The sequence below is a fragment of the Dipteris shenzhenensis genome, chromosome 3 (assembly GCF_047967505.1).
Source record: "Dipteris shenzhenensis isolate YYH24624 ecotype China chromosome 3, Dip_SZ_1.0, whole genome shotgun sequence".
In the NCBI taxonomy this organism is placed as follows: Eukaryota; Viridiplantae; Streptophyta; class Polypodiopsida; order Gleicheniales; family Dipteridaceae; genus Dipteris; species Dipteris shenzhenensis.
In genome coordinates, this window is record NC_141598.1 from 24,159,780 (window position 1) to 24,303,958 (window position 144,179).

General features: G+C 44.5%; 3 protein-coding genes across 6 annotated transcripts; all 3 read right to left on the reverse strand.

Annotated features, from left to right (window-relative positions):
* Window positions 1-32,212: 32,212 nt before the first annotated feature.
* Window positions 32,213-85,977, reverse strand: LOC147903543 (uncharacterized). Of its 3 annotated transcripts, XM_087399755.1 has the most exons (9): window positions 85,018-85,977; window positions 84,642-84,899; window positions 84,065-84,535; window positions 83,760-83,834; window positions 48,802-48,880; window positions 33,639-33,703; window positions 33,197-33,232; window positions 32,789-32,927; window positions 32,213-32,674 (listed from the first exon to the last, which is right to left on the reverse strand). In XM_087399755.1, the coding sequence occupies exons 1-8, from the start codon at window positions 85,915-85,917 to the stop codon at window positions 32,829-32,831; spliced, it is 1,983 nt and encodes a 660-aa protein (XP_087255881.1). In that variant the 5' UTR covers window positions 85,918-85,977; the 3' UTR covers window positions 32,213-32,674; window positions 32,789-32,828. The 3 variants fall into 3 exon arrangements, 2 of the variants coding, with proteins under 2 accessions (XP_087255881.1, XP_087255873.1); XM_087399747.1 differs by having other exon boundaries at window positions 32,213-32,927; XR_015543791.1 differs by lacking the exon at window positions 32,213-32,674 and having other exon boundaries at window positions 32,815-32,927; window positions 33,197-33,354.
* Window positions 85,978-93,561: 7,584 nt separating this feature from the next.
* On the reverse strand, window positions 93,562-105,442 carry LOC147903544 (acyl carrier protein 2, mitochondrial-like). Of its 2 annotated transcripts, none has more exons than XM_087372949.1 (2): window positions 96,180-96,295; window positions 93,562-94,050 (listed from the first exon to the last, which is right to left on the reverse strand). In XM_087372949.1, the coding sequence occupies exons 1-2, from the start codon at window positions 96,261-96,263 to the stop codon at window positions 93,874-93,876; spliced, it is 261 nt and encodes an 86-aa protein (XP_087229075.1). In that variant the 5' UTR covers window positions 96,264-96,295; the 3' UTR covers window positions 93,562-93,873. The 2 variants fall into 2 exon arrangements, with proteins under 2 accessions (XP_087229075.1, XP_087229074.1); XM_087372948.1 differs by lacking the exon at window positions 96,180-96,295 and adding an exon at window positions 105,191-105,442 and having other exon boundaries at window positions 93,567-94,050.
* A 25,906-nt stretch (window positions 105,443-131,348) lies between these two features.
* Window positions 131,349-137,176, reverse strand: LOC147903545 (uncharacterized protein At2g23090-like). Its single transcript, XM_087372606.1, has 4 exons — window positions 137,052-137,176; window positions 136,741-136,855; window positions 131,842-131,882; window positions 131,349-131,679 (listed from the first exon to the last, which is right to left on the reverse strand). The coding sequence occupies exons 2-4, from the start codon at window positions 136,817-136,819 to the stop codon at window positions 131,560-131,562; spliced, it is 240 nt and encodes a 79-aa protein (XP_087228732.1). The 5' UTR covers window positions 136,820-136,855; window positions 137,052-137,176; the 3' UTR covers window positions 131,349-131,559.
* Window positions 137,177-144,179: the final 7,003 nt, after the last annotated feature.

Consider the following 144,179-nt stretch of genomic DNA (forward strand, 5'->3'; position numbering starts at 1 on the left):
TAGGCAAGAGAGTATACATCTTTGACATCATCAATGATCTCACGATGGAATTCTTAGATCCTATAATCACGCCCTGATTCTCTCAATCACACCCACACTAGCACACCTACTCTCACACACTCCTAGCATAGGACTCCTAGCCCATAGGCACACACCCATACATCAATTTGACTCTACATACCCCCCCACAAATTGATGAACTCATCCCTCATCAGTAGTACATGGGATGCTCCATGTCTTGCCCACCATCATGTGGCAACACACATGGTCCCCAACTTATGACTCACTCCTCGAACTCTTGGTTTACAACTGGCGGATTGGACAATGACTATATATGGAAATACTCATGGGTCTTCGTATTCTTCTTTCTCTGCTTCTTCCACAAGGTTTGTTAAACATTTCTTCTTTGCATAGCACTCTTTCTCAAAATGTCCAGGTTTTCCACAAAAGTTGCACTTCATCTTGCTCTTGCTGGTGTATCCCTTGAAGTTGTTTTTGGCCAAATATGCCCTATGTTCTTTGTAGTCACCATGTTCTTTGTAGTCATTCCTCTGTTTGATTTTCCTTTCCTCTTCCAAGAGGGATGCCTCAATTTCCACCAAACTAATCTATGGTATATTGGTGAAAGTAGTGACAATAGTGCCATATTCCTCAATTAGGCTTTTGAGTAAGATAGCAATTACAATGTCATCATCAAGATTAAACTTAATGCCAGATAATTGAGTCAGTATGCTCGTCATGGAGTTTAAATGTGAAGAGATGGATTCTCCTCTATCGAATTTTAGATCAAAGAATTTGATGAGCGAGCTAAACTTGGAACACCTCCCTTGTGCTCCAAAGACAAAGCTGAAGATGACTCCATGGAGCATGAGTAGTCTCATAGCCATCAATGTGGTGGATAAAATAATCACTCAATTCAAGAGCAATTATGGCTAGTGCCTTTTAATCCTTAGGAATCCATAAAGCTTCTCCTCCCCTAGTGGTTGGTTTCTTTTCTTTTCCATTAACCACATTCGAGACACCCTTTTTCATGAGAACAAATTTTAGTTTGGTCTACCAAGTATGAAAACCGTCTCCCTCAAACTTATCTATCTTGGTTTTGGAGGCCATAGGGAAGGTCTTACCACCACTAATGTGGCATTGTCTAGTTCCTTACAATTCCAAAAGGACCATCATCATATAGATGCATGTTACAAGCAATGAAATCTGAAAAGCCAAGGTGCTTTGCATATTGATAATAGTGAGGGACTTGGGATTTGCCTTGGAGTTTAGTGACCTTCCTATTGTTATATCTTGGAGTTTTCTTTTTCTTTATCTTCCTAACACATGGAGTGTTGCTAGAACCACAAGAAGAAGGCATGTTCAAAAGCTATCTTTCCATGAATACAAAGCTATGAAGGAAAGATTGTCAAGATACCAAGTAGAATGTTTGCAGGTGAATGAGACTCCCACAAGTCCAATGGCTCAACTCTAGCACTCCAGCATAGTCAGTATTAAAAGATTCTTGCAATCAAACTAAGAAGCCCCAAAACTTAGTTGACTTGGTCAACCTTTTCAAAGCTAAAGACTATACAAAATAGCAACCAAAGATAGCAGCAACTTGGAGGATGAAATTCAACCAGATGAGAGCAGTTCTTTGAGGGTGATGTGCAATGAAAGATATACTAATAGAGAAGACCCAGTACGAAGCTTGGGCAAAAAATTGCATTAGGTCACCATAGCCAGAAGCTCCAATGTTGACTGATTTTTTCATCAATACACCTCAATTACTAGAGCATTGTTGCTCATACTTCATTAAAAACTCGCTCATAAGGTTGCCCAGTCTCCCATAAGAGGGTTTTGCAAATGGTTGAGTCTACAAGCAGAATTTTGCTACATATCACTGGGTGAAGAAGCTATCGACACAGGCAGCAAGAGCAAAATCTTGCAAAATACTTCAAGGTGGAAGTGCATCCTAGGGATGTGGTTCTATGACTTAGAGGGCTCGGGGAATAGTCACATTTAGAGGGAGACCAAGCTTAAGAAAAATTTGGAGAGAAGAGGGCAAAATGTGGAAGAAGGTGGAGAGGTTGAAGAAGGTGATGAGGTGGCACTAGGATGTGGGTGGAGGCTTAAGGAAGGTGGAAAGGCTCTGATACAACATGTTGGAGCATCAATGGATCATAGACTTAACACTTTATTCATGGAGAACTCCCAATATTTAGGCAAGAGAGTATACATCTTTGACATCATCAATGATCTTAGGATGGAATCCTTAGATCCTATAATCACTCCCTGATTCTCTCAATCACACCCACCTAGCACACGTACTCTCACACACTCCTAGCATAGGAATCCTAGCCCTTAGGCACACACCTATACATCAATTTAACTCTACATATATAAGCTTTAACATTTTCTAACTGTCAAAATGCCGAGAGAGAGAGAGAGAGGGGGGGGATGGATTGAGAAAGGGAGAGAGCTATGCATGTGTCTATCAAGGGTACACTACAAATGTGTTGTACTAAACCCAAAAAAAGCATGGGCAAGGTGTGGTTTTAGGCTCAAGGGAGTCACTAAGTGTAATATGTCTATATCACTTGCATTCAAGGCTTCTTTTCTAAATCCCTGTGTAGCCCATTTTTAGCATTTCCTTACACCCCATCTATAAAATTTTACAAAATTTATAAAGCCCATAATGTTTTTTAAAAAATATCCTAAAGGAAATTTAAAAGTCCTTATCTAAGAGATTTTTTACTATTTTGGTGTAAGTTTGGAGGCCATATGAGAGGCTTTTGATGCAAGATAAGGCAAACTCAGAACAAAGATTGGAGATCATGAAGGACAAAGACAATGAGATTTCTTTTTAGGGTGATCTCATGGAGCACGATAAATTATAATGCTACATCCTTATCACTAGGGTCCCAAGGTACACTAATGTAATTAATCCCTTAATGCATGTAAGCGACATGTAAGTATCCCTATTAAAAATACACCCCTCTATGCACTACCATGCTATGTTACATGTTAGCATGTGATCCTCTAGGGGATGCCCTATGTGAGGTTTGGAGGGATTGGTAGTCCTTGAAATTCTACATGCAAGAAAAGACATGATGATTGGCTGGTACACCAAGGTGACTACTTGGCAAGACTAGTTGGATGGCATGATATCATTCATGAAGGAGGTTGCACCTGTATTTTCATGGCTCTTGACCTTTCAAGTCCTTTTGGGACTGCACATGTCTTGGTAGAAGAATGTAGAGGCTTCACTGATACTATTCACCATGATGTAGTCTATGACTTCCTTACTAGTAGCTTTGTTGGTTCTTTGACCTTCCTGACAAGTAAATGGGTCCATAGTTGTGTTAGAGTCCTTGTACCACCAAAAAACCCATTAGAGGTGATGCGTGTCTATCCAGAGTCATTTTCTATGTTCAAATAAGAAGAAATCGTGATTTTCCCAAGAAAAGAGGGTGCATTATATTATATTAGAATATAAGTTTTTGCATCATGTATCTTTGCCCCATAATCAGGGAGAATGAGCAAGTCCAGTCAACATAACAAGCCAGGTAGATCCTCTGCCTGCTACAATCAAAAAGGAGAAATTTCCACAATTTATATTGCTATCAATCTGTTTCCTCTCTAAGACAAAGTTGAGGGTGATAGATGACACTAACAACATTGGGTCAACAATAGCATCTAAGAGCCTGTATTCCCTCCTCTCTTTGTTCAACACAAATTGTATGGCGAACCACCATGACTTGGTCTCTGCAATTGAAACCTACACCTTTTGGGGTGGGAAGTGTTGGGGAAACTTGGATCAATGGGTCAACACCTTCCTTTTCCACCTAATTTATACTGCCTACCCTACCTACACAATATGCAATCTACGATGACCTAGCCTCTTGTAGAAAATTTGGGAATCTTCCCATTTGGAGTAATAGGAGAGGATACCAAAACACCAAGTTTGATGCCAAGTTTCTACAAGTAAATTAATAAATGCAACATCTTTTTCTAGGTAGCTATGAGTTTGCTATACCAACAAATCCACCTTCTTCAAATTCTTAGCATGGGTTTGAAGTCAACCACAATTTAGTAAAGCATATCCTACATCTACATATTCCCCTCTATAATAATTAGAATATATTTGAGCCCAAATGCTCCACAAGACATTGCCCCTAAGGCAGTCCAGTCAACAAGTACTCTTAAGGGAAAATTCCCCAAAAGGATGTAGGCATAATAGAAGTGGGAAAGAGAAAAATTACTCCTAACCATATCCCAGACTCTTAAAGGGAAAATCCCCCAAAAGGATGTAGGCATAATAGAAGTGGGAAGGAGGAATATTACTCCTAACCATATCCCAACTTTAACCGACTATGAATAATTCCTAAAAATATGGGGCATGTCCTCTAGTGATCTCTGATATTGTAGGCATTTGCCATCATGATGGCCAATCCTCCTTGCTCTACTAGGTTGACAACCAACATATGGTTGTCAAGAATGAACATTTCCATGTTTTTGCCTATGCATCCTCTCTTTTGGTTCAAAAAAATACCTCGGTGGCCTTCTAGTCATGCAAATTTGACCCGATGGCCATGATACTTTGCAAGGGAACTACACTCAATTAGATTGAGGCCTGTACAAAACACCATGATAATCGTATCCCATTTGCATGATCAAGCATCAACATTTTCATGTTTTTTCCCATGCCTCCTCTTTCTGGTTCAAAAAAATACCCCGGTAGTCTTTTAGTCATGCAAATGGGACCCGATGGCCATGATACTTGGAAAGGGAATAAAAATCACCTAGATTGAGGCCCATGAAAAATATGACAGCCCCATCAGATCCCATTTGCATGGTCAAGAATGAACATTTCCATGTTTTTGCCCATGCATCATATCTTGTGGTTTAAAAAAATGCATCGATGGTCTTCTAGTCATGAAAGTGGGATCCAATGGCCATGATACTTTTCAAGGGACTTAAAATTCACCTAGATTTGAGGCCCATGCAAAATAACATGGGCATCGAATCCCATTTGCATGGTTAAGAAATAAAATTTCCATGGCTTTTCCCATGCATCCTCTCTTCTCTTTCAAAAAAATGCACTAGTGGTCTTCTAGTCATGCAAATGGTATTTGATGACCATGATACTTTGCAAGGGGCTTAAAAATGCATCTAGATTGAGGCACATGCAAAATGTCATGGGCATCAAATTCCATTTTCATGGTCAAGAATGAACATTTCCATGTTTTTGCCCATGCATCCTCTCTTTAAGTTCAAAGAAATTCCACAGTGGTCTTTGAGTCATGAAAATGGGACATGATGGCCATGATTCTTTGCATGGGAAATCAAGCATTTCAAACTCTTTCTTTCCCCTTCTCTTATGGGCTGATTTAGTTTGCTTCCCATAGAGACAATGCTCACAAAATTCAAAATCAGAGAAACTCAAATGCGGTACATAACCCAAATGGCATAAGAGTTTCATTCCATTTTGGCTCATGTGCCCCAACCTGCAATGCCACAAAGAAGTGCTTGGCTGCTCGGTTATTGCAACAACATGATCAAATACCCCTGATACATGTAAGGGATACAAAGTCCCACACTTGGCACCCCTAGCAAAAAGCATAGAGCCCTTCTGAATTTTTCCAACTCTAAAAGCAAAAAGTGGTGTGAAAACCAGCATCATCTAGCTGACCCACTGAAATAAGACTCTTGGTCAAGTTAGGCACATGTCTCACATGTTTTGAAATAAATGCAAACCCATTTGCAAAAGAAAACTTTATGTCACCACTCCCACTATGTCACATGCATAGTCATTTCCAAGATGCACATAACCTGTCTTTCCACTATCATAAGTGGAGAACCATTCCCTATGGGGAGCAACATGGAATGAAGCACCAGAATCCAAAATCCAATCCTAGGAATATGCATCATCTGAAGTGGTAAGAAACTCTATAGATAAACTAGACATGAAGAGAACGTCATTGTCACTATCATGTGTGACTGCATTGATCTCCTCGATCTTCACTTTTTCTTTGTCCTCCCTTGGACTCTCTTCTTCTGATTTGCACCCAAATTTGCATTCTTTTTCTTATCCTTTTGCTCTCTTTTCAGCTTGTAGCAATCCTTTTTCAGATGGCCCTTCTTGCCACAGTGGTAACACTCAATGTTCTATGCCCTGGATTTGCTACGAGACTTCCCTCTTTCTTGGGACTTCCCCTTGAACTGTGATCTACCCCTTTGCACATTTAAGGCTGCATCCTGCTTGTTGCTGTCCATAGATTTTCATCTAATCTCCTCGGCCAACAAGCTACCCACAACATCATCAAATTTCACTACTTCAGCAGGTGCAAAGTTAGTAAGAGCTGTACGGAAGGTATCCCATGAGGATGGCAATGAACATAAGAGAAATATTGCCTTAGTCTCCGCATCAAAATTCATCTTCTGAGCCTGAAACTGGCTGAAAATAATATTGAATTCATTCAAGTGAGAAGCAATGGAGACCCCTTCCTTCATCTATAGCTCAAACAACCTCTTCATGAGGTAAACTTTATTAGAGGCAGTTTCCTTCTCATAAGTGGCACATAGTTTCTTCCTTAAATATTTCGTAGTCTACTCATTTACTACTGTGAAATAAACTGACTCTGCAAGATGAAGTCTAATAGTAGATTTTGCTAATGCATCCAACTCATTCCAATCATCCTTAGACATATTTGCAGGCTTAGCTTCAATCCCTGTCAAGGGTTTATTCTACTTCTTTTGAATAAGCACATCCCTTATCTGTTCTTTCCATAAAGAAAAGTTTGTCCCATCAAACTTTTTAATGTTAAAAAACTCCTTTTCAGACATGGAAGAGGATGCCATGATGCAAATAAAGCAAAATCCCAAATGCTAGTGCTTGTAAGAGACAATCACACCAAATACCAGGTGCACCCAAATGTGGATGCCATGATAGACTGAAATATCACCAAAACTCAAAGCTCAAAGCATCAAAAGATGCAGCTGACTCATGTGCATGTACTATGCATCCATATGAGCAAATCTGGCCGAAAAGAAAATGCCAACTGCAATGGCAGTCTGAAATGCCAATAAGTGCCAAATGGCTCAAGCATAAACACCGTCCATGGGCATATGCATCAATAATATCTCATCCAAGAGAGCATAACACTATTAGTGCATCACCTGCAATGTGTCAAAGCTATCCCTAACCATAATATAGCATCCATGTGCAAAGCATCCATAAAAATAGCATCCCACAAGGCAATCTGGGCCTATCAGTGCATCTAATAAGGATCGCAATGCATCCAAATGGCCTATAAATCATTCACTACAACCCAATGCACACCACGAATGAGCACACATGGCTCAAACTACAACCAGTGTGATTTGCATAAGGTATGCTCAAGAAATCATGGTCCTACAAAAAAGACCACTACTAAAAATAGAACCTAAGATGCCTCAAAACATGGGTGCCATTGCATAATCAGACTCAACAAGAAAATCTGCAAATATCTCTCTTCTGTCGGAACTCCAAAATCCAAACTGGTGAGTGAGAAATGGGAGTCAACACTTATCCACTGCCATGTGGCATAAATCTAAGGTTTCAAAACCTTAGAATGAAAAATGCATAATAGACAGATGAAATCAAATACACATAGATCTTTAACTCTGAAAATACTCCACCAAATCGTGCAAGAACTGACAAGTAGGGGTTTTTGGGCATCCGAAACACAATGGGACAAACAGTTTTGGAAATCGTGGTCTCAATCACTGGGTCCAACACACGGACTGAAAAACGTTTTTGGAAATAGAGCTGTTTGAAAACTCCACCGGAGTGTGAATGATGAGCAACATAGAAGTTTTAGGACGTTTCCACCCGAATTGCTTTGCCTTCCTGAGCATATGTTAATCTGACTGGAGGTCTGCTTTCCCTAGTAGACCGTCTGAGTTGTTGTGGCTCTGCTTAGGGTGTTGCTGGCAATTCTTGCTCTTCTTCATCAACCTATTATGTAGATGACTGTGAAGTCGATGCTTCTATCTCCTATGTAGGTGAGGTTTTCCATTCTGATTCCTCATCAAAGATTACATCTCTAGAGATAATGACCTTGCGGTTGATGGGATCATACAATTTTTATGCTTTGCTTTCTTTACTGGAGCCAACCATGATGCATTTGTGTGACTTCGCATCCACTTTCCTGCGATGATCATCATGTATGTGAGCATATGCTATGCAACCAAATATGCAGAGATGCCCAATGTGTGGCTTGTGTCCAGTGAATGCTTCATAAGCAGTCATACCTTGTATCGGTTCGGTAGGAAGCCAATTACGCAAGTAGTTAGTTGTAGCTATTGCTTCTACCCAATACTAATTTGGAAGATGCTTTTCACTAAGCATTTCTCTAGTACTGTGTCTGCTAAAGTCCCATTCTTCCTTTCAGCTCTTGCATTCTGCTGAGGAGTATCTGCACATGTGAATTGTCTTCGAATGCCGTGATTTCTGCAAAAGTTTATGAATGCTGAAGACATGTATTCACCTCCTCTGTCTAATCTCATGACCTTGATCTTTCTGCCTGTCTGGTTTTCTACCATGGCTTTGAATTCTTGAAATCTGGAAAACACTTCACATTTCTCTTTCAGAAAGTAGACCCAACAATATCTGCTATAGCCATCGATGAACGTCAAGTAATAAAGTGAACCATTGATGCTGCGGGTTTGGTCATAACCCCATACATCTGTATGAATCAAATCAAGAATACCTCGTGCACGAGAGGTACTTCTGACAAAGTTGGTTCGCTTTTGTTTGCCAAAGTAGCATGCTTCGCAAACTTTTCCAAGAAACTGTAGCTTCTGAATCCCAAATTGCCATATTCTGATTCCTGAGGTCTAACAAGTACTTAATGACCATATCTCTTGTGCTATTTTGTAAATAGTGGCATCTGTTGCATTTGAGCTGACATGGCATGCTTATCTGGTACTGTATCTAGCATTCTATATAAGCGTCCTTCCTTGACACCTTTTGCTACTAGTTGACATCTTTTGGATTTGTCTCTGATAGTGCATTCATCACCATCGAAGATGACTTTGTATTTGTGTTCCATCATTTGACCTACTGACAAAAGGTTCTTGTTGAGCTTCGGAACATAGAGCACATCTTTGACTAATCCTATTGTACCAGTGAAATTGTTCATAGGGATAACACCTGTCCCTTGAACTGGATTCGGTGTATTGTCTATTGTGTAGATGACATTTTTCTGTCCTTCTAATGGCTTCATTTCTGTGAACCATTCTTGATGATTTGTCATATGAGATGATGCACCGCTATCGATGTACCAAGGATCCTGTTCCACTTGGTTGACTTGATAACTGAAATCCTTTTTGGGATTGAAATCAGTGTCTAGGTGCATTTTATCAGTCTGATGCAATTCCTCACTTGCAAGAAACATATTTCCATGTTCATTTGCAAAATTACTGTGACTAGGATGTCCACCACGATGATTTCCTCTTCCTCGAGAATTCCCTCGTGCTGGATTGACCGCCTTGGTCGTATTGCTTCTTGGGGCAATCTCTTTCATAGTGTCCAAACTTGTGACAGTAGTTGCACTAGATGTTTGACACATTGGTGGATGCATTCCCTCATCCTTGGAATCTTCCTTGATTGGAATGATTTCCTCTTTGCTGATTCTGATGTTGCTGAGGATGATGCTGATGCTGATGCTGATGTTGATTTTGATTTTGTTGATGATGACCACTTTTTTGGTATGATCTACCTCTGCTTCTATCTGAAGCTATGAATGCCTGATCATTAGAATAACCTTTACGTGCTTGAATGGCCTGAGTCCTGAGTTCTTCACCAAGTAGGACTGACTGAAGTTCTTCCAGTGTCGGAATTTGCCGTTGGATGACAATACTATGGACTAGATTCTTGTATCCCTCTCCTAGTCCATTCAGGATTACTTGAACCATTTCTACGGGTTTCATAGTCTCTCCTATTGCTACAAGTTGATTGTTGTAGTCTTTGATGTGGAGTACATAAGCATGACCGGTTTCACTGCTGTTGCAGAAACTTTGGTTGATCTGGTTTCTCAGGGTGAGAATCCTAGATGTGTTCTTGGACTCACAGAGAGCTGCGAACATATCCCATGCTTCTTTTAATGTCTTGACTGTGTTGAGTTGTCCTAGCATGACATCTTGCACATTCTGCTTGATCAGGTGATAGGTATACTTATCTTTCTTATCCCATTCTGCTTGAGCTTGGGCAATGGCAAGATCTGCTACTAGTGCAGAAACTATTTGTGTAGATGTAGATCCTGATGTAGATTCCGTTGCTGGTGCTGTGACAGCAGATGGAGTAGAGCTACTGGCGGTTGGATTGTCCAATGGTCTAGGTGTAGACCCATCAACATACTTCCATTTGTCCTAAAGCACAAGAATGGTCTCCATTCGGTATTTCCATGTACCATGATTGGAGTTGTCTAACTTAGCAGATGCCTCTAGATTGAGGTTACTAGTCGACATGGTGCAAGAAATATACTCAAAAGTGTCGTGAAGATCTCTGTATGAATCAACTGCAAATACACTGACTATGCCAAGTGAAATCTCTGAACCGTCGGTGAAGATAGAACTGCAGTATATAAAATCTGATCAGTATTACAAGGCTTGTGGCAATGATGCCAGGAATAGCCAAGAGGCTTTACAAGGCTGAAAATGATGTGCACAATGCCGTGAGATAGCCGAATAGGCTTTTTAATGGTGGCATGTGTGTGTGAAATCAAATGCTATATGCCCACTGAATCAATCTGCAATGCCTCTAAACTCTGAAGTCTGCTCATTGAAGTGATGAACGTAAGGTTTTAGGTAATGTAATGATGTGAAACCATATGTGAGCATATGGACTGACTCTAAGTAGGTACTAGTTGAGAATTTCGGGCATGGCTTAGATTGGCAACTTGGGAAAATTCAAAGCGTCCCCTCTATGGCGATCTAGTCTACTCTGATCTAGATCTAAACCAACCATCGATCCATGAAAGAATAGCAAATAATTCCTTTTCTTTTGTTCTTTTTAAGTGCTGGGTCAGATGCGTCGATGTAGAGGCAAAAGTGCATGAAGGAAGTGGTTTTGTAGGTGAGGCTCAAATGTTAGTATAACTTGTGCCAAAATGTGCGCATGATGTGATGAACACATAGAGCACAAAAAAACAAGCGACTTTCCTTCTTGGAACGCCCTCAAATTCTTCCTGGATCAAGAGATATGACTTGATCTAGGTGGAGGGGCAAAAGGAGTGCAAATGGCGCTCAATGATGATGTGTCACTGTGAGTCACATGCAGTGATGATGTGGCACTGTGCCTAGCAAGAGGTGTGCCTGTGAAGCAGTGATGAGGTGGCAGAAGTGGTCACATGAAGTGCTTGTGGAGCACAATGTGTGCCTGGCAGGGGTCGATGCTGACTAGACAGCTGAGGTGGCACTGTTGAGGTGGTGCTACTAATGATGTCAGCAAGGTGACGTGGTAATGCTGATGTGGCTGTGATGACATGGCACTGATGACATGGCTTGATGATGTGGCTTGATGATGTGTCACTGATGACATGGCATTGATGACATGGCAGAGATGGCGTGTCTGCTGACATGTCACAAGTGATGTGGCTGATGATGTGGGTAAGCTGTCATGGTAGCTGAAGTGGCAATGGGATAAGCTGATGATGTGGCATCCGATGGTGATGTGGCAAATAAGGTCTGCCATGTGGTTGGTCCCTGACCAAGCCCTAGGGTGTGGTGACCCTGAGGATAAGGTGAGTAGATCTGCCACGTATTGCGTGCTAGTGTCTAGGAATCTATAGAAGATGCTGACAGAATCTAGTGATTCTGTTGTCGTTTTTGTCGGAGAGCACAGTTGGAGCTCGGCTTTGCTGCGGAGCAAATGGGGCTCGGCTACTCGTCCGTGGCACTGTCGGAGAGCATTACCTCAGCCATTGTAGTTGTTGGAGGTAGATGGCGACACTGTTCAGGCTACTGCTAGTCGGTCGTCAGAGATGGCGCAGGGAGCTACTATAGCTACTGTAGGGAGGTGATGGTCGCTTAGTTGGAGGCTTGTGGAAGCTTGTGTATGATGAGGCTCATAGGATTTGGCATCATTTGCAGTCAAAATTTGCGATAGTTGCATGGCTTGCAATGCATATTAGAGGAGATGTTACTGTGGGCGTCGCTACTGAAGGAGCTGCTTGTGGAGAGGTTGCATCATTGGTGGCACCCATGTGTGTGTGCAGATGGAGGCAGCATTTGTGTAGGTCTTGTTGGAGCCTTGTTGGGCAAAGGCTTTGGAGCCTTTGGTTGTTGATGTTGCTAGCTATGGAGAGCCAAGAATCGAGTCAGTGGGCTGATGCTTGGGCTTGGCTATTCGACCGAGAATTAAACCATTGAGCTGGCGACTCGCGCTGTGAAAAAGGAGCAGCCCGTGGATGTTGGAGTGCCAAGGTTGCGTAGGGGCTTGTTGCTCAAATCGTTGCTGCACAAGTCATTGACATTGTAGGAGGCAACCACTTGATTGTAGAAGCTGCTGGCGAGCCTAGGCTATCTGCGGTTCATTGTATAGAGGGCAAATGCTTTGTTGTAGGAGTCGTCAGCGAGTTGTAGCACTAGATAAGATGATCAGTGCCTTAGGCACTTATAGAAGGCACTGGCAAAGGTCCATTTTAGAAAGTTTGCTCATGTAGGACAGGGACCAATATCTCTCAAAGCATAGACTCTCTCTCTCTCTCAAGCCTTAGATCTCTCTCTCTTAGCAGATCCAAAGGAAGTCTCTCACAAATCTCTCTTTGAAAGACTCTCACCTATCTCTCTCAGAGCATTGGCTCTCTCTCTTAATCCAAACCTTAATGGAATGAAGAGAAATCCTCACAAAGAACTCAAGCAAAGAATGGAAATGTAGACAGAAACTTTTCAAATGAACGGAAATTCTCTACAAAAGTAAACTCTCACAAGAACACTCGAGAACTCTCAATCTCACAATCTCTCTCACACTCTCAGGAATCACAATCCCTCAGCGAAAGGCAAGGGAGCTCTGATACCATGATAAAATATGAAGAGGGGAGAGGAGAAGAGTGGAGATGAGGAGAGAGGGCACAGCTAGAGAGCACACCACAAATGACTAACTGTACACTAGATTTAGTTGAAAAAATAGAATATATACAAACCCTTTTAGGGTTAGGGTTAGGGGATCTAACCCTCTCCTTTATAGCACTCTATAAGGTTAGTGCTATGCACATATGATCACGTGATGGTGCTATGCACACATGATCACATGCTGTTGAGCGTGAACTCTCAACACATCATCATCTACAAAATGTTGTGCCCACAGGAAAGAGTAGCTAGGTAGCAGCATACCCCTTATAAGCCCATTTTCTTGGAATGTATCAATTGTTTGCAGAGTAGGGGATCAATTACAATAGCAAAGAGTAGGGGGGGCAACATACAACCATACCTAAAAAATCTCCTCAAAGGGAATTTGCCATAAAGATATCCGTTAAAGTGCCAATGATGGAGAGACATTAGTGTACAGAGTGTTAACCATCAAGAAAAATATGGGGTTCCTAAATAAATGTTGAAACTCTTTTTTTGAGTGACAAAGCAACATATTGAGGATTACACCATGGATTGCTCACTCCTCCGATAAAGAACTCTTATTTTGATCGATAAAGCAACATAGTGAGGATTACATCATGCATGTTCACTCCTCCCATGAAGAAAGCCATACTGTTTTGATTGGATCAATCAAGTAAGTAGGAAGTCCCTATGGGGAAATCCTTAGCCATTACCTTGTAGGTGGTATTGAGAAGAGTAATTAGACCCTAGTCTTTGGGAGAAGGCATGCTAGTGCTTTTTCGAGGTAACTATTAGAATTTGAGCATGAGCAAGAGCAAGCGAGAAAATGAGGACAATAGCAAGTATGATTTCATTCATGAGTAGAGTTACATATAGTGGAATGCCCCTAAGTAGGTGAATCCAAATCCATGATTATCTCCTTGATTGTCTCCATCAATAACACCCCCAAGTCCTCCATCAACCTGACCACCAAGTCCCTAACTTATCTCAATCACACCAACATAGGTGACACCTAACTGATGAGTCACCTGACACACCTACCATGGTGCTCACTAGTACTCACATCATGTCCTACACAAGCACTAGCACACTAGCACACACACACCACATGACCATGTCCATAAGTGTGTCCCCTAAACATTAATTTATCCAACATCCCCCTTAAATTGATAACCTTCTATCCTAGCAGTAGCCCTTCATGTCTCACTCCAATTGCATTGGCAGTAGGCACATGTGGACTCCCTAGCTCTACCATGGCCTCACTCTAAATATGGTTACCTCAGTTTACAACAAGAGTCTCCACTTGGAATATGTGTCTTTGGGTATCACCATAGGACATATCACTCAAATCAGGCAAACATGACTAACTAAAATGGAAATAACATATCATTTTAGGATGGACTATCCAAGGCAAAGCTCCTTATTGACTCAAACACACAACATAAAACTAGGTGGTAGGGTCAATGCCCCCCTGGATGAAATCCTCCGTGATAGAGGTCTTTGCAGCACCTTTGTATTTCTTCAATGTTGGTGAAGTCATCCTTTTCTCCATAGTTTCCGAGAGCACAAGCATATCAATATTGATGTAGCTCCTTGCATAACTCTTTTGCTCTTTGTCCTTCTCCACACTCTTTAATGCATCTTATCCATATTCAAAAGTTGCCATTCGATTGTTAGAAGAACCCATTTAAAAGTAGTAAACTGACCCCAATGATGTGTAATATCAAATATATCCTTGATAGTAGTTCCCACATATACAAGCGCAAAAGTAATTGGCATCATGCCACCGAGCATGCACTTCCCAACACCAACAGGTGTAATTGAGAGTAGATAATTCAATATGTTGAAGGGTACAATTGGTACCAAATGAGTAAAAGTACAAACTTGAATGCAAACTGCTAAATAGCGAGAGATACAACTTCAAACTATGGGTAATCCTTCAGCTTTGCAGTCACTAGTGGCCTTCCAATCCTTTTGCCCACAAGAAATGTTGTAGTTTCTTCTACTGTAGCTCTGATTGAATCTGCAAGGAACCCAATAGGTAGGCCGAACAAGTAGCCGCCCTCAATCATAAGAATTGATGCCAGAACAACCATCACAGTCAAAGGTATGTAGGCTAAGGTCAAACATGCAATCGCTATTGTCACTAGAAGAATGATGAGCAAGGCCATCTGACACGCAGTTTCACAAGAAGCTACCATCTACGTATGTCATTGCCAGACCTCTGAGACCCCACCGTCAACAAAAAATATGTCTGTCATATGTCCACGCCAATTTGATCACCTAGAAGTCGAGCATTCAGCGTCAGCAGTGCTGCAATTTTCCATCCAACTATTCAAACGTTTTTGAGCTCCAACGCGGCAAAATTCCATCCAACCTTTCAAAATAATTTTGAGCTCCAGTGCAACGAAATTAGGCAAGACAGAAAGCTACGTGTGATACATCAAGATAGCTTTGTCAACCTCCTTAACCTCCTTCTATGTGATCTCCACCTTATTAGCTTCACCGATGGAATGCACCGATTCAATTCTGGTAGTCAACATCAATTTGCAGTTGTTCCCCCTGACGGTCTCGTGAACCTTGCCGCAATGTCGAGCTCCCATACATCAACCAGAACTATGACAGAGAAGAATTACGGGCAAGTTTCACATAGGTAGATGCAGTAAATGGCAGCTAAGTAACTGAGGCATTGCAGGCAAGAATGTTGAGAAGAATCTTGAGGAATCTAGGAGAATCTAGGGTCCTAGAGGTAGAATTCTAGACTAGCCTCATGGAGGCTTATAAGCTAGCTCTGATACCATGTTAGAATTTGAGCATGAGCAAGAGAGCGAGAAAATGAGGGCAATAGCAAGTATGATTTCATTCATGAGTAGAGTTACATATAGTGGAATGCCCTTGAGTAGGTGGCTCCAGATTCATGATTATCTCCCTGATTGTCTACATCAGTAACACCCCTATGTCCTCCATAAACCTAACCACCAAGTCCCTAACTTATCTCAATCACACCAACATAGGTGACACCTAATTAATGAGTCACTTGACACACCTACCATGGTGCTCACTAGCACTCACACCATGTCCTACACAAGCACTAGCACACTGGCACACACACGCCACATGACCATGTCCATAATTGTGTCCCCTATACATCAACTTATCCAACAGTAACTCCCAGGTTAAGGCCAGCCGAGAATATGTTCCTAGATTGGATGGAGTTAAGCAAGTCTATTACATCATTGCCACATCGCTCTATTAGATAGAAAAAATTTGTGGGAATGTGATTAAGTCCTAGAACCTCTTGTTTGGCCATGGAAAACACTGTGTGCTTAATTTCTTCCATTGAGAAAGGGCATTGGAGCATTTCTTCTTCTATAGAGACACATCCTTTTGTCTAGGTTGAGAAACCTTTGAACTTTCGTGAGGTAGTGCCCATGTCTATCTAGGGGGGAGCTAATGATTCTCAACAGATGGAGATGAGGACCCTTGCCTCACCTCTTCAATACGCTCATCTCTATTATTTATTGCCCCTCTTTGGCAAGGATGACAACCGCATGTTCTCACGCTAGGATTGCATTCACGTTTTCACATTTGCATTAATGGGTTATTAACCTTCATTAATTATGCCCTAAAGTAGTGTGAAATCAATCTAATCATGTTGATAACCGAAATACCTGGTAAGACCACATCGACATTATTAACATACTCAGTGGTAGTTTTTACATTACCGGTGGTAATGTAAACATTAGCGGTAATTATCATTACGATCGGTATTATAACCAGAGGTAATATAGCATTATCACCAGTTGTCATCATAGTGCTGCCGGTAGTAGCTATGTATTAGCGGTATTGTTAGCTATGGATTCACAATTTCTCACGTAGGTCAATGCTATATATTGGTGGAAAGGACAATATTGGCTCTTCATTCAATCTGATTGTGGTTCATATTTCGATAAACCATTTGGTAAGTTGGGATAGAAAGGTGAAAAACGATCTAGATCATATTTGTAAGGCTAAGTCAGGGAGGGTGAGTCAGCATTCATTATACTTGTGGGTATGGTTCGCTACTCTAGTTCCTTATGTTTTGGAGAAATTGTAGACCACGAATGTGAGTGCTAGTGAATGTGAGTGTTTGTTGTGTGCTCCTGGGGATGGTCTATACTTTGACTCTTGCTTTTTGGGAAACTTGTGGACTAGATCATGAGTGGCAATGAATGCGATTGTTAGTGAGGAATCTTGAGTCAAGGATTTATAGTGTAGAGTTGTGAGATTTTGACTTTGTTCTAATTTATTAATAAAGCATGGAGAGAAGGGGGAGATGCGATGTGAGTGGAAATAGAGAAAGAGTTGTGACTACGAATGCACAGTCAAAAATGCATGTAAATGTTCATGCACAACCTTCAAGACGATGACTAGGCAAACTATGGATGCATCGAGTCATGCCAAAGCCAATATTCATATGCCTAATGATGTTCCTGGGGTTGGACAAGGATTTGTAGAAGAGGATCTTAATTCCCAAATGGGCACTACCCCACCACTTGATCCACCCTATGGGATTGTTAACCAAGATATAGGTCACAATCCTCTCAAAGAGGTATTCCACATGCATAGGAGGAAAATGTAGGTTGTGCACATGGTCAAGAATGGGAATTTTTCATTAATATTTATGACTATCTAGAGTGGTAATGCAAGTATTGTGGAATAAAATCAAGGGGAGCACTTTGAATAAGGGGTCACTTGAGTGGTGACTCAAGAAAGAGCATTCAGCATTGTGCAACCCCAAGAGCTGTTGCAGTAGCTGATACCTTGATTGAGAAGTTGCAATCTTCTAGAAAAATACAAAGAATATAAATTTGGGAATACCTTCTCCTAATTTCAGGCAATCTACGATAGTTGAGAGCATCTAGATTCAAGATTTGGAGAATGCACCATATGTTCTTGGTAGATCATTTCTGCAGTCAGAATATCCACTGAGTATGGTCGATAACAATGGTATGAGAGCTCCATGGAATTGCATTGCTAACTATGGATTGAGCTTCAAGCCCCCTTCATACCACACCTTGCATACAACATTGTTAGACAAGGAATATGAAGAAGAGAAAGATCACATAAATTGCAGCATCTTCGAACACATGTATAACACTGGATGCACAATTGTCTTAGATGGGTGGACAAGCATAAAACGCCATGCTTCATTCAATGTGATGGTTATATCACCACGTGGGGAGGCCTTCCACATGTCAATTGATGCCTCACATGTAAAGAAGTCGAGGACATATATAGTTGGTGTGTTATCAAAGGTTATAAGGGTGGCAACAAGGTGTTGTCTCATCGTGCACCAGGGTTTGGCTTGATGATGGTGCTAATCCTTTGGCAGTTGGAATATAAACATTGCATTTAAGAATGTATTTCTATTGTCAATGATTTATCTTTTGCCAATTGCATGTGGCAACATGTTTTGTTACTATTACTTTTTTCCTTTCTTTTTTTTACAACTACTTTGTAGATGACAATGTCTATAAAAGACTTGTAAATTGGACGTTGCAATAGGATGGCATGCGGCAATTACTTGGTTTGGGTCCATATTTAAAGAATGTCTTTTAGAAAGACTGTATGTAAGCAATTGGTGTTATAACATTATGTGTTTCATTGTTGCTTATAATAAGACATCTAATGCAACTCATTTTGATGTTTGTTATCTAGATAGTTTTGAAAACAAAATAAAAAATTAGTTTTCACATCATGCTTACTTGGAAGAAATTAAGGTAACATTACATAAATTTATATTTTCGTATTTATGAAAATAGTAAATTTAATTTTTGTACTGATAGTATTAATGAATTAAGTGCACATTTTTTTGGATCAAGACATTGTTTTCTATTTTATCATTGTTAATGCCACACCTCGTAGCAAAATACTAGTTAAAGAAAGTAGTGTAGATCAAGAGCATTGTTCTCAATTTACATATTGCAAAAGTTGCATGAATGTTTGCTATGGTCAAAACTATGAATTGTCATGCAAGTAAACTTGAAAGAACACAAATTTGAAAGAACATATATTTTAGCCACATAATACCATGTACATCCGTCATGGATCATAGTGTCATACTCAAATAATGGCCAGGGTCCTAGACACACCTCTCCTAAGCCCAAGACCATATACAATGCTTTTGATATTTGAACTTTACAAAGCAGGCATACAGATTGTCTTGGCCAGTAATCTACTAAACAATAAACATGAAACCTATGATGGCAAGGCAAAATATAGTGGCCAGTTGAGTCATCAAATAAACATTGGCATATAGTATATAGACATGCATCTGGATGCTCCATGGAAAGCACTTGCATGGCATACAGTTGGTGGCTAGATGGGTGCAAACAAATAGCCAACCACACCTTTGTACCCATGTCACCAATCAATGCTACACGTGCATCATGGTTCCCTTGTCGTCGCAATCGGGTGTTGAGCTCTTGAAGCCTCTTTAATTGAGCATGAAGGGCTACTATCTAATTTTGTAGCTCAGGCTCAGTCTTTGGTCTTTCATTTTCTAGGCATTTAACATGCTCAATCTGGGCCATGCTCTCCTCACGTAGCTACGCCACATGTTTCTCTAGTGGCCCACATGCACCCTCTAATGCCTCTAATAATTGTGATTGCATGATTGTGACTTCTGTGCAACCACATGTACACTTATCCGATAAGAGGAGAAGTCCACCCGAATGCCTTTGATGAACTCCACATAGAGAAACTTCGCAAAGTATTGGCCCACCTTGTTGTGATGGGTGGCTTTCCCTATACCTTGATATAAATATCTCTAGCATTTTTTTTGATTCACTCATCTAGGTAGTTCGCAATCTTTCAATGGCCATGCCGGTCGAGCCCTTGGGTTGGTGTGGTCGCACCTTACCCTATCATTTTTCTATGTCTCCTAGATTGGCAGCAACCAACTTCACCTTCATCGGCCTCTAAGGGCCAGATTCGCAATAGCTCTTGTTTTGAGACAAGTCTATTCACCTCCTTCCATTGCAAACCTAGAAAAGTAGTGCATATGATGTTGATTACTAGTTCATAGGTAATAAAAAACCATAAATTTAATATTAAATGTGTGCAAAAATATTAACATTCAGACCTTTAGGGTTAGCATATCTTGATGTGCGGGCAATCATCTATGGCACACATTCAAACGTTGCACTAGCTAATCTACACAATTGCTCAATGTGCACACATTGTTGCTCCTCCTCAGCCTCCTCTTGCATCAAGGGATTCTTACCTACTCTCCTAGAACCTTCTAGTTCCCTAGGTGGGGGAGGAGATCCATGTCCTTGTGACATTCTGGTAATAGAGTGATTGGATGCTTCATGACCTCGTGATTGTACGCAAGTTCTACATGCATCAAATTTAGTGTTCATAAGATCCCTAGCTATGATGTTGGATGCTCAATGCGTATGTTACATGTAGTATGGTCTATGCAAGATGAGAGATGTTACATATATTAATTAAGATGCAACTTGTTATATCATACATGTATTACGCACGATGCACATGCAATGAATTAACAAGAAAGAGGGATAGTTTTTAGTAAATTGCAATCTTTGATTATAGATAACAAAATAATAAATAAAAACTCATGTATATTGCAAATGCGCAAATGCCGAACGGCAAACACACGATTTTATTTCAAAAGGCTTTGATTACAAGAATTTTGGCACTTGGGATCTCAGTAAATACAAGACCAATCAAAAGGCCTATGATGTTAGCCTACGTGTGAGGCTCATCTCCTCCAAGGGATGCATGGCCAATTGCCCCGTCACATCCTACTCTCCTCAGTATATTGCTAGCACCTACATGCGTCCTTCACAATTCAGGGGTGGGATTCATTATATGTTCCCTTGCATGCCTTTTAACTTGCATAACGAGCTTGACTGTGGCATCACTCAATCTTTGTTGAGATATTTCCGTGCATCTTCATAACATTGGATCATTTCAATGATGATAAATCCCAGTGTGTATGTGTCTGCATGAGGAGTGTATCTACCTTTTAATACTATATATCGTAGCTTAGGTGCAAGCTCCTTTTTCCACAAATGTGCTTGCTCTTTCTTGTGAACTCTCTCGAAAACTCGGCATCTGTCTCCCTAGATTGCTTCTTTAATTTCTTGAATGCCTTTCAAGTCTCCGTGAAGTCCATGGCCATCCCCCAGTCTATAATGCCTATGTGACATCTAGAATTTCCAACAAAATCTATGAGAATGTTGCCCTGATGCAAGTTTGTGTGCATCCCACTTCTAGCATGCATCCAGGCTAATCCATCTACTAGAGCATGGATGATATGTAGAAGATTCTGGCAAAATACATTGACTCGAGATGTCCAATGTATCTTGGAGTCTCCCCATTGCTATGGCATCAAATCTACCCCTCCCCTTAGAACCTGGTGGACGTAGTGTGTGAACGTGCCCTCACACATTGGCAAGATTTGAAGAAACTAGAGCAAACTGCCACCATTGGACAAGCACTAGATGTCAGATCTGCATTTGTGCTTCCCTCCTTGACTCTCATGTGCGAGCCCCAATATTCCCCTTGTACTTCTGGTTGGCATTTTCCACATGATATGGCAATCATGGGGGTCCTACCAAACTCACTTTAAATATGCTTCCATATGTCCTTGAGCTCACCTTCTCACCAACTTCTATCTCTTTCTCAGTGAGATATGTCAAGGAAGACACATGGCTTATGTTACTTGCCAGATGCTGGTCTCTTTGGAGGTCATAGCTCCTGGCTGAGGTTACATGCTCTTCACCTATAGCTAGGTACATGGCTTGACCATAGGCAAATGTGTCCTTGTTATCTTAGCTCATAGCCACCATCACTTGTCGATCTAGTGCATGCAACCGTTTGCTTGTACTAATCCCACCTTACTATCTCCAACTCTAGGTAAGGATGGGATCCACATTACATGCTTCCTTGAAGCGCATCTCTGCATTTCCTATGAAATTGTGAACCCAAATCATTCCATCGCTCTCCCATTGCACAAAGTTGACAAGATTCTCACTGCCTTCAGATCACAAAGCATCCTTAATAATCCTTCTCTTCATACTATTGATTCCCTCTAGAGTGGATACTATTGTTCACATCTCACTCTCATGCATATTGCATGCCCTCACAAAAAAGGCATCACGGATGCTTCTATAACTATTTTTTGTTGGGCCATACTGCTCTTCCCCTAGTTTTTGCTTGGTCCCATTCATTGAGGCCATGCTCGCAAGCAGATGCTACTATGTGTGTAGAAAACATGGACCGTGAGACTTGCAGAAAGCTTCTTGCAAACAATTGCATTTTATCACACAATAGTGAGCAAGCAACCATGTGACAATACCTAAGCATACCTATTTATCCTAACTCCTTGCATACCTATCTTCAATGCATAGACATGCATCATGCATGGATGCAAAAGATTCATTCGCTCCACATGCTTTATAAATTCTTTTTAAAAAAATGACAAAATATTCCCCACTTGACGTGGAGATCCGAGAGAACATGCATCTACATCGTGCTCCCAACTAACCCCCCATCTTGTTTAGGACGTGGGACCATCTCGAACCAGGTCCCCAGGCCTAGACTTGGAGAGAGGAGTTTTTACCTCTTCTCAATACAACAATGGTGAAAATGAGTCTAGCAGTGCTGTAATAACTTGGGCCGATAGTACTACTGACAGTACAGCACAAGATACCATCGGTAGTAAGCTTATTACCACCGCGATAACAAGAAAAGTACCAGTAGTAGTATTATTTGTACCTGCAATATTATTAAAACTATTGTCGATTATTTTATTACCGACAGTATTGCTACGAGTACCGGTGGTAGTTTGAAGTAAGATTATCATCGGTAGTATGTTGGTTGAGAAGTCATAGCCATCAGATAGCGTGAAGGCATGATTGTGCTAGTGATTGCATGAAATATGTCATCACGACACGTAAGAACAAGAAAATTCACGTGATTACATGAATATTCAATCCCAGTTCTCACAAGTCCTTTTTGTCTTACCAATGGGCAAGGTCTAAGTGAACATTTGGGGTTTTTTGTTATCCACGGGGTTTGTGCCATGTGTGTGAAGGTTTAGTGGCTTGATTAAAAATAAATTATTTTCTTTTGAGGGTGGATTTAATAGGGTGCAAGCTCTCCTTGTTCCTGGGCTAGGTTGCCCACCTTTGCTAGTTGCATGGGCTCTAATCAGCTTCGCTTGTTGCAATGCACTCCCTAGTCGGTCATTGCATGTGTAGTAATAGAGGTGTTGCATATTTTGTCTGTTGGTTCTCATAGATGTCAGGGTTTGTGCCACTTGTGTGAAGGTTTAGTGGCTTGATGAAAAATGAATTATTTTCTTTTGAGGTGGATTTAATAGGGTGCAACCTTTCCTTGTTCCTAGGTTATCTTTGCCCACCTTGTAAAGAAGAAGGGAGAGAGATAGGAGACTCAAGTTCAGCTTTCTTCACAACACACAAAAGAGAGAGGACACAAGGTTGGAGGGTGAAGCCTTTCTTCACTTTTGCACACAACAACACTACAATAGAAGAGGGAAATACCCTATATGTCAAAACCTAGAATACGTGGTTCATATGTGAACCCAAACCAAAAACATACGTGGTAGTCTAACTACACCACGAGTACAACTAACATAGGCGGTGACATAAATGATAGTCATCCAGGAGATATGTCGGGGATAGAGCTTGATATCTCAACACTCCCCCTCAAGCTCAAATCCATCTCACGTACACCAAGCAAGCTCCTAAATCTGCGAAGCTTCTCGGTACCCAATGCCTTCGTAAAGATATCAGCCACCTGCTCCTCAGTGCTGACATAGACAAGATCAATCTCACCCGCTAGAACCTTCTCTCTCACAAAGTGATAATGCACCTCAATGTGCTTCGTTCTAGCATGATAAACTGGGTTATTAGTAAGCATGATGCTGCTAATGTTGTCACAATGAATGACAACTGCTGCATGAACTGACTGTCCCATATCTGCAAGTAGCTTCCGTAACCAAGCTACCTCACATGCAGCCATTGCTGCACCCCTGTACTCAGCCTCTGTGCTCGACAAGGCAACTGTTGGCTGCTTCTTGCTGCTCCAACTGATGGCACCACTCCCAAGGGAAAACATAAAACCACTAGTAGATCTCCTGTCTGAGACACTACCAGCCCAGTCAGCATCTGTGTATCCATGTACCTGTAATGCACACCCAGCTTCATAAAACAGTCCATAATGCAATGTGGACTTCACATACCGCAGTATCCGCCTAGCCGCATCCAAATGTGGCTTCCTCGGTGCCTGCATAAACTGACTCACCAGCCCCACAGCATAGCTCAAATCTGGTCTGGTTATAGTCATGTAAATCAAGCTACCTACTATGCGCCTGTACATAGTAATATCTTCAAGAAGCTCACCTGACTCTGCATTGAGCTTCACATTCTGCTCCAATGGAACAGAGATAGGCTTACAGCCTGTCATCCCATATTTGGACAGCATGTCCAAACCGTATTGCCTTTGCAACAGCCATATCCCACTCGGGGATCTAATAACCTCAATGCCCAAGAAGTAACGCAGCTCTCCCAAATCCTTCATCTCAAATTTCTGCTTCAACAGCAGCTTCACTTCATTAATGTCTGCATCACTATCACCTGTAATAATCAAGTCATCAACATAGATGACTATAAGCACAATCCCTCTGTTTGTCCTTTTCACATAAAGTGAAAAATCTGAATTGGAAATCTGAAATCCAATAGTGACAAGATATTGCCCTATCTTGTCTGACCATGCCCTCGGCGCCTGTTTTAAGCCATACAAGGCTTTGCGCAACCTGCATACAAAATCGGGGTGTGCTTTATCCTCATAACCTTCTGGCTGCATCATATAAACCTCTTCCTGCAAGTCACCATGCAAGAAGGCATTTTTCACATCCATCTGATGCAAAGACCATCCCTTTGCAGCAGCCATAGCAATTACTGCTCTCACGGTTGCCATCCTTGCAACTGGACTGAAAGTTTCCTCATAGTCAATTCCATATGTCTGTGCAAAACCTTTGGCAACCAATCTTGCCTTGTACCTGCTAACAGACCCATCAGCATTGTGCTTTACTTTGTAAACCCACTTGCAGCCAATAGCCTTCTTATCATGAGGCAAAGGCATCAAATCCCAAGTGTGGTTTGCATCCAAGGCAGCCATCTCTTCATCCATAGCTGCTTCCCAATTTTTATGCCCTGCTGCATCCTCAAAACATGTGGGCTCTGGCTCCTCTAGAACCTTGACCATATAAGCATAGTGATGTGCTGTATACCCATCATATCTCAGCCTGTCAACTGGATACTTAATACGAGTGGACCTCCGTACAACTGGATCAGTTGCAGGCGTCTTTAAATCATGCCTGCTTTTCCTTGCACCAGGTGTAACAACAGAAGGAATCCCAAGTTCCTCATCAAGGCTCATTTCAGAGCCGCTTGACTCTCCATCAACATGAGAACTACCAGCAGACACATCAAATACTGGAGCATGGCCCACTTTTTCTTTTCCCTTATGTGATACCTGCACAACACTATCAGGACTGCCATGTGACGATTCACTAGATCTCAATCTCCCTGTCCATGCATTAGATCCACTAGTAGAGGACTCTCTGGGTCCACTCAAGGCTTGAGATTGCTGCTCTGCATTTATTGCAGCATTCCCATTTCCTGCATCTGCATCTCCTACCATAACAGTTGGTGCATACCAGTTGCTCATTTCATCAAAAACAACATCTCTGCTCACTTGCATTTTGCGGGTGGAAGGGTTATAACAGCGATACCCTTTCTGGTGCTGAGCATATCCAATAAAGATGCATTTTTCTGCCTTTGGATCCAGCTTTGTTCTCTTCTCATCAGGAACATGAACATAAGCTATGCAACCAAATACCTTCAAGTGAGAAATATCTGGTTTTTGGCCTGTATACATTTCTTCAGGCGTCATGCCATGGACAGCTGCAGTGGGGGTTCTGTTCATAATATAAACAGCAGTTGCTACTGCTTCAGCCCAAAAATAATCAGGCATGTTTTTTCTCATTTAGGATCGCCCGTCCTACTTCTGCAATATGCCTGTTCTTCCTTTCTGCAACCCCATTCTGCTGAGGGGTAGACCTGCATGAGTACTTCCTTTGAATTCCCTGTTCTTTCAGATATTCACAAAATTCTTCTGAAAAGTACTCTCCCCCTCCGTCAGATCTTAGCACTTTAATATGCACACCTTTCTCTTTTTCAACCATGGCCTTAAAAGCCTTGAAATGGCTGAACACTTCACTTTTGTGCTTCATAAAATAAATCCACACCTTCCTTGTGTAGTCATCAATAAACGTCACATAATAATGGCATCCACCAATAGAAGCAGCTTTGGTTGTCCAAACATCTGAATGGATCACTTCCAAAGGTCTTCTGCTCACCTTAGCATTTTTAGGAAATGCATGTCTGGCCTGCTTACCCATTTGGCATGCTTCACATACCTTTTGCATTCCCTCAACTCTGAATTTAGGCAAACCTGCAACAATGTTTTTCGTTTGCATAGATTTCAGCCTTTGTATATTCACGTGCCCAATGCGCTTGTGCCATATCTCAATATCTGCAATGACACCTCTCCCATGCGCAAACATAGCAGCTTTCACCTCAGGCATATCAACATCCAAGGTGAACATTCTACCATTTTTGTTGCCTTTTGCAACCAAGCGGCACTTATTTTTCAGGTCCTCAACAAAGCATCCATCAGGATTAAATCTAACCTGCAGACCTTGCTCAACCATCTGGCCAACTGAAACCAGGTTCTTAGTGATTTTTGGAACATGAAGTACATCTACCAAGTACTTCGTTTTGCCATCCTGCATAGCCAATGGCACTTTACCAACCTGCGTAATTGGGTGCGCAGTATCATCACCTGTTTCAACATAACCTGGTTTATCCAAATTTCTAACATCATGAAACCACTCACCATGACTGGTCATGTGGTTAGAGGCACCTGAATCAACATACCAAACATCATTGCAAGCTGCAGCATCTCCTGACATGGAGTTAACCATATGCTGCATCACAAAAAGGTGCTCATTTCTGTCGTCACCATGCCCACTTGATGATGCATAGTTGCTTTGCTGCAACTTTCCACTTTTGATGTCATTCTGCTTTTTATAGCATGTATTCTCCTTGTGTCCAGGCTTTCCACAATAATAGCATTCTGTGCTGCTATTTACTTGCTGGTTCCTTTGCCATGAACCACGGCCTCTTTGGCTCCCCCTGCCTTTAGAACTACCACGTCCTCCTCCATAGGACTGGTTTTCCTGTTGTTGCTGTTGGTTCTGATTTCCTGCACGGCCACCAAACCGGCCTCTTCCTCTACCTCTGCCTCTACCTGTATTCGAGTAGAAAGCAGTCTCTTGAGAAGTTGAGGTGGCTGAACCACCATTCCTTTGCTCTTCACTCAGCAAGAGAGCAATAAGTTCCTGAAAATCAGGAAATGGTTCACGGACTCCAATGGATGTCCGAAATTGTGCATAATCTTTCCCAAGACCATTCAAGGTCACGGACACTAAGTCCTCATCATCAACAGGTGCTCCAATGGAGGCAAGAGAATCTGCAAGGCCTTTCACCTTCAAGGAATACTCATTTATATTCATATTTTTCCTTTGCACATTGTGCAACTCCTGCTTTAGCTGCATCTTTCGTGCTTTGGTATTTGTGCTATACAGCTTCACCAATGTATCCCATGCCTCCTTAGGCGTCTCTAGATCCTGTATATGCACAATCATAGAATCTGAAATGCTAACAGACAGCCAATACAGGCATTTTCTGGCTTTTTCATGCCATTCTTTAAAGGCCTTCAATTCAGCAGGAGTGGGAGCAGCACCCAAAACTGGTTCTGCAGTTTCACCACTGATGTAATCCCAAACTCCCTTTCCCATAAAGAAGTTTGTCATCCTGAACTTCCATGCTTGGAAGTTATTCTTGTCAAGCTTCTCACTGACAATGGTAGACAGATTCTCAGACATTTTACAAATCACGAATTGCAACAGCAACCTGTAAACACAGCAAATGCCTCACAAGGGCAAATAGCAAAACTTCTGCGAAAAGCCTCACAGGGGCAGATCTGCAACACTGACGAAAGTGGTATTTCACCACACAGTCACTTCCTAGTGACGATTTTGCATCAACAGGCAACAGGCATGAATCTGCAACTCCCAATATCTCTGCACATAGGCATACGATGCAATTTCTATGGCACCTTTCCACCGACTAGCCGCGCGGTGGTCGCATAGCAAAAACAAGGCCTTTTTCTGAGTGCCTGCGAAAAACTTCCGCCTTCAAAACGGGCCCCGCAACGGCCTCAAATCAAAAAAATAAAGTCGCCAAGGGCTTCGCCCTTACCCGCAGCATATACTACGCTCTCGCCGCACCGCGAAGGGCCTCTCAATCTGAAGCAGTGCACTCCTGCACTTCTGGCTGTGCTACCTGCAGAGATTTGCTCCCAAACTCGAAATAGGAAAGCTACACTGGTCCTCTTACCAGGACACCACAAACTTGGCTAGCTTTCTTGAGCTCCTTACCAAGAACAAGGCTCTGATACCATGTAAAGAAGAAGGGAGAGAGATAGGAGACTCAAGTTCAGCTTTCTTCACAACACACAAAAGAGAGAGGACACAAGGTTGGAGGGTGAAGCCTTTCTTCACTTTTGCACACAACAACAATACAATAGAAGAGGGAAATACCCTATATGTCAAAACCTAGAATACGTGGTTCATATGTAAACCCAAACCAAAAACATACGTGGTAGTCTAACTACACCACGAGTACAACTAACATAGGCGGTGACATAAATGATAGTCATCCAGGAGATATGTCGGGGATAGAGCTTGATATCTCAACACACCTTTGTTAGTTGCATGGGCTCTAATCAACTTCACTCATTGCATTGTACTCCCTAGTCAGTCGTTGCATGTGTAGTAATAGAGGTGTTGCATATTTTGTGTGTTGGTTCTCATAGATGTCGAAGATCTGCTATTTGAACACCTATCAATCAAATATTTTTTTGAGATAAGCTCACTCAATTGTCTTGTGAGAAGCTCTATCTTTCAAACATGTGATAGTCCAGTCTGGTTATTCCATGTTGGCTTTGTGGTGGAGATCAATTACCGCATCTATGTTGTGAGGAGCTCTATCTTTTAAATAGCTTACAATCTAATTCCAATTATCTGATTACATGTTGGCTCTGTGGTGCAAATCAACTACCACATCTATGTTTTCCTAGGCTAAATTTGATTGAATTAGGGACTCATGGATATCGAAGCTCTATTGTTCAAAGAGGAGTTTTAGTGGAAGGAGGTTTTTCTCAATTGTTTTGATTTGTTGGTCGATCATGTTCTGAGAAGCTCTATGTTTCGAAGAGGTGGCACTTGGAAGTCTGGTTTGCCCATTGCCTCTATGGTGGAGGCCGATTATTGGACTTGTGTTTTCCACAACTCGCTTCGATTGAACGACATAGTATTTTGGAGAGAAACAAGGAATCTTCTTCAAGTGTGGTGCTTTGTTTAGCTTTCCAGTGAAGAGCTATCACTCCAAATACGAGAGGGGGAGCTTCTCCTCGATTATGTTGAGCTTCTAGTCGATTCTGTTATGGGGAGACCTATGTTGCGAATACGTATCAATTGAAGGCTAGTCTACTACTTGCACGTTGGGTTTGTGGTGGAAATCAATTGGGGACCTATGTTTTCAATGGCTAGCTTTGATTGAAGTAGCTTGGATGCACTCCAAGTGTTGTGCTTCATTGGGCTTTCCATTCTTGGCTGCATATTGGCTCTATGGTCGACATCAATCGGGAGCTTTGTTGATCGATGGATGGCTTGGAGTAGCTTTCATTGAAGGAGGGATCATTTTGTGTAGGTTCTTTGTTCATTATTGTCATCCTCGTAAGTATTGGTGGAGATTTGGGGTCGAAAAGGGCCCTTTAGCTTAAGGACCGAATTCTTCCTCTAATCCAAAAATTAGAAATCCAACAATGAGGAGGCTCAAGCATTTAGAAGAATAGAGGAATTTGAGCCTCTTTTGATTGGTGGGAAGACTGACAACAGGTCCACTTACCTCTAATCACTTTGGCAAAAGTCTTGTAAAAGTTCTGAAAAAGAACCATGGCTACTAGATCGCCCTAAAACATCAAAGGCGGATAATTCACAATACACAAGGTTGATCCTAGCCCTTGAGTGTATGGATAGTGGCAGTGATCCGACGGTATTGTGGTGCCCACACGAGCAACGAATAAATGCACGTTGATGATTGCATATTCAACCCTTAAATGGAGTTTCAAGATCTAATTATGGGAGAAGCCCGAGGTGTTTGTGGCAGCGAAGGCTTGTGAACCCTTGGATACAAACACATCTAAGGGTGGATGGGAGGCACCTCACACATGCCCTGTGATGGGATTCAGATCTAACAATAAAGACTCTACCAATCATGCATGTTTAATGTGATCGCCATGTGGCCCAAGAGAGCTTGTGGGCCCTTGCTAATTTAAGGGTGAAGAGTCGACGCTTAACCGTGGCCCTTGGATGAGAATTCATGGATGAGAATTCAATCGAATAGTAAAAAACAAACGCTTCATGCACACCATTGGATTGATTAGGATGATACAATGGATCACAAGACCATTCCATATGCACCATTGGATGAAGGACTAATGCATCCAAACCATCCAAATGCATGACACTCTTAACACTAGTTCTACAGTAGGACACTTTAGTGTTCTTGGATGAGAATTCAATCGAATAGCAAAAAACAAATGCTTCATACCCATATTGGATTGATTAGGATGACCCAATGGATCACAAGACCATTCCATATGCACCATTGGCTGAAGGACTAATGCATCCAAACCATCCAAATGCACATGACACTCTTAACACTAGTTCTGTAGTAGTACACTTTAGTGTCTAAGGACACTAAAGTGTTCTACAAAACCAACCAACTTGATAAAATTATTTTCAATTGGTAAGGGCATTGTATTTCCTATCTGTGTACTTTTACCCATAGTCCTACACAAAAAGATAACTTTTCTTTAGTTTTTTTCAACAACATGAAAGCAAAGACAACTTTTGTTTTGCTTTTTTAAGATAACATGAAATCAAAGACAACTTTTCTTTAGTTTTTTCAAACAACTCGAAATCATTCCTTTTCCATGATCTTTTCTTGTACAATTTGCAAGGCACCATTTTTTAATGGTGAGAGAAGAGAAAGTTACATATGTAAGGGTAATATTAATAAATGATTTTGGCTTTTATAGCAATAATTACCCATGTAGCATAGAGTATAAAGATTAGCAACACATAGGCGAATTCCCGAAATCAATTTGTTTCTTTGGTGCATATATTTTACAATATGTCGACACTATTATGTCCATTTGGGACCATAATACCTTCAGAGCCCTTTTGAAAGTTTCATTCTTACTTTTTCTCTGTGTACTATTTTTCCCCGAAACCTTATCTTGTGTATCTATCATTACTATAAGGATTTCATCAATTGAATTGTATTGAATCCAATAGAATATTGTTACAAACACTTAAAAATGACGCAAAAGTGTCACGTTCTAGTACAAAACTAGTGTTAAAAGAATCAAAAATACTTACCATTAAATGCATCTTACCATGCCCCGCTTTTAGCTGAAGATTAGAAAATTCGCCATTTTCCTAATCACATCCTTATGAGGCCCCTTTTGACGCCAAATCTCCCCTAATGGTTTCTTCTATGCCCTTAGCTAGCTCTAGCATTGTGGATGATTTTGTTGTATACTTGATTTTCCTACTGGAGAGAAGTATTAGATTGCAGCTGCCACAATCAACTCTCTCTCAGGTTGTGCAAACTCATTGTTTTTCAGGGATTTTTTATTGATGTGGATGTCATTCTATAATCTACTACTTATGACTGATTGTTGTCTAGCAGGAATGCTTGATCACTTTGATGCACCAATCATTCCTTCTAGTGAAAATATTGGTGCAATAGAATTGCAACATATCTTAAAATAGCACTCTACTTTTTCAAATTTATTTTTTTCCTTAACATAAAAGTTTCGGTGTTTGCTCTAGTTTTGTACAGTTACAGTGGTGATCGGACACTAACATTCAGGTAAACCAAGAATCAATGGCATTGAACAGTCCCTTAGGGAAGGAGAGTCGTTGCCCTCCAAGCTGGGTCTAATATGATGTTTGACCATCTAAGAATACTAGTACTCGTTAAGATCTTGCCTCATGTATACCTCAACCGTAGTTCCTGCATTTTCTGTTCAAAAACGTGATACAGATCCAATAATTTTGTGTGTTAAGTTCTAATGGTATAAAAATTGGAAAGGAAAAAACCCTCCCGTACAGACAAGACAAGAATTTCAAATAATTCAGCTGCATAAAAAGCATACATGTACTAAAACTCTACAAAAGAAATCCTCCTACATGTGGGCCAGTGTAGTAAAAAGGGGTGTACAGGCCACTGTCAATCGATCCAAAGTCGAACAATAAAAAGTAGTACACATGAGCTTCTCTCCCAATATGCAATCACACCTGCACCTCAAATTTCAGTGAAATTTCTGTCAGATAAGTTTCAGCATTCCTTTTCTTTTTTCTCAAGGAGCACTTCTCATCATAAGGGCAGACGAGTTTTAGTGTTATGCATACACAAATGCCTGCATGAGTGGCTTCCTGGTCCTTGGTGTGCTCATGCAACCGGTGCTTGAGGCCCTGCACTAGCAGGTGGTCCACTCTTGCCAGTCACGGAATCTTGTCCTGTTTGTTGGCTTGCAGCCGATTTTTTAATCTGAAAAGACCATGTCATAGGATTTATTGACTGAGCTGAAATACTCTCATGCAAAACTGTTAGGTTTCCAGCATCCGTTTCATCCAATATTTCAGCAGTGATTGGTTTCGCCAACCTCACATAAGGCTAGCAAACAAAAAGGTGAAAATACCAAAATAACTTGCAATGTAGTAAGAATACATGCAGTGACAACCCTGAACAGCTTAATAATACACAGATATAGTGGCTCAAAGAGCATGCTAACATGAGTGTGCAGAGAGTCCACATACCAATGCAAGACGTTGCTTGTGAGTATCGCTGATAGACTGCATGATCAAGACCATGAACCAGCCCCCCCAGCAACCAGAGGCACATGATCAGCGAAAAAAGGCCTTCACTGCGGACTCAACAAAGATTTTTGACTGCTAGGTAAAGGACGAGTACTTGCCTGCAGAGCACTAGTGAGTGATACTCAGCACTATGACTAATTCTGTGTAACTGGAACATCCCACTAGAAGTGTGACCTCCCTTTGTGCTAAATTTTCGAACTGTATGTCTCAAAGAATTCATTACCAACACTGGGAGGGGAACAAAACTGGATGACAGACATTCTTGTTGAATTATGAAAGTTGTTAAGATGGACACTTTTTACCATGCACACAAGTAATCCTTCCATTCTATATGTGCAGGCTGACAAAATTAAAAAGTACGGGACACAAGATATATTCATACCATCCGTTTGTAAGCCCGGTACTCCTCTCCACCAAACCCTGGAATATTTAAATCCCAATTCCTGTCTGTCATAAACAATCAGGCCAAAGATGAAAGTTAGCATCAAACGATGAGGCACCTGTGGCACAGATTTCAAAAATATTACACACATTATGATCCACATGATTATACGAGAATTCTTGAAACACTGACTGGTGTCTCGACTGTAAACAAGTTAATTGTTTATCATGCAAAGAGTTCCCTCAATGAGAAAAAGATTGTTGGATAGGAGTTCACAGATAAAAGTAAAAAGCCAATCATCAACACCAAATAGAAAATCTCTCTCTCTCTCTCTCAGTTTCTAAGTTCAAGGTTCAAATGCTCACCCTAAACCCAAGTTGGGCTGAACCCCCAGCCCAAACCCGGGGGTTAGTTCCGATCTTCCTAAGACCAAGACCTTTGCCTCGACTCCAGCAGGCAAGGTCTCTTACTCGGACATTGCAGCCCTCCCATTGCCCCCCCCCAATACAAAGATGCATCAAAAGCGGAGGATTATTTCAGACCCGCAGAGCAGATATATTACTTGCAGCAGGTAATACGAGAGCTCAAGCTCCAACTTGCAGCACTTGGAAGGAAGGTACAGGACATGGAGCAGGAATTTATGGCAGAAGTATTACACAAATACAGTGTATCTCCACCAGCACCGCAGTTTCTCCACAGTTAAGGAGATGATCACTAACCGAGTAAGTTCGATCAAAGAAGAGATGATTGCTGATGCTAGTAACTAAGTAAATAAAGCTGATCTTTGTTTGGAGCTGGAATCCAGAGTAAAGAGTAGAATGATCTTACGCATTGGGGGGTTGAAAGATGGTTTTCTTCATGATGATGAGGAGAAAGACATAGAGGAGAAAGACTCATATGCCTGAAGAAGGAAATATCACACGTTGGATGAGACAGAATTCATATATGTAATATCAGTCAAAATGGCAAACAAGCTCAAGTCTACTTCAGAGGGAGGGCAGCAAGAGTTGAAATCCTTATATATAACTTCATAAGACTAGAATATATCCAATATTAAAAATCAGAAATTTTATATAGAGCAAGAGTTACGATCCTTAGAAAGCACATAAGCTCAAGGAAACAAAGATTCGGATATCTGAGGAGCTAACTCCAATCTAGCTCAAACAAAGAAATTCTGAACTCACCAAAGTAAAGGAAGCAGTTTATTGTAATGAGAAAGCACTAATTAGGGACTTCAAATCCAAACCCAAAGACTCGCAGTCTTCAACTGAAGTTATAAGGCCACATTATGATAGTATCAGAATGTAGTTATGCCGTATAATAACCTGGGAGGAAGTGAGCTTTGTGCACTCCCCCGATTCTCTGGCTATCCAGATGTAGTAGGTCACTTTTCAGTGTTTGTACTTTGTTTTATAGAGCTGTGAGGTCTCCTGCATATGTTAATAAATCTCTCTCTCTCTCTCTCTCTCTCTCTCTCTCTCTCTCTCTCTCTCTCTCTCTCTCTCAGGTTCTCATGCTTTCACAGATGATTCGCAATAAGCCCTCAGTCCCACATCAAATAGTCCTCGCTGAGTTCGGAGCATCTCCACTACAGCTCGATGCAGCGTTTCAGGTCATTACTTACTTCCGACGACTTTTAATGATCTTTCTTTCTTTCTCTCGGCCCTCGCCCACCACCCCATATATGTATACATCTAGATGAATCCAAGAACATGCTCAGACTCATCCTCTAAAATCACAACAAATAGTGCAGTTTCAATCTCAAAACACTCGAGGTTGAAAACCATAAACTCCATCATGTATAGAGGGGACTAGCTAATATGACATGCTCAATGATGTCGTCAGTGACCAATTGTGGGTGGGACCACAATATAAACATATGCTCTCACACATAGATTACCACAAGCCCACTGATACTCCGAGCATCCATTTGTACAAAGGTCTTAATACTGAGTTTCCATCAGCACCTTCAAAAGTCAAGGGCAGACTCGGTCATGACAAAGGTTAGCACTAAAGAAGAAGGCTAATCGAAAAATAGTCTACATTCTCTTCATTCAAGCTACGACTACTCATGAAGACTATAGTATTTCATTTTGGTCCCTCCCAAATGAGCATTCCTAAACAAAAAACACTTAGAAAAGATAGCTGATAGGTAAAATTTGCATGTCTGCTAATATGGCAAGAACATACATCTAGATATGCTCAAACACATCCTCTTAAACACAACAAATAGTGCAGTTTCAATCTCATGGCAATCACTCAAGAGGTTGAAACCCATAAACTACATCACGCATAGCAGGGATTACCTGCTGGAATAGAATGGTCACCTCCCCACTTGTGAGCCCTAGGGGAAGCTGACACGAAGGGCTATGGAGAGAAGCTTCAATCTGGGTATTTAGGGCTGAAAGGGGCATAAGCACTAGGGAAGTGCAACATAGAAGCAGTAAATAAGCTAGGGCTGGGGCCATTTATAGGCCCAGCACCCTGGTCAGAAGCAACAACAGCTGCAGGACAGACCTGTCGGCTTGCCACGTGGCAGGCCAGTAGTGGGCTAGGTCTAGTCAACAACAGATGGGCCAGTCAATCATTTGCAGGTCAGTTGATCTGGGTCAACCTGCAGACTGCAACTCGACCGAGAAATGCCCAGAGGAGGATGGTACAATTTTTGGAAGTGTCTAGTCACCCCATTACGCCTGGTCATTCGATAGATTTTCGACTCAAGACAGTTGCCTATGTCTCTTGCCCACGAATGGATTTGTCTAATTCTCGAAGGGATGTGATGGGACCGACATTTGACAGTGGCGTCTGCCCCCTCTCAACTCTCAACATCTAAGGCTGTGCTCCGGCTAAATGTAGACCTATAGTCTGGAAAAAATCGCCTCATCCCCCTCTTGTACCCACCATGGCGTGAGGAATGGCATGAATACTTTGGCTGTCTAGCTTGATCTCCTAAAACGTCAAGCAAGGGCGCACAATATTTGTTAGCTAGCCGAGAGGAGTCCAACTGTAGCTCTCTCAGCCTCTTTATGGATGCCAAATCTCACAACATAAGGCCTTCTTTCTCATCTGAAGAGCTTGCCTATGCCTCAAAAACTTGGCCTAGAGTCACTTATTTGCGAGGGCAGGTTGACAATGTTAAGATGAATGAAGGGGGCAGCATGAATGCCTATTTGACACTGGTCAAATACTTCAGAGAGCAGGTCATCAATGTTGATGAGATTGTACCAGACTCACAGGTTGTGTCTACCACACTTCATGGGCTTCCTGACTCGTATCAAGGATTTGCTACAACGCTTTGACTAGTGGCCATGGGTAACCCCAACCACTACTCCTTTGACTCCTACAAGAGGAACAGAGTCGCCAAAACCTACATCTAGTATCTCATCCTCTTCCTCTCCTACCGATGGGAAGATGAAGAAATGCTGCAATTATTGCAGGAAACCAGGTCATGACAACTCTAAGTGCCGGAAGCGTATTGCTTCTGAGAAGAAGAAGCAAGGACAGCCAGGACAGCAAGGTCTTGTTGTCACAAATACTCCAGCTGCTAATGTCACAAATACAGAGGCAGCCAATCTTTGCTCATGATGAGTGGGCATTTATTGTGGAGTGTCATTGTAATCCTACTCTGCATGATTCAGCTTTTGCAGCCTCAGATTCGGCCTCAAACTGGTACTTTGATAGTGGTGCTTCCAAGCACATACTTCCTGCAAAATCCTCTTTCACGTATTGAGTGGTGTTCCAAATGAGGGCACTATCACTTATGCAAATAATGCAGCATATCCCGTGAAAGGGATTTGTTAAGTGCTTGTCACTACAGTGTCAAGTGATACCATTCCACTTGTGCAACTTTTATATGTTCCAGGTATCAAAAAGAATCTGATTTCTATCTCAGCCATCTCCACACATGGCATCAGAGTTCTTTTTTATGGTTATCGCTGTGCCGTTTATGATAATCGGTATGACAACTAAATTGTACTTACTGGAACACTTGATAGAGGACTATATCATCTTGACATATATGGCACAACAGGTTGCTATAGAAGCTAATGCTGTGGCTGAATCTGTAATTTCTGATACACATCTATGGCATGAGAGATTGGGACATCTCAACTTCAACAGTTTGGTGAAGATGCATTCACATGACATGGTCGTAGGTCTTCCACCCATGCATGCGCTTACAAAATGTATGTGAGGGCTGCTTGTTGGGCAAAATGCATAGGATTCCATTTCTCAAGGACAGGACCCTTGGTGCATCCAAGGGTTGCATCTCGTACACAGTGATGTGTGCGGACCGATGCGGACAGCATCACTTGGGGGTACTATTACTTTGCTGCTTTTATAGACGACTTCACCAGGTTCACTTGGATATGTGCCGTTTATGATAATCGGTATGACAACTATATTGTACTTACTGGAACACTTGATAGAGGACTATATCATCTTGACATATATGGCACAATAGGTTGCTATAGAAGCTAATGCTGTGGCTGAATCTGTAATTTCTGATACACATCTATGGCATGAGAGATTGGGAAATCTCAACTTCAACAGTTTGGTGAAGATGCATTCACATGACATGGTCGTAGATCTTCCACCCATGCATGCACTTAAAAAACATGTATGTGAGGGCTGCTTGTTGGGCAAAATGCATAGGATTCCATTTCTCAAGGACGGGACCCTTGGTGCATCCAGGAGTTGCATCTCGTACATAGTGATGTGTGCGGACCGATGCGGACAGCATCACTTGGGGGTACACTACTTTGCTTCTTTTATAAACGACTTCACCAAGTCACTTGGATATATCCCATGAAGCTAAAGTCAGATGTCTTCTCTTGCTTCAAGCATTGGATTGCCTTGGCAGAGAATGAGAGTGGGGAGAAGACCTTCCGCACTGACAGGGGGGGTGAGTACTTGTCTCGAGGATTTTCTGATTTTTTAGCAACCCGGGGTATCATTCATCAGTGCACAGTGGCCTACACTCTGCAACAAAATGGAGTTCCCGAGTGCAAGAATAGAACAGAAACAAAAATGGCCAAGTGCATGCTTAAGGGAAAGTCTTTGCCCAATAAATTCTAGTTGGATGCAATGATGTGTGCCAACAATGTGCTCAACCGAGCACCCACTGGGGCATTGAAGACCAGTACTCCCTATGAAGCATGGACAGGTCGTAAGCTCACAACCTCGGTAGAGAAACAACAACAAAGAACACAATCCTGCACACGCTACCCATGCGGCGGTGATGCGGGTGTTTGGCTCTGTTGCGCATGTGCATGCACCCTCTCAATTCAGGCAAAAGCTTGATGATAAGGTTATCAAATGCATCTTCATTGACTACAGCTCACAATGCAAAGGTTACAAGTTGTTTCAGCCTAGCACAGGCAACGTGATTGTCAATAGGGACGTGGTCTTTACTGAGCATGCCCCTTTACCTTGGCTGGATTGTAAAACACAGCCTTCAATAGAAACCTCTAACGTTTTTGATTCTATTCCTCCTTTCAAACATACAGCTGACACACTGCAAAGCACCATGCCACATGCTTCTAGCAGCTCCAATCCTCCTCCCATTGCTCCTACTCAGCCTGATGTTCCACCGCCAAATGGTCATGCTATCGGGCAAGCAGTTCAAGAGGAAAAGGCTGTCATGAGACAGCAAAAATCAGTCCCTTGTTAGTTCTTGGATACCCTCAAGGACAAGCAGACTAAGCCTTGCCTGCCCGCACTAGAGGTGCGCACAAACAGATGCAAGTCAATTTTTTGGTTGTAGCTTTGATTGCCACTACTTGTCAAGAGGAGCCTCTATGTTACAAAGATGCATTTGACAGTCATGAATGGATGCAGGCCATGAGAGATGAACTTGATTCCATTCAAGCAAAAGGCACATGGGACTCGTGTGATTTGCCTACAGGCAAGCGTGCCATCAGCACAAAGTGGGTTTACAAACTAAAGCGCGAAGCTTATGGCAATGTTAATCACTACAAAGCTCACCTTGTTGCGAAAGGTTATGCCCAGCAGCATGGTATTGACTTTGACGAGACATTTTCTCCCAATTCATGCATCACGACCATTCGATGTGTCATTGCTCTTGCATCTCACAGGCATTGGGAGGTCCATCAGCTGGACATCAAGACCGCCTTCCTTCACGGGGATTTAGTAGAAGAGGTCTATGTCACTCAGCCTCTAGGATTTGAACTTCCAAGGTCTGAAACTAAGGTATGCCGACTTAAAAAGGCTCTTTATGGTTTGAAGTAGGCACAAGGGGCATGGTATGCCAAGATCCATTCTTTTTAGTTGTGCCTTGGGTTTTAGAACAGCCCTACGGAGGCTACTCTTTATATCCGGAAGAGTGAATCGGTGATTTTGATTCTATATGTGGATGGCATGCTTATCACTAGGCCAAACTTGGAGATAATTGCAGATTCCAAAGCTGATTGCAAAAATCGTTTGCAATGACAAACATGGTCCAGTTGCAGTATTACTTGGGCATCCAGTTTGCATATGTTGAGGGGGATGTAATTGTTAGAATTATTATTATATTCTAGCAGTGACCAATGTAATGTAATAAGTAGGTTAGGGGCACTTTTCCCTCATTTAGAGGTTTTTCTCCCTAACCACAGTTAGTTCACTAATTACGGTTAGTGAAGGATAAGGTTTTGTCACTTAGACAAAACCTATCCCACTTCTTGTATTACTCACTTCATCTATTTCAAGCACAATGTTCAGCTCTTCAGCACTCTCTCTTTTTCTAACATTTGGTATCAGAGCACTGACCAATGTAATGTAATAAGTAGGTTAGGGGCAGCAATCCCCTCTCCTTTCACGAGTTGGTAGGACTTCTGTTACAGGAGGAACAAACACGTAGAAATATGGCAACCCGGGCTGGCGAGCATGCTATGCTCTCCAAGTTCAAACCCAAGGGTAAAGGGCAGCATAAGCCACATGCCAATCAGCCCACACATCAGCATAAAGCTGATTCTGGACAGTCTTCATTATATTGGAGAGTGTAAGAAGCGCATAGCCAAAGAGAAGAAAAAGGATTCCGGTATGGCTGTGTCAAATGTATCACTTCCACATTCTCATGATGGAGGAGATGTTGCAGCCAATGTAATGTAATAAGTAGGTTAGGGGCAGCAATCCCCTCTCCTTTCACGAGTTGGTACGACTTCCATGCAAGAGAATCAAACACGCAGAAATATGGCAACCCGGGCTAGCGAGCATGCTATGTTCTCCAAGTTCAAACCCAAGGGTAAAGGGCAGCATAAGCCACATGCCAATCAGCCCACACATCAGCATAAAGCTGATTCTGGACAGCCTTCTTATAAGGCACGGGGTGATACAAATAAGCAGAAAACTAAGCAGTGACCAATGTAATGTAATAAGTAGGTTAGGGGCAGCAATCCCCTCTCCTTTCACGAGTTGGTAGGACTTCTGTTGCACGAGAAACAAACACACAGAAATATGGCAACCTAGGCTGGTGAGTATGCTATGCTCTCCAAGTTCAAACCCAAGGGTAAAGGGCAGCATCAGCCACATGCCAATCAGCCCACACATCAGCATAAAGCTGATTATGGACAGCCTTCTTCTAAGGCACAAGGTGATACAAATAAGCAGAAAAAGAAGGGCATCTGTCATTATTGCAAGAAGCCAGGTCATTATATTGGAGAGTGCAAGAAGCGCATAGCCAAAGAGAAGAAAAGGGATCCCGGTATGGCTGTGTCAGATGCATCAGTTCCACATTCTCATGATGGAGGAGGTGTTGCAACCAACTTGGTTGAAGAGCACTATGCCTTTTTGTCTTGCACTTCAGATTTTTCAGTGGGTAGTTCAAATACTACAGCCACTAATGATGATGATCCGTATGCTTTCTTGACTTGCAGTTACGACCCTTCAAAGAATGAATGCTCTTTTAGTGTTGATGAGACACTACATACTTGGTATTTTGACAGTGGTGCTTCAAAGCACATAACTTCCAAGAAAAGCCTATTTGTGACTCTGCATTCTTCACCCACCAAGAAGAAGGTAACTTGTGCAAATAATTCTTCTTATTCACTGTGTGGAGTGGGAAATATTATTCTCACATCCACTGATGGCACAGATTTCAGAATTTCAGATGTACTCTATGTGCCAGGTATAAAGAAGAATTTGCTTTCAGTGTCCTCGCTCAATAGAGGAGGATTTCAAGTTGTTTTTTATGATGACAAGTGTGCACTCAGAGACTCAGAGACAAAGAAAATGACTATGCTTTAAGGTTGTCTGGCACTTTGTATCGGGGTTTTTTTCAGCTTGATCTATATGAAAAAAGATCCCATCTCGCATTATCAGTTAGCACTCCCACTGCTGCGATGCAGAATGCAGAGTTATGGCATGCCAAGTATGGGCACATGAGCTATGGCAGCTTAATGACACTTCAGAGGCATGATATGGTTGATGCATTACCTCCTTTGGAGTCGCCTCCTCCTTATGCATGTGAAGGTTGCATTCTTGGCAAAATGCATAGGCTTCCCTTCAAAAAGGATGATGCAGTAAAAGCTACAAGAAAATTGCAGCTTATTCACAATGATGTCTGTGGTCCCATGAGGACACCTGTTTTTGGGGGTTATCTCTATTTTGTTACATTCATAGATGACTTTACCAACTACACTTGGGTCTATGGTCTCAAGGCAAGTGTTTATGCATTTCAAACACTTTGTGGCTATGGTTGAGAATGAGACAGGACTCAAGGTGCAGATGCTTCGCACAGATCAAGGGGGGGAGTATATGTTTCATGAATTTGAGACATTTCTGAAAGAAAAAGGCATTATGCATCAACTTACAGTGAGGCTTACACCTCAACAGAATGGCAAAGCTGAGCAGAAGAATCGCACCGCCATGGAGATGGATAGATGCATGCTCACAAGTAAGAAGTTGCCTCACCTCATGTGTGCCAACTATATTTTAAATCGAGCTCCTACAAAGGCTTTGAAGACAATCACTCCCTATGAGGCATGGCATGGGAGAAAGCCTTCAGTGGACCACTTCAGAGTTTTTGGTTGTGTTGCATATGCTCACGTGCCTGTGGAGTTCAGACACAAGTTGTCAGATAAGGCACTCAAATGCATTTTTGTGGGATATAGTTCACAAAGCAAAAGATATCGTCTCTACAATCCTGCTACACGCAAGATTTTTGTTAGTAGAGATGTTATATTCTATGAAAATTCTGCACATACACATGCTGAATTTCCGATTTTGGCCTCTTCAGATGATGTGTTTGAGGGGATGCTTCCTATAGCATTTGGTTCCCCCGCTGAAACTCAAAATTTACAGCAACCTCCACCAGCTCCACGAGTACAGATTCAGCCCCCAGCTGAATTGGTACAACCTCAGGGTCTGGATGAAGTTGTCAGGCAAGAAATTCAAGAGATACCCGCAGCTAAAACAGTCCCGCATTGGTTGCTTCAGACTCTCAGGGAGAGTAGGCTTGAAACTCCATTGCCTGGCAGAACTCGTAGTGCAGTGAGGCACATCGAGGGAGCTCATTCAGTTGAATCAGCTTATGCAGGTACTCTTCTTGATGAGGAGGAGCCTAAGACATTTGAAGAAGCAAAGGATAATGTGCATTGGATGAATGCCATGCACGATGAGTTGCAGTCCATTCATAAAAATCAAACTTGGGATGTTGTGGATTTGCCACCAGGTAAGAATGCCATAGGTACACGGTGGGTTTTCAAAGTCAAAAGAAAGCCAAATGGGTCCATTGATCGGTACAAGGCAAGGCTGGTTACAAAAGGATATGCTCAAAAAAAGGGCATAGATCATGAGGAGACTTTTGCTCCTACATCTAGGATGACCACCATCAGGTCAATTATAGCAACGGCTGCAAATTTTGAATGGAATGTTCATCAGTTGGACATTAAAACAGCTTTCCTTAATGGAGACTTGTTGGAAGAGGTTTATGTCAAACAACCTCCGGGCTTACGCACATCAAGTATGCAAGCTGAATAAAGCTTTGTATGGGCTGAAACAAGCCCCACGTGCATGGTATGCCAAAATTGATGCCTTTCTAACCAGCAAGGGGCTGCACAATAGTCCAACTGAGAGCACCCTCTACATCAAGAAGGATGGGGGGGACATTTTTAGACGACATGCTGCTCACTGGATCAAACGAGGAAGTAATTGCAGATTTCAAAGCCCAATTGAAAGCTACATTTGATATGTCAAACTTGGGCTTGTTACATTTCGTTTTGGGGATCCAGTTTATTCAAGAGAAATGTGGCATTGTTATGTCTCAATCCAAGTATGTTCAAAAGCTCTTGGACAGATTCAACATGCATGATTGCAAGCCTATGTCCACTCCCATGGAGCCGGGGCTGAAGCTTACAATGCATGATGCGGGTGAATCAATTGATGTCACACTCTATAGTCAGGCTGTTGGATGCCTCATTTTATCTCTGCAATACACGACCTGATATTCAATTTTCAGTTTCTCACGTGAGCAGGTATATGCACAGCCCAAAGATTATGCATTGGCAGGCTGTAAAACGCATCTTCCGTTTCTTGCAAGGTACAAAGTCTTTTGGCTTGATGTTTCCCAGGGGGGCTGACTTGCAGATGCATGCTTGCAGTGACTCAGATTGGGCTGGAGACTATGATACTAGGCAGTCCACCAGTGGGAATTGTTTCTTTCTAGGACATGCTTGCATTTCTTGGTTGAGCAAGAAATAGTCTACAGTGGCTACCTCCTCATGTGAAGCTGAGTACAGGGCAGCTTTCACAGCAGCAGTTGAATGTGTTTGGCTGCGTCGTTTGTTTGCTGATCTTCATCTTTCATTGGAGCGTTCTTCTCCGATTCTCACTGATAGTCAGAGTGCTATAGCAGTGGCAAAGAATCCTGTGTTTCATGCTCGCACGAGCACATTGAGGTTCACTATCACTATGTCAGAGAGAAGTTGCATGCAGGAGAGATCAGTATGATCTATGTGTCAACACATTGACAATGTTGCAGACATCTTCACCAAAGCACTTCCATGTGAAAAGTTTGAGACATTTCGCAGTGCCCCCCTAACCACAGTTAGTTCACTAACTACAGTTGGTGAAGGACAAGGTTTTGTCACTTAGACAAAACCTATCCCGCTTCTTGTATTACTCACTTCATCTATTGCAAGCACAGCGTTCAGCTCTTCAGCTCTCTCTCTTTTTCTAACGGTAATGATGAGTCAATCCAAGTACATTGGACAGCTCTTAGACCGCTTCCAATTTGAAGATTGCAAGCCAGTTTCTACACCATTAGTGCCTGGCTTTCGTTTCTCCTCCGAGGATGGGAGTGCACCCTTTGATGCTACCCTTTATCAACAGGCTTTGGGCTGCCTTATTTATTTATGTCATACATGGCCTGATCTTCAATATGTCATCTCCCAGTTGAGCAGGTATGTGTACATGCCTAGTACACAGCATTGGCAAGTAGTGAAGTGGAACTTCCGTTACTTGAAGGCCACACAAAGTTTGGAACTGTTCTATGGTGACGAGTGTCCTCTGGTCTTGCATGCTTTCACGAACAGTGACTGGGCAAGTAGAATGTCCCACACTGGCAATTGTTTCATGCTTGCATCTTCATGCATTTCATGACTCAGCAAGAAGCTACAGTTGCTACTTCCAGTTGTGAAGCTGAATACAGGGCAGCCTTCACAACTACAATTGAGTGTGTCTGGCTCCGTAAGCTACTCACATATCTTGACATCACCCAACCAGCTTCTACTACCATCTACACTGACAACCAAAGTGTTTTGGCTAATGCGAGAAATCCAGTGTTTCAAGTGCGCACAAAGCACATTGAGGTTCATTATAATTGTTCGAGAGCGAGTGTCAGCTAGAGACATACAGTTGTTATATGTTCCAACGGAGGACTTAGCAGATCTCTTCACGAAGGCTCTACCACAGTCCAAGTTTGAGGCTTTTCGACATGCCTTACAGTTGGCACCATTTGTTACGTAATTTTGATCTCACTGTACTGTCATAGGTTGCTATATCCATCTTGGACGAATATGTGCAACCGTGATATAGTTTCCAAGTATACCTGAGATGTATCCGGGGCGTTTGTTAGCAATTAGCCCTGGTATGGCCTTGTAGGCTAGTCTTCGGACTCAGTCAACCTTTAGGTTGACTTAATTGGTCAATCATATGGTTGACTTCGGGGCCATATAGGCCACCCCTTTGTCCTTTCTCATTATCCATTTGCAAGTACTTCGTGTTCCTTCAGCTTGTTGTTTGCTCCCTTGCACTCCACTCCCGTTCCATTGCTTCCCACACCCAACAGTGGCAACCCCATGCTGCCCACATGGCAGTCAAAGTGCTGCCCATGTGGCAGCCACATCAGTCCTTGGTTCAGCGCCCCCCCGAGGCTCTCCTCGTATGGGGGCTTACAGATGGGGAGGTGAGCACACCATTTCCAACAGTTCAAACTGGTTGGGGCAGTTCAGCAGTGTTTTTCTGCAGTTGGATACCCTTTGAAGGAGTCGTGCAGTCACATTTGCTTTCCATGGACTATTGTTTTAGTCAAGACTTTTGCAGTCGTTGCATGTGTTGTGCAACTCTTTTCTGCACAGATTGTTGGGCCTACCTTGCCCTCTCTCTAGCACCTTCACCTTGTTTGCAAGTCATCACATTTGCGGCATTGTGCAGGGTGTTCACCTTATGTGTTCAGAATCAAACGTGTTGATAGCCAAGAACTTGTGGAACATTATTGCAAGTAGTGAGGTGAGCCCTCTGTCACATGCATCTTCTGCAATTGCATCCGCCACGAGTGGTGGCAATGTTGTTAGCCCTTCATCATGTACCTCTGGGGCTGCCATGTGTGTGCCACTATTTAGATTATCATTGCTTACAATAATAAATATTTTAAAAAGGACAAATTAATAATTTCAAAAAACTACCAGATAGGCTATTCAAGTTTACTCCATTTTGTTTTATGGTCGATGTTGCATATTGTCAAAACTTCAACAAGGTTATAAAGCAAAATTCCCAGTGTTCTAAAATTTGTTTTATATGTCAAGATAATCCATAAACATGGCTAAATTCATCCTCTAAAACACAACAATTAGTGCAGTTTCAATCTCTTGATAGTCACTCATAGGTTGAAACCATAAACTCCATCACGCATAGCAAGGACTAGCTACTCTGACATCCCCACTGACGTCATCAACGCGCAACAGTGGGTGTAGACCATAGTATAAACATATGCTTTCACACACAAAGAATCCACACACCCACACATACTTGAGCATCCATTTATACAAAGGTCTTCCTACTGAGTTTTCGTCAACACTCCGGAGGTGAAGGACAGACTCAGCCATGACAAAGGCTAGCACTAAAGAAGAAGGCTAATCAAAAAGTAGTCCACAATCTCTTCATTCAAGCTACAACTACTTGCAAAGACTATACGATTTTATTTTGGTCTCTCCAAGCAAAAAAATGCTTAGACCATCATCTAGTTTTTAGAGCAATGCACCACTAGGTTTTACAGAGCGGGACCAGGGGGCCTTTTGCAGGTGAAGTCGAAGAGGGATTCGGAGGAGCTGGCAGCCTTGGAGGACTTAGAGTGGTAGAGGATCACCATTGTTGGCCGGTTGGGGAGAGGGTGGTATATCGATCAACCACAGTCTTAGCCAATCCAGAGGGAGTGGTTTGGCATCTATGGCAGTGGGAGGGCAAGCGTCTTAAGGATATCCAATGGGATCCAAGAGAGTGGTTCTGGCCAATTCGGATGGGACAGAGGAGATGCCCTTCTTTTCTTACACGACCTGCATCGGCAAACACATTTAGTTGGAGGCAACAGCATGGACCTCCTCAAGGAAGCACATTGGCTAGAGAAGGACGTTCCCAGGGAGGTGGTCAATCGCTTCTAGCCATTGCTATGGTCAAGTATGAAAGCACGGAAGATATCTTACTTCTTCTCGATGGTGGCTCATGGGGGCCTACCCATTGGTCCCTGGCTGGAGTGGAGACGATCCCACATTGCTTATGGAGCTATCATGTGGCACACAGCATTTGGACAACCGCTTTCCGAATTGTGGCCAGGACGCAGAGGATGCGGAGGGATTTCAATGGGGGATGGTGGATATGCTCACAGAGGGACGCAATGCTTTCTCTATTAATCTTGTCTCACCAGCTTACAACATCCATGGTGAACAAGTCTTCCAAATTGAGCTCCTCGATGCCGTACTGCCGTCCCACAGCTTGCGCCGGAGGATAGTGTATGGGAGACACTGTCCAACATCACTTCGTGGAACATCTGGGTCTCCCGTTGCAACCAAGTAAGTGGGAGGGCAACAAGTTCCAGTGACGACTACATTGGTAGCCATATGGCAAGACAATATTTTCACACTGCACGCCAGTTGGGAGCGTGGCGTTCCAGGCTCATGAGAGACCGCCCAACGGCGAAAACGTTTCTACAAGGCTTGGCTTGCAGGCATATTCTAAACATTCTCCACAGGAGCATAGGCCACCTTCCTAGTTAGCCCTTGTTCCGGACAATCCCAAGGCAATGAGCTAGGATTGCTGGCAGGCTGGATTTGGACAGCTAGGTCCTTTCTTTGTATTTACCATCATCAGCCCTTATGAGGTCTTTTCAAGCTTTATTAGAAAGTTCTTTTCTTTTGCAAAGATAGAAAGAATTTATCGCAATATCATCAGGCCGCAACATGAACGAAAAGTTGAAATTTCCATGTCCGCTAATATAGCGGAAGCATATATCCAGATAAATCCAACAACATGCCCAAACTCGTTTTCTAAAAACACAACACATAGTGCAGTTTCCATCTCATGATAGTCACTCATAAGATTGAAACCATAACTCCCTCACGTTTAGCACAGACTAGCTACTTGTGTTTTATATTTGTTTTATAGTATAAAATAGTATGCATATTGTCAAATATGCTTTAACATGTCATTAAACAAAATTCGAAATGTTCAAATAAGGCATTTTTAAAATCAATTACTTCAAGAGTGCATCTTCTCCTTTTCAAATAATAAGATGTAGTCAGCCTTTCAAAACCATTTACACTTTTTGAAACAAACTGAAATAGATGCTCTACTGAAAACATGTGCTAAAGGGCAAAATGCATATCAATGTAACGCATTGAAAAGAGGAAAATTGCAATGTAAACTTATGGGGAAAGTGGACAACAACGCTTACTCAAATGCAAAAGAACATCTTTGGCTTCCAATATGTTGGACTTTCGATGCTTTGCAAGCTTACAAGCAAATGTTGTGACCTGTCCCACAATATTTCATTTCATCTCTCTCTCTCTCTCTCTCTCTCTCTCTCTCTCTCTCACACGTACACGTGCACACAAAAAATCCAAAAGCAAAGTTAGGGCTAAACTTTAAATGCAAGACCTACAGATCCTAGATGAAGAAAAAGTGATAGAGAAAACACTAGCTGCGAGACATGCATGTCCAAATAGGTTGAAAGTTTGATTAAATCTGAGACTTCTAGCCTACATTTGAGCCTTGGGAGTCTAGGTCAACCCTTGAATTTGACTTTTAAAATTGTAATGAAGGGGGAAAAAGGGGCACCTTAGAGGACCCTTAGAGGCCTCTTAGGTGGAAAATGTGGAGGGACTATATAAGTCCCCATCCACCCCTATTTGTACACTTTTGATGTGACATCTAATCCTATGTACTCCCTTCTCCTCCCTCCTACGTGTTGTATACACTCTCTCTCCCAATCTCTCTATCTCTCTCTCTCTCTTTCCTTCTCAATCTCTCCCAACCTCTCTCTTCCTCTCCCTCTTCCCCCTTTCCACACTTCTCTCTCCTTCTCCCACTTCCTCTCTCTCCCTCCTCCAATCTGCCCCCTTGTCTCCTACATTGCATTGGTATCAGAGCTCCAACTCTGGCCACAGACGGCACGCAGTAGGAGCTACGCCAACAATGCAACGTAGCTGCAGCATCTACTAACAAACAAACCAAAGGGATAGGCAGCTCAGTTGTCCCTTATGCTCCGCGCTCCACTTGTACAACGCCCTATCACAAGACACCAGCCTCTCCTTCAACCGAATGAAGCATTGCTAGCAGGAGCTTTCACAAGCATACCCATCAACAAATCTTCATCTGTAACAGCCTCAAGGCTGTAAGCTTTGCAAAACTAGCGACGAACAAAGCTATCAACGAGCTATGCAACAGTGTGCCGGGCGACCAACATAGCCCCTTCTAGAGCTGTCCAACCACAGCACCTGCTCCCCTCCGTCGGAATCCCACGCCCAATGTGACGAATAGGCCCAACTTGCTAACCAGATGACCTTAGTCACATCCCAAATTCGCCAACGCCACCTGCTCCGTCGCTTCATTGAGCCTCGCATCACCCATCACCGTTGCTCATTCGTTGAGCCACACTATGCCCCGCGTTGCCATCCGCCGTCGCCGTGAGCCCGTCATCATCGAGCCCGTCAACGTCGTGAGCCAATCCCTGCCATCCGTCGATTTTTGACACCGCTGTGCAATCACCGCCTCAGCCTAACAGACCTTAGAATTAGCACTTAATTAATTGTTAAGTTAGATTAGCTTGGGTTAGGTTAGTGGTTAGGGTGTGGTTTAGGTTTGGGTTAGTGGGTTAGGTTAGGTTAGGTTAGGTTAGGTTAGTTGGTCAGTTAGGTTAACCTTACTTGTTGGACTAAGTCAATGTACTAACTGTCATAGAGGTCTTAGGTTAGTGTTGTCCTAACAGTCCTAGGTGATGTAGGGAACCCCACACACACACACACGAAAAAAAAAAAGAAAAAAAAATCCAACCTCTTTTAGGACCCCTGTTTGGAGTCATTTCGACACCATTTTTGAAGCCTCATTGATTGTCCTCTCGAGCTTCGTCATCGGACTTTTTAGTGGTTCTACACACTATATCAAGTACTCATTACAGCTGGGTTTTGTTGTCTACTTCTCTGAGTCCATTTCATTTCCTTGCCTGCATTCGAGCTTCCCTCTCCCCCCCCCCCCCCACTAGCCCCTCCGCTCAACCTCTCTTTCTCTCCGTCCGTACCTCCGTACAGCCTCTCTCGTAGCTCTACGTCCGTACAACCCCATGCGCCCGTCCGTACCTCAGTCCACACAGCCCGTCTGTACCTCCGTACCACAACAATACCTTCATCCTTCGTCGTATGTACCACAGCTCGGAGTCGTACCTCCATACCTCCCCCTATCAACACCTCTCCATACCTCCCGTCCGTACCTAGTACCTCGAGTTGGGCTAAACTCCCAACCCAACCCAAGGGTTAGGTTAAGCCAGGGGGTTCAACATACAACCAATTATAGACTCGCCTACCCTCTCCTCCAAGTTCCCCCAACTCCCTCAACTCCTTCAACATCCATCAAGACGAGCCATCTCTTTTGGGCCAACTCGTTGGTATGCATCCAGTTAGTGCTCATTTCACCGCACCAACAAATATACCCAGAGCTGGTTTTGGTTTATATGGCAGCCCACACCCCGAGGAGAGAGATACCTTTGTAAGACTAGAATAAGTCCAATCATACAAATTTAGATTTTTTATTGTTCTAAAGACCAAAAATCTACACAGAAAATAAAAGGGAAAATGAAAGAGAAGAAAAAAGAGTTAAACAAAAACTTTTATGAAAAACAAAAGGAAGACATACTTAGCAAGCAAAGCAACACTTATGTCGTCATCAGTGCCCAAGCATAAGCAGCTATACTAGGTTTTTAAAGACCCGCGGAGTTTCTAAAGACCCCTAGGAGAGAGGCCAGAGAGACCCAGCCAGGGGTTCATGCACCTATCGCTCAACCAATGGGCACATATAGCCAGACGCAGCCAGTGCATCAAATGGCAGCAGCTAGTACGCAGCAGGGGGTTAGTGGTGGGCAGCAGGCCACTTTTGATGAGATGCTAGATTCCTTGCATTCATATAAGGCCCTACCTGAGGTCATCAAACTTGAGATGTCTCTCTTCAATTATGTGAACCTCAAGCGTGATGATGCCCGCACTTTTGGAGGTTACGCACACAAGAATTATGCAGCCAAGGATGTCAAGGACAAACTCACAATGCATAAGTTCAAAGGGGACACTCGCATGCCTAATGGGCTCGAGGAGTGGCTTATGAAGCTGGAAGATTACTTCTGCTTCTAACCCAAAGCAAGATGAGGACCGCATAATCTTTGCACGTATGCACATGCAGGACTATGCACATACTTGGTGGCGGTATATGAAGGATTCACCTCAAAGGCCAACACATGGAGGGATTTCAAAGAAATGATGGCTACTACCTTCGTATCCCCACCCATCTTGGATCAGTACGTGGCAGAAAGCAGAAAAATCAGAATTTAAACAACACACCAAGGCTATTATAGACAGCAGAAAGCAGGCCAACTACAAAACTCAGCATGATTGTTGAGATATCGGATGATGAGGATTTAATGGATGCTTCTGAGACCTTGGATGCCACTCATGATGAGTCAAGGAGTGCATAGGACATGAAAGAAGCTCCAGATGTTGGAGCTATGAAGGGGGCTGATTTCCCCTTTGATACCGGTGGTGCTAAAGAACATAATTTGGATGGTATGCAATCCGATGACTCTCAGCTCACAAGTAACATGCGAGGCCGTTGACCTAAAGTCTTTCATGTGGAGCATCAGGTTGCTATGCCTTTTCATGTGCGAGAGGATGCAAATGGAAATGCTCCTGTGGATGAGGAGGAGATCTATTGGGGTGTGCAGCGAACAATTTATGCTATCTCTTTTCATGCCTTGATGGGTGCCAAAAGTGCTGACACTATCAGATTGAAAGGGCAAATTAATGGCAGGACTGTTCACGTGCTTGTGGACAGCGGTAGCACCCATAGCTGCATCGATTCTAAGACCTTACAGAAGGTGGGACTGATTGCTACTGAGGTTGATCATGGGCTGAGACTAGAGGTGGCAAATGGACAGCATTTGATCAGTAAATTTTGTTGCGAAGATGCCAGGATCAAGCTCTCTGAATTTGCTGGGGATCTCTTGGCACTGGACATGGACCCAATAGATGCTGTCTTGGGCTGCGATTGGCTAAAATATTTGGGGAAAATCAGCATGGATTTAAATGCCCAATCTATCACTCAGCTCTGTCCACAAGGGTAGAACTGTAGCATTGCATGGCATTGCCAGTCCTAAATTGCAGGTCATTTCAGCAAGGCAGTTGGCTGGCTATTTATAGGCCCCCCTCACTTGCTCTTGCAGGGCCTGGCAGAGGAGCAGAGCCAGCCCAATTGTGCACTTGTGGAGCAGGGTAGTGGGGTAGTTCATCCACCTTGTGCTCCCTTCCACTTGGTTGTTGGGCTGTTTATTCTGAGCTCTCGAGCAGCCCGTTGGTTCCAAGGTTTTCCCCCAGTTGTAGCGGGGTTTTCTCCAGAGATCACTTGCACTTCTCCTGTGCCTCTCTCTTTTCATTGAGGTGTGTGTGTGAGGGGTTCTCTTTCTCCCTCTCTCCCGTTTATTTCCGCTACAGTTCTCACATGGTATCAGAGCCACAGTTGGCTTGAGACCAGAGGAGCAGAGGGAGTGTTGAGTCAACACACAGAGAGAAGGATTAGAGTGCTGCTCGGAGGTGTCTTTGAGAAGAAGCATGTGCGAGGGATGGACTGTTCGGGTGACCAGCAAAGGGTGACTTTGAAGGGTGTTTTTAGATCAGAGAGGAGGGGTTTCCAAGGGACAGAAAGCGAGGTGTGAAGGTACATTGGGCTGACAGCCCCTTCATCCTCTTCTTCCACCTCCTTTCTTCAACCCTCAGTTCCCTTCTATCCCATCCATCTTCTCTTTCAGTTCATCGTCCTCTTCACTCCGAGATGGCGACTTTGTCCGAGATGGCAGAGAACAAGAAGTGTTGCCCACATTCCCAATTGACTGGCAGTTGCACGGGCTCAATTACGATGTCTAGCGGATGATGATGGAGTCTATGTTACAGTCATACAACCTGGCAGACTTAATCTTGATAGGTGTTGCCCGACTGGATCCCCTGGAGAAGGACCTTGGCATCCTGAAGCAAAAGGAGGCCGAGACCCTGTCTCAGCTCTGGGACCGTGTTAATTCCAGGGTTTCTTAATTGTACTCCTCGGGTGATTAATCACGCAAAGCACATGACAGTGGCCAAACGTATATGGGATCATTTGGCGCCCGTGTATAACCGAACCTCTTCAACGAAGAGGGTCTCACTGGAGGTCCATTTGAGGTTATTGGATCCCAAGACATCTTCATCGATGCAAGACCACATCAAAAAGTTACATAAACTTTAATAGAAGACCCTCCAAACGGGGAAGCAAATTTCATCAGACGACATGGCCATAACTCTCATGTCCTAGTTATCCTCTCAATACAGGGCCTTCTATTCATCCTTGATCACCAGTGGTAGGGTGAATGAGTTGACCTGGGAGAAATTGGTCCCCATGGTGCTTGACCAGGAGGAGCGCTTCGTCAATCGTACCTACGGCATTCAGCCTGAAGCTTTGACAACTGATCCAAAAGGTAGAAAGCAACTGACACCTGAGGAACGAGAACCTCTCAAGGCATCCCCTACGTGTAACCGATGTGGCTAGAAAGGTCATTATTGGCATCAGTGTCCCCACCGAAACGCCAAGGGGTCCTATAACATGGTGGCCAATAGTGTGACTGCTGCAACCGCATATACTCCAGCCTTTTAGTAGCACTTGGCAAGAGCTGCCAGCAGGCTTTCCAAATCCAGATGGAGGATTGCTTGTTGTTTGTGACAACAGGACCTGTCCATTAGGTGCACCGAGCAAGGAGTCATTTATCAACGCAGGCTTTCAAGCAAGACCTTGAGCCACACGAACTTGTTCCTGCTAACTCAGGTGGCAGTATGTTTACCGGTTTCTATTTTGTTTGGACATTATGACCTGGCAGATCCAGATGGGGTCTCCTAGTGTTTTGTTGTAGCTATGATATGATGCTTCTGGAGATATGGATGGGTCAATACATTGCCAGTGCAGGAACCCAGACACAAATGATTGATCCTTGTGAGCTGTTTTATGCTCATTACCATTGGAGCACTGAAGTTCATCGATCTGGCAACAGTGTACCAGTTTGGACTTGAGATGGGGCTATCTAGCTCAGCAATACAGGTGCCCATGCAGGGAATCAGACTTGCACCAGAGGCAGTATCAGATGGATTATTTTTCGAGGATCCTTTGTTGGAGTCATGTACCAGATGACCCAGTGTACCAGTACCAGACCGAAGGAGTGTACCTAGCACCGAATGACCCAGTGTACCAAACCAAACCTGAGGAGTGTACCTAGCATCAATGTCCTAGGAGCAACAGTTCCAAGTTTCCAATGATCGTGCTGAGGCAATTCATGCCATGAGGGGGCTTCTTCAACAGTACCTGCGGCAGTCTACAGCGGTGAAGTATCACATGATGGATTCCTCTAGTTGTTACAGCAGCACACCCAGCTCCCTTTGTTTGTGGGTGTGCCCGCCCAATGAGTGGGTGTGCCCACCCCTCTTGTGAGGATTATGTAGAGTAGGGTTGGCAAGATGCTCAGTGCGGCAGGGCTTGCTGGCCATGAGGAGGCTATTCAGGGCCTTCCTAGTCTTGTGCCGTTAAAAAACAAGCTCCTGCGAGCTTCCCCTCCCCCCCTCGCCGTTAGCCCCTACCTCCCCCCTCGCTCCCCCCCCCTCGCCGCGACCACCTCCACCCCTCCCGTCCGCCCTCGACCCCCGTCCCCTCTCCTCCCCCCCCGCCGGCACCCCGCTACCCCTCGCCTCACCTCCGCTCCAGCCGCCCCTCGCTCCATCCCGCCCCCTTACCTCCGCTCCATCCCGCCCCCTCGCTCCAACCCGCCCCTCGCCCCCGCTCCAACCCCCCCCTCGCCCCCGCTCCAACCGCCCCCTCCGCTCCATCCCGCCTCGCCTCGCCTCGTCCCCCCCCCCCCCCTTTCTCTCCAGCCCGCCTCGCCCTCGCCCCGCCTCCGCTCCATTCCGCCTCTCGCTGCTCCCTCGCCATCCACCCCGCTCCAACCCGCCCCCTCGCTGCTCCTTCACCCCCTCGCTTCACCCGCCTCCGCCTCATTCCGCTCCCCCCGCCCCCCCGCTTCACCCCTCCACCCCCGCCATTCCAACTTCACCCCCCCCCCCGCCCTCCCGCCCCCTTCCGTACTCCCCGCATCCCGCAGCCTTCGCCCCACCCTCCGCTTCGACCCCTCCGACCCTTCATTTCGCCTCGCCCGCCTCACCCCCAGGCTCCACCGCCGCTTCATCCCCTTCTTGGGTGGCAGCCTGTTTTTCTTCATCGGAAGCTTGCAGTTAGTCTTGGCGGTATGGCGGCCCCCAGCCCGGATCCGGAGGCCCAGTCGGACCCTCCCTCTCCAGATGCCTACCGCGTTATCCTGACAGAGCAACAATCATCCCGTGTTCAGGAGGTAGCCAGTGACTTTGCTCGTACCTCTGTTTACGGTAGAGTCATTGGACACTCCCCCTCCAGGTCTACCATCAGGGACTGGCTCCAGTCCACTCTCTTGCTAGAGGATGGCCATATTGAGGAGGTGGCCCTTATGGGAAGGGGCATCTTCTGGCTCAAACTCTCCAGTGAGAAAGCTGCGAGCAATCTGATTGCCGGTTCCCCCACATCGGTGGATGGGAAGATCATCATGATAGTCCCGTGGTACCGTGGTTTCAGCGCAGCGGATTTCGATACTCGGTTCCGTATACCTCGCCACCCAGTGACACTAGTTTTTCCAGGGCTTGCTACTGAGCTGCGGCCGATTGTCAGGGACTTGGGCTCCCATTTTGGCTGGGTTATGCACGACACCTTTGCCGACGCGGTGACCACGGCAGGAGCTCCCCGAGTCCGTGTGGCTGTGGCGGATCCTGCGACTCTCCCTGCAGTGATCGAGATCGTGACAGGTGCCGGCAGTATCACCCAGAGCATGATAGTCACCGGACAGCCAGGTCAGTGCCTGCGGTGCCATGGCTTTGGGCACTTGGCGGCTGCTTGGCGGCTGCTTGTCCACGCTTTGCCAGCTCGTCTCGACCCTCCCCGCCCCCGCCCCCTCCGCCCCCACCTCCCCCCCCCGGACAGCCACGTCAGGAGGAGCCGAGACAGTCGGAGCCTGGGCCAGAGGTAGTGGGCGGTTGGACCGAGGTTCGAAGGAAAAGAGGAAAGAATAAGAAGATTTCGGATAAAGGCAAGGAGGCAGAGGTCACCCTTCCTGCAGCAGCACTCCAGAGACCTGACAGGCAGATGCCCCAGGGACCTGGGAGAGCTTCTTCTTCGACGGCAGCCCGCCCTCCACAGCCTCAGATCCTCCTCTCTCCCACCCCCCCGCCTTCTCCCCAGTTTCCCCCCCCTTCGCCCGCCCCGCAGTTTCAGCCCCCGCCTCCTTTTCCTCAGTCCCCTCCCCCTCCCCCTCCCCCTCAGCCCCAGTTCCAGATGCATCCCCATCCCCCTCCCCCCCCTGCTCCCCTCGCCCCTCCTACAGAGTTAGCTGCACCGTCGCCTTCCCAGCCGAGTGCAGCCTCCGCTCCACCTCCTCCACCTTCTCCGCCAGTCGCCTCCGTGGAGCCCGAGTCGCCTATCCCGCAGCCTCCTCCCCCTCCCCCCCGATTGCAGGACACCCGGAGTCTGTACCACCAGTGGAGCAGGTTTCCCTTCCCGCTAGCCCCTCAGTGGCAGACTCAGCTGGGTCTCAGCTCCAGGAGAGAGAGCTCCCTCGAGACTTTTACAGATCTGGCCCCTGGGACTACCTGGATGTGGCCGACCTTGGGACCTTCCCGGCTTGTCTCGACATTAGTATCTTCATGCTCCGCAAAGGGGCGGATGGGAAGATTGCTGTCTTGGCTCCCAGGGATGGCCCTAGCTTCGCCTTCACGTTCCTCAGCGATGGCACCGAGACCTGGACAGACGACTCGGTGTGGGAGGCTCTCAGAGAGCAGACACACGCCCAGATTTGCTCCTGGATAGGCCCGTCCGGTGGGCAGCTCCTCGAGACTCAGTGGTCCGAGGGCGATGTGCGCTTGCGGTGGCGTTGCGCTGCCAAACGTTTCTGATTGATCGTGATCCTCAGACCCCCCCTGGCATGGCCTCTTCCCCAGGATGTCAGAGCTTGGTCCCAACAGAAACTCCGTACCTTCTACGGGATGACCACTTCAGAGATCTCGAGCTGGCTCGAGAAAGCATTTGCTCATGGCACTAGAGGCCTCTCGCCATTGCTGAAGGTGTTGAAGAACGGGCAGGACGACCCCGTCTCCCCCTCCAAACCTTCTCACAAGCGGCAGCGCCTCCACTCCGATATGTCTGATTCTTCTTCGACTTCGACTGCGAGCAGACAGCTGTTCGCAGCCCCCCATCCCTCTCCATGAGTCTACACCTCGTATCCTGGAATGTGAACGGGTTTCACTCTTCGAGCACCCGTGGTCCCAGGAAGCTCATTTTGCGTCAGGAACTTCAGCCTGCAGTGATTGGTCGATTGGATGTACTGCTGCTCCAGGAGCACAAGCTTTCTGCGGCTCATGCCCGTAGCTGCGGGAAGGTTCTCCCTGGACGCTCCTACACTTATTGGGAGCCTTCGATCGGCGCACAGGGGAGGAGCGGGGGGGTCTGTACCTCCGTGTGCGAGCAGTTAGCTCAGTTAGTTTTCGGTCACGGCACGTTGATCCCAGGCCGAGTCCTTTGGGTAGGCCTGAATTTGGAGGGATCCAAGATAGGAATCCTCAACATTTATGCTCCCACAGACCTCCGATGCAGAGCCACCTTCTGGAGGACACTTACAGGGATTCTTCCAGACATGGATTCCTGGATTGTTGGAGGAGACTTCAACAACCTAGAGACCTTGGAGGACCAGCAGGGTAGAGATCCGGAGTTCACAGGTATGGCTCAGGCAGAGCAGTCAGCTTGGGACTCTTTCGTCTTCGCGACAGGAGGGAGGGACAGTTGGAGAGACCCGTCCTTCCGGCGTTGGCACGGGAGCCTGGACTTCTCTTGGGGCTTCCGCAGGGAAGGAGGCAGACTCCTGGAGCGGCTTGATAGGTTTTATGTCAGTGATTGGGCCATCAGCAGAGGTGGCCAGGCGGGCATTGTTCCAGGGACGACACTCTCCGACCATGCGCCTGTGCTCCTTTCATTAGATTCGGCAGCCCAGACTCTCCCCCCCCGATCATGCAGGATTCCCGATTCCATCTTCTCGAGGGTGGACGTCCGTAGCAGCATTTGCAGTCTTTGGGACAGAGACTGGGGGGAGGGCGTGGATCTGGTAGACTCGGTCGCGCAGGCTCTGCAGGAGTCCAGCCAGATCTGCCAGCTCGCAGCCCTACAGGTTCGACAGGATTGGTGGGGCAAAGAGAGAGCTCTTCGGAGGGACCTCGCCTCCATTCAGCGACTTCAGCAGTCTTCCCCGGGCTCGGAGGAGCTTCGGATCCAGGCCCTTCGAGCCAGAGCCCTCTTGGAGGAGACCCTCCAGCGTCGCTCCGAGTTCTCCTATCACGCCTCTCTCTCCTTCTGGGCCCGGAAGGGTGACCGGATGTGCAGGGAGTTCTTCAGGACACACGGCCAGAGAGCTGCAGGTGATCAGCTACGGAGTCTCAGGACAGCGGATGGTCACATTGTTACGGACCCGGGGGAGGTCCTGGGGTTGGCCACTGACTTCTACAGGACCCTCTTCCAGCAGGAGCCACTTGCCCCTCGTGCTAGTCGTGACCGTGAGGAGGTGTGGAGGCACATTCCATCCCTGGTCCAGCCTAGCATGCAGGCGACGTTGTTGGCGCCGTTCACCTCGGATGAGATGTTGGAGGCCTTGATGGCTATTGATGGGCAGAAATGCCCAGGTGAGGATGGGCTATCCCGAGCTTTCTTCACCTCCTTCTGGGACCAGATCCATCAGCCCCTCCTTGCAGCTCTGCAGGGGATTTTCAGCAGCGGTCAGATGCCAGAGAGCCTTTCCTCGGGACTGATTTGCCTCATCCCGAAGGGAGGAGATAGACAGGAGATCCGCCAGTGGCGTCCGATCACTCTCCTTACCACTGCCTACAAAATCCTCGCCAAGATGATCAGTGCCAGAGTTCGACCTCTACTTCCAGACCTCGTCCATGACACTCAGACAGGCTTTGTCCAGGATCGCAGTATCCTGGATAATGTCTTCACCTTTTCAGAGGCGGCGGAGTGGGCTCAGTACAGCGGATCACACCTTGCCATTTTACTTCTCGACTTCGAGAAGGCCTACGATCGCGTGGATTGGTCCTTTTTGGAGGGGACTCTGGAGCGGCTAGGTTTCCCGGCAGGCTGGATTCAGGGTATCTCAGCTTTGTACAGGACAGCGTCTAGCAGAGTCATCATTGGAGGCAGGATGGGTGAGCGATTCAGCTTGGAGAGATCAGTACGTCAGGGCTGTCCCCTGGCTCCTTATCTGTTTCTCTTCTTCGCCGAGGCCATGACTTACTACCTTCGGGCGAGGTCCACAGGGCTCAGGGGTGTTCGCCTTCCACTCCGGGAGGACACGGAGCTTCTGGACTCAGAGTACGCAGATGATACAGCCCTTTATGTCCAGGACGATGAGAGGATGCTAGAGAGGGTGCGGATGGCCCTGGAGGTTTTCTGCTCGGCCGCTGGTGCGAAAATCAACTGGAACAAATCAGTTGGTTTTCTCACAGACCCGGGGGCGTGTTCTCAGTGGGGGCGATTTCTGGGCTTCAGATGGATTCCACGTGGACAGACAGCTAGATACCTTGGCTTCCAGGTTGGCCTAGACATTACGCCAGCTCAGCAGTTTCTCCCGGTGCTAGATTCCATCCGACGGAAGCTGGCTTTCTGGAGCACTGCTAAGCTTTCCCTTGCAGGTCGTGCTTTAGTAGTTAACCAGGTCCTTCTAGCCACGGCTTGGTATGTGGCTTCCTGTTGGTGCTTCTCGAGATCCAGCGTGGCACAGCTCAGGAGGTTGGTTCGGAACTTTCTTTGGTCTGGGGAGGATGGGCATAGAGATACCAGAGCCAGGGTTGCTTGGCAGACGGTCATTCTTCCGCAGGCTGAGGGTGGTCTGGGGGTCATTGATCCAGAGCTTCAGAGTCAGGCCTTGTTAGGCAAGCTTATCATCCGCGGTTTGACCCCAGGGGGGCAGACGTGGAAGATGTTACTTCAGCAGGGAGTCGGCTCTTGTGTCCCGCGCCGAGGTGGAGAGTGGCTACCGTCCTTCAGGTGGATCTTCACTTCCGCCCCGCTCACTCAGCCCCGCTCCCCACTCGTTCGTAGCCTCCTCATGGTTTGGAGGCGGCTCCGTCTCAGTCTCATTCAGTCCCAGCCCAGCTGTCAGGAGGAGATCGATCGCCAGCCGCTCGTCTGGAATGGGCAGGTCAGAGACGCCGAGGGCCTTCAGTTGGGGGAGAGATCACATATCAGGTGGGACGGCTGGATGAGGGGGCCAGCCCGGTCCCTTCGAGTTTGGAGGGATACGTACAGACATCTGGAGATGGCCGATCTTGCAGACGCAGCTGGAGGTGCACGCGGAGTCCAGGCGAGACGCACGGAGATCGACGGTGCGATCCCAGCCGCTTGGTTGGCTCCACCTGAGCCTCAGGTCCTCATGCCTGGAGACACCCACTGGCTGGGACAGTTCACCCCCCGTGGCATCCCACTGGTGGTCGCAGGACGTTTGGATGACTCCTCTATCGCCTTCTTCGCGGTTTCAGGGGATGGACGACTCAGGAGAGAGGATGCGCTCATCGACCCCCTACTCCCGTGGCAGAGGGTTAGGGTCGTAGGCCTTCTGGGGAAGGTCTGGCATACCGACCCTAGTATCGAGCAGGACCAGTTGCAGCTTTGGCGTCTTTGGCTCTGGGAGGGGCAGGCCTTGTCAGAGCTTGAGTGGGACCCAGGAGAGTGGTGGTGGCCAGAGATTGTGACAGGACAGGGGCCGACTTCCTTCTTCGCTTACAGCACGACTCTGGGCAGGCGAGTTCTCGGGAGGATGCAGAGCCGCCCCCCCACCCAGCGTCCTAGCTGGTACGCACAGGGTATTTCCAGGTTCTTTTTGCAGGCATTCTGGAAGGCCTTGTGGGAGAGCTGGCGGCCGCGGAAGATCTCATACTTCCTGTGGCTTCTTACCCACAAAGGTCTTCCAGTGGGGAGCTGGTTGAGGCAGATAGGCCAGGACGGTTGCTGTCAGATTTGCCCTGCGGATGAGGAGTCACCAAAACACTGCCTGTGGAGCTGCACGCGCGCCCAGGAAGTGTGGAGGTGGACTTTCGGGCTTCTTACTCGTGCAGCACCAGAGCTAGGAGTGATCACTTGGGGCGCGTTCTGTTGGTGCAGCACCGCACCTGGTCTTCATCACTTGTTCGAGGCATGCCAGCAGGACCCCACTTTCCTTATCACACAGGGGACGTGGGGGCCGCTCGAGGGTATCCCACAGCACCTAGCAGAGGCTGATACAGGAGTTCGGGAGAGGCAGCCAGTCTGGGAGATTATCAGCAGCATTACAGGATGGCACATCTGGACCTCGCGCTGCGCGCAGATCCTCGGTGGCACCTCCTTATCGACTGCCCAGATCATGGCGGAGATTTGGAGTGAGATTATTCATACCCTCAGAGGCCAGTGGGACCAGATTCAGGGAGACTCCCGGGCTGGTCAGGAGAAGCGGAGACGCTTCCTCCAGGCTTGGGACACACAGAGCCTCTTCTTCGAGCAGACTACGCAGGGCCTTCGGTGGCACTACTCACCACCCCGATGGCTGTTCATTCACACTCAGCATATCCCTCCGTGAGAGTATGATTTATTATGCTACCTTTTGGGCTGCGTCCGGTTTGTGAACGCAGCCCGTCAGCTATAAGCTGACCTCTTGTATCTTGTTCTCGAAGTAATATAATTAGCACTGTTTTTTCGGCAAAAAAATTCAGGGCCTTCCTGAGGCCTGCTTTGCTGCCGCATGGCAGCCCCCTTTGAGGCATCTAGGGAGTCGGCTCCCTTATGAGCAGGTCGGCTGGAGGGCAGAGGGCACAGCCGCTTTGGCTGTGCAGATCCTGTTGGAGGCCTAGGAGCAGTCAGCTCTAGAGCCTAGCCTGTCTCTGTCTTGTCATTGTGGTGTGTGTGTGAGGCGTTCTCTCACCCAGCAGCCTTTCTCCACTCCTCTGCCATATACAGCCAGCCTATCGCCCACGCCCCCACAGCCATACGCCATGTCCCAGTTCGCACCCTCCCGGGTCCCACTTGAGACAATAGATTACATCTTTACGGAGCTACATCGACTACGGGATCATACCGTAGCACAAGATCAGCTTATTCAGAGCATGCGCCAGGAGATCACTCACCTCCGTCAGGAGGTTGTCTCTCTCACTGCTACAGTCACAGCGGCCCCACGCACTACACCAGAGGTGGAGGAGCAGATCGCTACCATCCAGACTGCTATTGCGGAGACTACAAGATGGGTGGACGTTGCGAGACGGGCACCCAAAGCAGCAGTCTCAACCACCATCGCCAAGCAGGAACAGAGGGCCAGTAAGGCTCTCAACATCCGAGTACGAGGTATCCCCGCGCAGATTCACTCACCCCCTTAGCGGACGCGACTGCTTTTGTGACCTCTACCCTCGGCCTCGTCGAGCATGGGATCGAGCATGCATGGCGCACAGGACGGGACCCCACGCGCCCACAGCCACTCATCATCCGATTCAGGGATATTCAGGCTCGACTTGCAGCACTCAGGCAGCGTGCTACACTACGGGACCACCCTACTATCTTCATGGATGAGGATCTCACACCTATGCAGGTGGAAGAGCGGCGCACCCTGCTTCAGCAGCGAGATGTAGCCCGTCAGGAGGGGAAGTGGGCTGTCGTCCGAGATGGCCGCCTATTAGTTGGCCCCCGCCGCCGAGCCCCACCAGGTACTCCAAACACGGTAGCAGACTCCCCCCCAAATAGGGAGACATGGTCTATGAGATTCAGACTCAACACACAGTACCCTTGGCATGCACCATATGGAACTATAATGGTACCCTATGGTCTAACCCTGGGAACTTCTCAGAGTCATACATTGGACGCGACATCGTTTTCTATACAGAGACACATGAGAGCCCCGAGCGCCCTCTCCCCTCGATCAGTGGCTATACCTGGGAGTCAGTATTCCGTGAGGAGACCAGATATACTAGGGGGGTCCGAGGGTCAGGCGGAGTTGCAGTACTCCTTCGTTCAGCGCTCACGAGCTTGACATCCATGGTTAGACGGGATGTCCATGCCCGTTACCTATGGCTCCGATTCCGACGCCCCTCCACACGCGACCTCTTTATTGCGATCTGCTACTTTCCTCCTGAGACGTCACATTTCGCACGGATGCTTCGTGAGGATACGGGGGTATCCCCCTATCTAGATCTCTACTCAGACATTGTGGAGTTCTCCAGACGCGGAGAGGTCCTCCTAGTTGGGGATTTCAACGCAAGGACAGGTGCACGTCAGACATCACTCCTGGACTTCCACTCAAATCCGGTCCTATTACCTGAGATGGACACAGAGGACTCGGGCTTCCCCCACTCCTCGGCTGGCAGTCGCGCTCCCGTTACTGGGTATGGGCAAGCTCTTTTGGACCTTGGACGTATACATGATCTGGTCATCTACAATGGACTAGACCGGTGGCCTGCCTCCTCTGGTTTCACATGTTTCCCACATGGCGGAGGAGCCAGTGTCGTCGACTACATTCTGGGATCTCCTGCTTTAGCCCCACAGATCACTGACTTCCGCACTGCACCCTTACCTCCAGGAGCCAATCACACTTACCTGTTCTTTCATATACTTGCGTCCCGAGCCCCTCCCAGCCACACCCCGCACTACACTACCTATCATGATATACACTTCGATCATAACCTCTCACCTGATTACTCAGCCCACCTAGCCTCCCTCCTCAAACACATAGACACCATACCCTCTCTAGATCACCGAGCTACCCTTATCACCCACTCCCTTCACAATGCAGCCCGCCACATCTTTCCTTCCACTACTCGGTCCACCCGCCCTCCACCCGCTGGCTCCACCCCTTGCAACAACTGGTATGATGACGAGTGCAAAGCATTACGCCGCACACTCCGACTCACGACCCAGCGAAACGCTAGGGCCAACCCACGTCTCACCAGGGATTATCGTCGACTAGTCCGTCGCAAGAAGCTAGCCTTCCTGGGCCAGAATGAGGATACGCTACTGAACATTCTGTTTAGTAGCAACTCCAAGGATTTCTGGAGGAAATTCCTAGAACGCCGATCCCCCTCCCCCCTCACGGACACTTCCCTCTGGCACACCTACGCACGCACACTCTATGATATCCCTGATCAGCCTCCTCCCGACCTCTCAGCCACCCCCCGCCCCAATTCTTGTATCCTCTTCACAACCCAGGGAGTCACCCACGCAGCGCATAAGCTTCATAACGGTCGAGCTAAGGATCATGAGGGCCTATACACAGAGTTTGTTGCCTATGGCATCAAAACTCTAGCCCCCATCCTGGCAACGCTGTTCATTAAAGCTGTCTGCCACGGGTTCCCCAGAGCCTGGACCCTGAACACTATCACACCCATCCACAAAGCAGGAGATCCCATGCATCCAAGGAATTACAGGACCATCATGCTTGGACATGTTATGTCCAAGATCTATGCATCAGTGTTAGATGGCGAGGTCAGTGCTCGCGCAGAGGTACAAGGGCTCAGGGCATTCAGACAGGCGGGCTTCAAGGCGGATCACTCGACTTACAATCACATTTTTACACTTAGAGGGATCATTGAGGAGGCCAGACACAGGAGACAGAGAGTATATTGTTGCTTTGTAGATTTCCGCAAGGCATTCGACACCGTTCCCCGCACCCAACTCATCAAATGTCTGCAGGAGTTAGGCTACGACTCGGTGATTATCTGGGCAGTAGTAGCTCTCTATGAGCGGGTGACGGGGCAGGTCAGGATTGGCACCAGCTGGACCCCAGAGATCATGAGCACTATCGGAGTCAAACAAGGATGTCCCTTGTCACCGACTCTATTTGGCCTCTACATCGACGAGCTCGAGACCACCATCAGGACACTCGGAGGTGCAGGCTGCTCTCTTGCGGAGGCTGTCATCCAGATTCTCCTATACGCAGACGATGTAGTACTACTATCCTCTTCTGCTACTGGTCTTCAGCGACACCTGGATGGACTTCAGGTCTTCTGTGATACACATGACTTGAAGGTCAACCTTGGGAAAACCAAGGTGATGATCTTCAACACTTCCAGACCCGCTATGCACCGAGAGCAGTTCCTCTTTACCGGCGACCCTGTTGAGATAGTTGACTCTTACACATACTTGGGCGTTGTCTTCTCAGGCCCGATCTTCACGATGCGCCTGGCCATGCAGGCCAGGATACGCCGGGGATACGCCGCTCTTGCCAGGCTGGAGCGACAGTGCTACCACTCCCACTTCCAGGACCCGCGGACCAAGTCTCTCCTTTTTTATTATTTGGTCCGCCCAGCAGGCATGTACGGTAGCCCTTGGTGGGGAGTCGACCTTTCAGACACAGAGTGGGCTCGAGTTGAGCGCCTACAGATACTGATGTTTGCTCGGATGATCCGTAACAAACCATCGGTACCACACCAGATCATTCTAGCAGAGTTCGGCGCCTCACCCCTACAGCTTGATGCGGCTTTTCAGGCTATCACCTATCTCCATAGAGTCACGGATTTCAGCTCCTCCGCTGACGGTCGCCTCCGCCTACCTTGGTTAGCCCTATCCTCCTCTATGGCCTTATCCGTTGATGGGGACCAACGATGCTGGTATAGTCGTCTTTCCAGTTGGTTCACCCGACTGGGCCTCGACTTAGACCGGTTGCCTCCTTTTCAGTACAGCCTCGACGCTCCACCATCCCCCCTCTCCCCCACTGACCAGGAGGTCAACCGGCTCATTCGAGCGGATCTGCTCCAGCTCCACACCTGGCGGACATGGTTTCTTCACTCCGAGCTTCCTGTGAAGCTCGACTTCTACCGCCGACACTGCCTCCAGATCTCACAGGAGGGCTTCATCACACCTCCGGGTTACACACAACTTCATATACCACATGGTCCCTCGGTCAGTTTAGGGTCTCGTCACACCGACTACGGATCGAGAGCGGACGCGCAGAGGGTATCCCACGAGAGGACCGCCTTTGCCCACTTTGCGACTTACAGGAGATCGAGTTGGAGAAGCACTTTGCTTTCAGATGTTCTATCTATTATGCCATTCGAGGCCGATACCACTGCCTCTTCCGCAACGGATTCGGCTCCCTCTCACACATGCTGCAGTTCCCAGATCAGCGATGCCTAGCCGCTTTCTTACATGAGATGACTCGCCACCGAGATACCTCTCCGAACACGGCGACACGAGCAACACACACAGCGTGAGGACACCCAGCGGCCTATCACTGACTTCTTTCAGTCACAGGATACCTCTTCTCAGTCTAGCCGACGACACGGACGTGAGCGAGAGCCAGAGCCACGACAGCTGCGTCAGCGGACAGACTCACACATCCAGGTCCATGACATCTCGTCTCTGCTCTCTGCCCGCCCCACCGGGGTTACCGTTTCCCTCATCCACAGGGCCACCCGCCGCCCCCGACGACCGAGCTCGACTAGGCCGCGTGACGTCAGAGGCCAATCATCTATCGCAGGGTTTTTTCCGACCTCCCATTTGACGGCCCCTCTATGATTGGTCTCTGACGATCACCACCTGCACATGTATACTGTATCTCCCCCCTCTGCCCCATTTTTGGTGCCCCCCCCTTCTTCTTTGTATCATCTAGAGGTAGACACACATTTTTTGTATCAGGACTAGACACACAGTCCTTCATAACCTCTTTTTTGTAGAAACGGTTGGTTGGCCCGTTTTGAGACCACCACCGTTATGCTCATTGTATCAGTTATCTTTAGTCTCATAGACCTTCACAATCTCCTGAAGACTTTAATAAACTCTCTCTCTCTCTCTCTCTCTCTGTCTCTCTCTCTCTCTCTCCCCCCCGCGTTCATTTTCGTTGCACTTCTCACCTACCATACTACTGCATATATTTGAAAACAAACTTATTGGTTTCTCCTCGTATGGGGGCCAGAGCCCAGAAATAGAGCATGAATATCCAACATTCTAACATATGGATCTATTAGATTCTATCTTGTCTTTGTCACTTCAAAATCATACACACAAGGCACCCTCAAGATAATCGTGATAACATTTAAGGCTAACATAAAATCTACATGCATGGTATCAAGTTCACATACACTAAAACCAAACCAAGAAACAAGAGTTCTCTCCCTCTTACGTTTTCCATCAGCCAAGTCATAATGGCTTCCAACCGAAGCCATAAGCTGGTAGACTCACCACGATATCTCAAGCATCACGAAGTTTGTGTCACAGAATTCTACCTCAGAACTGATAGATCCTATGAGAGAACTGAGAGATGACGGAAATATAGAGCTGAGAGTGAGCTGTGTAAACTGTAAAAGAGAGCTGAGAAAGCTGAGGAAACAGTGTCTAAACCTCTCTCATTTGCTGGTCCAAACCTCCGACTGTTGTGCTGCGTGGTCACCTTCAGATCAGGCTGAACTGATGGCCAAGGGACTGAGGCTAGAGCAGGGCCAGATCTGAGGATCTCAGGGGCTGCACAGGAGGCTGAAGTGGAGCTGTAGGAGGACTGAAGGCAGGAGCAAACTGAATGAGAAAACAGGGCAGCCAAGGGGCCCTTTTTTAGCACTGGACTGAGCCAACCCAGTCTGTAAACAGACTGACTCAGTCTGTTTTACAGACTGGCTGGCCTACAACCAGCCTATAAAAAGCCCTCCTTGGCTCATTTGCCAGGGGAGTTTTTGGGCAGCCTTTGCAGGCTGCCTTCCCTGCTTACCTGTCCAGCCTTTGGAGACCCTAAAGGGACTCCTAACCTAGGCTAAGACCTAAACTATAAGATGGAAACACTTAACCTACTGTTCTCCAGTGGGTACTAGTGAACAAGAACTGACTACTGACTTGACCTAAGGCTGAGAGACTGACCTACGTAGCTTGTGCCTAACTATCCCTGGACAAGCGCTCACAAAGGGGTCACAGCATACGACAAAATCTCCTATCTAGGAATTCTAATACACTTGTCGATGTAGCCAGTGTGTCACCTTGCACCCAAGTGCAGGGGTGCATGTGACATTCCCTCATTAACTTGGCGGTAGGTTCATTGCTTCCAAGTAGTCCGCCAATATCTGGAGAAACTCCTGGAAAAAATCTTCGTCCAACCACACTGCTTCATGGGTACCTCAATCCCGGAACTTGGTGTCAAACTCCCGGATCCTGCGTCTTGACCCATGCTTGAATTTATGAAGAAGGATCTGTTCTGGCTGCAAAACTTCAACTTCATCAAGAACTTCAAGTTGTTGCTCGTCAGAAATCTCTGAAAGAGGAGGTCCAAAATATGGCTTCAATCAAGCTACATGGAACACGTTGTGCATAGTCTAAGTGTCTGGTAGGCGTAACTTCATTGAGACATCGTTGATCTTTTGAATAATAGGGAATGGTCCGAAGCTCCTGAAGGACAGCTTAGGGCATCGCTTGCCCACCTGCTTCAATCGTTGCTTGATAATGCATAAATACACCCATTGACCCTCTTTATACTGGACATCTCTTGGCGTGTATACTATGCTTGAGCTTTGGCGATGCGGCTTTTCACGGGCTCCGTAATCTCTGCCATGGATTCGGTAGTTTTGTTGGCTTCAAGAGCTGGAGACACCATCCAGGTGAGGAGTGAGGTAAATCGCCGTCCAAACGACGCTTCATAAGGCGTGCGACCAATACTCGAAGAATAGATATCGTTCAAAATGGCCTGCACAAGCGGAAGAAACTGCTCCCACTTTCCCTAAGCATCATGACAATATGATTTCAAAATATCAAATGCCATTATACTTTTCCGTCTCGCCGTTCGATTGCAGATGGAAAGCGCTGGACATCTGCAGCTTAGTTACCAAAATTATCAAACAAGGCTCCCCAAAAGTTAGACGTAAACTAAGAGTCCCTGTCGGATGTGATGGTCTTTGGCAACCCTCCAATGGGATACCAATACTTGATAAACAAACGAGCTACATCTTCAGCGTTGGCCGTTTGTTTGCAGGAAATGAGCATACGTTCTAACTCCCCCTCCATAAACTTTGAAAGTCGATAAGGGAACTTACTTGGAGGTGTCGAGTCTGGAAGTAGATCGATGCGATGGTCTTCCGGTCGGTTAGATCGTCTCGGAGCATGATGTCTTTGAACTCTTGGAGTAGATCCACCATTGCTTGCCCCATCGGAGGAGCAGCTTGAACTGCAGTGATCTGGCACTGGACATAGACAAGTGCACACATGGCACCCTTGCGGACGGCGCGACCTGCTTGAATATGAGAGATTAATGGAATCCCTGGTATGCTCCGATCACCGTGTATCACGGCGGGCTCAAGTAAACCTTCCACAATCGTGAAGGTGTCCTACCGCCAATCACGCGTCGGAACATGCTCACGGAACCACTGAATCCCGAGGATCATGTAGTACCCCATCAAAGGAGTCAATATAAAATCCCGCGTAAACATGGCCTTCTGAACTGGATGGGCTTATGCGTGATGTGTGTGTGCAAGCCGGGCATGAACCCGTCCACTGCAAGCTCGTGAGGCACCAAGGTGCACCCCACTGTCTTGTCAAGTTTAGGGGAGATGGCATCTTCTGAACTCCCCATATCGAACAGGACAATAAACTGATGCCCGTTAGCTATGCCATACGCTCGAATAAGCGCCTTCTTTTGATCTGAGAAGTCGCCCTCCTCCTTACCTGAAAAACCACCATGGGAACGGCGTTCAAAGCGGGGAAGACGGCGTTCATAGCTGAGGATAGAGGCGGAGCTGGAAGAGCCAATACATTAGTGACAGACGAAGTAGGTGCTTTCGCATCCTTTTCGGCAAGCCACTTCGGACAATCCTTCTTGCCATGCCCAGCGATGTGGTGGCAATGAAAGCAGCGATGTTCTTGGTGGTATCGCTTCTGCTCATCGGGCTATAGATAGCCTCTTGTGATACCCGCTTTAGCCTTCTCATCCGGAGTCATCTTTGGCTTGGATTTCCTCTTTTGACCAAAGGCCTGGCCGTCTTTCTTTTGGAACCGGTTGTCCTTCTTCTGATCCTTACCCGCTGTGTTGTTTGACTGCTGCAGGGTTTTGGAATCTTTCTGGACCTGCTTGGACTTTCCCCCATTCAGCATCATCTCCTGATTCTGTGCGAGAGTCAGCGCCCACTCGTAATCCGACGGGTCGAAGTTCCGAATGGTAAAACATATGTTCGTGTCCAAACCTCGAATGAATTGCTTGATCTTAGCGCTCTCCGTCACGCCCAACTGTTGCACCAGTGTGATGACCTTATTACTGTATGTCAACACAGGCAAACCATTCTAGGAGAGACGAGCGAACTCATCCTCCAGGTTAAGCATATATTGGGGTGGGAGAAAAGGGGCTTGAGGTCCGCCACAAAGGTTGCCCAAACGAAATTCGTATTAAACGTTTTTGCGTATTCGCTCATTGCTCCATGGCATGAAGCGTACTGGCACTTTTATTGTTAACAATTCTGGACATGTCATAGGGTTTGAACCAAACACTTGAAATCTCAAACGAACTTTGTAATGCTTTGCTAAACTATCTATAAAATTAGTTTGCATCAATTATGGCCTTCTTGTGAGCTTTTTTCCCTTCTTCGAATGCAAAGACAAACAAAATGGACATATCTTACGAAAAAGAACTTGTAGAGAGTCTTGATAAATTTGATCTTCAAGCTAACAAAATATTTCTTGAAAAGTACCCACAAAATACAGATGTTATTAAATGTCTAGTTAAACTCATTCCTTCAACCACATACTCATTGTATTGCAAAAGCTTACACAAACTATCAGCCCAACTGCAAGCTCAAGCAAACGCCCTTGGAATGAACTTAACAATGCTAACATCGATTGGGAAGACCACGGTGCTTGTGTGAAAGAAGTTGCTAAGATGCTGTCCACACTGACGATGTAGGACGCTTCTGCAAGGCAAGGAAGAGGCTTGTGCTGTCTAGCGGAATGCACGGTTACTGCGTGAGTGAGAGAGTGAAAAGCTAGAACTGATAGATCCTATGAGAGAACTGAGAGATGATGGAAATATAGAGCTGAGAGTGAGCTGTGTAAACTGTAAAAGAGAGCTGAGAGTGAGCTGTGTAAACTGTAAAAGAGAGCTGAGAAAGCTCAGGAAACAGTGTCCAAACCTCTCTCCGTTTGCTGGTCCAAACCTCCGACTGTTGTGCTGCGTGGTCACCTTCAGATCAGGCTGAACTGATGGCCAAGGGACTGAGGCTAGAGCAGGGCCAGATCTGAGGATCTCAGGGGCTGCACAGGAGGCTGAAGTGGAGCTGTAGGAGGACTGAAGGCAGGAGCAAACTGAATGAGAAAACAGGGCAGCCAAGGGGCCCTTTTATAGCGCTGGACTGAGCCAACCCAGTCTGTAAACAGACTGACTCAGTCTGTTTTACAGACTGGCTGGCCTACAACCAGCCTATAAAAAGCCCTCCCTGGCTCATTTGCCAGGGGAGTTTTTGGGCAGCCTTTGCAGGCTGCCTTCCCTGCTTACCTGTCCAGCCTTTGGGGACCCTAAAGGGACTCCTAAGCTAGGCTAAGACCTAAACTATAAGATGGAAACACTTAACCTACTGTTCTCCAGTGGGTACTAGTGAACAAGAACTGACTACTGACTTGACCTAAGGCTGAGAGACTGACTGTCCCTGGACAAGGGGTCATAGCATACGACAAAATCTCCTATCTAGGAATTATAATACACTTGTCGATGTAGCCAGTGTATCACCTTGCACCCAAGTGCAGGGGTGGACCCTCCTTGCTCCACAAGATCGCTCTTCTAGTGCAGTGTAGATGTGCCTCTGTGAAATCCTTGAAGGTACAAAACACTAGTAGAGTGAACTGCTGAATGCCCCCCAAAGGGGGGCCTTTCGTAGTGCACGAGACAGCAAGATCTGGCTGACCAGACTGTCAGTCTGCCAACCCAGATCAGCCAGGTCAAAACTAGTGTGCTGAATTTCATGGCATAGAACCATTGAGATTTAGCTCCTCGAACACATCCATTCTATAGAGCTTTGCATGTGCGGTTCCAATGAATCATCCTCACTTGATCTAAATGATCCAACATGCATATAGCTTGTTCCCTAGTTAAAAACACTTTTGTCCACCGGCTTTCCGTGTCTTGGTTTCCTTAGCAGAACCTTCTCAAAGAATAGTGGAAATGGCCTCCAAAGCTTGGTAAACCTTGCGTACACCCTGAAATAAGTTTGAAATTTAGGCACGGACTCTAGTCCGATTCACTGGCCCATTGGTGTTGGAAAGGTCACCTCCACACCTGTAAGCCCCCATATGAGGAGAGCATGGGGGGTGGGACTTGGGTCTTGAGATACTGACACATGGGCAGGGTATTGACTGCCATGTGGGCAGGAATCAAAGAAAGAAGAGAAAGGTACCTGGAGGGACCAGGATGGCTGCAACAGAAAGCGCCTTTAGAAGGAGCAGATGGTGGGCACAGCAAACCGTAGATTTGACCTGGCAGGAGGCAGATCTAGAGCAGCAGCATGGCATGGTAATCCAGGAGCATAGGCGCCTTGCTAGCGACACATTTGGCGGCAGGTTCATGGCCTGCAACAGGACCTGCAAGGTGGCGCAACAATGGGGCCGGCAAAGGGCTGGCACATGGCGAAGATATGGTGCAATAGGGTCGACCATACACTATCCTGGTTAGGGCTTGTTGGAGCCATCCAACCAGGGCAAGTTAATGGCATACCAAGGGGCTGGGCCCCTACAAAGCTATGGCCCAATTGGCTCTGGCTTTAACCCCCAAGAGGGGCCAAAACAAGTCCGCCAGGAGGGGGGAAACTGACCGACCAGGTCGGCTAGTCTGTGGCACTTGGGTTGGTGGTATTCCCAACCCTCTCGGCCTATAAAAGGAGGGCCTTCGTGTAATCTTCTTAGCAATTCCCTGCGCTATTCACCTCTCTCTACCGTCATTCATTTTGCAGACAAACTCTCTCTCTCTAAACCTCTCTGTGTGCCAGCAACTAGGACCCTGGACAACATGTCGGGCTGGACCCCCCCGAAGGTCTTTATTATTTGAGAGTAAATCTGTTACAGAGTTCAGCGTAGAGTTGTTATACAGAATTTAGAACATAAATCAAAATACAAAGGAGCTCAAGGCTCATTCTTTTGGCAAGCTGCCACTTGTCTAATTTCAAGCCTAATTCTAATGCCATGTCCATAGGTAAGGTCTTCTGGGGTCTTCTTAGCAATTAGTCACACGAATAACTACTGATCGCTCGCGAGGCTCCCAATGCCCAAGTCTGGAACCTTTTTTATACCTGTAACAATTAAGTAAAGCGCATAACCATGGCACCCATTAATTGTTAGCGCTTCGCATGCGAATAATAGTCTGTAGACTAATCCTAGTCACTGTGGGCGTCCCCACCAAGCAAACATAACACATAAACATAGAGCAATTTCTCTGGTTGACCAAGGCCAACCCTCTTGGTCATAATTAAGAGGCATGACCTGTTAGAGACTCACTAGGCAACCATGGCACCCATTAATTGTTAGCGCTTCGCATGCGAATAATAGTCTCTGGACTAATCCTAGTCACTGTGGGCGTCCCCACCAAGCAAACATAACACATAAACAAAGAGCAATTTCTCTGGCTGACCAAGGCCAACCCTCTTGGTCATAATTAAGAGGCGAGACCTGTTAGAGACTCACTGTGCCCACCTGTGAGCCCCCATTTTGTGGGGACAAGGGGCAGTGAGAGGTAGGAAGGATGGGAAAGAGAGACCCAAGCAGACATCATAGGCAACCAGCACACGGGCTGGTTGCTGTCTGCAAACAGCAGAGAATTAGGGGGGGCCCTGTGCCTCCCTGGAAGCATCAACAGTCCCATGGACTGGCTGCACAGGGCACCCTTTTATAGGGGCCTGTGGCAGGGCCAGTCAGCCCAACCAGGGCTACCGACCAGGGCCGACCCTGGTTGGATCTCCAGAACAGTCTGGTCGGCCACCAGTCAGGGGACCGACCCTGCTGGTCGGCCAAACCAGAGGGCCTGGGCAGTGCCTATAAAAGGCCCACTCACTCCTTCATTACAGCATCCAGTGCAGGACAGAAAGCCTCAGTCATAGGCTGTGCTGTGCACTCAGAGTTGGTCTAGTCTGACAGAGAGAGTTCCATCAGTTCTCCTCAGCACTTGGCTGAGTTTTGTATTGCTCCCCTGGAGCCAGTTTTCTGCCCACCATCCGGTGGATGAATATATTCTCTCTCTCTGTTTAAGTTATCTCTGAGTGAATGTTTATTGCATCTGTGATCAGTTATCTGAGTTGAGTGTCAAGAAGAGCGGGAGAGATCTTGGCTGGAGGTTTGAGTGATTCATTCCCTCCGTTTTCTAACATGGTATCAGAGCCATAGGCTCTCAACTCTTCCTCATCAAAGCACTCTCTGAAGGAAGGAGTTCCTTGGCAGTAAGGCAACTTTGTTTTCAGCTCAGGCTAGTACAGAAGGTCAGTTCATTTATTTCTGTTTCAGTTATTCAGTTTTGCTATTCACCAAGATGGATCAGCGTTCAGAAGCCTCTACATCCATTGCTCGTCCTTCCTCCTTCTCCAGTCATCTTCCTTCTTCATTTATCCCTAATTTCGGTGAAGCTGGAAAGCTCGATGGAACTAACTTTCCAATCTGGAAAGTCAAGATCCGAAGCCATCTCTTGGCACGGAGGTTGTGGAAGATTGTGAATGGGACCGGAGAAAAGCCGGAGGACCTTGTGGACAAAAGAGGTGAAGTTTTAGCTGAAGCAGATGCGGATGAACTCTGTGCATGGGAGGAGAGGGATGCTCAAGCCTTAGCAATGCTTATAGGCACGACAGCAGATGCTGTGATTCCTCATATCCAGTTGGCAGAGACGTCTTCAGAGGCGTGGGCCATACTAAAGGAGCTGTATGAAACCGATAATACAGCTCGTATCATTACATTTCAGCATCAGCTTTATAATCTTGATATGAATGAGGGTGATAGTGTGCATGATCATCTGACAAAGGTGAAAGTTGTGCGGGACCAGCTTGCAGCGGTTGGTCAGAAGGTGGACACGAGTCAATTGGCATTGCTCACACTCCACAAGTTGCCACGGAGTTTCAAAAGTTTAGTGACTACGGTCACTGCGGGTCAACGGACTAAGCCAATCACCTTTGAGGAGCTTGGTCCACTCCTGCTTCAGGAGGAGGCTCGTGAGAAACTCTTTACGCAAACCGACGAGAAGGCATTGGTTGCCAAAGACAAGCCTGGAAAAGGCAAGCCAAAGGATTCCAAGAAATCAGAGGACGCTGAACCCAAGAAGAAAATGAAGTGCTTCTACTGTGAAAAGCTTGGCCACTCCGCCAAAGAATGCCGAAAGAAGAAGGCGGATCAAAAGCAGAAGAGAGAAGCCAAGAACAAAGAAGAGCCTAAGAGTGATTCTGCTAATGTGACGACTGGACAGTTATTTTTACTCAGTGAACATTGTTCAGCATATGCAGTCAGTGAAGGTAAAGAGGGTTGGTATGTTGACAGCGGTGCTTCCAAGCACATGTCCAACAAAAGGACTTGGTTCAAAACCATGGAAAGTACACACCCGGATTCCAAAGTTTCTGTCGGGGATAGCCGGACATGTCCTGTGAAGGGCATCAATAGCATTCCTTTCATTACAACGGTGGTGAGGAGAAGGACATCCCTGGAGTACTTTATGTACCCAACCTTTGCAAGAATTTACTGCCTGTAAGTCAGATGGACAAAAACAACATGGCAGTTCTCTTTCAAGATGGCAAGGTCACCGTGACATCCAAAGGAAATGGGCAGATGGTGGCTCAAGGCGTTGAAGAGAATGGACTTTACCATCTCAGTGCAATGTTGGTTCATGAAGACAACGGAAAGTCCAAACTTTGGCATGAGCGCTTCGGTCATGTCAGCTATGGAATCTTGGCTGAAATGTCAAAGACGAAGATGGTGGATGGACTTCCACCAATTACAGGCAAGGATGATGTCTGTAGGGCTTGTCTAGAAGGCAAGCAGCACAAGGATAAGTTCCCACAAGAGGCCTCGTTTCGGGCCAGCAAACCACTTGAGTTGGTTCACGCCGACATTTGTGATCCAATGTCTACAGCATCGTGGGCAGGATCCAGGTACTCACTTCTCTTTGTGGATGATTTCAGTAGAATGACCTGGGTATATTGCTTGGCTAAAAAGTCTCAGGCTTTCGAGAAATTCAAAGACTGGAAGGCCAGAGTTGAAAAGGAGACAAGGGAGGATGTCAAGACATTCCGCACAGACAGGGGGGAGAATTCACCTCAAGTGAGTTCAACACATTTTGTCGCAAGCATGGTATCAAGCGACAACTCACCACGGCACATACTTCTCAGCAAAACGGGGTAGCCGAGAAGAAAACCACCACAGAGACAAGGCTTGCTATGCTCCGATGGAGGAATCTTTATAAAGCCTATTGGAGTGAAGCTATCAATACAGCCGTACACATTCTCAACCGGACCAAGACGAAGGCCATTAAGGACAAGACTCCATATGAGGCATTTTATGGTAAGAAGCCCTCTATCACTCATCTTCGCATTTTTGGTTCTAACGCATGGGTGCATGTGCACAAGGAAGACAGGACCAAGCTTGATTCCCGGAGCAGACAATGTATCTTTGTTGGGTATAGTGAAGAATCCAAGGCCTACCGCCTCTTCGACCCAGTAAAGAAGCAAATACTTATCAGTCGGGATGTTGTCTTCGCAGAAAAGGAACCTGAACCCCAGGAGGAGCCCCAGATTGAGAAGGAGGAGATTGTTCAACCCCCAAACCCACCCCATCCCAGGTTGACCATCCAAGAGGTGGCAAAATCAGAAGCTGATGTTCCACAAGATACTCAGGAAGAGCAGGATGTTCCAAAACAAGTTCCCATTCCTCCTTCCACAGAGAAGCAAAAAACGTTGCCCCAATGGTACCTACGGACATTGGAAGAGTCTCGGGTCACCGCATTACCTGAGAGTAGCAGTTTCGGATTGCGTCGGTCTCAACGTCTTCAAAAGGCCCCATCCGTGAATTTTGCTTTGGTGGCTCAGCTTGATGAGCCAAGGACGACCTTCGAGGAGGCGAAGAACAATCCAGAATGGCAGGCTGCCATGAAGGCAGAGATGGATGCTATCCTGAAGAACAATACATGGGACTTAGTGGCCAGGCCCCTGCGACGAAAAGTCATCGGCACTAAGTGGATATACAAACTTAAATACAAATCCGACGGCAGCTTGGATAAGTATAAAGCAATGTTAGTGGTGAAAGGTTTTGCTCAAACTGCAGGCATGGATTTTGATGAAACTTTTGCTCCCACAGCCCGCATGGTTACTATCCGGACAGTGATTGCCCTTGCTACCCAATTCTAGTGGCCTATTTTTCAAATGGATGTGAAGTCCGCATTCCTTAATGGAACCCTGGAGGAGGAGGTATACGTGGAGCAGCCACCGGGCTTTCAAGAACCAGGGATTCCATTAAAGGTCTGCAGATTGAAGAAGGCGTTATACGGGCTGAAACAGGCCCCCAGAGCTTGGTACCAAAGGATTGATATATTCTTTCAGAAGATAGGGCTCAGTCGGAGTCCTTCTGAGGCAAACCTTTACTTGTTCATTGAGAAGGGATTGCGACTGGTACTCATCCTCTATGTTGATGATCTTATCTTGACATGTGATCATGTCAAGAAGATTTCACAGGTTAAGGAGCTACTCATGTCTGAGTTTGAGATGACTGACCTTCAGTTATTACATTACTTCCTTGGGATTGAAGTAAAGCAGGCCAAAGACAGGATCTTCATTTCACAGGAGAAATATTGCAGAGAAATTCTGAAGAGATTTCAGATGGAGGATTACAAAACAGCATTAACTCCCATGGAGGTCGGGCTCAAGCTAAGTGTTCACGACACATCTCAACCGGTTAATACTCCCTTGTATCGACGATTGGTAGGAAGTTTGCTTTACCTTACCAATACTCACCCTAATATTTGTTATGCAGTTGGGCTATTATGCCAGTTCTCTACATCTCCCAGGAAAAGTCATTGGGTGCTGAGGTATCTGAAGGATACTTGCACCTATGGGATCACCTACACCAAAGGCATCGAACTAGGCGGGTTCTGTGGCAATGATTGGGCAGGTGATGCGGACACCAAAAGATCGACGACAGGATATTGTTTCTTACTTGCATCTGGTACCATCTCTTGGTTAAGTAAGAAGCAACCCACAGTGGCCCTTTCATCTACAAAGGAAGAGTACAGAGCCGCGTGTACAGCACCTTGTGAGACACTGTGGTTGAGGTGGATTCTGGAGGACATGGACGTGTGTCAGGAGGATGCGACAGTGCTGATGTGCGACAATCAGAGTTGCATAGCTATTGCCAAGAATCCACTGTACCATGCGCGGAGACCAAGCACATCGAAGTTCATTACCATTTTGTTCGAGAGCTCATCATCAACAACGTGATCGAGCTTATCTACTGCCCGACCGCCGACAACTTGTCCGACCTCTTCACGAAGGCACTCCCTCGAGAATAGATGGAGCACCTCATCAAACGCATGGGGATTGGCCCACAGTTGTGACATTGAGGGGGGGTGTTAGAGACTCACTGTGCCCACCTGTGAGCCCCCGTTTTGTGGGGACAAGGGGCAGTGAGAGGTAGGAAGGATGGGAAAGAGAGACACAGGCAGACATCATAGGCAACCAGCACACAGGCTGGTTGCTGTCTGCAAACAGCAGAGAATTAGGGGGGGGGCCTGTGCCTCCCTGGAAGCATCAACAGTCCCATGGACTGGCTGCACAAGGCACCCTTTTATAGGGGCCTGTGGCAGGGCCAGTCGGCCCAACCAGGGCTACCAACCAGGGCCGACCCTGGTCGGATTTCCAGAACAGTCTGGTCGGCACCAGTCAGGGGACCGACCCTGCTGGTCGGCCAAACCAGAGGGCCTGGGCAGTGCCTATAAAAGGCCCACTCACTCCTTCATTCCAGCATCCAGTGCAAGACAGAAAGCCTCAGTCATAGGCTGTGCTGTGCACGCTGTGCTGTGCACTCAGAGTTGGTCTAGTCTGACAAAGAGAGTTCCATCAGTTCTCCTCAGCACTTGGCTGAGTTTTGTATTGCTCCCCTGGAGCCAGTTTTCTGCCCACCATCCGGTGGATGAATATATTCTCTCTCTCTGTTTAAGTTATCTCTGAGTGAGTGTTTATTGCATCTGTGATCAGTTATCTGAGTTGAGTGTGAAAGAAGAGCGGGAGAGATCTTGGCTGGAGGTTTGAGTGATTCATTCCCTCCATTTTCTAACATGACCATCAGTCAAAGCGCCTTAAGTATGGCCAAGTCTCTCCAACCGAAGTTGGCGCAACTTGCTTAACGAAGTTAATCCTCTTGGCGTGAGCCAAGTCTCGTTGACTGCAGTCAACACTCTCTGACCGAAGTCAGCACTTAAATTACTTGGTTAACCATGGTTCACCATCTTGACCGAAGCCAGATCTTCCTAACCGGGGTTAGGCTTACTTAACCAAGGTTAAGTATCTTTGACCGGAGTCAAGACTTTGACCAAATGAAAGTAGCTCTTTCAACATAATTAAATAAATGAACAACTTGTTAATTATGATCAATAACTGGTCAACTTATGCTTTGACTTTGGAATATTTACAGCTTGGTGACACTTTGTGCCCTCATATCTCATTCACTTGGATATGAGGGCATTCACTTGGAGCAGCAATTGAGGGAGCAGAAGGAGCAGCAGATCAGCCACCTGTGGACCTACATCCAGGAGAAGACAAGTGGGCTGTAGAGCTGCAGACCTAGCTCAGCAAGGTGCTGCCCACCTAGGCTGGCTTCTGGACAGCAAGGTGGAAGGAAGAGTCTACATACGCTTGAGGTAGAGCATGCAGGCTCAAGTCTAGAGATATCCAGCAGATAGTAGAAGTCCGTGGTGGTAAGATCAAAGGACCACGCTTTAGTGGGACTTTGAATCTCTCTCTCTTTGTATTGTGTCCATAGTTTTGGACGGAAATATATTCTTTTGGCAGCTTCTATATCTGGTTGGATCATTGTCTATTGATGAGTCTGCACATCTATTTTAAGCACATAAGTTTAAGAAGTTTGTGATTCCACACCCCACACACACTGTGTGAGCTCCTGGGCTATTCTATCAGTCTTTAACTGTGCGTACCCTCTGTTGGTCGATTTCTAACAATTGGGTGGGATGCATTTACATATTTCAGGGTTGAGTGGAGTTGTCTAGTTCTACTTATTCACTCTAGAATCTAGTATCGGCATTGAAACATTTTTATTTAAAGAAATGGGGACAAGGTTCTTAGATTAAATTGTAAAGGTATGGTTAATTACAGCTTAATATAGATTAAATGGGTTTCAATATTTAATTCAACCCTGGCAATCATGTACACAGCTTCTACTTCAGCATTCTGCTTTCTGCTTTCTACTTCTGGCTAACCCCAACTGTAACCTATGATTCAATGACTGTTCTTGATCCTACTTCTCTTGTTCATTCATTCATCTTCATCATTGCATGCTTTCTTGCTCCTTCCTGGCGTCATTGCTGTCCCAAGCTCTCATGAAGCTGAATTTCGTATGTTTTTTTTGTATCTCCTTCATATGAATGCCGACTTTCGTAAGATACAGGCCTATCCACTTGTGTGAATTAATGTGAGTTTGGGCTCTGTTGGTGAATTCATTGAAGATCTGTGTGGCTGCCTGTCCCAGGACTGCACATCCAGATTGCAAACTGAGGATGAGGCATCCACCTGCATCTAGATATTGATATTTGTTGGAGAGAGACCCTAGACTCCTTGAAAGCACTGATGATTCCCAACCCAAGTCATCAGTCAGAAGCAGAATCTGCTACTTCCTAATTTGTAGGTCGATGTTCTAACACATAGTTGGCATGGGTATTGCAGAGTTGTCTCAGGAACATGGATATACCACGGTCTTTCGATGTAATCATCATTTCCTTGAAGCATCAGCTCTCCAGCTGGACCTTTCCCTACTTTTTGTCACTGGACACTCTTCTTTGGTGTCTTTCAAGAGCTATTCAATCATTGGAAATATAGTAATTCATATCGAGTCAGAGCATTTAGAATATCTTGGGTTATTCCGTATTTTGTATCTCCTACTTTTCTTGAACAAGAAAGAGAAATAGATCACGCAGGGTGGCCATCCATACACACTGTAAATTCTGGTATCGTTTCAATTTCTTTAAGTTCTCTAATTGAAAAAGCTATAAGAGACAAATATGAAAATTAGGGGGGAAAAAGTCTCCATTAAATTTGAATGTGAAGAGCTGTAACAAGCCCAATGGAAACCCATCTTATTGGAGCATTCGTAGAAACCCTAAAGTCCACAGGGAATTTGACAGCAGGCAAGCCCTAAAGTAAAGATGCCAAGCTTTTTATTTTCTAGAGAGAAAAATGCCAAGCTTTAACAATGCTATGCTTGGAGAAATCTCTTCAGTTGCTGTCCAGGGGAATAGCTCTTGGCACTTTAATTTTGTTCCAGCCAATATTTGTCCTTTTGATTGTGAGAGGCTATTCACATAGCCAGTCCTTTGGATGAGGATGACTGTTTATGTGGAACTCAAAGGTGATGATCACGACCCTAATTTCAAGTTGCACATTCTTGTGTCTCTACATTTCACATTTTGGCCCGATTTGGCACATTTAATCTCAAATAATTATGCAATAAACATAAATCCAACTTTTGATGCCAGCAAACAAGGGGAGGGGACCTACTACATGGTACTACTGTATCATGGTTCTAAGACACGTTAAAACCTGTTAAGACACGACACATTAGACATGCTTCAGACACAGGTGTCTGAAAGTATACATTTGTAAGACTAGAGTATATCCAATCGTACAAATTTAGAATTTTTGTTGTTCTAAAGTCCGAAATTCTACACACCCAAAAAAAAAAAGCGAAAGAAAGGAACAATGAAGTAACAAAAAATTTTTGAAAAACAAGTAGACATACTTAGCAAGCAAAGCAACACTTATGTCGTCATCATAAGCAGCTATATTGGGTTTCTAAAGACCCGCGGAGTCTCTTGAGCAAACCCAATGCTTACTAAAATACGTCCAAAAAAAACAAACAAAAACAGCAACAAAAAAACAAAAGAGAAAGATAACAAGAAATAAAGAAGAAAGGAAGAAGGTGACTAAGTAAAAATAAACAAACAAATACAGAAAAAAAATCGAACAAAAAACAGGAATAATCTCTCTCTCTCTCTCTCTCAGCATAGTACTCAGCAAGGGCCTTAGCATGCCCTTTGCTCCAGCCCTTTGTGGCTTGTCTGATTTTTTTTCCCTCTTGGTGTTTTCCGCACTCTGTCCCATAGGCCCATGAGGCCTTCCACGGGCGTTAATATATCTCTCTTTCTTTCTTTCTTTCTTTCTTTCCCTCATGTAGGAATGAAAGAAAGAATTTACAGAATGAATGAATTATTTAAAACATAAAAAACTAAATGAAACTTTTACACTTATGGACCGCCTCCTACAAAGATGCAAAATTACATTCCTAAGTTAGAAAGCACATGCATACTTAATCAAACTCTTTTATATCTGAATAGAAGTACACAAGTATATAGCTCTAGAACTTGGTTGCAACTTACTAGCATAGCTAGCTGCTAGAAGTACACTTAGCATTGTAGTTAAGAGTCAAGACCCAAGACTAAGAAGTTAAGAGCTGCACGGCAATACGCCGAGATGGCTGTACGGCTGTGCAGGTTGTATGGCAGATTTGACTGCTGCCAGCTGATCCAGATTTGCTGGTTAGCGAGCAGCGTGGTGTCAGGTTTGGAGCAGACTAGCAGACAGTGCTGTGCGTGTGAGGAAGATTGTGACATGGGCTCAAAGTCCAATTTCCAAAATAAAAATTTTAGCGCTTTTTAGTATTTTATTGCGTACATGTTTAAAGTGTCTAATGTGTCTTAACACGAATCTTAAGAACCACGTACTGTATGCTTCAATTCAATCTCCATGGACTTCTTGGATTTCTTATTTTATGATTTTTGTGTTAAATGGGATTTTGAGCTAGTGGTAGTCAATCGACACTTACTGATTCTACAAAATCATCTGCAATCTCCAATAAAATGTCCTCAACCTCAGGATCAAGCCGCTCGAGAGGATCCACCTGCAGCCGTAATGCAATATTTTCCACAAGAAGGGTAACTCTAGTTAATATCATTGAGCTTGCATAAATTCAGACCTTAATCCATAGTCCGATATTGCAGCCACCTCTCCAACTATGACCATATCCAATCTTATGACACTGGGTGACTAGTGCCTATAAAATGCCCTGACGACAAAGGCCTTTGACTGACAGGAAACCCTAAAAGAAACCATCAGAAACGTTGTACGTACCTGTGCAACAAGCTCTTGGATGCTCCTTTTACCCAGAATGCGATTTCCAGATTCTGGGGGCTGGCTCATAGCGCCCCCAGAAGTTGTGGGTGTACCTAATACAGGTGTACCTGGTTGCACCCCAGTTGGAGTGGAAGGCCTCTGAACAGCTGAAGGTGGAACCCTTCCCAGTTGCTGCTGCAGAAGCTGCTGCTGTTGTGTTTGTTGGGACAACTGTGTCTGTTGTAACTGTACCTGAAGCTGCTGAGGGTGCTGAGCTTGGGCTTGCTTTTGCTGAGCTGCTTGTTGCTGAAATACCTGATATGGTGCTGCAGCTGTTACAGATTGTTGATGCATCTGCTTCTGCATCCAAGGCTGCTGAGACTGATTTGGCAGGGAACTTGAACCAACAGGTGACTGAGCAGATGATTGTAGACCAGAACCAATAGAACTTACAGACGGAACCCTCTGCAGCTGTTGCCCTTGCACTTTCTGCACTAGGCACAGCCTGTCAATAAAGTACTTAACGTACAAAATATGAAAAAATAAACATTTAATTAAAAAACACTGCAACAAGTACATAATGTTCTACACTAACCTGAGGAGAAGTCATAGATTGTTGCTGTTGAGGCAATTGATGTTGCTGCTGCTGCGGTGGTTGCTGATGCTGCTGTTGTCTCGTCTGCGTCTGTTGCACGCGTTGCTGCTGTTGTGTAGTGGAGTTTGATGGCCTCACCAGCTGGCCTCCCATGGCAGCAATTGATCCCACCATTCCAATCTGTATCTGCGACCCAGCTGTGGCAGATGCTGAAAATTGAGACGGTTGAACTTGTCCCTGCTTTTGCCTTCCTTGCATCTTCTCACATCAAAGGTAAAGGCTTTATTGTTTTACAATCGGCAATAAAGAGCAACAATAAAGTTAACTTCTAAAGTGATCGAAATAGCTCTCAAAACCAATGGTATCAACCACTTGCCTGTTGAGATGAAAACTGAGGTTGAAGGCCTGACAATGGTTGCGATCCCTGAACAGGAAGCATAGAAGGATGACCTGTTGCTTGTCCTCCCATTCCAGGCCTAGCAAGAGACCCCATTTGTTGTTGCTGCTGCTGGAGATGCTGAGAATACTGTGCCGCATAGAGCGGCCGAGCAGACGACGATCCCACACCTGCCCTTTGTGCCAGCTGCTGCTGCTGCTGCTGCTGAAGCGAAGGTGTGCCTCCTACGGACGACATTGTTGCAATAGAAGCAGGTCCGAATTGAGACCCCGCCCTCGATGCCCCCTGTGGAACTTGCATGAGTCGTTGGGCAGATGAAGTACGGGGATTGGCGTGGTTGCCAGGAGGAGACTGGACCATGGCAGGAGACGCAGCCTGTTGAGACAAGCCCTGCGCTTGCATATTCCCAGAACTAAGTTGATTCTGTGCATATTGGGCATGTTGAGGTCGTGTCGCAGCAGCTTGCTTCTGTTGTATTTGCTGAAAAGTCATCTGCGCAAGCTGATTTTGTCCGAAAGCCTGACCTTGGCTGAGATTCACGGCCTGGAGCTGCGCGGCGGAATTGGGGGGATGCTGCTGATGAAGGCTCTGCAAGCTCATGTGCTGTCCGGAGAGGTTGGCCGAGGGGCCGGTACCACTCGAGCTCTGCGGGAGAATTTGCGGGTTTTGCTGCGAGCCAGAGAGTTGCGGGTGGGAGATGCCACCAATTCCGGAGGCGCCAGGAATCTGCGAAGAATTGATCAAGGAGGGGGTGGAGGAAGGGGGGAGAGGAGGTGGAGATGTGGCAGGCATTGCTAAGAAATGCTGAGGTTGGGAAGCAGAAGAAGAAGCAGAAGCAGAAGAGGTTTGAGAAGGAGAAGTAACGTTCTCGCCAGCCATAGCCAGGCTTCAAACAACAACAACAACAAGAAACAGGGAGTGCTCAGGGGAGGGGAGGGCAGGGGAGGGGAAGAAAAGCATCCCCAAACTTTAAAGAGTTAACACATTCATATTCAAGTCACACCGGAATGGGGCTTGGTGAAAATTTCTCATCAAGTCAATGGGGAATGGACTTGGAGGCTCCACTCGGTACGAAAGTGCCCGGAATCCGGTAACCCCTGCCAATAGGGTTATCGGCCTTGAGCTCGTTCCTGGAAAGCACGTGCTCGGACTTTGGCACTCCCCCATTGGTCACATTCCGGCTCGATGCCCGTTCATTCTCTCGCTCGAGCGCCATGGGGAGGCGCCATGATCAATCATAGCCACTCATGAATACTTTCCTACCCCCCATGCTCATTCACTCGCATCGCCCATTGGAGAGCCACGGAGTGGAGCCTCGCATATGCCATGTGTAACTTGTCGATCATCTCGTCGCTTGTCGGACTTCGAGCACTTTCTTGCCCACCACCGATTCATTCCCCCATTGGAGGGCCATGGGGATGCATCAACCATGCTACATGTGCACACAGTCCATCGTCCAAGGACTTCATCGAACGTCCAACAATCTAAAATAGGCGCTACACATGCATCATTCAATGACGGATGAAATCACACGTGGTTCAATCAATCAAATCGAAAATTGAGGGCATGATTCTCTCTATGGAAACATCTGGATCGAACGGCTCAACTTAGATTGAAGCTCAACCCTAAATATAATAGGACTCAAACACCCTTTCTTGGCATGGTTCGAGAACGAAAAAAAGAGACCCTCAGCATTGCATCTAGTTGGTTAAATTTTAAAATGAGTGAGGAGTAGCAATAGCTGAGGCGGTAGGGCATCTAACCCTCTTTCAAATCCTTCTTCGAGAGAGTAGGGTGTGAGTGGGTGGGTGCGCGAAAAACAAACATTTGAAATTAGCTAGTTGGATTATGGGTGAATAGGAAACCAACAAGATAGACTGTTAGAGTTTTTAGTTATTTGCGAGTCAATTTCTAAAAATTTGGCTATTTGATTGCCATTCAATAGGAAACCAGGAAACCGACTGAAACACTCCAACACATGACAACCCCTGAACAAAATTTAGCCTAACCCCAAGGGACCCAACCCCCAAGTTTAAGGGGCCTGCGAGAGCTCTTAGATTGTGGGACTTGCTCCACATCCTACAGAGGAACTCACGCATGCCCTCTGCACACGCATGAAAAGCCTCTTTCGAGGCATTTTTTCAAAAGGAAAATGGCTTGCAATCATGCTAACTCAAATGCTTGTATGCCCATCAATGCATAGCTTTCAACCTGCCAACTCAGCATTTTGTATTCTTGGGGCCAATTTATGGCTCTAACACTGACGTGCATGATGACAATGATTGGCAGATTTGGGAGATGCATTTTCTATGCTATAATAGGCTTTGTTCATATTGCCAACAATCACTATCTATTGACTTTGGAGGACCTTAACATAAATGAGAGATGTGATGCACACAGAAGCACGGGGGGATGAGGGGGTGTATGACTTATCAATTGGTGATGTATTGATGGGAGTGTCGATCTCTCATTTGTTTTTATTGGGGTCATTTATTGAGATTTCTTAGTGGATGTGCGCTTGCGATTAGTTGGCAAACAATATTTTGAACCTATGCAGATGATGGTGGCTATTGTCGAGTGGCATGATTCACATGTGTCCAGATGCTTGGGCTAGGAAATGGTGTTCAGGCATTGATGTATTTTACACATGACCAGACATTGCAATAGCTTCTATCCATTTGATCATATCAACATGAGATGGGCCCTTCAAACTTTCACTTTTCTGGGTTGTCCACACCCTGGGCGGCGTACCCAGCCCAAACAAAAGAAATACGATGGACATGAATTTCATCCAATTATTTTGTGGCAACGATGTTCAACACCCCTGCGCCCTCCCCTTATTCGGACTTGTGTGAATCTTGCCTAATCTTCGTTATGCTAACAATATATTTGTGGTCTTGAAACGCTTGTGCACATCACACACTAGGAACTTGCAAAAGGCGTGAGAATGGCACCCTTGCCTCTTCATGGTGATGCAAGTTTATGGTGGGCGATGTACAACAGTCTTTGTAGGAGTTTACGAGATTAATTGGACTCAAGGGTGGACATATTGACCACATTACTGCACTACCAAAGATTCAATTTAAATGTGCATGCAAAGACCGCCATTTGCATGCACATATATTGGACCCCACTTGCTTAAAAGCCCCACTACCCAAATTAGGTTACTATAAAACCAGTCACTGTCATGTCACATTTCAATCCAACGACCACAATAAGTGAATGCCTTCGGTCCGCCGGCCTTAACCTAGTTTATCATGTGATAATGCGTGCATATTGTGTGTAAACCAACATTGGAAAGATAAGCAACCCAATGATTGCCGATAGTCTGGCAATTTTTGAGTGCAAGCTCACCTTTTAGCAAGAACATAGCCTATCCACTTATATTTTAAATGCAATTATGTGATCTCCCTCAACGGAGTAGCTCCTTTCATGAGCAGTCTCTTGGCAAATCCAATGAACATATAACACTATGCCAATGCATGCTGTGTTAACCTCATTCAACTAAAACCATTGCACGATCATTGAATAAACAAGTACAATGACACCTAGATTTTGTATGTGCACTCACTTCACCCACCATGCCACATAAACTATATAGTCGCCATAAATAACTCAAACAAGTCTTTATCATTTGCAATAAGCACACAATCAAAGCATGTGCTCCCCAAGCTCCATGCCTCCCAACAAAATATATCTATAACCCTTCCTTCTCCACCATCTGTCACCTCCGCCTCAACATCACTATCATGCCATCTTATCACATATGCCCACACTTGTGTGTACACAATTTTTTGTGTGAAAACATGTGTGCGCACGTGCACATAGACACACAATGTGCGCACACATACACACACATCCATCACTATGAAGCAAGCACTCAAAGGTGACAATGTCCCAAAAAATCTTCTATTTTCATATCAATCTTCTATTCTCCTTGAGAGTGTGCTCTTCGTAATGCAAGTCTTTTTTATTCAAATGGTGGGTGTAAGGATCTTGGAGCAATGGGCACTACAAGAGGAATAGGGATGGAAGGTTTTAGCTCAAGCTTGCAATAATGGAGCAATTGTTGTGCCCATCTTGTGACACGGGATTGTTGAAGCCTTATGGGATCACAAACGAAGGCAATCTCTACAATAGACAAGGTGAGCTTTTGAGTTTTGAGTGAAAAGCAAAATCTTGTTGAGCTCTTGAGAAGCTTGGCCTCTAGTGACGACCACTACCAAGGAGCATCCACCTCCATCACGACCCCTAAGATTGATGCCCAAGAGGGCTAAAGTAGCAACCAGTGGAGAGCTTGTTGGCGGTGCAGCTTCTGTAAGAATGTGAGCAACTCAATGGTCCAAAAGGTGTTAGGGGAGGCTACATCTCACAACGCTAGGCAATCTTTGGTGGAATGTTCATTTGCTTTGGGAGACTTGCAACAAGGCAAAGAACCATCCACCATTAGATACCAATATTATTTGCAACACTAGTACATGATTGGGCATGATTCCTGGGGGGGTCATAGATGAAAAGCTCTAGCCTCCTCATGGCCCTTTACTCCACGTTGTAGAAGCAACCTCGTCTCATACAAAAGAAGTTAGGCACCCTCCTCATCCAATTATTACTTTAATTGATAATTATGTCACTATTGGATGTGTAAAATGGACTAGTGCCATCCTTTAGATAGCATGTCTAAATCATCCACTCTTAACTCAATCATATTATATTGGAGCCTTCATCATAGAGTATATCTCTATTAATCCTTTCTTGCTTGTAAAAGTCCATGGGTACTTTACCTTTTCCTTGAATAGATTTGCTATATTACCAATTCTATAGAATACTCTCTTTGATCCTTCTAAAGATCTTGTGACTATGAACTATTCTTCAGGGGTCTTGCCTTTCATCTTCTACATTGTTGACATTTTGATTCTGTATTGGGTTGCATTACTTTTTCTTCTTGCAAACGCTCAATTAAATTGTACATATTTTCTCTATCGTTTTTTCATAGCCTTGCCCTTACCAATTGGAATAATGATTGTAACATTGATTTTGCCCATAATATTCTCTAAAATTCCCTCTATTGTTGTATTGCCTCCTTGATCTTGTTGTTTCTTTCTACAATCTATTTCATAATGTGTGACAACAATTACACCGTCCACTTGACACATTTCCAAATTCCAAGACGAGTTTCCTCTACCTTGAAAGTTCCCATGCTATCTTGGTTTTGGTAATTCCCTCTTGAATATTGATGATTGACTTGATTTCTATTTCTTTGTTGAATTTGAAGAATGAATTGGACTTTTACTTTGTAATTACCTCTCGAGTGTCACTAGCTAATTTGATTTCTATCTTGTTATTGTTGACTTGTTTGTCCTTTTTTGGCTTAAATCATCTAGGTTCTCAATTCTTCATCGAGAAATACTATTTGTAATTCTTCCAACATTGACAACTTTTATGAATTGCACTAATCTTATCTAAGTTTTCATAGCCTTTCTCCAAATTCATTAAGAATGACTTGGACTACTTCAACTTTCATTGCCCCACTTGCTATTGCAAGTAGTGTGTCTATCACTAGTACTTGAGGTACGTAAGCATGTCGAGTTTCATCACTAAGTCAAAAGCTTTGATTTCTCAATGTTAAATCCTAGAAGTATTTCTTTGATTCATACAAAGTTGCAAATATATCCCAAATATTCTTTGGAAATGGCAAGATCAATCTTCAAATTACTAGTTAGTCTAAGCAAAGAACCATTTGCATACTCCCAATTGTCTTCTAAAACAAGTATTGTCGGCATCTAATACTTCTAAAACAAGGATTGTCAACATCTTATACTTTATTTGAATTGTTTAGCTTTGCTAAAGACTCAAGATTGATCTTGCTTGATGTACACATAATGTCAATGTTGTTCAAAATTACAAGTCAAAAAGGTCAAAATTTGATGCTTCATTTTACACTCATGAGAAAGTGTCGAATATATTGGTGAAGATGGGACTAGATTTCATTTATTTTTGAGCCCGCAAAATGCCTTAACAATGTTAGAAACCAGCACATACATTGACCTTAATAGCAATTTCTAACATATGTGTGAAGATCCTGTTAGGATTCAAAACAAAGTCTACATGACCAAGAGACGGGATTCTAAACATAGCTTCTTTTTCAAGCTTTAAAAGCACATCACTTCGAGAACCACCTTGCCACCTTAACCAAAGGTCTTGATAACTAGGTGCTTGTTTCAATCCATAGGATTGGATTTTGTGGTCTTCGATGACCCAACAAACGTAGATCACAGTTAGCCTAACAACCCATTAGGCTAACGTTCAATAGATCATAAAAGCAATGAGCACATTAAAGCATGGTAAAAGATGGTTATGTCGCATGTATTCATGTGCAATCATGCAAGGGGTGTGCTTATTAAACATGGTAAAAGATGGTAACCGTTTTTTGTTCCTTTTTATAAAAGAGACGTCCGCATATTTCCTTCAATCATAGGCAATTGGTATGACTAAGATGAGTCTTCTAATCAAATCCGAAGCTCTTGGATTCTAAGTTTGCATATGATACAACCCTATTTAATAAAGCTCTACCACCAACTTGAAGAGGGGGAGACGTGCTAAAGGTGTATTGCTTGGCTTGAAGTGCCTTGATCACCAAGTACAAATCTATTCCCTTTCTCATAAGAACAAAGTAGTCTCATATATGGGGGTTATTTGGGTTTCAAATTGATATCTACAAAAGAGATTGTGAGCTATCTTGGATGCCTAGTGGGGAGATCTTGTCTGAAAAAAGGACATGTCATAACTAATGCATCATAAGCTATAGCTATCCCTACAATGCAAGCAAGAGATTCCACCATACAAAACGTCTTGTTAGTGCTTTCACAAAAGATCTATGGGATGGCTTGGTCACTTGGTGCACAACATTTTATTGGCAAAATTGGAGGGGCATAGAACACTAGAGCAAGAGTAACTTCGCAGAGTATGATCATGCCCCATGCAAAGGGTGATCTCTATGTTCGTAACTTAGAGATGCACAATTGAGCACTCCTACACAAGCTACTGTGAGTGTTGAAAGCTCTTGCTTCAACAAGGGCTTCTCAAGCATGCCCCTAGAGCGAGGTGAAAGTGGCAATTGTCTCCACATTTTGCTGAGGCTCTATGCAAAAATGCAACCTTTGATTTGCCATCTAGAGGTACGAAAGTAGGAGGGTTATTTGATAGGGCACCGCACGCATATCAACTAGGCTCAATGGAATAGAGGACCCACCAAATCTATGGCAGCTTTGAGCCAACTTCCTTAGCAACCCAGTGAGTGATTAAGGCGATGCTGCTAGGTCAGTTTCCAAGTCGAAGTTCCTACTAGAGCCTTCTTCATGGCCTATCACCTTGCTCTATTCTACATGGCCTTCTTCAATACAAGCTCAGGAGGATCATTTTAACATCGAAGGAATTGTACCCGGAGCGGATGATGCCTTGAGACCCCCTCAAGCAACATTTTGGGAGACACTAGGCCATTGATCCTAGGCTAAGTAGCAAGAAGCACCCAATGGAAGCTTGTGGAAGGACTGACCACGAGAGAGGTGCAGTAGGACCCAAAAGGAGTGGTTATGGTCGGACAAGCCAAAGGAGGTACCCTTCTCCTCCTATACCACCTGCAATGGCAAAACGTTTATGGCTGGATGCCTCACCCTAGAGCCCTTCACAAGATCGTCTCACTGGACGGAGCAACAAGTGCCACACAAGGTCCTTACCAAATTTTGGTCCCCCTTTGGACTAGCCTCCACCTAAGGAAGATATCAGGCTGCTGGCCCACAAAGGCCTTCCTATTGGCCAATAGCCAGAACAGATGAGAAGAGACAAGACATGGCAATGCTGCAGCGCCCTAGAGACGATTTCCCACTGCTTGTAGAGCAGCCTGCAACTCAAAGAACAAGGCAATATTTCCACTGGATTGTTGCTGGGATGCAGACAATTCCACAAGTATTCGCATGGGCCCTCTGGTAATGGTGGCCTAAGCTGACAAAGAAGCAGCATGCCTTCTCCATTGTAATAAGCTCCCCTAACTACTTGATATATGAAGAGAGCATCAGTCATCAAACGCCATACTGAGCCTTGTCTGTCCAAATGTGTGCACACACCATTCATGCAGGCCCTGAACATGCACCATCCATTCATCTACCTAAACCATAACACACTCTCTCTACCCCCCCACCTATCTTTTCCAGAAAAAACTTGAAAAGTATTTTTTTAAAATAAAGCACAAACGCCAAAGTGAACAGCTGGTGTAAAGTTTCACCAAACTAAGTTTCCCTTCATCTCAAGCATGTGGCAATACTGTGCAGCACGAGCCTCAGGAGAAGAATAAACAAACAAAGATAATGTTCAGCATCCATATAATGAGTGCCCAATTCAGCCTAACAATAAATTTCAATACTTGCCACAAAAACACGAACTTCATATAGGAAATCACAGATTGCATTTTATAGCTATTGTGATTCTTATGTTTCTCAATGCTGGTGAAGGATTAGAAAATAGCAACCATCCATACTTTTTGTGAACCCTATTCTTCATTTTCAAACAGAAACAAACCATCCCTTCCAAACAAGGAATGAGTTCACAGAAAGATACAAAATACAAATAAAATCATGCTTGCAAACAGAGCATGAAACAGCTGTCTTTGGTCCACGTTGACATACTTTCTCTGCTCATTCAAATTTTGCAATTCTTCTCAGCTCCCCACAATGCTATGATACTAAAGACCACATCTCATGGATGGCAGGTTACAATTTAACCAGATTCCACTACATCGTTCCAATTATGAATACTCAAGTCCTTGAAGATTATTCTGCAAAGCTATTTGGCTTGAGGGTGCGACACGATAAAATTTACCGCATCCTCACAAGAAACAATCTTGTCAGCCGCTGAGCCTGGTATATTAACTGCAAATTCATCTTCCAGAGCAATGACTATCTCTTCCTTGTCAAGGATGTCCATCTCCAGATCCCTCTGAAACTGAGAGGATAGGGAAACCTGTAGACATTATTGTAATCTTCAATTGACATAGATCTAAAATCACCATTATTCAATGCTCTCTTCCCCTAAGATTATTATCAGTGTCTATCCAGTTTCCTCAACCCTCCAAATCCAACCATGCATGAGCGATTACCACAAGTAAAGCCATATTAAAACAAAGCACTTTAAGATACATGTCTTTTTTAATCCTTCAAAAACAAGGCAATAAATCCATTATCCCCTAAATTCAGACTCCAGAGTCCATTCATGACCTTTACAGAACTTCCTTGCCTCCAATCTTTACAGCTACTTTATTCTTCAATCACACAAAACATCTAAGGTCATATATATATTTCAGGTTATGGGGTCATTTATTGTGTACTGTTTAAGAGAAGATCAGAGAGTTACAGGGGCTACAACAAGCACTTCAATCTCTGTCACTCTACAGCTAAAATAGTTTTGTGACAGTGGCTAGGCTGGTAGTAAGGACGAGAAGCCACAACAAGCCACACTCATTCACTCAGTGGAGGCTGTGTTTCTTCAGTGACCGAGAAGTAGAAAACCAATACTCCGTCATCCACTGAGTGTGTGGCAGCCATTTGAAAGCCATCAGGCTTAGAGGCTACCTAAAGATCCTGGTGTAGCTCAGCAAGGTTAAGTTCTTGGCTGATCTTTGCATTGCCTTGGCTAAGAATCCTTTGGTAAGCACATAGATATCAAGTAACACTTCATGAGTGAGAAAGTTAAAGTTAAGTGGGTCCAAAGCTCCACGAACTATCCACTAAACATCTTAAAGAAGATTCTTTTTATGTGGATGTCAATTTGGTATCCAAGACAACTTAGCCCTTAAAAGAGGTGGTGATGATGCATCTTAGCACTGAAGGTCAGGATAGGAGGCCTTCCTAAAGGCTAGTTCAATGATGAGGATACATACAAGGAGATCTAGAGGACATGTTGTACTTACATTTAGCGCATGGGATATACGAATCAAGCTTCTTCACCAATCTCACCAGCTAGAAGGGACCAAGATATGGATAAACGAACGAAACTCACACTAGCCCAAACCGAACCAAAAGACAACAGAATTTAGCCAAGGTCAAGGCTACTATGAGGGACGAGAAACGGGCGGTATATCGTGAGGGTGTGGCCCTCATCAAAAAGTTTAAATCCAACCAAAAGACCCTCAGAACTGATGTATGGCCGTTTATTGTCTTAACTTTCATCCTACAATGTGGGTAGGATGTGCACATTTTATTTGACTCTGCAAGTTCTCATAAATTCTTGAACACTAACTTGTATAGAAGTTGGGGATTCCAACGCAGCCAAGTGACCACGTCTACAAGGTAGACATGCAAGCGGGAAAGCAAACATGGGATCACCGTGCGACGCACATCCCCTTACTGTCAGAATCACTCCATATATCCAGACTTCATGCTTATGGATTTAGATAGAGTGGATGTAATTCTAGGAAAAGAATGGTTGCACAAGTTAAATGTCCAAACAAACTAGCCGAGTCACAAGTTAACTTCTGTCAAAGGGGAAGTACCGGGTACCCTTCGTATTGTAGGGTGATTTTGATTTTCCCATCCTGCCCTTTTGTAAACTATTGGGAAGTAAAATATATGATGGCAAGTTCTGATTATGAAGTCTACCAATGTGTTTTATGTCCTTTTGCATCTAAGGTTCATAATGTAAATGAGTCTTCTAAGTTGGATGCATGAGAAACACATGCAATTGCTGAAATCAAAACAGAATTTGCTGGTCTATTTCCACAAGAGTTACCACTTGGTTTACCACCCGTTAGGACAGAGTTCGTTCCAGGAGCTCAGCTATAAGCATGGCGCCTTACAAGATGAGGAAGATGAGATATTTCGACAGTTGTCGAAATATCTGCGATTGGGGCAGATCAGGAAAAGTAAATATCCTTGGGATGCTCTGGTGCTTTTGAAGCACAAAAGCACGGAAGTTGGAGGATGTGCATAAACTACAAGAAGTTAGACGAAGTTACAATCAAGAATCGATATCCCCTTTCTAGGGCAGATGACTTGATTGATAGGCTGCAGCATGGTTGGATAAATACGTGTTTCTAAAGGTTAGAAACGTCAGAAACCTGCCTTAAAATTTAGGTCTTTTGCCCAAAATTTGACCTTGGGTAAGATCAACGGCCGTACGTCATACGGCGCCATTTCCAATGCCTCGGGCTGCTCAACGCATGAAACCTGCAATCCCATGTGTCGATCTTGGAGCCCTGTGTGCTTTCAGCCTGCCCTCAGCAAAGTTTTGAGTACTTGCCTTGGATTTTGTGAAGCCCTGCGTGGAGAGCCCTGCAAGCTACGTCAAATTTCAACGCAATCTTCTGCAAGTTGCGTCTGATTTGAATGCTTCAGCCTTGGCCCTTTTGCGTGGACATTGAAGGGAAGCTTCAAGTCACAACCTTCACAGGTAATTTCGATTTAAATTATCACCCCATGGATGCGTTTATTGTCACATGTGGCTGCTATTGCGTCACTTGCTGTTTTCGGTTCGTTTGGGGCTGCTCTGTTGGGCTGGTTTGGGACTAGTCACTGCTCTATTGGCTGAGTTGGCTTCTCTCATTTACTGGTAGAGGGCTGCTCTCATGTACCACTGTTCACTTCCATGCATGATGTTGTATGCAGGTGAGGGCTTCTTGAATTGGAATCTGCTGTCTAGCAGACTTTTTTGAGGGTGACAAGTTTCTGGCATTTGCTATCCAGCAGCCTTGGAAACTGTGCTGCGGTGCACACTTCTGCAATGTAATGTGTTTTATTTTTTATATTTTTTGTGCTGCTGCCATCGTTTTCTTTTTTTCTTTTTTTGGAGCTCAAGTTTGAACAGCAGCTACCCGCCTACCACTATCAATAATCATCTAATTCCCTCTTTTTAAAATTCTATTGCAGACTTAGACTGTAGTTGAACCTTGAGGGTCACCGTGGGTGTTAAAGCAAGCAGCTCAGCAGCATGCCTAAACCTGTCAATCCCCTGTGGAGCGCCCACACCACTATACTAGACGCAAATCCTTTAACAGGGACAGGTGCAAAGGAGTGGAGATGTAATTATTGTTGGAGAGCCTTTCACAAGCTTAGTGACACGATTGATTCGCCATCTATCGGGCCTTGGCGGAAGAGGCATTAGGGGATGTCCTAAAGTTCCCCCCAATCTTGCACATAAAATTATCACAGACAATCCACACCATTTTCATGAGCCTGATTCCTTGGATAGAGCTGCACAAGAGGAGAGTTTGATGGAGGATCTGGATGACGAGACTGCAGATTCCACAGCTTGTGGGGAGTCTTCTCCGGTAAAGAGGAGGGCATGTGGTGAGTCTTCTCAGCAGGTAGAGAAGCGGGCTAGAACAGCTCCTAGTCCTCAGTCTAGCCCTTTTCTTGTTCCATCTTCATCTAGAGGTCACACTACAACTATACCATGTGCATTGACTTCTAAGAGTTGGCACAAAGAGCGCCAACACGTTGCAGATATTGAGATTGGCAGTACAGTCATTGAATGTAATTTTGCTTTCAATGTTTTGAACACTCCACAGTGGAAATGATTAAGGCAGTTGCAACTGTGGGTCTGACAGACACATGGACAAGGGTTCCCTACAAGGCGTTGCACACCCAATATGCTTAACGAGGAGATAGCTAGGATCAACAAAGCAATTGATCCCATTAAGGAGGGATGGAAAAAGTTTGGTTGTAGCATTCTCTCTTATGGTTGGAGTGACATTCAGAGAAGGGGCATTCTCAACATATTAGTCTCTCATGCTGTGGTCGTGGAGCTACTAAACGAGCATCCATACCAATGCAGAATGTAGAAAATGCAAAATGACAGTACTAAATCCTAAGTACAACATAGTCATATCTCGACTATATCTATATCAATCTCAGCATCATTGTCGGCATCATCATCATCAACAACAGTAGGACATCAGGATGGATGGGGCTGTGGAAGTGGAGGCATGAGGTCAGCAATAGAGCGTTGTCGCCCCCCCAAGGGTGCAGTCCTGGTATGTCTCCTAGTCGTAGCTCTGCATCTAACCAGGGCCACTGTGACCCCCGTCGGTCGGGCTCCGACCCTAAACACGGAGGGGATGTCCCCAAGTATGATTTGTGAGTCCAGCCAAACATCGCTGATTTGGGTAGAAGAGGAAACGGGCCAAAACTCCATAGCTATCTCTGAAGAGGCAGTAAAAACGCTCTCGGATCTCATAGTAGACAGGACACCTAAACATGTATCTTGGTGGATCAATGAAACCCTCCGCTGTGATATGTAAGAAGTGATCTCTGTAGAAGCCCAACTTCACTAGAAGATCACTTGGGCCCAACCAAGTCCAGAATGTATGTAGCTGTAGTAGATCCTCACGGATAACTTGGTTGACCTCGTGTGATAGGAGGGGAGAAAAAGGAGTATCCATGCTGTACTGGAAAGGAGACAGTCTGTCCATGTGGAGCCGGAGTCCTGCAAACCATCTCTCTGTGCGTGCATACCAGCACCTCTGGTCCCCCCCACTGCACTCCTCCCTGACTCGATACAGATACGTGATGACCAATGGGGGTGACCCAAACTCCGCCTGAATGATCTCGTGAGGGACCGATGGCTTACCACGGATCATCCATGATAACATGAGAATCTTTAGCCGCTCCACCCTAGCCCACTCTGTATCCGACAACTTTGGCCCCCATCATGGACTGGCATACATCCCTACTGGGCGGACCAAAGAGTCAAAAAGCAACCCTCTGGTCCATAGATGTTGAAAGTGAGAGCGGAAGCACTATCTCTCTAGCCTAGCCAATAAAGCATATCCTCTGCTTAGGCGTGCACGCATCGCGGGTCTCATGGTGAGGATGGGTTCGGAAAAGACGACCCCAAGGTAAGTGTATGATGAAACTATCTCAACAGGGGACCCATCAAATGTGAAATGCTCATCTCGCACGACGGCTTGAGATGTATTGAAGATCATAACATTAGTTTTACCCAAGTTGACCTTCAAATCATAAGCCTCACAAAAGGACTGTAGTGCATCAAGGTGTCTCTGGAGCCCCTCTGCTGAGGAGGACAACAGAGCCACGTCATCTGCGTAAAGTAAAACTGCGTAAAGTAATATCCGGATCAGCATGCCTGCGAGGGAGCAACCTACCCCACCCTGTGCCTACATCACTATCTCAAGCTCATCGATGTAGAGGCCAAACAAGGTAGGTGATAATGGGCACCCTTATTTGACCCCCGATAGTGCTCATGATCTCGTCTATCCATCCAGATCCTATCCGGACTCTACCTGAAACTCGCTCATAAAGTGCCATGACAGCCCAAATGATCTCCTGGTCGTAACCAAAATCCTGTAGGCGTCGTATGAGGTGGGCTCTTAGAACAGTGTCAAATGCCTTGCGGAAATCCACAAAGCAATAGTAAATCCTCTACTTCCGTGCCCTCGCCTCCTCGATGATCCATCTGAGCACGAGAATATGGTCCATGGTCCCATGATCCTGCCTAAAACCAGCCTGTCCCGTTGTTTTGAGTCCTCGACACTCCGCAAATCTACTGACCTCAGAATCAAGTACTAATGCATAAATCTTGAACGTGACATGTCCAATCATAATGGTCATGTAGTTCTCCGGGTTTATGGGATCCCCTGCCTTGTGGATGGGTGAGATAGTATTGATGGTCCAAGTGCATGGGAACCCCAAGCAAACAACTTCATTAAATAGCTTGGCTAAGATCGGGGCTAGAGATTAATCCCATATGCAATGAACTCAGTGCATAGTCCCTCGTGATCCTTCGCTCGACCATTATGAAGTTTCATTACGGCATCCTTTACCCCCCCTAGTGAAGAGGGCGCAAGATGTGGGGCGTGGCATATGTGATAGGTTAGGGGCTGGTTGATTTGGAATATCATAGAGCGTGCGTGCATAATCAGTCCACACCTGATTGTGTCAGTGAGTGGTGGGAGGGATCATCCCTCTAGAAATCTCCACCAAAAGTCCTTAGAGTTGTTACTGAACAGAATGTTCAATAGCTCCTCCTCATTCTGACGCACGAAGTCAAGTTTCTTCCTGCGTATCAGACGATGATACTCGCGTAGCGTCTCTAGTTTGCCCGAAAGGCTGTTTTTTGTTTCGAATCTGAGCTGTTAGGACAGCATCTATTGGGCCCATATCCAGTGCCCAGAGATCCCTAGCAAATTCATAATCCTCACAAAGCTTTATCCTTGCATCTTGGCAACAAAATTTACTAACCAAATGCTGTCCATTTCCCACCTCTACTCTCAGCCAATGATCAATCTCAGTAGCAATCACTCCCACCTTCTGTAAGGTCTTAGAATTGATGAAACTATGAGTGCTACCGCTGTCCACAAGCATGCGAACAATCTTGCCATTAATTTGCCCTTTCAATCTGATAGTTTGAGCACTTTTGGCACCCATCAAGGCACGAAAAGAGAGAACATAAATTTTTTGCTGCGCATCCCAATAGATCTCCTCCTCGTCCATAGGAGCATTTCCATTTGCATCCTCTCACACAAGAAAAGGTATAGCAACATGATGCTCCACATGAAAGACTTTAGGCCAACGACCTCGCATGTTACATGTGGGCTGAGTGTCATCGAATTGTATACCATGCATATTATGTTCATTAGCACCACTGGGATCAAAGGGGAAATCAGCCCCCTTCATGGCTCCAACATCTGGAGCTTCTTCCACGACCTGTGCACCCTCTAAATCATCATGAGTGACATCCAAAGTCTCAAAAGCATCCATTAAATCCTCATCATCCGATATCTCAATAATCATGCTGAGTTTTATAGTACCACTGTTACGCATTTTGCAAACTTCCCGATGCTCAAGAGTCCACTTCTCACCACACTTAAAGCATAAGTTTGCCCGCTTTCTGCTGTCCATATTGCTTAGCATACATATGGCATCTTGATGCCTGTAACAGTGAGAAACCTCACAAACGGTGCTGCTGCTGATTTCCTATCATGCCAATCAGTCACCTTAGGTTTGTTCTCAGCATCATTTGCATTCCCATATGCGCTGGCCGCTGTCATCTTATACTTGCTGGCATATTTGGGCAACACCTCTGCCAATTGGGCTGCACGCTCAATTGTTTGAGTTATGTGCCTTCACATCTGCAACAAGAGAAGGACTCAATCCCTGGATGAAACGTAGCAATTTCCCTCTCCAAAAGCACTGCAAGTACTCTTGGACAGTACCAGTCTACGACAATGCATAGAATTCAGCCAAGTATTGCTCCAGTATGAGCAGGGATACAAATGTGGTGATCATCAACTCCTTGAACTCCTTCCATGTGGCTGGCCTTTGAGGCAAGTCCCTCATATAATGCCACCAAGTATGTGCATAGTCCTGCATATGCGTACGCGCAAAGATTATGCGGTCCTCATCCTGCTTAGGGGAGAAGCGGAAATAATCTTCCAGCTTCGTAAGCCATTCCTCCAGCTCATTAAGAGAGCGAGTGTCCCCTTTGAACTTATGAACTGTGAGTTTGTCCTTGATATCCTTGGCTGCATATTTCCTGTGTGTGTAACCTCTGGAAGTGCGGGCATCATCACGCTTGAGGTTCACATAATCAGAGAAGGACATCTCAAGTTTGATGGCCTCAGGTAGGGCGTTATATGAACGCAAGGAATCTGCCAGCATGTCATTAAATGGATGGAACTGGTTCGTGACTGGTTGGTAAATGGACGGGTTCATGACTGACTGGTTTAACGGACGGGCTCATGGCGTGGGCGTGGCGAAAGCAGCAGTACCACTTGCTTCGCGTTTGCAGCAGTGCCATTTTGCAGCAGCACCACTTGATTCAGCCAGCACTCAAACCTTGCGTTACCTCTGATTTTCTCCACTTCTCTTTTTTTGTTACACCACCAACAGCAACACGAATCTTCCAATCAACGAACCTTAAATGGACAGGTACAAAGCCCAAGGAAAGAGCTTTGATACCAATGCAATGAAGAGAGCAGGGGCTGAAATTGGTGAGGGCCAGAGATGGCAAGAAAGGGGGAAAGAGAAGAGGGGAGAGGAACGAGGGAAGAGAGTGATAGGAGGGAAGGGGTAGAGGGAGAGGAAGAGAGAGAAAGAGAGTGAGGGGAAGAGAGATAGAGAAAGGTTGGAAGAGAGAGAGTGTAGGCAGCATGTAGGAGGAAGGAGGTGGGAGTAGATAGGATTAGATGTCACGTCAAAAGTACACAAATAGGGTGGATGTAGACTTATGTAGTCCCTCCACATTTCCCACCCAAGAGGCCTCCAAAAGTCCTCCAAATTCCCCCTTTTTCCCCTTCATTACAACCATGATGTGGGAGATGGAAAATTGGACCCACCGAAACAACTTGACTGGGCCTAAAGCAATCAATTGCAAAGCCCCTCCTCCTTTCAAGGAGGTAGAAGCTTACGGGTGAAGACGGGAGCTGACCCAATGCGCAATGAAGTATGGGTGGGTGTGGCTCTTGGTTGTATGGTTCAACTACTAGTCCGCGGTATGGGCCGAAAATTGAAAATAATATAGACAATCTTGCCCTCGCTATTATCCCACGCAGCTATCCTACACCTTCAAGCACCTGACAGAGGTCTTTACTGAGGTCTCTTCCAAGTAAAGTCTTTGGACTGTTGCTACTAAGGAAAGTAGCAAAACTGCACTCTGATAACACGAAGAAAGATGTTCCATTGGAAAAAAGTAGTAGAGTGTCGGTAGCCACATTGCTGTTGACATATCCTTCAGAACAACCGTCAATATTTTTGTCGATCTTTACGATGATTACTAGTGCCTATTTAATACCAGCATCTATACCAACAATGAGGCTTAAAAACTTACAAAAAGTTGTTTTGTATACCTCCCATAAAAATATTAGTTTATACCTTTGATAGAAAAAATGATTGAAATATCTTGAAAAATATTCATGAGGTTGCATACAAACTAGAATTGCATCCACATATCAAAGTCACCCAGTCTTTCAACATCAGTAGACTTAAAGGGCACTAAAGGTTGAAGATAGTCTTGTTTCGCCCCAAGAACTTATGGAAGTCAAGGACCTATGTTCCACGTGAACCTGAATAATTTATCAATTTCAAGGAAAGAAAACTCAGAATAAGTTCATTCCGGAGTTCAAACTTAAGAGGAAGGACAGCTCTAAGAAAGACTCAACTTGGGAGTCCATTGTTAGTTTGCAAGTGAACTTTTTCAATTTCATTCAAGAGTAAATGCTTAAAAGAGGGGAAGCATATTAAGTATCTAGTGCTAATCCATGACTTAGTAGACTTAATCCAACAAGGTTAGGGGGCCGTGGGATGAAGGGAAGTTGGCTAACAAGGGGCTAGAGGACTTAGAACAATGATAAACGGCCCATTAGCTCTATTTAGCCAAGACGCTTTCTAGAAAGAGGGATGCTCTTCTATATAAGAATGGCCAAGGCTATTGGGTTGGCATTCTCGTGTGTTTACACCACTAAAAGGTCGGGTCTAGATCATGAGCCGTGACTCATGCCTCTACATGGCAGATCACGGGATACTATGCTGAAGTTTCCTGGAGGTATGGGACACCAGAGCCATGGGCAAAGCCTTATGGGAGTCTGATCTCTGGCCCCATGATGGGGTGTGGCTTAAAGATATCACGCACTCCCTCTCATACCTCGCATTCTCGATCCATCTATCCTATAGATTACACTTGCTGCAGGAGGAATCAATCGTATGCAATTTGAATTTGATAGAGGATGAAGAGATAGAGATTCAATCACACAGTGCACCAGACAAGGGCCCAGAACCAAACAACCCGACCCCCCCTAAAGGTATTTTCTTACAACTCCCAGCAAATGCTTGGAAGGAAGATTACAAGCTGTAGCCAAAAAAATGTATCTCAGCTGAACAAGCCTCAGCCAGAACTGTTTCTCGTATGGCGAGAGATGGTGCTCTTTTTCCATGCCTCTCCCTAGAAAACTACTATCTTTCATGCATTTGACCAAGGTCTAAAACATTTCAGACCCTCAGCGCCTTCCAAATATCTTGCCTCCTCAAATACAGGGCAGCACCCCTAAAATGAGGGGAACAAGCCACTGTCCAAATCCTGCTGGAAACATCTGATAAAATTCGACTGATGGATCAAGAATGCGAGCTGTGGAAAGGAATGCGTGTCAAGGTGAGTTGCCTACTAATCTTTATTTGGATTAACTGCCTGTGATTGGAGTGTGTTTAGGGTTAGATTTTAGTGGAAATGCATCATGCCAGCCAGAAGTAGCAGGTTGGCCATGTATAATTCAGAAGAGGAAGTCAGTGGACCACGCGGGGTTAGCCCTGGCCAATCTCACGGTTAAGAGAGGGAAGAATCACATCTTGTTCAAAGATGGCAAGAACTGTCTCTTTTGAAGTCATCAGTAGATGACAGCAGTGTGACCTAGAATATAGGAGCAGATTTAGAGAAAGGGGAGAAGTTAGAGCAGCTGCTGTGTTGTAATTGTTGAATCGGGACAATACAGACTGTGATCTGGAGTTGCGGGTGATTAAAACCTGAGTTCAAGGAAGCCTTCAACAAGTTCCACGGAGATTTTTTACAGGAGTAGATGGAGCATCTCTTGTATCGGGTCAGTGTGGGCCCACAGTGGGGGGTGGGGGGGGCGGAGGGATAGATGGGCCAGTGCCCCACTTGTGAATCCCTAAATGAGGACAACGTGGGAGCCAGCTATACCAGCTGCTGATGTGCAGCACCTTAGGTAGTCCTGCGGGCAGCATGCCACGCACGTGCTGTTGTAATGCAAACGACATACGCTGAGACAAGATTTGTAGACATGCCGCTTCAGTGACATCTCTGGCCGATTAGGAACCGATTGACATAGAGATCAAACAGTAATTTCCAGTTTTATGGGAATATCGGTAAGCTGTATCAACTTAGAAGTGAGGCAAGCATCTTCGATGGACATTTGAAATTCACATAGAATACAGTCAAGACACGGAAATAACAAAGAGAAGCCCCAAATGCAACGTGATGACGTTAGTTGTGGCATGAGCAAAGCGCAAATTGCGATGAGAAAGAACAAGTCTGAATTTCCGATCGTACGCCCGATAGGACATGTGGAATATAGAAAGTAGAGCATCGAATTGATGTACATTGCTGAGCAAAGCGAGAGGTAAAGCGCGAAACCTACCTGAGAGGGATCAACCTTCTCTGAGGATTGGAGGAGGTGAAGAACTCGGTGAGTGACGGCATTTTTGTCGAGGAAGGTGAGAGGGGAATAGACGGCCTGAGTGAAAGCAGTCCGGTGCTGGGGTAGATGAGTTGCGAAAGGCGTGCGCAGGGCGCCTCTGAGAGCCCGGAAGCTCGACTGCATCTTTTTACTTCTTCTCAGTAACTCTCCTGCGTCTCAGTTCATTATCAAAGCCTTCACCTCCCCTCATGAAGGAAGAAAATGGTATTTAGTGAGCCCATTCCCGGGAGGAATGGCTCCACCAGCCATTGGCCAGCAGGAGCCGCTTCCCGACCGGGAACCGACGCCCAGAATCACATTCCCGGCTGTCGAACGAGGACGTGTGTCGATATGGCACATGCCAGTTGTACATTCGTCACTATGTCAACGCTTCGATGGTCCAAACTCTAGGTGGTCAAAAGCAACATTTTGTCCACAGACGGCCAAGGGTGGCGAGCTCACAGCACGATGCCACTTGTCCCTCGCTTTCACACAACTTGCACATGCTCTGATCGGTTGTGTCGGTGGTTCTTGGAAGGGAGCCGGTATCATTAATTACCATTCAGCCCCAAATCAACGATCGAGATGCATCCTCCACTGACTGCCATCGTTGATAGAGAGGAGGATGGCTGGAGATGTGATTCAAGGCTAAAAGATGATTCGCCTAATGGTTGAAGGAATCTTGTAGGTCCAAATGGCACACCAACCACTACATTTCCCGCCCTTTTTGTTTCTTTAGCCAAGGAGTTGGGCGGCCTGCCGTAGCGAGACACTGTTTCTTTTCCTTCACCGTCTCACCTATTGGTCCTAGGAACCTGTCCTCCACTTTTTCTCCATGTCCAGGCGCATGGTGTGAACCTTGCCTTATGGTCTTATGTACATGGGAGGAAATACCATGGGAATGGGAAAAAGTGGTCCAAACCATGATCAGATGTATTTCCTAATTACCTTCCAGAATGGGTTAGGTCGGAGAGAACACATGGCATAGCATTTCATATGTCTAGGAGGTGGGGAGTCATCATTCCATGCTTCTAAATCCTTGAAAAAAGGGATCCCATTCTAGCTACTAGGGGCTTGAGGCCATGGTCCAAAAAGTGATGGGTTTAGGATGGGAGTAATGATGACAAAAAGATTCCCATCCGATATCCATGCTAGCCCCATCCATGTGCTACGGCCCTTAGAGGGCATTCTCACGATGCCCAGATCAACCTCTCATATTTTCTACGTTGCACATTCGAAAGATACATGAGAACGGAAGAAATTTCCTTTTGTTGGGAAATATCTGATGTTGGTAGCAATCAATCCGATGAAATTAAATTGTCTAATTCACTGCAATGTCCCAAAAGAATTAGAAAACCGCATTGCACACTAATTTCACCTCAAATCTCTGAAGTTAGCGCGAGGTCCTCAAACTATGGCGAAACTTTGCAAAGTACAATATTTAGCTAATTGTGAATATTGAAACGATCATCTTGGCATCGCAGGAACGTTCTCTTATGGACTTATGTCATGGAGGGGAAAAAGGGGGGAAATAATGATGGCTATTTTGGATGCTTTTCCCTTGGAAGAGCCTAATTCTGGTGTTTTTCCTATGATGCATGACATAATGATCCAAGGGAAAATGAGATATGCTATAAAGGAAATGCCACATCAATGGTTCTCAAGTGTGTGGGAAATAGTAGCTTGAGGTCTAGAGCATGGAGTGCTATTTCCCATGGTCCCACCCTATTTCCCTTCTATTTCCCATGGTGCATTTGCATAGCATAACAGAAATAGCTATTTCTTACGTATTTCCCTTCCATGACATAAGGCCCTTAGAGTCGGTCCCCATTGACTGGCAGACTCCATTCGTTTGATTAGAGGGCCTCCCCGCGCGACTACTAGGGCGGAAGGGTTGGCATTGCAGCTGCTCGACTAGCAGTGTGAAATCGTGCTCCCATGAAGCAAGCCCTGCTGTGTCGGAAGTATTATTGACTTCTGACAATGATATTTTAGGCTATTTGAGCCAATCACACACAGAACAAAGTCCAATCAAAATCTTTCAACAGTGCGCTGCTGGGCTAGCAAGCCATGATATCGAAATACTGGGAGAGCATTGCAGCGCTGGGGAGGAGGATCTGTCAACAGAGCATTGAATGCGGGGCTGCTCATCTAGAGTGCTAGTGGGGTTCTCTCGGGGAGGCCCTCTTATCTAGACTCAACTATGAGTCCCCCCGCTTACGAGCCCCATTGAATTATCACGACCGGCTCACTATTTTTTTTGGCTTCATCGACAAATAAATCCTGGGAAAATCGTCGTGGATAGCTTGAACGGTTGCTCTACGAGTTCTCAGTTTCTTAGTTGCATGGTATGTCTTCCACATTTTCTCGTACTGACTTTCGTTCCATACCATTGCAACCGAGGAGGAGAGCCAAGACCCTCACAGCACTCCATCGGCGACCGCCAAGGATGCATTTGCAGAAGAATCTTGCAAGCATGATTCGAGGACTTCAATCCTCTAGAAGAGGGCACGTCAGCTCTCCAACGGGAGCAGAGAAGTTCATAAGACTTTGAAATTGTGAAGTGTTGTGTTCGAGAAGCAGGTGACTGAGAGAGGCACTCATTTTGCCGTTGTTGAAACTTCGCAAGAGACGAGAGAGGTAGAACGCAGGGAGAGGGAGGACGCGCATCGACTCCACGTCGTGAAGATGGGAGCAAACCGGCTTGCTTCCATGGAGACCATCACCAAGGACAACACACTAGCAATTCGCAACTCCTTGAATTGTGTTGCGCACTCAGTTGTTCTAGGAAAGGACTTGGTTTTTGCATTCATGCTCTCCTCTATGGAATGTTTGAGTCTTCTTTTCATAGTTCCACTGCTTCCATGCAATTGTGAAATGAGGTGTTTTTAGTTGAGCCACGTGGCAACCTAATTTAAGCTGTGAGCCACGTGTCATTCTAATTCAAGCCGTGATCCTAAAAGGATGGTTTGCTTTTTGCATCGTGGTATTGCATGATTGTGGAGCCGTGATCCTAAAAGGATGGTTTGCTTTTTGCATAGCGGTATTGCATGATTGTGGTTGCCTATGAGAGTGGAGATCTTGCGCGTAGTTCACGTCCCTCATCCATCGTGCTAAATCCTTGTAGATTACCTAAAGTCGAAAGGATCGTCAAGCAGAAGCGCTTCCATATCGTCAGCTTACGGTCTTCACCGTTCACACTCTGTTCTTGCCTAGTATTAAGGAGTCTACTGGCTGCTACCACTAGATCGTCAGCTTAGAGTTTTTGCTGTTGAAATTGCTTCTTTAGTTTCCACGGTACTGGATCCCCACAACTGTCTGTATTTGAGGATTGCTAGGGAGCGTGACATGAACATTTAGTCTAGGTCCCAGGACGTTGTTGAGGACCTTCGAGAACTCAATTAAGTGAAGCTCAGAGGTCTAGATTTCAATCCGACACAGAGTCAGAGTTTTGTGTCGTGCTTCTATTTTTTCCATCTCCACCTGGATATAAAGAAATTCCTACAGACTCCGAGTCGAATCCGACCCTGAAGCCGGGAAACCCATTTCCCTTGACCTGGGGCTTGAAATCAGGCTGAAAGGCTGGCGGGAATACGGCTAGAAGGAATACTAGCATTGCTGGTTTTCTTCCCCTCCAATTCAGTTGAGGGGACTACGCTAGCTCTACGAACAAAGATGCGCCTGAATGGCACGGTCTTCTTCCTCTGTCATAAATCCATTTTCTTTAAATGAGATGAGAGCTATAGTCTTGTGATTCGTTGTATAATCCAAAGCTCTAGAAATCAATCTCTTATCATAATGATTTATAGTAGAACTACGAAATTGATATGGCAAAGAGAGATTGTCTCTACCATCCTCTGTTATTGAGTCAAAGACCCACAGAAAGATAGGGAGGGAGCGAATGCGCAACAAGGATTCAATTTCACACGCATTTGCAGAGAATAGAGAGGCATAGAGAGGTATATTGCGCACAAAATCCTTCTTTCTTACTTCGACGCTATGCTCATCAGCCACTTCAAATCCTAGCCGTTAGGTGGTGCAAGGAGAGAGTGCTTCTTCTCCGGTTATGCTCAAAAAAACTTGCAAAGCGTTGTCTGTGTGAAGGTAAGGTCGCCCTTGATGCGAAGAATTCAACCAGAGAATCCTAGCCGTCAGGTGGCGCAAGGAGAGAGTGCTTCTTCTCCGGTTATGCTGCAAAAGAACTTGCAAAGTGTTGTCTGTGTGAAGGTTGTAAGGTCGCCCCTAATACAAAGAATTCAACCAGAGAAACGTTTGCTCAGGGTTATTGGTGAGAAGCAACCAAGCGCAAAACGTGAAAATTTTGCAAATTCCATGCTTGCTACACTAATTCTTGAAGATGCAAAACACTATGTCGAGCTACTCAATGGAGAAACAAGGTTGCTTGTTGCGAACCAGATTAAGAGAAAGCAAAAGGCATCGCTCGTGAAATAGACAAAGACAAAGCAATTCAAGTCCTCAGGATACGAAAACGTATATCAAGGGAGACGAAAAAGTGCAATCAGAGGGAGGCATGGGTGGCATGGCTGCAAATGGACCTGGAGGAGTCATTTTCGGACTGCCATTCCTGCAAATGTGCGTCCCAATGCCTGGATCAACAGCATATTTGCCACCCAGGCAGGCTAGTGTGCCCGTGACTTGTGCAGCTGCTTCCACACCCTTTTACGCTACAGGAGGAGGGCAGATACAAGAGCAAGGATGAGGAGTCAGAGCTGCGGAGAAGCCATGGGGAAGGATGAGAGTTGGGCGATGATAAGGGAAGATGGGATTTGAGAGGCCTAATTATAAATGAAATATGGGCTTGGAGAATAACGCCCATAGCACCCGCCATTATTCCGAAAGAGGCTGAAAGCCTGGTGGTTGATGAAGCTTTGGAGGCGTTGAGCTTCATTTGGAGAGGTCACTTGAGGCTGCTCGTAGGCTTACGTGTGCTGCTGCAGATGCTTTGAGCTTTGAACTTCCTCCGCTTTCACTCGCAAGCCTTCTCAATAATCCTGAATGGTTTTTCTCTCCAAATCTCTATCACAAGCAATGGATTCCTATCTCAATGAAATCTCTCGCACAGAATAAGAATGAACCACAAAATGAATTGAAATCCTCACAAGGAAATCTCAAGAAATGAACGGAAATCTCTTAAGCAATGATGGAAATTTTCTCTCAAATGGACCGATGAAGATCTCTCAGCGGAAGTGGACTCTCACGGAGAACACTCAAGAGAACTCTCAATCTCACAATCTCTCTCACACTCTCAAGAATCGCAATGCCTCAGCGGAAGGCAAGGGAGCTCTGATACCATAACAAAATATGAAGAGGGGAGAGGAGAAGAGTGGAGATGAGGAGAGAGGGCACAGCTAGAGAGCACACCACAAATGACTAACTGTACACTAGATTTAGTTGAAAAAAATCATGCAAATGGGACTCGATGGACATGATTTTTTGCAAGGGACTAAATCTAGTTAAGTTTAAGTCCCTTGAAAATTATCATGGCCATCTAATTCCATTTGCAAGACTAGAAGACCACTGGTGCATTTTTTGAACTAGAAGAGAGGACGCATGGGCTAAAACATGGAAAATGTTCATTCTTAACCATGCAAATGGGATACGATGGCCATGATATTTTTAATGGGACTTTGTTTGAGCCAGAAGGATGCATGGGCCAAAACATGGAATGTTCATTTTTGACCATGCAAATGGAATCTGATGACTATGATATTTTGCACGGGCCTCAATATAGGTGAGTTTAAGTCCCATGCAAAGAATCGTGGCCATCATGTCCCATTCTCATGACTCAAAGACCACCGTCGAATTTCTTTGAACTTAAAGAGAGGATGCATGGGCAAAAACATGGAAAAGTTCATTCTTGACCATGAAAATGGAATCTGATGCCCATGACATTTTGCATGTGCCTCAATCTAGATGCATTTAAGTCCCTTGCAAAGTATCATGGTCATCAAATACCATTTGCATGACTAAAACTAGTGCATTTTTTTGAACGAGAAGGGAGGATGCATGGGAAAAAACATGGAAATTTTATTTCTTGACCATGTAAATGGGATTCGATGCCCATGTTATTTTGCATGGGCCTCATATCTAGGTGAGTTTAAGTCCCTTGAAAAGTATCATGGCCATTGGATCCCATTTTCATGACTAGAAGACCATCGATGCTTTTTTGTGAACCACAAGATATGATGCATGGGCAAAAACATGGAAATGTTCATTCTTGACCATGCAAATGGGATCTGATGGGGCTGTCATATTTTTCATGGGCGTCAATCTAGGTGATTTTTATTCCCTTTCCAAGTATCATGGCCATCGGGTCCCATTTGCATGACTAAAAGGCTACCGGGGTATTTTTTTGAACTAGAAAAGAGGAGGCATGGGAAAAAACATGAAAATGTTCATGCTTGATCATGCAAATGGGATACGATTTTTATGGTGTTTTGTACAGGCCTCAATCTAATTGAGTGTAGTTCCCTTGCAAAGTATCATGGTCATCGGGTCAAATTTGCATGACTAGAAGGCCACTGAGGTATTTTTTGAACTAAAAGAGAGGATGCATAGGCAAAAACATGAAAATGTTCATTCTTGACAACAATATGTTGGTTGTCAAAGGATGTAAACTAGAGCGTACAGAGAAGTAGCTTGTACATCACCAGTATTATAAACATAACTATTTTCTTATGCTAACAAATATGGCTTGCATTACATAGTCTAAGACCCCAAAACTTTAGGTTCAGACTTGAATTCTTGATAACCGCGATCCTTCTTACAACTTTTACTTAATAGGGGGGTGACATTGAAAATCCTCTCTCAACTTATCTTTATGAAAGGGTTTAGGTAAAAACTCCCCCCTCCTAATTCTAGTCATAATGGACAATTAGGAGAATTGCTCGAGGACGTAAATGGAAGGTGGCACAGGAGAGACAATACCCTAACCTGGCTTAAAAGATTTGATAGAGTGTGGCAGAGAGACATACCTGAGAAAAAGACTATTTTCTATGGCTAATACTCCACAAAGTGGTATGGATAGCTACTAGTAGAGCAAGGAGGATTGGCCATCGTGATGGCAAATGCCTACAATATCAGAGATCACTGGAGGACATGCCCCATATTTTTAGGAATTGTTCATAGTCTGTTAAAGTCTGGGATATGGTTAGGAGTAATATTCCTCCTTTCCACTTCTATTATGCCTACATCCTTTTGGGCGATTTTCCCTTAAGAGTCTGGGATATGGTTAGGAAAAATTTTTCTCTTTCCCACTTCTATTATGCCTACATCCTTTTGGGGGATTTTCCCTTAAGAGTACTTGTTGACTGGACTCTGTCTTAGGAGCAATGTCTTGTCGAGCATTTGGGTTCAAATATATTCTAATTATTTTAGAGGGGAATATGTAGATGTAGGATATGCTTTACTAAATTGTGGTTGACTTCAAACCCATGCTAAGAACTTGAAGAAGGTGGATTTGTTGGTATAGCAAATTCATAGCTACCTAGAAAAAGATGTTGCCTTTATTAATTTATTTGTAGAAATTTGGATCAAATTGCTGAAGCATTTGATAGAGATGAAGATGGACAAAAGGAGTCACCTGTGCAGGAAAGGGAGAAGAAAGAACCCCCCCTTGGAGCATTTCGTCCATTTTTGGGTTACTTTCCACTACCCTTGTTGCCCAAGAATCATATGAGGAGAGGCATGGTGAGCCCCTCCTTGCCCCTCAATCTGATTTGCAAGTCCCTACATTCAAAGTTTCTCCCCCCCCCCCCCCCCCCGCATTAAACCATCATTTTACCTTGGACCATCTAGCCTTGGTGTTTTGGTATCCTCTCCTATTACTCCAAATGGGAAGATTCCCAAATTTTCTACAAGAGGCTAGGTCATCATAGATTGCATATTGTGTAGGTAGGGCAGGCAGTATAAATTAGGTGGAAAAGGAAGGTGTTGACCCATTGATCCAAGTTTCCCCAACACTTCCCACCCCAAAAGGTGTAGGTTTCAGTTGCAGAGACCAAGTCATGGTGGTTCGCCATACAATTTGTGTTGAATAAAGAGAGGAGGGAATACAGGCTCTTAGATGCTATTGTTGACCCAATGGTTGTTAGTGTCATCTATCACCCTCAACTTTTTCTTAGAGAGGAAACGGATTGATAGCAATATCAATGGTGGAAATTTCTCCTTTTTGATTGCAACAGGCAGAGGATCTACCTCGCTTGTTATGTTGACTGGACTTGCTAATTCTCCCTGATTTTGTTCTCTAATGGGGTAGAGATACATGATGCAAAAACTTATATTCTAATATAATATAATACACCCTCTTTTCTTGGGGAAAAAAAAGCACTAGTGACCAAAGATATCACTTTCTTCTTATTTGAACATAGAAAATGACTCTGGATAGACACGCATCACCCCTAATGGGTTTTTTGGTGGTACAAGGACTCTAACACAACTATGGACCCAATCACTTGTCAGGCAGGTCAAAGAACCAACAAAGCTACTAGTAAGGAAGTCATAGACTACATCATGGTGAATAGTATCAGTTTGACATGGGAAGCCTCTACATTCTTCTACCAAGACATGTGCAGTCCTAAAAGAACTCGAAAGGTCAAGAGCCATGAAAATACAAGCGCAACCTCCTTCATGAATGAAATCATGCCATCCAACTAGTCTTGCCAAGTAGTCACCTTGGTGTGCCAGCGAATCATCATGTCTTTTCTTGCATGTATAATTTCAAGGACTACCACCCCCTCCAAACCTCACATAGGACATCCCCTAGAGGATACATGCTAACATGTAACATAGCATGGTAGTGCATAGAGGGGTGTATTTTTAATAGGGAGACTTACATGTTGCTTACATGCATCAAGGAATTAATTGCATTAGTATACCTTGGGGCCCTAGTGATAAGGATGTAGCATTATAATTTATCGTGCTCCATGAGATCACCCTAAAAAGAAATCTCATTGTCTTTGTCCTTCATGATCCTCAATCTTTGTTCTGACAAGTTTGCCTTATCTTACATCAAAAGCCTCTCATATGGCCTCCAAAGTTACACCAAAATAGTAAAAAATCTCTTAGATAAGGACTTTTAAATTTCCTTTAGGATATTTTTTTAAAAAACATTATGGGCTTTATAAATTTTGTAAAATTTTACAGAAAGCAGAAGTCCTAGCGACAATAGACTAAAAAAGTAAGGCAGACACACTCGAATAAAAATTCATAAAATATTTCAACACAACTGACTCGACAAGTGGCTACAACAATCTCCATGCAAATCCATCATTTGCAAGAAAATACTACTTCCATAAAAATAGGGACATAGTATAGACTACTTGCATGGAGGTCCATTTTTGATACATGGACAGGACTTCTAATTTTGAACTACTGTTAAGTCATACCTTTGCAGGAGTCCTGAATTTTGTATTCATTAAGGTAGGACCTCTTCTTTTTTTGTATTCGTGAAACTTTTCTAAACTTTGATGTGATTATAATATTGCTACAACATTATTGGTATCAAAAGTCCACTTCAATGTAGATCAAGTATTTTTTGCTATTATTGTTCACCTCAGGACTACTGAATTTTGATACGAATGAAAAGATTTATGACCATTTTTGGAATATCAAAGCAAGAATGCTTCTGAAGTCTTTGTATTCGTAAAACTTTTACAACTTTTATTGCTGTTATAATATTGGTCCAGTATTAATACTATTGAAACTCCACTTCAGTGTTGATCATGTATTCCAACTCTTCTTGTCCACTTCTCGTCCACTTCGATATTTCAACATTACTACCTCTCAGGTTTGCAAACATCATACTACTACGCGTAACCATCAAACATCCACTCACCATTTACTTCCTCTACATAGTAGCTGCCTGCCCAGTTGTTGTGGGCTAAAATAGCTTGTAGTCCTTATGATGGCCTGAAATAACTCGTACTTTTGAACATCACTCCAATTTGGGTGCTTTACCAACATAGAAACTGAAAGATTTCATTTAATGAAACATGAAGAGGGTGGCACTTCCTATGTGTCACTACATGTTGATGCAACCACTAGTGTTCTAAAAGGAGAGCCCTTTGATAGTGATTTCATTTGATGAAAAATGGAGAGGGTGGCACTTCCTATGTGTCACTACATGTTGATCCAACCACTAGTGTTCTAAAAGGAGAGCCCTTTGATAGTGATATATGCTTCCCCCATGACATACCAATCAATGTGTGTATTCTGAGAGTAAGTTTTACGACCGCGATGGACTCTATTTTCTTTGTCATCATCAAGGTGGATCTTGATGGGCCTATATCAACTTATCAAATTATTGTTGTAGACGACCCAAACCCTAAGGATCATGCTATGGTGAGTGCCTTAACCAAAAGGTTGATCTACTAATCTCCTTTGCAAACCATGTGGACGCTCACTGAGCAAACTTTACTGCATGCAGCTATCCTTCGTAGGTGAATGAAGGAACACATTATCTCCTTTGGTGCAAGCGTTCATTGAAAATGGAGTTGTCATGTATGTTGCAAAGAATCTCTCCTTCATGAGTGCAGGGCATTCCTTGCGGGTCTTTGATTTCGCCATCTTGGGAGTGGTTCTTGAGGATAGTCTTCGAGATACATTGAAGGAGGCATTCACGCACCAAGTCTCTGATCTTTGCTATGGACAGAAGGTAGTTGTGATACCTTTTTCACATTTCATTACTATGACTATCACGTACTTACAACACATTGCAAATGTTTTGCATAGGAGCACTGCTAGTGGAGTTTCAATGTGCATCTTATGGAGGATCTTGAGTTACTCGTGACCCCATTCGTCCGTTTTGCTACACTTGGAATGCTGAGCAGGAGATTGTTTGCATGCCCTCTTTGAATTTGAAGGGTCATGTCTTGCTATGTGATGGTTCACACGTTGCTATCCAAGTCAAAGGGAGCCACATAATGACTTGTTGGGTCTCCATTGTCAGCTCATTAACTTACATGCACTTTCATGATAAAAAGTTTGGGCTTCATTATCGCTTTTGAGGAGATTGCATAGATTCGGTTCATGTTTTCCATTTGTATTCATGGCACTAATTTGTCATATGAATCTTAGATTATATGGTGTCTTCTTGCCCTCTTGAAATAAATCATCTTCATTTTGATTTCTTGTAGTTGTTGAACCCTTTTTTGCAATGTTGACATAGGTGAATTTCATTATAATGATTGACTACATGGTTGCAAGTATGGAAAATAAGCAAATGACAACATTTTGATGAGTAAAGAATGTTCTTGTATGACTCCCATGACGTGCCCCGGGAAATTGCTCCATGAACAGTGCATTGAACACAGTACTGATTGCAAAGAAGGTGGCTTATCAAGAAGGATTATCGTGGATGCATTGACTTGCCTGGTGATTTGCTTGCATAACACTTTCTAGAAAATAGAAGAGACAATTTTAAAAGATAGAAATAGATATAGACATCAACTTTGACACATACAATGTGTAGTGGAACAATGAGTTCAATGTCCAAAACCCTCCAACACTAACATCCTCACTTGCTTGAATGAGCTTCATCCATCATACAACTATGAGTGCCTACTTGATATGGTGGTTTGGCATACCTTCACTACCATGATAGTGGAGAGAACAACTTGGCACACGGTGCTTACATCCTCTAGGAATATTTAGGACACACTATTGATGAAAGAAGATGTAGCTAAGCTCTTGCTAAATTCATTCAACTCTAGAGCATTAATCTTGGATTACTTGAGACGACTATCATGCACATTCATTGACTCATTCAATGTATTGAGCACCAATTAAATGGAAGAGGTGAAGCTATACAAGGCCTATATTTGCAACCCACAAAACAACCATGTCATCTTCATGAATGATTTCACATTGCCGATTACCTTCACTCCATTGGTACCCATTATTATGAAATGCATGTACATGATATGGACAAGATATGATGAGGCTCATTTATCAAAAGTCGTTGCTAATGCCTCTTGTCTGTCTGCTCAACAAATTGTGGCATTATACATGCAAAGATTCCTATGGTGAGACACATAATCTAAGCAACTTGCAACAAAATTAAAGAAGAATACAAGAAAACTTAGTCACAAACAGTGTAGCACAAAAGAGTGTAATTTCATTCGAACATTTGATAACCAACCTTGTAGCCCAGACTCTCCTCTTTCTAGCACCACCAATGGGTGCCAATGCATCCATGTTATGTAAGTACCTTTTTTTCCTCTCCTTCAATCCCAAAGGTGTTTCTTTCATCTTTTGCACTTGTTATTCTGCCTTCTCTCGTTCCTTCTCTATGGCTCATCGAATTTGATTGTATATAGATCTCTCCAAGCCTTTTTTGGACTCAGCTAGCTTACAGAGTGACTCTTCTAACTCATGTCACTCAAAGTCCAATGCATTTCACTCCAAGTCCAATGCTTTGGCTTTATCATGAAGATCTTGGTTCTTCCTTTGAAGATCCTGCATAGAGGTATGCATTGCAACAATGGTGCTATTTCCTAAATGTGATAGCATCTCTGTTTGGGCTCTGCCCATCTCGCTTGCTTGCATAGCCATTGACTGAGCATTGTTTAACCAATTGCAATAACCAAGCAACCCCACATGTCCATTTCCAACAAACTGAACTAGCTCATGCATTGTATGGAAAGGAGGACTCTTTTGGTAGGCAGGATCTAAAGGATACAAGGATCCTTCTACCCAAAGGTCAAGATGCTTCTTTCCTTTTGCAAATGAAGACTGTGGATTTTGGAATCTCCCCTCAATCCCAGACTATGTGTGCTTGCATATTCAACCTCCAACTCTAAGTGAACCTGGTACTTGTTGGAGACGTCCTCGAATGGTGCCATGACTAAAGGAGTGTAGAGAAGGAGAAGGTGTGGATATGCAGGCTTGAAGGAGCAGCACGCATGAAGAGGGAGGGCGAGGAGGAGGAGGGACGAGGGAGGGAGGACCAATAGTTGAAGAGGAGGAAAGGGGGGCAAACCAGCAGGTGTGGAGGGTGAGGAGGAGTAGGCGTGGAGGAGGAGGGAGAGAGGAGGGAGGAGCAGGAGGGAGGGGGGAGGAGGAGTAGCAATGGAGGAGGAGGGAGGGGGAGGGGAGGAGGAACATGCATGGAGGAGGGAGGGAGGGGGAGAGCAGGAGGAGCAGGCGTGGAGGAGGGAGGGAGGGAGGGGGAGGAGGAGGAAGGGGGAGGAGGGAGTGAGGAGGGGGGAGGGGGAGTAGGGAGGGAAGGAGGGGGAGGAGGAGGGAGGGGGAGCAGGGAGTGAGGAGGGGGAGTGAGGGAGGGGGAGGGAGGAGGGAGGGAGGGAGGAGAGAGGAGGGAGGGAATTCAAAATTATAATTTTGAATTTTAAATTTTTTGGTTCCCACCCAGGAGTAAGAGTTGTGTAGGAGGTGTAAGAGGTGGGGTCACTTTTGGGCTTAACACACCTAGGTGAGGGGGGGTCAGGACTTTTTGGGACCTACCTTGGCCCTTTCATTAGGACTAATCCATTTCTTAATCCATTCCTTATGAGGCCCTTTTGAGACCCCAATTCTCCCCTAATGGTGAAAAGGAAGATGAACTAAATATCCTCAAGAAATGGCCACTATGCTCATGTGGAATTACTTGGACAACATTCACTACATTTGGGTTTTAACAATTCATATGAAATGGAGAAACAAGAATCTTTGCGTGAGTCTCATTTGCCTTTATTCCTAGGAAAAACCTGATTGCTGCATATGCCCTTGCGCTATGCCATTTGCCAACTAGCTCGAACGCGATGCGTGAGCCCCCATCAAAAGTTTTACCAAAGTCAATCCAAAGAGCGTCCCTCAAGCCAATCGCATGCATTGGATGGAAGATGGCAGTGGTCCTAGCAAAACACATGTGCCCATAAGCTCAAACCCCCAAAATTTGCATGCCTTGCCAGTGCTCTCGATAAGCGCCCTATCAGAGTTTGTTTAGCATTGTTTTGGGGAAAAGTCTTGGCAAATTATGGGACTTTCAAAGAAAAGGATGTTCCATATCCTGTGTACATGTGCGTTGACATGACAAATTCTGTGTTTTTCGAGATGATCAAATTGCATGTTCCCCATGCATATGTTATAGACCTCAAAGGCGTTTTCCAAGTAGATGATTTCATCAAAGTGGAAGGGCCAACCATTATCAAGTGTGCCTTTGGTGAGGGAGGGACATCATCTTTCTCTTTATGAGTTGATGGCACAACCACAGTCTTTAAGGGGGAGCCATTTGATGGAGAGATTTCCTTTGTTCCAGATAATGTGATCAAGTGTTGCAAACCAAATTGATAACATGAGGGCACCCTTTACTTCAATTATTGACACTTTGGCCTTAGTAGTTGTAAAAGTAGATCTCCATTGGTTTTCAATAGACCAAGTCATCATCGCTGAACAGGCTAAATCCGGAGGACCATGCCACAATAAGAACAAATTAACTTTACATTTTAATATGCTCATTGCCCCCCCCCCACTTCATGTTCTTTTTTGTGGTAGCTATCTTTCGTTGTTGCTAACAGAAGGGTCACACTTGCCCGCCTAATAGAAGAGCTCATTGATGAAGGTGTGGTGATGTACAATACAAAGAACATGTCCTACATGCATGCAAGGCACACAATATGCATGTTTGATTTCACGATCTTGGGAGAAATTCTTGAAGGGAGCCTTTCAGCGAGCCTGCAAGAAGTATTTGCATGCCAAGTGTCCCAATTAGGTTACAGGAAAAAGGTAATGCTTCCTCTGAACGTACACGAATGCCCTTCAATGCTTGTCTTTACGCAAATCGATCAGATATCCTCCTCTTGCAGGTTGTAGGTGTTCTGCATCTAATCAGCTTGAATAATTCTTTCGTTGAGTACCATTGTGAGCATGCAGTGGGACTCAAGTCAATAGAGATCTAGCATGCCCCTACTACTATAGCTGCGATAGTATCCAGGCCATTTCTCAAATCCCTTCACTGAAAGGATGCTTTCTTCTGCATGATGGCAATCAGGTCACTATCCAGCTTCAAGGGCCTCACGTTGACAAGGTGCTTGGATTTCATTGCCCTTTTCTAGACTTCTACAACCGCAATGTAGTTGCAACCAGGTCCATGCTGCTTGAGAAGAGGCCCAAAGATGAATTTATGATCAACAGCTCAAGGTGCATGACATCATTCACAGAGGCTGCATAGCGATGGGCTTTCCCACGTGCCACCACACATTGTGCATATGCCACAAGTTATTTCTTTTCGATCCTTTGTTCCACTTTACTGCAAGCTTCCTTTGCCATGGTTCTTTTCCTACTTTTGTGCATATGTTTTGCCTTGAGATTGCAATGCACATTGTAGGCCAAACCCGTTGAAAAACATCCACTGTAGATACTTTCACCAATAAAAAATGATGTACAAATAAAGAGGGCATATAACATTTGGAGAGAGGAAGATGAGCTTTATTTGAAGCACCTCCTTCAAGGAAACATGGACATACTAGCAAAGGACATAGCCAAAACCTATGAAGAAACCCACAAGGGAATGGCCATAATTTGAAGGCTACATGCAATAAGTGTGAAGATAGTGGGAGAGAAGGAAGGAGTCTCACTTGTGGCTTTCTCACATACACAATGGGGGAATACACACAAAGGTGGAGGCTGAAAATTGTTTTCCTCTTCTTAGTTGTGAAAGCCAAAAGAACTCTAGTACAAAGAAATAGAAGAACCCTATATGTGGGTCTCAAACCAAACTCAACTAACTAAGGTGGCATACTAACTGAGCCACGAACTAGAGTATGTAAGGATAGCTATCATCCAGCTATTATTCATGGGCGGTGTACCAACCGCATCTGCAGCTAACAAGTCAGTGACATAAGTGCACAATGGTCACCCTAGCATATCACAAGTGGAGCTCGATATCTCAACACTTCCCCTCGAGCTCAATCCCAATTCTTGCACACCAAGCAGGTCTTTGAACTTGCGCAGCTTCTTTGCACCCAATGCCTTTGTGAATATGTCAGCTACTTGATCCTCTCTACTAACATAAACTAGATCAATAAGACCTAGTACAACCTTCTCCCGCACATAGTGATAATGCACCTCAATGTGCTTTGTTCTAGCATGATAGACTGGTTTATTTGCCAAGTGTATACTGCTCATGTTGTCACAATAAATGACAACTGGCCCATCTGTAGACTGATGCACATCATATAGTAGCTTATGCAACCAAGCTATCTCACATGCAGCCATTGCTGCACCCCTGTACTTAGCCTCTGTGCTCGACAAGGCAACTGTAGGCTATTTCTTGCTGCTCCAAGTGACTGCAGCACTCCCAAAAGAGAATACATATCCACTGGTAGATCATCTATCTGAAATACTACCAGCCCAATCAGCATCAGTGTATCCATGCAACTGTATCTGAACCCTAACCTCATAAAATAGTCCATACTGCAATGTGGACTTCACATACCTGAGTATGCGTCTAATTGCATCCAAATGGGGTTTCCTTGGAGCCTGCATAAACTGACTTACCAATCCAATAGCATAGCTCAAATCTGGCCTGGTAATAGTCATATAAATCAAACTTCCTACTATGTGTCTACACATAGTAGGGCCTTCCAGAAGCTCACCTGCATCTGTGCTCAACTTCACATTCTGCTCCAAAGAAACTGAAATAGGCTTACAGCATGTCATCCCATATTTCGATAGCATGTCCAATCCATACTGCCTCTGCAAGAGGTGTATCCCACTTGGTGATCTAATCACCTCAATGCCCAAGAAATAACACAGCTCTCCCAAATTCTTCATCTTGAAATTCTACTTCAATAGCATTTTCACATGAAGGATATCTTCATCACTATCACCTATGATGATCAAATCATCAACATAAATGACAAGCAGCATAATACCTTTCTCTGTTTTTCTCACAGAAAGTGAGAAATCTGCCTTGGAAATCTGAAAGCCAATAGTGACAAGATACTGTTCTATCTTGTTAGACCATGCTCTAGGTGCTTGCTTCAAGCCATACAAGGCTTTCTTCAACCTGCAAACAAACTCAGGATGAGCAGCATGAACATAACCTGGTGGCTGCTCCATAAAGACCTCTTCTTGCAAATCATCATGCAAGAAGGCATTCTTTACATCCATCTGATGTTAAGACCATCGCTTTGATGCAGCCATAGCAATGACTTCTCTTACGGTTGCCATCCTTGCAACCGGACTAAATATTTCTTCATAATCAATGCCATATGTCTATGCATACCCCTTGATAACTAATCTTGCCTTGTATCTGTTCACAGAACCATCTGCAAACCTTTCTGCTATAGTCATTAATAAAAGTAACAAAATAATGATAGCCTCTAATAGATGCAGCTTTAGTAGTCCACACATCAGAGTGGATTAGTTCCAATGGCTTCTTACTCTCTTGAACATGCCTAGGAAATGGTTTCCTTGCCTATTTTCCAAATTGATAGGCTTCACATACTTTATGCATTTCTGCAACCTTGAATTTAGCCAATCCTGCAACAATATTTTGGGCCTGCATTGATTTAAGTCACTGTACATTAACATGACCAATGCGTTTATGCCAGATATCAATATCTGCAACAACATCAGTCCCATGTGCAAACATTGCTGCACTCAATTCAGGCATGTCTGCATCCAACGTAAACATCCTACCTTTCTTATTTCCTTTTGCTATCAGGCGACCATTATTTTTCATATCCTCAACAAAGCATCCATGAGGATTAAATCTGACTTGCAAGCCCTGCTCAACCATTTGACCCACAGAAACCAGGTTCTTGGTGATGTTCGCGACATGAAATACATCAGACAGGTATTTCTCTTTCCCATCCTGCATAGACAAAGGAATTTTACCAATCTGCACAATAGGATGTGCAGTATCATCACCAGTCTCCACAACTCCTGCATCCAATCTGCATGACCTGTCATGTGGATTAATGCACCTGAGTCAACATACCACACATCATTTCATTCTTCTGCACTTGTCACAGAATTGGTCATGTGCTGCACCATAAATAGATGCTCATTTTTGTCATCACCCTGTCTACTAGAAGATGCATAATTGCCTTGCTGCAATTTTCCATTCATAATGTCATTCTGCTTTTTGTAGCAGTCGTTAGCCATATGACCCATTTTACCACAATAGTAGCATTCAACATTGCTATTTGCATTTTGGCCTCTCTGCCATCCACCATGACCCCTTTGGCTCCCCCTGCCTCTAGAGTTACCACGTCCTCCTCCAAAGGACTGGTTTTCTTAAGTTTGCTGGATATTCTGATTTCTACCATGGCCTCCAGATTAGCCTCCTCTACCTCTGCCTCTACCTCTTCCAGCATTTGAGTAGAAGACAGTTTCTTTTTAAGTTCCTCCTGAAGAAGATGCACCACCATTTCTCTACTCTTCAGAAATTAGAAGAGCAAACAACTCCTCAAAATCAGGAAATTTTTCACGAATGGCAATGGATGTCCGGAACTGTGCATAATCCTTTCCTAGACCATTCAAGGTCATAGAAACTAGATCATCATCTTCCACTGGCGACCCAATGGAAGCAAGTGCATCTGCAATTTTCTTCACCTTTATGTGGTAGTCATTGATGCTCATTTTCTCTCTGCACATTGTGCAACTCCTGCTTGAGCTGCATTTTCCTAGCTTGCGTATTTGTGCTATACATTTTTGCCAAAGTATCCCATGCCTCCTTTAGCATACTTGCATCTTTAATATGCACAATCATAGAATCCGAAATACTGATAAACAACCAATACATAACTTTTCTGGCTCTCTCATGCCATCCTTTAAATGCCTGCATTTCCTATTGATTCGGAACATTAGGAAGAACTGGTTCTTCTTTATTTCCTGTAATGAACTCCCAATAGCCTTTTCCCATAAGGAAATTCGTCATTCTAACTTCCATGCTTGGAAGTTATTCTTGTGAAGCTTTTCAATGACAATCTGTGAAAGAGAATCAGACACCATTACAGAACACTGTAAAAAATTCTATCACTGCAAAAAACACAGCTTCTGCCTCACATAAGCAAATATGCAAAACCGATGAAAGTGGTATTTGACCACATAGTCACTTCCTAGTGACGATTTTGCATCAATAGGCAATAAGGATGATTCTATAACTCCTAGTATCTTTGCGCACAGGCATACGATGCAATTTCTGCGGCAACTTTTCACCAACCTGCAGAGAAGTGGTCGCACAGCAAAAACAGGGCCTTTTTCTCAGTGCCTGCGAAGAACTTGCGCCTCCAAAATGGGCTCCGAAATGGCCTCAAAACAGAAAAATAAAGTCGCCAAGGGCTTTGCCCTATCCCACAGCATATATTGCCCTCTCACCACACCACGAAGGGCATCTCAACCTGAGACAATGCACTCTTGTACTTTCCGGCTATGCTACCTGCAAAGATTTGCTCCCAAACTCGAAAAAGGAAAGCAACACTGGTCCTCTTACCGGACACCGTGAACTTGGTTTGCTTTCTTGAGCTCCTTACCACGAACAAGGCTCTGATACCATGTGAAGATAGTGGGAGAGAAGGAAGGAGTCTCACTTGCAGCTTTCTCACATACATAATGGGGGAATACACACAAAGGTGGAGGCTGAAAATAGTTTTCCTCTTCTTAGTTGTGAAAGCCAAAAGAACTCTAGTACAAAGAAATAGAAGAACCCTATATGTGGGTCTCAAACCAAACTCAACGAACTAAGGTGGCATACTAACTGAGCCATGAACTAGAGTATGTAAGGATAGTTGTCATCCAGCTATTATTCATGGGCGGTGTACCAACCGCATCTGCAACTAACAAGTCGGTGACATAAATGCACAACGGTCACCCTGGCATATCACGAGTGGAGCTCGATATCTCAACAATAAGATCTACAAGCTCAAAGCTGCGATATACCGAGCAAACGATGCAGCTTTGATGACAAGAATGCCCACAACCGCCCAAGACGAGAAGGCAGCAACAAGTCACCTGCTCATCCACTTACATGCGATGCCACTTTAAAAAAACAATTGAAGCGAAAAAGAAATAATGCAAAAGCGCAAAGAGCATACCTTCAAAAAATTGATGACACGCCAGGTTCCGCTTGTAGCTCCTATGGGTGCTTGATTTTCAAGGCAAAAGTGACATCAACAAACCTTGAGATTTTATCGAAAGCAAAGAACGATGTCACCTCAAGCCCAATAGTGGGGTTAAAGAAACTGGTGTGCCCAATGTATTATGGTTAACTTCGAAAAAACAAAACACCCATGCTATCGAAAGCAAAAATGCAAATGTCCATAGCACAAAATAGTACTACTACACTCAATAAAGTGGAAGCATTTCAATAAGAATACCTTTTGCACAAATCAAGCAACTAACATATGAAGGGCAACTTGTCCTTCATGGGAGTGTCGTGAATTTTTTTACCGACGTTGACAGGGCCCAACAAGTGCTACCTCACTTCTTGTCTGACAGTGCAACAATCACTGTCACAATCAAACGGCATATGCAGCATAAGCATAACTATAGCAGTGGCTTGGTGCATCAAACATTGACGATGCATGCACTGCACGAAATCCTGAGCACACCTCTTTATTTGAAAAACAATGTGTAATTGAATCAAACATGGCTAGACCACATTCGCAGTCTCCAATGTGTTGAAGAAGAACCCCCAATAATGGAAACAAACAAGGATGACAAGCCCATGGAAATTGACGGTGCAACAGACACTCTTGTACATGGCATTTACACGTCCCAACAAGTTGTTGACTTTGAGAATGGGCCAAACAAGATATCAAGACATAGTCAAGTGGGAGCTGTGCAATGAGGATTGACAATTTGCATTGTTCATGGAGAACCTATTCTTCAAGACAATGAAAGTCCTAGTGCAGCAATTGCTATCATCTACATGGGTGCGCATGAGAAAGGCGCAATTACAAGGGAGGACACTCGAGGCAAGGATAGCAAAGTTGGACACAAACATCAAGAGGCTACTACAATCTAGAATTGGCTTTTGTGATTTTGTATAACTCAGGACGTCCCAGCGGATTACAAGCAACAATTAAAACAAAATGTGTTTACTATGGTGAGGTAGCTTGGAGCACCGACATACTTTATCATGCTTTTCGCGCAGCCAAGAAACAATGGGAGCCACTGGTGCAATGCCTCTGGGAGTTGAGGAAGAGTAGCTTCTTGGAAAAGACTAACAATGACTTGCGACGTCCAAGAACTGAAGAATTGACTAGATCCGACCCCATCACAAGAGCACAATATTCCGTGCATAAGTTCTGGGCTTTGAAGACTTTGTTACAACAAGATGAAAGCATTCTAGGGACAAGACTGGATTTCTTCTTTGTGACAGAATTTCAAAACAGAGGGAGCGAACATGATCATGGCTTAATATGGTTAGACGACGCACCCAGTTACAACAAATGTGAACCATGTAGCATAATAAAACACCCCTATTTAAGCTTATAAGGATACCACCAAAAGCACACTATGTCCCCCTTCCCTTAAATCTACATTCTTTCTTGATTATATAGATAAGACCATAATAAAATTTAGATGATGTAGATTAAACCTTCTTCAAATATTCACCAATGGGTAATATTCATTTGTTTCCGTACCATGGCCTAAAACTAGCCATAGATTGGGCTTAGCTCATGCAGACTCGGTACATGACTCATTGTCACTATTCAAATGTGTATGTGTGTGTACTTTTTACGTTTAGGGAGTACAAACTTCTATTTCCATACACCCTTCCCTCTCCCCTCCCAAAGGTGTCAAGTCCCCCTTAACTTAAATTTAAGATTGGGAAAAAGTAAAAAGGGCCCCCACCCCTAATGTATAAGCTTATGCCTCATCTGAAAAATCCCCCCTATTGTACACTCACGTGATATCATAAGTTTTCCCTTGTGAGTCCCCCGAGCAGATCCATCACAACAAATAATGCCAAACTTGATATCGACCAAAGGGATTTGCAAACGCACAGACATAGACAAACATGCAAAAGAAAAAAAAAGAAATGCAGATTCGACTTCTCGAGGTCACCTATGCACCAAACAAAAATCCTAAGACCTTTACCCGACGACATGAATAAGAGCTTGCACAAAGCAAACTACTTGAAATTCAAAAAAGCTTTACAAGACAAAATAGTTACTGCACTCATGTTGGATGGTTTCCTCTAGGCAATACCAATAACCGTTGAGGACTACGAACTCACTATTAGGAGCAGCCTCTCCGAAGCAAAAGTCCTCATGAAAAGAGACCTAAAGGACACTTGCACAAACAATTTCAATCCAACTTTGACAAAGATTTGGGGTGCAAACACTGATATCCAATTCATCTTGACGCAGCATCTTATTGTACGTCCAATATGACAAAGGTCGACAAAGAAACATTCATCGTTGTAAAGTCAACAATGGGTCAAAGCATCAAGGAAAATGCACCCGCAGATGAGCGTGTCCGCAAAGTCATTATTGTACATCCAATATGACAAAGGTCGACAAAGAAACAATCATTGTTGTAAAGTCAGCAATGGGTCAAAGCATCATGGAAAATGCACTCCCGGATGAGCGTGTCCACAAAGTCAACAATGTGATTCTAAACACACATTACATCAGTGCCCAATAGGCTGTATACCTATGCCTTTCACTTCCCCTGACAACTTCAACAAGAGAATTTATATACATAAACACGAACCCGATCGAGGAGAGGATGCTTCTGTTGAAGCACCGTGCTCAACTGGAGTTGCTAAACTGAAAAGCATCGACATCTTTTTTTGTGAAATTATCACAAAATATGCCAAAAGGCAAGCTAACTTGCACGATGTATGCTTGGCTTCATTTGCAAGCAACTATACGGTGGCAAAGGGAAACACCAAGAAAAGAAAAAGAGAGAAAATAAAATGGTTCAATAATTACAACAAGTGAAAGAACAAGCAAATCATTATAGAGAACTGTGCTTGCTATACTTACCATTCCTAAAAGATGAGCACACTTTGGATGATACTTGGAAAGACATGTACGAACAACAATTACTCCAATGACAGGCATGTACCTTCGAGCGATAAATACGATTTCGGAGTCGACATGAACTCTTGCAGGAATACGAAAAAACTACAATGGACTCCAACACTACAACCAAAAGACTTTCACAATGACAGATACAATGAGATGTTGAGAAAAATGAACGCCGGCAATGAATCATTTTAGACGACATCATGCTAAGGAAAAGAACAAACCCTAAAGAGTAGCTTCACCTGTTCATATCGGGCGGGGAGAACATTTGTCACAATAGCAATAGTGGAGGCATTGCGCCATCACTACTCGCACAAATCTACAACAGTAAGACTTTTGGCAAAAAGTCCTACTACTTGCGTACACTGGCAAAGCGGCACGGGCAATCGGCGAAAGCACCATACATGCATCCCTCCATTTGCCATTGTTAAGGAGTTTGTACACATGCTTGTCGATAGAGAAGTTGCAAATGTTGGCTATACAATATAAAGATGTTGAGGCAATTTTGATAGATGAGATATCTTTGGTTGGAATAAATACATTCCTTGCAGTAGCGAACATGCAAATGAGAGCGATAAAGCACAACCTGGACAAACCATTTGGGGGCGTGGATGTCTTGCTTTGTGGAGATCTTTTCCAAGTAAGCCCAATCAAAGACTCCTGGATTTTTGTTGAGCACGTGGCAACATCTATGTTGGGATCGTTTTGGAGAAATCATGTTAAATACTACGAGCTACATTAGTCAATGCGGGAAGAAAATTCCATGTTTCTGGGAGTACTCAACAAAATAAGGACTAGAACACAGACAAGCGAAGACATCCAAAGCCTAATACAAATCATTTTCGAGGCCCTCCGGACAAGAACAACGTCCTGCATTTATTTTACACCAACAACGCCAAGGACAAATGCAATGCGGCTGTGTTTGAAAGCATAAATGGCCTGGGCCACATTCTCGAGGCAACTGATGTTAGGCATAAGACGTGCAACAAAACAATAACTATGCCCGAAGACCTCAGGAAAATAGCTGGCTTGCACAGTCAACTACACCTGAAACCTGGAATGATCATTGAAATATGCTCACGAAATCTTGACATCAGTGATGGCATTATGAATGGTGCTGACGGTATCTTCAAAGGCTCAGACATCTCGCAAAAACGATCTATTGTTTGGATAGAGCTGAATGATTACAGGGCAAGTGCAAGAGCGTGCTACGAATACATGCAATTGTACGATGACGAGACAAGCCAATAGTGTGGACACTGATACTACGCATCACCCCTGAGGTCCAGATTAGAAACAACCACCTCAACACAATCATCAAGAAGCAATTTTCAATACAGCCTGCAAAACAATCCATCGGTCCCAAGGACGAACGTTGGAATTGCTTGCATTTGATCATATAGGAATAAGGACGCATGGCTTGGTCTACACAACATTATCAAGAGTGCGCAACCCGACAAACCTCCATTTCCTTTCCAAATAAGAAAATAAGAACTGATGCAAACGTCTTGCAAGAACAGTCAGTCAAGGTTGCATGAAGAATCTAATCGATCGCTCAATCAAGGTTGTGTGAAGAACAGTCAAGGTTGCGTGAAGAATCTAATCGGCCGCTCAGACAAATGGACTTTGGTTCAAAAGACAGCCATCAAAAAACATTACAAAGCCTGAACACACAATCATTTTAGCTTCACCAAGAGGACATAATAAGCTCCAAAAGCATCCTTGCTGCAACCATCTTGTGCTTGCAAGAAACACATGCAAACGTAGTCCAGAAATGGCTTCCCCTTTTTTATCAAAGTATCCACAACGAAAGGACTAGGGTTGGTGACTTTTTTTCGAGCAGAGCTAATCCTGATACAACAAATGAGGTGTATAATGAAGGTAGTGAATGCATGTTTCTAGTCTTTCAAACAAACAAAAAAAACAATAAAATAACAGTCCTGAACACATACTAATCACCGAAAACAATCCTTGGACCAACAGATCATTCAAAACTTGGGCCATCATCCAAAAGAACCAAGAGCTACAAGGAAAAGGCTAAGTGCCGCAAACAGCCCAAAAGGTGTCCTCATCCTAGGTTGACTATCGTTTTATTGATTCTACATCTCTCTTGTGCATTGTCCATTTACTTGCTACACATCTACATGTATCTCAAGTACACATAAGAAAAGAAGTCTAGATTCCATATAGTACACCACTGTGTGAGTTCCTGGGCTTAATTGTCTTCTGTTGCATATACCCTCTAATGTCATTGCTTTTAATTTCATTTAAGTGTGAAATGCTTGAAGAGGGGAAGAATGTTATATATACTTAGATGCTAATTTTCAAATTGGACTTAATTCAATAGGGTTAAGAAAAGCAAGCTAACATGGATCTAGAGGACTTCCACAAAAGCCAAGGGCCATTTGGATATATTTAGCCATGGATACTATTATAGCATGATGCTCTTCTATATAAGACTGCCCCAAGCTATTGTGGCTTCATTTAGTGACCATTGGATCACCTAGTCTAGATCGAGAGCCAAGGCTCCTGTGATCTGCACAATAGATCACAAGATGCTGTGCCAAAGGTTCCTTGGGAACTGGTTCTAGTGGTATTGATTGCAAACGCTAAGGCATGGGCTTGAATTTGTGCTCAGGGGTGCTATTTGTCTTATTGTTATTGCTGATTGAATTATGAGGGTCCTTGAGGGGATTCTCTTTCTCAAATGTCTTTCTTTCTATTTGTTTCTAGGCAAGAAAAAACTTAATCAGCAGATATTTGGCTTGACATATTTCACAAGATAACATTCATCATCAACAACCTCAACCTTGATACATCAGATTCAGAGAATCCTCATCCTTTATAGAACCTCTACAATATGAGAAAAATACTATCCACCCCCCCCCCCCCCCCTCCGCCAACCCTCCCCAAAAAATATTCCAAAGCAGCAGCATAGAGCCAATGCCAGTTTTACAGCCTTAAAAATGTAAATGATGTGGGGTAACTTGTGCACAATTTAGAAAAATACAATGAATTATCCAACTGTGAAGGCCACACAGAAGTCATGTAGTCAGACGAAACAAGCTTTTAGTGCCCAGTTACTCGGACATCAGCATCCAAAAATACCACAATTATTCCAAGCACATTTATTTTATTGCAAGGTTCTGCTTTAGCTGTGCAGTGATAATCCTATGAGCTCAACTATAGAAAACATAATACTACAATTTTGCAGTGGATAAGCCACAAATATATATATACAAGTCTCCTTCTGTCAATACAATACAGAGATTCCTTTGTCTATAACATTTGCTTAAGGCAGGCGTCCACACAATGTTGTTGATGCTACTTTTGAAGGTGTGGGAAACACTGAGAAATCTCACTTTTAGGATGTTTTGCCTCAGCATGCTCACGGCATTTCACCTCACTCGTTGTACAGATAAAGGTCTGCATACACACTTTGCACTACGAAATCCACACATACAGACCCCAGTTATAAAGGCTAGTAGAGAAATGTGATCAAAGCAAGACAAGATTTAATGAAAGTGCCTTAAAGTTTGAAATTCATTAGCAAATCAAAATTCTCAATTCCGTATTGTAATTCCTTGCTGGACATGCCCAACTTACCTGAATTGTCATAGCCTTTTTATTGGACTCTAACTGGCTACCTGCCAACAAAGAATCAACCTTCAGAAAACTTTAGCAAAAATTTGATTGCCAATAACTTGCCTCATTTTTTTAGATTGACAAATATGTAGAGCTTCTACACTCAAATATTCCAAAAGTCGATTTCATTTTGTAACATACATTAATATGCAAGGTGGATGTTGAATAGTACAAGATGTTGGCATTCAATAATGTTAAAACTATCAATAATTTAGAAATCAGATTGCATGTGTAGGAGACTCGGACAATAACCAACGGAAATAAACCATAACAACTGCCAAGCCAGCCAAAGGGAAAGCAGGTGCTTATCTTGCTCATCTTTCAAGTATGCCAATATATCAGGAAGCTTTGGGGCCCTCAATACTGAGTATTGTAGTTGGTATTATTAGGTCTGATACAACATAGGGTTGATTTGTTACCTGGTTTCAGAAGGGGGTCTGTAAAAGACTTGAAACAAGACTAAAAGAAAAAAAAGGGTAGCAAGCAAAGCTACACCTTTTTTTTGAATGGATAACTCCATGGTTCTTGTACAAGTGGTAAATAGAAGTTGCAACCAACATTGCTTTTGTAATCCATTATCCAAGGATCTTCTCAAGGAAAAGATCATCCACCAAGCAAGCTTGGACAGTGACATAAAGCATGGCAAAAGATTAATAGACGATATAGAAATAGGAACACTGCAAAGCAAAGTGAGAAAGTTGAAACCTATTAATCAAGATGGATAGGCTCTGATGCACTCCATTTTCGCTTCCTGTAGTGCAGTATGTGAATACAGATCTACTGATTAGGCCTAGCGTGACACATTCCCACTTTTCCCAAGGCAGTAGTCTATCAAAACCCAAGGGAAACTGTAGAGGCAAGGCTCATGTATTGCTAATACTGCAAAACACTACAAGCACATTCGAAAGATATTTGACATTCAGAATTGTAGTCCCCATGCTGCCTTTTATAGTATACAAACGCAAATAAGACAACATATCCAATCTTACACTGAGATATTTCCGATTATCCTGCAAACATATTAGTAGATACCTTGTGGAGATTTGGAAGCAAAGAAAGGAACAACGGAAATTTTACCAGGAGGAAAACAAGGGAAATGACATCTGGCCTATGCATGCAGTGAGCAGCTATTTGACATTCCAAACAAGTGATTGCTTGTTATACTTTTGTTTCGCTTTGCTTGGTAGGTCTTGTATGTGGGCCTCCTTAGGGCATTAAGAGGACATTTCATTTCGATTCGGTTACAGATGTCTGTGGATATTAGATCTACTCCTGCTTCTCCATCTCCTATTAGTTCTGCCACAGTAGAAGTCAAAGACCAGAGAGGGGAAGCTCACTAGAGAACTCGTCAAAGGCAAATACCCCAGTGGCGTCCCACCTCAATATGTATAAAAAGCCCCATCAAGCATGGCCTTCCTACTGGTGGGACTTTGTCACATTGTACAGCTTCTCTGCATTCGCTTCCTCCACAGATCCATATGAACTCCTGTCTCTTGGAGTGCCCCAAAAAATGATGTGCACCAGGTCACGATGCTGCTCCTAGCAAGTCTAAGTTGCTTTTCTTAATCTTTGTATTTTCATCTCTGACTATACTCCTCAACCATGGCTCTTGTAGCATCCTCTCAACTGTCCGAGCCAAGCCCTATCTATGATTTCCCTTTGAACCCATTAGCTGGTCAGCTTTCCTGTGTAGACCACCTGGATGGTGATCACCTACTTCAACTCCAATCACATGCCAACTAATCAACTGCTCAAATTCCTAGCACACACATGCCAACTAATGCACTGCTCAAATACCTAGCACACACAACAGAATACACTAAGCCACCTGTCTACTCCACCTTACTACCTAAAGCAGATGCACCAATTTACCTTGCTATTCCCAATAAGCTGCTTTCCATTTCTCCACTTTCCCATATCCCTGTCCACCATTTCTAAGACATTGCCATCCCTTTGCTGCCCAAACCCCCCCTCTGGTCAACCTGTGGCTGTATGATTCCCTTTGAAGCAGTAGTTTGACCTCCTATAACCGTGTCTCCAACCTGCACATTACTCCATCAATTTCCCCAGACAGCACATAGGATGCCCTTCCATTCCATATACTTCACTGTTACAAGGCATTTGATCTTTTTCTCCCTGCTACCTTACTGCCAGGGTTTATCATTCACGCAGCCACCATGCTGGTGCTCCTAAGATCTCATCCAGGACTTTTGACCGCGTAACTCCTCCATTTTCCTTCATTCTTCAACACAACTCCCTCCAGCTACAGCACATTGTACCGTTCTCATGCATCACACCATCATGTCGCATTACTCTACACAGATGACCCTCGAAAATTCATCTTCATGTCCTTGCCTAAATCACACCCAGAATGTGCATTTTTGCAATATTGGCAGCTTGTATGATAGTAGAATATACTCTCTGCTACCTTCGGGTGCATAAAGTGCAATTCTGCCTATTGCAAATAATTCATATTCCCTTTAAATTTGTCAGGTCTGCAGCTCAGATCACCAAAATCCTGCCCCGAACTCTGCAGCTCTCCAACCTCACCACAATCTTGCCCCCAACAGTGTAACATTGGCTCTTTACAAAATGATATTACGGGTAATTACGTCTGAAATACCATAGCCTACTCATTTATAAAAATTACTCTTGTGCTTGACTGCTTGCCTAGCTGACTGCTAGAAATGCTGAGACACAGCATTGCGCTCCTTACTTCCAACGGTCTTTTCTATTTTGCCATTTCTTTCATTTGTAGACACTTGAGCATTGATTGTCTGCTAGCTATAATCAAGAGCTCAAGGCCACCTCTATTTTCAAAAAATCTCAAAATCGAGTCAAATTCTTTGGTACATCAACAAAGATGAACAACATCCCAACACTATCTAAGAATATATAAAATATACCTAGATGAATCAGGGAATGTGCGCAAAAAACGAAACAAAACGGTGTAGCTTTAACCTAAAACCATTTACTCCCTCTGGAACTAGCTACTATGATCTCCCTGCACCCAACCGTGCGTGTAGACCATTGTAAAAGTAAAACGCCCTTACACACACATGCAGGAAGCAAGCGACATGAAATAGCCCTCCCGGTCCCGTATCCCATCAAGCCCGGCAATAAAATCATCAAGATGAAGTAGCCCAATAGTGAGAATAGGTGTGAAGTAGGATGGAGAGTATCGGTCAGTGTCGATCACGACTAGTCGGGGTATATGAAAGACCTGGTAAAAGCTATACAGAAAGGCTAGATGGAGGGCTGGAGGTGGGTGAAGTCTTTATCTGGATGGTGGAGCGCAAGTATGAACACACCCACACACATAAGCACCCATTTGTACAAAAGTATACCACCCTTGTACTGAGTCTTGTTAGAAGTCGGGAGGTAAAGGGCAAATTTAAATTGTGATGATAGATAGGAATAGGAAAAGGTTGACTGAGAATTAGTCCACAATTGAAATTTCGTGAATGTAATTAGATATGTCAAGCTCCTATTTGACAATCAAGAGTGACCTCATAATGCAACGAGATGAGTGTAATAAACCTACAAATTATTTATGGATTATTCATGGATATTTCACTTCCATTTCTTTGTTTTTCAATGTGCATATGTTTACTGTTGGAAAGGTCACCTCCCCATCTTGACACCTATGATCGGTTTGTGAACTGCCACATGCGCAGCAAACAGAAGATTATTTTTGAGTTTATTTTACAGCAGCCAATTTAGCTACCCAGTCCAGCAGTTATAGCTGGCACAGGCCCTGGATTGGGGCAGGTATGCTGGCTGGTGCAGGCCCTGGTGGGCAGGAAATGGCACCAGCAGCACACCATTTATAGCTTGCAGAGACTACCCTGGTCGGCAGCCCCACATACTGCAGCTCAAAAATAGCCAAAACATGTCCACATCTAGTTCCCTCAGGATCCTTCTACCTGCAAAAAAATGCTGCCCGGGATTCTCTATGGAGAGCTCTTTTTCCTGCGCCTACCTCTGCCTTAAACAATGTTCTGGTTGCATGCTCCCTATGTGGGCTTCAGTAGCTTTCTTTTCCAGCACCCCATCAGACCTTTATATAGGCAGAGGGGACCTCAGGTTCTGTCCCCCCCAACTAGCTGGCTGACCAGCCTCTAGCAGGGCCGACCAAAAATATTGCCAACTGGCCAGCAAACCAGGCCTATAACCTCGCCTACCAAATCTGAGGTTATAAATGCCCCCAGCCCCTCCCTTACTTAGGGCTCACCTCTGCCCCAGCCTTGGCCACTACATGGTCTCTAATGCTGGCCTCTTTCCGCTGGCATTAGGTGCTGAACCTTGTCATCAGATTCCAATCCTATGTAGTACACTCCAATTATTGGGCCATGATTGAAGAAAGGAAAGAGTGTGCGTCAGCAGTCCGATTAGGACAAAGTGTAGGCAGGGTTCTGTTAGCATCGTCATTGTAGCTCTCATCACCCCAATCCTGATGCTGTTAAAGCACCCCTCTAGGCCAGTTCGTGCCAATAAATGTGTGCACATAAAAATTTGAACTGCAGAAAGTCTTAACAACAGCGCCAAAAAAAGGCCATTCGTTGAAAACTGACAAACATCTTGATGGAAACAAGACGGTTGTTATATGAATGCACACCCACAGAGGCAGCTCAGTAAAACCGCTCTACTCCAAGGCGTCAGGGAGACACATGCACGAAAAATTGATGCCAAAGCGGGGATAAGGTTCCGCTTTCTTAACGAAAAAAGCAACAAAACAACATTGACACTTCACTACCAAAACTATGCTCCTGGCGCAAGGATAAAAATTTTGTAAATGCCCGCGGCATGGGTGCATAATTAAACTTAGAAACGCGCCGACACATAAAAGCTTGAAAGAACCTTTGCCAGCACTGGCTCTAGCCTTTTCTTGAGCTCGTTCACGGGCCATCTTCGCTTTCTGACCGTTGCCACCGCCCATTACGTCTATCGACGAAAAAAACCTGTGTGCAAACAGCTGCAAGAGAGAAAGTCGGGAAATAATTTCTACTGATGTCAAGGTAGAGTGCACAACGAAGAGAAAGGCAAAGAATAGAGGGCAAGAGAAGGAAAGCCACTCAGCAAAGCATTTGGGCAGCGATGGAGCAGAGCTGAAATGGCAGATTGAGAAAGGATGGATGGCACGGGCATGAAATCAATGAAGAGACACTTACACACGGCACTGGATGAGCACTAGAGTACTACGTCTTAACCCACACCCCTCCCCTTACCCCTCGAGGGGCCTTTGACCTTGGAAGCATTGACCTTGTCAATCCCTCCCATACTCCAAGGTTGGCTTCTACCTTCGCACACCGACCGCCGGACAATGTCCAAACACAACCACTCACGGCTTTTGCATTCTCAATCGCCCACCGCACCAAAATGCATTGCTCGATCGAAATGGTTGCTGCTGCTGGTTGGCTAGGACCACCTACATCAGTGTTTGTGCGATCGTCCGTACTTTGGGTGGCCGGCCGCCCATCGAATTATGTCTTGGACCAAAGAAAACTTTTTGCTCAACATGTGAAAGTATGCCCCTCTTCCTTGCCCATGGGTGCCCGTTTGTGAATCCAGCCTCAGGTTAGTTTCACACTCGTCTGGACGAGTGCTTATTTTTGCAAGGGCATCTTCCTACTATGGCAGGATCCCATTTTGTATCTGGAGAAGTGCAATACTTGTCCGTTGTGTAGAATCCCATCCGACGTCAATGGGCTGCCTGTTGCACATGCAATTAAAGAAATGGTGGGTTTACCTCTACATTTGTTCACCTCCGTCCACCTAAGTGTGAATGAAATACGTGTTCGGACAAGGAGGCTCACTTTACCCATCTTGACAAATGTGAAACCCCCCTTGGGCTCGATACACACCAAGCTACCCAAAGCTAGGGTTGATGTGGCCCAAGCAAAGTTTTAAAAACCTTGTTGGTAGGAACCCTCTACACATCGCCACACCTCTTACATTGAGGTGGTAACTAACTGGTGCTCATGATAAGTAGCTTCTTAGGCGGTCATAGTTGGCTTCCCAAATTTGGGCACCCACTTACCAACCAATCAAACTCAAGTAGAGTTTCAGTCCTCCATTAAAAATTGTCAATAATGCATTTTTACAAAGATTCTTGCTTGGGTGGTTGTGTATATACTTTGCCCATTGAAGACTACCACCTCTACATTGGGCACATATTGGGTGGGATTAGGCGATGTGTATCTCGGGCCATTCATTAAACAATTTTCTAAGATGCTCACACTTTTTTTTTAGTCGCCACATTAGGAACACTTACCAATTGAAAAGGACCCATCAATTGTGAAAGAAAGGGCTTTCTCTGGATCCTCATCTTGAAAGGGCCTATCACATATTGTTATTAGCACTTGATAATCGAAGTAGTTTTAGTTAAAGGGTAAAGGTGCTCCCATTCAATTCTCACACGGTGATTTTTTCTTGGTTGCTTTTTGTGTTGCACTGCATGCCTCTAGTTTTTTGTGCCCTACTTTTATGTCAAAATACTTGAATAACATCCACTACTTTTGAGTATGAGGAAAAATCTTGAATGCCACCCACTTGTCATATGCGATCTAATAGTAGAACAGTTTAGGCATGTGGTGCAATAATTTTTTAAGGATTTATGGTATAGAATTCCCTTGATTAAATTGTCTCAATTGAGAGCATCATTTTTCTCTACAAGGACTCATTAAGTAATCTTTCCTCAATCCCAGTTGCACTTTACTCTCCCTTAGGTTCCATGGATCGTTAGGGTTTGGGAAAAAGAACATTTAATCATTGCATAGTGGTTAAATTTTACTTGCATGCAATCAATTTACTTCTCCATTAAGCTTAAATACCATTACTAATAATTGACATTCTAACCAAGATACAATCCATTTAAGAACTAGTGAAATATATTTGTGAAACCCAATTATGTGTTCTAACTTAAGGCTCTTGCTACACTTTATTACATCAAGGGTCAGAATCTTATAAATGATGTCTTCTTTCACTAAAAAGGAAAAGTTTAGTTAGTATATGCCTACAAAGTGAACGCATGTTGGTCTGAGTGGTAGCACTGACTACTAATATATGCAATTTGCAGATATACAGACATGAGGCCTTTTACTAACATATGCTCATAGCATAACCGGGCTTGTAGGGCTCAATACAAAGCTTCAAAATAATGCCTAAGGCATAGCCAGAAGCATCCACATGCACATGGAAGATGACATCCCATTTTGGTTGCCTTAGAATAGGAGTAGCCATTGCTCAGTTCTTGAACTCATGGAAAACTATAGCTAACTTGGCATTCCATTCAAACTTAGCATCTCTCTTTGTCAACTCATACAAAGGCACTGCAATCCTGGCAAATTCTTTGATGAACCTTCGATAGAATATGATACAAAAGAATGAAATTGACTTAGATTCTGAGGCTCAGGCATTTGTTGTATATCTTTGATTTTACCTGGCTTGGTTCTTATGCCATCTTTGAAAATAACATGGCCGAGTAGTATCCCGACTCAAACACAAAATACACTTTTAGCTAGATTCAATGAGATACCTGCTTGTCTGCATCTCAAAAAAACCTCCTCCAGGTATCCAAGATGATCTATATCTAAGGAATAGACACATAAGTCATCTAGATAAATGGCAATGAGCTTAGTAAGGTAATCTTGGAAAGTTTCAGCCATAAACTTTTGGAAGGATGATGGGGCATTTCTCAATCTAAAAGGCATAACTTTGGTTGCATAAGCACCCCATTCTGTAATAAAGGCAGTCTTGGAATGATCTTCCGGAGCCACTGTTGTGATCTGGTTTTATAATCACTGTAGCCATCCATAAATGAGTATACCTCATGTCCTACAACTTGATCCATCAGTAAAGGGGATCAAGAATTGTTTGGGCATTTAACTTCCTAAGTCCACATGGAATCAAAGTATTCCATTTTTCTTAGGTACAACCACGATAGGAAACAATCAATCACTACGATCAATGGCATAGATGAACCTAGCATGTAGGAGTTGATCGAACTCGAATTTTACCTATTTGGCATAGTTAGGATTCATTCTATACCTTTGTTGTTAGATCGGCTTAGCATTTGGCACCAAAGGTATTTGGCATTGACACAACTCAAGAGGAACTCCCCATAAGTCTGTATACCTCATGCAAGAACATCCTTGTATCTGGCAAATAAACCTCTTAGCTAGTGTCTCTTTGGTGTCACTATCAACATATTTCTTCTTTACCTTATTCTTTGAGCCTTCACTCTTCTCCAAAGAAACAGCTCAATCTAGTGGTTCCTCATAGGTTCTAGTCAAATTGACTATCTCAAGCTTGTGCAAATCTACCTAGGTACAACCTATGATTAACCAGGCTCACGTAGACTTGTCATTTAGAATAATTCTCAATTGATTGATGACTAGGACTCGCATCCTAAGCACAAAATATTGGATAGAATCTCCCATGATTTGCTTTAGTTCACTCAGCTTTATCCTCACATCTTCCTCATTGATCTCCTGCTAGAACCTTCACAAGAATGCTTTGGACATTGCATACCAATCAGGGAAGTACCCAATCAAGAATTGATTGAACCACCTTTGAGCATTTTTGATTAAGGTACATGGAAAATAGTCCATATACTCCTCATCTATTGTTGGCAATTGCACCATTGATATGATAAACAGTCCCAGAGATCTCCTACTTTGTGAATGGCATCAACTTTCAAAACTACCGCATGCAGGCTAGAGCATGAAGATGATCTATGTACCTTATGGATTGAAGCTCCCGATTAGTGCAAAGTTTCAATGGTGACTGCAAGCGACCAGAGTAGATTCCATAAATGTCTCTTATGTAGAATCGAAGCAATGTTTGCAGATTGATTGCTTTATTCTCAAATCAGTTCCCTCTGCCCAAGCGCTTTCAATGCCAATGGTTCACAATACAAGCGAACCAGCTTACAAAATCTACTTTGACAAAGGGATGATCCAGATTGACATCTAGAGATAGTTTTTAGATGCTGGAAGGAACCACCTCCAAGGGAATGTGAGTAATGTACCCGTCTATGTCCCGAAACCAAGCAAGATGTAAGCCGCATAGTTTTTGGACGAGTAGCTCAGAAAGTTAGTACAAAAGCCTCATGACCCTACAAAAATTGTAAAACAAGGATCTAGCAATAAATTATTGCTACAAACCAATACTCATAAAAAGGTAGATATGCTTCTGAGAGGAACAAAGAAATAAGGCACATCCTTTCAAATATTGAGAACTAAAGATGATAAATATATTATCAAGAAACCTTCACTTGTTTTCAGTACCATCCATTGGTTTTGCAATCCATAGAGACGGAGTATTGTAAGGAGAACACTTCTCATTCCGAACATGAGTTGTGACCATGCAATAGAAAAATTCTTTGAAAGTTACATCGATTCGATGACCGATTTCTATGGCCATGCCATAGCACATCACATAGGTTATGGCTATGCCATAATTGGTTATAGCCATGCCATAACATACTATCAAGGGCTATGGCCCCCAAGATACTCACACAACTATGGCCATGCTAGAACTAGTTATAGCCATGCTTTAAAATATTGTCGTATCTACAGGAGGGAACTTGTTCAAGGGAGAAACCAAGCTCCGATACCACGATGAGAACTACCTACAAGAGGAGAGTGATGGAGGAGAGGGAGAGAGAGAGAGGATGAAGACACAAGTGTGGTTCCAGAAGTGAGTTGTATTCATCATGTTCCATAGACTATATAGGTGAAGCCTTGGATAGGTTTAAGGTAGGCTATCTATAGCTCTAGGCTATGTATAACTCTAATAACATTGACACAAGGGCCTTGAGGCACTTTGGAAGAGTTCTAGATTGAAGAATCAGATTGGGATTGAGTCTTGAGATCGAGTTTTGAAGCATGGATTTCAATATTGAGATAGCGGTACCTCGGAAGGAGATTGAGATTAAGATTGAAATTATGATTGCACTCGAGATTGGGATTAAGACAGTAGAGTAAAGCATAGGAATGGCAGGGTGGTACTTCACTATGCCTTCTAGAAGGTTTCCTCTTATAAGGGGGATTCACTTTGAAATAATGATATTTCATTCTTTTTACATTTACTCTTTTGTGTTTATTCTTGATTTTTATGACTTGGTACCTCACATAGGACATGTTTCAAGACCACCATCTAATAAGAAGCTATCCTTTAATTGTGAATATTTACATGTTTGAACACAACATTGTTAATAGAGATCTATAAAAGGCCATGCTTCCCTTTTGTACCACCTCCAAAAGTATATGCAAAGAGAGGAGATCCAAAAAGCTTTCTTTTCTAGACCTTGGACCATCTTTTAATTGACCTTCACCTACCCTATAGTTAAGAACTAATTAACACACCTAGGCATTCCCCTAAAAATGTGCCAATTGAACATCACCAATGTAGAGATAGGCATCAACCCCATCCTCAATGCACCACTTGATGAAAACAATAGGCTCTACTACTGTGTTAGATGTGTTTTGCATGTACTACTACCATCACTATCCCAACCTCTACAATTCATGTTGTGCTTCTATCATTATTCGAAGCTCCAATCCTTTGTCACCATTTCTCTTGGAGCTTGATGGCTTCTAAGCTTTTTCAATTGTTAATTGAGAAGTGGTAAAGAAATACACCTCTCCCTTTGACGATTTCCTATCTGGCCTCTTGCCTGCCTCTTGCAACACATGGAACATGATTATGATTTCCTAATTGCATTGTTGCAAAAAAAAAACCTCAGCTTAGAGTGGTCCATTCCATATATCAAGTAATCCCAAGAGACACGAATAAAAACAATCTTGCCCCTTTTGATTGGGTTGGTATTTGGAGATATGGGCTTCATCTCTATGTAAGGAAATGTATGTCACATTAAGCAAATGAACCATAACTTTGAAGGCATATAAATGAACCTTTGAGAGCAATACATTGGAAAAATTTTACACCATGAAGGAGGGAAGAGAAAGGAATTTGTGATAGTTGCAGAATGCATGGCGAGTTGGGCTGTCAACTTTAATGGTCATGAGATATGAAAACATGATTGCTGAATCCACCCGAGAGTACATGCAAAGGTAGAAGAGGCTAAATTCCCAGGAGTTATTAGAGCTCCATGAGCTCACTTCATTTCTATTGCCAATGGACCACAATCACGCCACAATCAATCGTGAAAAATCACAGTGTTGAAAGCTGTTGAATCATCCACATCCCCTCCAATTTTCATCGCTTTGTGGTTATTGTGGAAGAGGATCCCCTTAATCATTTTTGTAGGCCTCCTTGAAAGGTAGCCTTAGTGGTGAAACTCGTTTTCAAAAGTGAAATTACTAATTTTCATATCCCAAAATTCTTTAGCCACTACTTAAGTCCACATTTGGACGTATTCCAATGCCATCACATGCAACTAGAGTTTAACTTAGACATAACCCCCCCCCCCCTCTCTCTCTCTCTCTCTCTCTCTCTCTCTCTCTCTCTCTCTCTCTCTCTCTCTCTCTCTCTCTCTCTCTCTCTCTCTCAGGGATCGACGTCGGATGAGTCAGAACTGGCTCCTTGGGATTGTTCCTACGACGTTAAAAAACTATCTATCTATCTATCTCTCTCTCTCTCTCTCTCTCTCTCTCTCTCTCTCTCTCCCCTCTTTGTCTCTGTCTCTATCTCTATCTCAACTTTTCGCCCTCACTACACATCTCACATCTCACGCACGCCTTGTGAATGATTTATGAGCATTCAAGGTTGCACATCTCATATCTCAGGCACACCTTATGAATGATTTATGAGCATTCACCTTGGTTATGCTCTGATGAATCCCTTTACATGTGTGAAACACATAGATTGTTTAAATGTCCGGACAAACCTCAATATACTGTGGAAACAATGGAATGGTGGATACCATTACTTGCGTCCAGGGTTGCATTTCAATCCTACGAGGATCTATTCATCAAAATCCCAAAAGTTTTACTCCTATGCCTCATTGATTTTTGTCTTGTTTGAGTAAGCTTTCTGTATTTTACTTAATTGTTGAGTACACAAGAACAGGTGATGAATGCCTCCGGGCTTGTGACCATCGAACAGATGTCCACCATCGTCCTCGCAATTCCATATGAACCGTGGAGGCCATTGCCGATGTGCCTTTCAGTGAGTTGTAGCATGATGGCTTCCAGCATTGCAAACTATTCTGTGAGCTTACGACAAGGACCGAATTATTGCGCTCCAATTACCTGCAGTTACTGATCACCTCCATATAAGTCTCGAATGATATTTTGTGCTGTGGAATTAGCAGTAGCACCGATAGCAGTTTT

Bases quoted from the DNA above. Each gene is read 5' to 3' on its own strand.
- LOC147903543 (XM_087399755.1), bottom strand. From the start codon at position 85,917: ATGGCTGGCGAGAACGTTACTTCTCCTTCTCAAACCTCTTCTGCTTCT. The intron at 83,835-84,064 runs GTACGTACAACG...TTACGGCTGCAG, and splicing joins TCCAAGAGCTTGTTGCACAG to GTGGATCCTCTCGAGCGGCT. The intron at 33,704-48,801 runs GTAAGCGTTGTT...TGTTTATGACAG, and splicing joins AGATGTTCTTTTGCATTTGA to ACAGGAATTGGGATTTAAAT.
- LOC147903544 (XM_087372948.1), bottom strand. From the start codon at position 105,373: ATGCAGTCGAGCTTCCGGGCTCTCAGAGGCGCCCTGCGCACGCCTTTC. The intron at 94,051-105,190 runs GTAGGTTTCGCG...TAATGTCTACAG, and splicing joins AGAAGGTTGATCCCTCTCAG to GTTTCCCTATCCTCTCAGTT.
- LOC147903545 (XM_087372606.1), bottom strand. From the start codon at position 136,819: ATGGGCGGTGGCAACGGTCAGAAAGCGAAGATGGCCCGTGAACGAGCT. The intron at 131,883-136,740 runs GTTCTTTCAAGC...CTTTGTTGGCAG, and splicing joins TAGAGCCAGTGCTGGCAAAG to GTAGCCAGTTAGAGTCCAAT. The intron at 131,680-131,841 runs GTAAGTTGGGCA...TGGATTTCGTAG, and splicing joins AAAAGGCTATGACAATTCAG to TGCAAAGTGTGTATGCAGAC.